Source organism: Xiphias gladius, chromosome 2, assembly GCF_016859285.1.
Source record: "Xiphias gladius isolate SHS-SW01 ecotype Sanya breed wild chromosome 2, ASM1685928v1, whole genome shotgun sequence".
Lineage (NCBI taxonomy): Eukaryota > Metazoa > Chordata > Actinopteri > Istiophoriformes > Xiphiidae > Xiphias > Xiphias gladius.
Window position 1 is genome coordinate 14,023,663 of NC_053401.1, and position 144,179 is coordinate 14,167,841.

General features: G+C 38.6%; 1 protein-coding gene across 1 annotated transcript; it reads right to left on the bottom strand.

The window, feature by feature from the left end:
- Nucleotides 1-8,055: 8,055 nt before the first annotated feature.
- LOC120802168 (chemokine-like protein TAFA-5) lies at nucleotides 8,056-97,153 on the bottom strand. Its single transcript, XM_040149698.1, has 4 exons — nucleotides 96,764-97,153; nucleotides 60,611-60,760; nucleotides 19,209-19,336; nucleotides 8,056-8,219 (listed from the first exon to the last, which is right to left on the bottom strand). Exons 1-4 carry the CDS (start codon nucleotides 96,852-96,854, stop codon nucleotides 8,211-8,213), a joined length of 378 nt encoding a protein of 125 aa, XP_040005632.1. The 5' UTR covers nucleotides 96,855-97,153; the 3' UTR covers nucleotides 8,056-8,210.
- Between the last annotated feature and the right edge of the window lie 47,026 nt (nucleotides 97,154-144,179).

Consider the following 144,179-nt stretch of genomic DNA (forward strand, 5'->3'; position numbering starts at 1 on the left):
TTGTAGGGGGCACTGCCGTTTTCAGAACCAGACCTTATAATGTGACTTCCTTCCAGGAAGTTAGAATTATAAAATTCTAACAAAATTAGAATTCACATTTTGCCTGTTTATGTTTTTGGTGTAGTTTAGTGTTCAGAAGGTATACAGAACAGAGTTATGTAAATGAAAGCCTTTCAAAAAGTCTGCCGACTTTATGATCATTTTATGAAAACATACTTTACCAATTGATTGAGATGTCCATTAATACAAATATGGTATTACTAACAATTTGTAGCAGGGAATATTACCATGGAACATAACATTTTCTGTTCACAAACTGTTGTCAATACACTATAAATACAATCTTATTCCAATGTTCATTTGTTGACATAATTACTATATGTAATATAAAAATTAGGTGTGAAAAAGTGTGGGGGTCTTCTACAGAGAGTGCTGACTTATGGGTTGTTTGTAGTCTTAATGTTGCTAGGCTGGCGAGTGTTCAAGTCTGTTTATAGTGAGTCTTTCAGAGTTAGTCAGCACTAAAAGTGTTTGGGTAGCCCAGTTTAACCTGTAGGAGATTTTGAAGGCTGATGTAACATGTTTTGCTGCCAAAGACGAAATAAAGTCATGGCGATTGAAAACTAGCGATTGAAAGCGTCTCCCAACATTTTTACTACATAAATAATCCAGGTAGAAAATTTGTAATATAACCGAGAATTACAGCTGATGATTAGCTCAAAATGACTGAAAAAATGCTACCTGTCAGACAAAGTGATTTTGACCACTTCCAAAAGCCTGAGAGGAGAGAGTGCGAGTCTGTGAGTGTTAGACAAGACACACAAATGGGTTTTACGTATTATCGTATTTTAAGTTTCACTTATACAAGAGAGAAGACTTCATTGATGAGGACTGTCCTATCCTTGGATTAAAGGGAAACTTTCCCGACAGGACGAGTGTCAAAGTGTTTCCCATCTTCAACAAGTCTTTTTCTCTAAAACAGATGTTGGAAAAGGGGTGTAATCTTAAACACATGGTCACCATATTTTCGATTCAATAAGGTATATCAGTATGATTTTTCAGACATATTTTAAGATGTTGTAAGTGACAATACAAAGTGATACTGTTGATCCTGGTAATAGTTATTCAATTGATTTTAAGCAAGATTAAAAAATTTAAGGACTTTGACAGTTGCCCACCTCACTGGGGCTGGTTCAACTTCAGCCCAAAGAACGTGTCGAGACTGAAGTAAACAGGGAATACTTTTGAATGTGTTTGAATACAAGTCAGCAATGCTTTGTTGAATGCCACAGTAAGAGGACAGATTGCTCAAAAAACTGTTTTGCCTTTTTTATTTTTATACAACCATTTATTATTTTGGATTTTATGTATTTATCTTTGAAAAAATAAACATGAAATGTTAGGTTATTGGGTTTGGGTTTTAGACATTGCTCGTGTTCATATGAAAGACATGGGTGACTAAAAGGTGTATTTCATTTCATTTTAATGTATGCAGGTGGTTGAAAGTTCACTTTTGGTTTAAATGGATATCTCAACCATTTGGTTCAGGTTCTTAATTAAAAAACTGCATGAAAATCAATGTTTCTTGCTGTTAATGCCCAGTGGATCTCAATACTGGCTGATTAAAGGGCCTTGTTGCCCTCCCCCACATATATTTTCCCACTGAGATTTTTAGGACATAAAGCCAGAAATGATCTGGTCATAGACCGAGCTAATCACCTGGGAAAGAAACGGAAACTTTCATTCAATCCCTTTTTTTTGTGACAGAACACATACAGAACACATTACTTTCATTAAAAGTAAGACTAGAATAAGATCAATTGAATTTCCCTTTGATGCCCGTGAATACCAAGACCATCTAAAGTTGCAGGGGACATTTCTTTTCATGTATTTAATTTATTCTTAAAATATTTCATGATAAAAAATGTATGTAAATGACTCTAATATTTCTGCAATGCTTCCTCTGCATTATCTTTCTCTCTCTCTCTCCTTGTTGTATTCCTTGCCCCAAGAGAGAGGCCAGATTTGTGCGAACAAACACAAGCACAAAAATAAATTAAGAGATCAAAACCCCTGGAGAGGAAATGAGTCAGTATTCCACACCATGTACAATACAATATCATAGCAAATTATCAGATTTCAATGGCTTCCACTGACTACCATAGATTTACAATGTTCAGTTGGCTGCAGATCAGTCCTCAATAAATTGTGTCACTTTCCTTTTTTTCCATGTATGGTTCTGAGAGACAGTGACTAGTTGATGACCATGAAAATAAAGCGGCTACTGAGGTGTGAACAGAAAACCTGGGACTACGAGCCAGCAGTAATGAGAACAACAGCATTTGTTCACATCCTACTAAACTGCCATTGTGACCACATTTTAAGTCCAATAAGCTTCTCTACAAAGGTACAACATATAAAACTGTTAAATATATAACTTTTTAGGGCCTTTCAAAATACATTTAATTACATTTCTTTACTCCTTCTTTTCAGACTCAACAGCATTATCTCTCTGTAGATATTCATCCTTTCTTTGATATGATTTGCACTCCTTATCCATTACCAACCTGCCAATTCTTCCTGCAAGCTGTCCCAACCATAGCTACTGAAAAATGCAAATCAGATTTTTTTTTTTTGATACACAGTTATACATATGTAGTACCTATATCTCCAGTTCCAAAATACAGTGGTGGGCTTAGTCTGAGAAAAAAATGTCTGGAAGGTGTTAAAAGTACTCCTCTGATTGTTCATGGTACATGTGCCCCTGGACGCAGGGCTTGTCCGCTTGTACACCATGTCTCTGTGTGGGCAGTCATTAGTTGGTGGCAATACAAGCAGCATGTTCACAAAGTCTCTGTGTGTCTTTACAGAATGGTCCACTCTGTCATAATGATCATATCTGTTGTTTTGCTCTTTGGTCTATAAAAATATGGAGGAGGTTTACTCCAGCAGAAGGCCTATTCACAGCAGAGAGCGCTCAGTTCAGTTTTTATGGCCTCGTGTGGTGGTCCGAGAAGCAACAGGGTCCGGTCTGTAATGATCCTGTCTATGCTCTTCAGCTCCTGCTCTGGAGGCTAGGAGAGAGATGTGGGATATCCCTTTATTCAAAGCAGTTAGTAGATCCAAACAGAGGACTTGAGGCAAAAACCATTCATGGGATTTTGAGGTGTCTGATCCTCTGTGGCACAAGCAGACACTGCTAATTTCACAGAGCAGGTAGATAGAGTGGAGAGGAGGTGGATGCAACATGTTGACCCAATGACAGATAGCAGGAGGGAACAGTCACAAACCCGGAGGAGCCGGTCACAAGAAATAGGAAGTGTTTTACAGTGAGTAGTTTGTCCAGTGTCCAGGGAAGAGCTTGCTCCCTCAAACAGTCCCTCCCTGGTTTTCCCGCCTCTGGCTGTGTTATGAGACCTGTGAATCAACAAGAACAGAGCAAACATATGAGATGATTGTTTTAGCACACACTCATTGTCACTAACTTCTCCGCTCCTGAGAGAAGCTCTTTATGCAAAACAGCATTTTAGTTTTGTGTAATACCTTTATACTGCCTGTATTTTGAGAACTTTATGTTTTGAAATGAAAATATGATTATGTACTGTAATCTTACATTCAGCAGCACACTATCTAGTCTTTAACCTTCAGGAATAAAATATTTACTTAAGTCTTTGAAATTAAAGTTTGTCTTTGCAGTATACATTTGCCTGCTATCTAAGTACTCTGCCCTCTCCTTTAAAGTATAAAGCGATAGTAATAGTAACTTTTTTATGAAATTTGTGTATTTAATTTCTTGCTGAGTGTTCGATGAGAAAACGGATACTACCCTCATGTCTGTACTTTGAACATGAATCTGCAGCCAGTATACAGTTAGCTTAGCTTAGCAAGACTGTAAACAGGAAGAAACAGTTAGCATGGCTCTGTCCTAATATAACCAAATGTGCCTACTAGCACTGCTAAAGCTCACTAATTAACACATTATAACTGTTTTTTTTTTTTCAAATCCTAACAAAACGTTTTGCCATTTCATTAGGGGTTATGAGCAGCAAGATATAATGTGTTAATTAGTGAGCTTAAAGGTGCTTGTAGGTGGTGTTTGTTAAGTCTTAGTTTAGCTCAGTATAAAAAGTGGAAATGGGAAAAAGGTTTAGTTCTAGCTCTGTCTGATGGTAATAAAATCCACCTACCAACAACTCTATGAAGCTCACTGTATCTCGTATGTTTAGTCCATACAAAAACCAAAGTATAGCCTCTAACTGTTTCCCCGTATTCCTAGTCTTTATGTTGAGTAAAGCTAACTGACTGTTAGAACAGCTATGAAAGTGCTATCAAATTTCTCAGCTAACTTTTGGCAAAAAAGCAAAGAAATGTCTTTTCAAAAATATCAAAAAAAATTTTTTAAAGAAAAAAAGTACAACTTTTTTGGGAGAATCATTGCGAACATTGGGTATTGCAGAAAGAACAATGTATACCCATTGCTCTGTAGGAAACTGATTTGTTAATTGCAGCACTCTGGTAGCATTGTAAGAAATACAATTTTATTTCGTCAGTTTACTCTCTGTCAAATCATGTGTTTTGCAAGTCTAATATTTAGAATTCTTCAGTGGGTGCAACCTTATAACAAAGTGAATCTCACAGTGCAGAGAGCGAGAAACAATTAATCTACCACAGAAGGACAAATCTGGAAGGCTCTTCACCATCTGGCCCCTGCCAGAAACACAGCCAGCTTGATAGAGACTGATGCCTTCCAAGACTGCCACATTGCCACTGAAGCTTAATTCATGGTAATGAACTCTTGATGATTTCACAGGATGCAAATGGCCGTGAAAGGGGCAGGTGTTGGATGGAGTACTAGCATGTTTCACAGATGACAATGTCTAATGCTGTGGGAATAATAAACATCTCTGTGAGCTCAGGGTTTACTAGAGATAATGTCATGGTTTTCGTTGGAGTTGGGCATGAAATGACCCAGAGGTATAACAGTTTAGAGCAGGGGCATGACTGTGCAAACTGCATGACTGTGACCACTGCCCAAACAGGTGTTTAATCCCACTGTGAGCACAGTTTCCCTCTCTCAATGCCTCCTAGTGGGTACACTGAGAATACAATGCCAATGAAACTTTGTTGTAGAAATCTCAAGAGCAATGGAGTTAAAAAGATGCCAAGCAGAGACCATCTTGTTTTATGTAAGGTATCACATAGTCTGGATCTACTATGATCATTTTCTCTGTCTATGTTACTCTCAGTTTTCCTCACACCCACATTGTGGCAAATGGTTCCCCATAAATCTCACACGCAAATCTCATCTCAGGGAAATGCAAGCTTTCTATTAAAAAGAGGTACGAATGTCAGATGAATATGAGATGAATTTGCCCTATGAATAAAATTCACAGGCCCTAGGTGATTATTACCTCGGGTTCATCAGGAAACGACCATATTACTCTATTTTATATCTTATAACGCTGAGAGAATACTTTACATTCTTGTGTTGGAGGAATTCAGAGTTGAGGGAAATGTGATGCAGTGGCGGTCTGGCTATTGAACATGAGTTTAGTGGGTCTGGCCATTCAAAGAAGACCAGAAAGAGAATTAGACTTTCGAGTGAGACTGATAACTGCTCGAGGTGTCATAGTAACAGAAGGGAAAGTAATGGACAGAACCCATCTGTGTTAATGTGTAATTTGTGCAGGCTTCTCTTGTTATGGAGCAAGCAGGCAATCCACTCAATACATATCATTATGTGCCCAGCAGCATTTAGTCGAGGACAAGGGAAAACATTTGATTTCAGGGATGTTACATAGAGCTTCCTTTCTCTGAGCAAAGCTGAAACACTTTCATGTATAAATAAGAATGCGTATGCATTTGTGCAGGCTTTGATATGCATTTTGCGCATGCATTCAAGTGAAGGTGCATGCAGCTACATCTGTTGGAGCTAAACAAAACTATAATCACAATACATATGGAGTAACTCTCCAGCTGGGAGTTGGAGGAAACCAAATGCATTTGAACATATGGCCCCGACTTGACATTTCCTCTCTATGTGAACTCTTGCTTCAAAATGTCACAGTGTGGTAACCCACGGTGAGTGTGTGAATGGGCATGCATGAAAGAAAATTGATCTACGTACTGATGTACTTTGTTTCTCCAAACTCTTTATCAAGACACTCGTAGATGTGACTTATGCAAAATCTTGGTAGGGGTATGCGGTTGTTTAATAAATGTAAGATTGAATCATTTCTCATATGTAGTTGGTCTGGAAGCTTTTCTACACTTAGGCTCTGAAGAAGGCCAGGTGCTGCCGAAACATCAGCTAATGGTGTAAAGCCTTTTCTGCTAATCTGTCATTCTATAGTGCTTCTTCTTTTTGCATCAAGTTACTAAACATATTTCTTATACTTGTTCCTGCCTTTGCTTTTTAATTTTTATTCTTGTTCCGTCAGGCACGCTTCCCTTTGGATAGGAGCACACAAGCTACACAATAGCCTGCGAGATGAATATTCATGAGCGAACTTGTGGGTTAGGAATGATCCACAGGTTAATAAGGGAAGGGAAATCATTCGTTACATGCTGTGATGTTGGATAATGCCTGAAGCAGATGCAGAGATCAAAATACATGAACATGTATGCACGGACCTCCAGACACTAGGCCCCATTACACATTAAGAGAAAGTTCAAAGCTATCTGGAGTGTTATGTCACTATCAACCTTTTCATACTACATTTCTTCAGAACATCAAAGCAAACACTGTTCACTATCTGCATTCTACAGTATCATCAGAACTTTAGTGCTCAGGAGGGAACATGAAAACAGATTTAACCACAGTGGGATCAGGGAGAAATAACAAAATGTCATTTATTTGTTTTTTATACAAACAACTTGTCTGAAAAGTAGCCCTTAATACACTGCAATGTATAGATTATATTATAAAATGTAAGTTACTGTGCTGCATGGCACTGTTTGAGATCAGATTATTGCAGGTGATATGGTACTGTCATTCTTTATAAAGTATATGAAGGGATCCAATGTTTAAGTCTAATCTTAGATAGCTTTCTCTGTTAGTAAATAGACAATAATCTTCTATATGATGCACTGTGAGAGGATCTGAGTTCACCGCATGCTTCCACCCTGTGTCTATTTATAGTTTCATATCTACTGAAGACTAGCTGTCTGGACTGAAAAGCTGAAGGATCATATTTTTTTTCTGGAAGTCGAATCATAACATGGACCATGAATGCTAACAATACTGGCCGACAGAAGAGCCTGGTTTTCAGAAACTCAATGAGACTGGGCATTTTTATGACTGTGGCCTCATCCCTTTTATTGCACTATACGCTAAATTTACTACATGGCTACTCTCTATTTCCCAATCACATGCATTAATATCAGAGTCTGTCTGGCTCCTTGTTTTATTCAAGTGCACAGACTCCATCTGACATGATACTTTACACAATACGTAATAAGACAATATACAAAGCATGCCATACAGCAGAGCAAAAACAAGCTGAAAATAAATCTGATGGGTTTTACTGGTATTGCTGCACACATGGATTTTCTGTGGTTAAACACACACTAGGGAATTTGTGAGCTCATGAAAAAATGAGTAAGCCAAATAAAGATATCAAACAAGCAGACGGTTGTTTAAATTGTATCTGGATTTTTGTACGTGTGCTTGCATTTGTGTCCATGCTTCCAGTTGTTTGCAAGTTTTGCTGCAACGTTTTTATGGTGTAATAAAACCATACTATTGGTTGTAATGATTTTAATTAGATTCTGAAAAAAATATATAAATAAAAAATAAACACAAAATGTATTATTTATTATTGTGGATGAATTGAATATGTGCAGTACATATGGGCTTTATCCAATACCTTTATTCTAAGATAGACATTTAGCTATCTAACAGAAGACTGAGTTTATCTCCCTTTTGCCATCTGCAAAAAAACAGCTTCACCATAAGAACTTCAGTTACATATCAAAGAATTTATTGAGGGAAAGAGATCGAAATTCAGGGGCTTTCTGCTGTACCTTGCTGCCTCCAAGAGGCCCCTGGTGCTCTTGTGTTGCTTCCTGCCTTTGCGGGACCAGGGTTTTGCTGGAGTTGTTGTGATGTTGGTGGTGGTAGTGTTGGTGGTAGATGGTGTTTGGCTGTCTGTCAAGGGGTCATCAATGCTCTCCATAGTGCAAGAGTGTCGAGGGGGACTCTTGTCGCGTCATAGAGCCTGAGGGGAGAGAGGCAGTGGAAACGGGGAGGAGGAGAGGGAGAGGGGGGAGGCGGTATGGTTATCAAGCTCAAAATGAGGATGCAGTTTTATTTAGAATTTTTTAATACATAATTTTTAAGTCACTTATTTACTTTTATTATATTACTAATAGATTACCATTGTATCCATAAATAAGTATGCTTTTTGGAAGTGTCATGCTCCCTTACCACCTTTAATGGTTTGTTGCCATGCTAGTGGCCTGACATTAACAATGGCAATTTTTGTGAGTCCACCACTTTGGTCCAGACTGAAATATCTCAACAACTATTGGATGGATTGCCATGACATTCATGGTCCCCAGAGGGTGAAGTCTAATCACTGGTCACTCGTTATTTTTTTTCTAGTGCCATCATCAGGTCAAATTAATTTGTGTAATACTGTACTTTAACTTTAAATACTTTAAACATTATACCTGTTAAACATCAGTATGTTAGCATATACACAGTACAGCCTCATAGAGCCGCTAACATGGCTGTAGAATCTTAGCTCTGTTAAGTTATTAAGACTGCTAATTTTGTTAATGAAAACTATGACGAAAAATATTTGACAACCTATTTTTCATGATGAAAACAAGACTAAAACTAAATAAAAAGTAACCTTTGAAAACGAGAGCCATGACAAAATGTACATTTGTATGTACATTTTTAGTCAATGAATAAAAACTAAACAATAATATGAAAGACGGACAAATGGGAATGTTTTAATCCAAAATCTTATTCAACAATGTGCATATGTGGAATCACACACTGTAGTTCCTGATTAGTGAAATAGTTGCCTTTGCTGATATAGCCGCTTGACCTGTTGCAAAGTTGCAAATTTTTGTTGGTTTCGGGAATATTATCTGACATTACCTGTTCTTTGAAGAAATACCTGAGGTTTAAGGACTAAATTTATCCACAATCCACGGAGAATTAGACAAGAGCTGGCAACAAAACAGCTGAGACAAACTATGAAAACATGCAGGCTGTACACCAACATGTGGATGTGGAGGTAATGTTGATGTTACTTTCAGTCGGCTATCTTTAGTGTTGCTATCGGGAGGAGTGAGTAAGTTTCAGGATTAATGATCGCTAAACAAAGATCACAGTATTGATGTTATGCAACGATAGATCTAAAAACCCAAAAAATGAACAGTATTTTAGTGAAGCGGTGAGTGAATCCAACTTCTGAATGACTCACTGCTCTGCAGTAAAGAGCACAGTTGCTGCAGTAATTCTATGTTAGCAGGAACAACTGTACTAGATTAGTTTCTGTTCAAACAGACAGAGTTTGAAAATGCTAAATGGATATACTGAGTTGAGTCAGTTTGTACCCCTGCAGAGCAGAGGTTTGTTTAGTTTTTGACTAAAACTAAACTAAAACAAACAAAAAATGAAATGACTAAAATTTAACTAAAACTAATGCACATTTTTCGTCAAACGACTAAGACTAAAACTAAATCAAAACCACTTGCCAAAATTAACTCTGGTTATTAATGTGTCTGGACTGTTGTCCAGTACAAATGTCCAGATCAAGCTTTATTGAATGCAATAGCATTCCAAGTCCTTTGGGTATCGGCCAATAGCGAGTCCAATTTGATAGCCTACTTCTATTTACCTAAATGTTGACTAAATTTGTATCTGGCACACTGAAACAACAATTTTAACTGGGGAGTTTCTTCCCTCACAAATTATCCTGATCTCTGAGTACAGACACAGGGCTTATAGTGACAGCTAATGTTGACCTACTGCAGGCAATGTTTATCATTTTAACTGGTGAAAGCATCAGTCAGTGCTAAAAATGAAAACCTGCTGTCTGAATCTACACTGCTCCCGGCTAATCATAATTAGCATCAAAACTTAGTGAATCTGTGTATTTTGACCATATCGGAGTCAGAGCTCAGAGGCACTCGCACCGGTGCATTTAAATAATTTTTCACATTTGCATCCTGATTTTCACTTGCATATGGAGCAAAATGCTCAGAAATCTTTGGTCAGTGGAGTCGACTGTTGAACAATACGTTTACTTAGGTAACCAGGTCACTCAGAGAACCCAGGTTACGCAGGTAAGTCAACATACATGTGCAGCAGGTCAGGAATCAGATTTCTCCCCTTCCTCCGACATTACCTTTGGATTTTATTACCTATCTTGTTTTTTACTGCAACACTAACAAGCTGAGGTGGAAAAAACACATTAGTTCAGTAAATAAAGAATCAGAAACTGATGGCCTTATTTTAGCTAATACGATCCATTAAGAATCTCTTGTGTTGTATTTTCAAATTTGGTAATCCCAAATTTTTTTGGATATACTGAAGGATCAATTTCTTCTATATAGATATAGGAAATTCTAATCACTACGCTTGATAAACCACTAAAAAACCCATTGGACTAAATGAATAATCCATTGTCATAAAGCTGAAAACAGTTTCCTGTTTTTCTTAGCTCCTCAACAGGTGACGTTTTGGAGATACGTTTTTCATAGGACGGTATCAATACACTGTATTTACACTTTTGTGTGAGTGAGCACATGCTTCGTCCTTCAGTGTGTGCACATGTTGCTTGCTTGTTGGAATAAACCTGCAGCTTTTCTACCTAGCTACTTACAAAGCGTGCGCAGGCCAGCCAGCAATCACTCCCTGCTTTATGAAATCAATTACCTTTTTTGGCATATGGAAATGGCTAAAACTCTGGAACAGGGCAGTGTTGACTATCAGAGGCTTGGCTATCAGAGGCTTTGGGTTTAAGCAACACTGCTCACTTAGCAGATCAATCCTACAACCTCCTATAGTGTGTTGATAAGAACCTAAAAGGACAAGCTTTCTCCTTCTCGTCCTCCCTCTTGTCCCAATATCGTTCCCTGCTTCCCAAAATGGAGGAATTGGTATCTTCCAAGCCGAGGTCATGTGCTGACTTGGCTCCCTCTAGAAGGAAGTTGGCAGACAGAGCTAATGGTTAGCAGCAACAGGGTCTCTTTATCTTTCTCCCTTTCTCTCCGCCAGTCTGGGGTGGCCAAGCAGCTGTCCTCTTAGTGGTGATTTTGTTCAACCCACTGTTGGATGTGCCTAGAGGGCCCAGAGGGATCAATTACCAAGGCCGGTACCGACCCAGAAGCACAGGGGGTGTTGGGGGATCCCATCAGGCCCAGGCTGTGCTGGATCCACAGAGAGATGGAAAGGAAGAAACAGAGAGGAAGTGATTGAGGGGAAATGGAGGTACAGTGGGGGTGGCCCTCAGCACTTGCTTACAAACCCCAATCGAAAGAGCCTTTTCATACTTGGCCGAAGACATGCTGTCACTGGCAGATGTATAAATGCGTAAATACTCCAGAAGCCTACAGGGAGACACAGACTGGTCTGGTGATTGTCTTATGTAGACTGCATCCTTTGTAGAAAATGACTATTTCTGTGAGGATGAACACCGTCTTTATCTACACGCATACATATGAATGGACATACAGTATGTACAATTGTACCCTCTTCACACATGCAGGGTACCTACAAAGGGTATAAACATATGCCTACACAGGTGCTCATATTATCAAACAATATACTCGTGCTCAAACATCATTTTGAACATCAACATCAACTCATTCTTCTCTTGCATTGGTTCAAGTATGGACTGTTCCTCCTCCACAGTCAACTTCAACTCTCTTCTTTCCAACCAAATCTCCTTCCTAACTTGACTCTTTTTCTTTCTTTCCTCCCTCCTCTTTATCTACTAATCTCCCCTCTTCCCCTCTCCTCTCCTCTCCTCTCCTCTCCTCAATGAAAAAGTTGATTACAATAATCACAGTCTTTCTCTCAGTAGGTGCCCATTCTGCTCATAGCACTCTCTTCACAGCTTAAACACCCCAATCAGGACGGACCCACTGGAACATGTGATTAAGAGCTGGTTAGAATTTTTAGTCATTTCAGTTGTTTTGTGAGTGTACTGCAATGTCCAAAATTGACAATGTGTTTTGTTATTATATTTAAAAACTACAGTACTTAACAAGACAAGCAGATGCATTTGGCTGGATTTCAGGACAACAAATGCAATTTTATAGTGACTTGCTGTGTAATAATCACATGAAAACATTGGCTGCTATATAAACAGCATGGCAGCCGTCAAAAAAAGTCTCTTGAAAGTTCTTTCCTGTTGTTGGATTTTGTGCAATTATAACTTTGTGAAAGGAAAACTATTCTTGAAAGGAATGTCCTTTTCTATGAACCTAATAGGCGCTGAAAGGCTTAATAACAAGAGCCACTGCCTGATGGGCACCAACTGAAAATGACTTAAATAATGTTGTACGATACTATAATTCTGACTGGCTCAAATCTCTTCCTCTGTCTTTCACTCACATTGCTCTTTTCTTCTCTCACAATGCTTTTCTGTCTCTGTTTTGAATTGTTCATCTTATCAGGCTGTCATAAAGCCGTCAGATAACCTGAGATGATTTCACTTTTCTCTCCTAATGATGCACTCACTCTGCCTCTTTCTTGCCGAGCTCCCTGTGTCAGCACATGCAGCAAGAGATAGCTCCTTCGGTCGTTTCATCTGCCAGTCTAAAATGGTGGAGGGCACATCGCAGAGCATCCTCTTCTCTGGAGAGAGACAGCAGTAAGCACTGCTAAATATGCACTTGATAGCTACATACAGTACATTATATTATGCTTGAAGTCTGAGGCTATTGTTGCAAGAAAAAAAGATGGAATTCTCACAAGCTGATGGCCCATGTGGGAAACAAGAAAATAAAGGGGCAACATTGTTTGTGTATTCCAGGGTAGAGCAATATTACAAATACAAATGTAATGGAAAATAGTTTTAACATAACATGAATTGTTTGAAAGCTTAATATAGAAAAACATACTTGGACAAGCAACACATTGGTTAGATTTATGCTTTAATGTTTGTATTTTCAGTATGCTTTGAGGATGAGGAATAACTGATGAGTATCGCAATTATTTACTATAAACTATTTTTCTTACTAAAAGATCTCTTTAAAATAACTTGTAATTAAACTAAATTAGCTAAAAACAACCCCTTGCCTGTCAGAATTGTTTCAAGTTTATTGTCATTTGCTTGATAACAATGCAAACATCATTAACAGTAATGAAATTCTTGGCCTCAAAGCCAACTCAACTTTACATGGTAAGTAAATTAAGGGCATAGTAAGTGAAAAAAATAAAAAGCATTTAAATAGTAATTATAAAAGTCTGAGTTACAAAGCAGTGGTGTAGTATAGATAATATAAAATGTGTTTGCCCAAAGAAAAATAAAATATAATAAAGATAATAATAATAGTGGTAGAAATTAAAGTGACCTTCTTAAGACCCTTCAGATACATACAACAACGATTGACCCAATGTGTGTGCTATTATGTTACTGTAGTATGTTTGTATAGTGTGTGTGCCCTAAGCAACTATAAGTGTAAATATCAGCAGTTCAGTAGCCTGATGGCTTGTAAGTAAAAACTGTCTATGAAACTGCTGATTCGGGTCTGGATGCTCCTGTAACGCCCGCCAGATGGCAGGAGCGTGAAAAGTCTGCGGCTGGGATGGCTGGGGTCAGAGAGGATCTCCTGTGCCTTTCTCCTGCAGCGCTAGCTTTAGAGGTTCCTGGTTGGCTAGCAGCTCAGTCCTGGTGATGTGTTGTGCTGATAACAGAATGAAATACCGCTAGGCTACTAGGAGGCTAGTAAGCTTGACATGCTAACATTTTCTACTTATGTTAAAACAGATGAACACACAGCTTAATCTATTTCTTACACTTTTGCTTTTGTATTTTTGATTTTATAAAAGCTTAAAAAAGGCACCACCCTCCAATATACAAAGTATCGCTCCTACTACAGCTCCATATATATGCTTCATCATGTGGAGAAATCCAAAACTTTCTCCAGAACATTTAAACATTTGGTTTCATCAGTAATATTTAGGCAGATCTTTCTGCCCAATATTTCTGTAAGTGATTATTTATCATTTTTATGTCCATATGGATTGCAGCAAGTCACATATTTTGGCAGAAACTTGGTTTTATGTATTCATGTATATACTCAGAAAATCTAGAATTACTGCCTTGCAGTTGTATGCCTCTGCTAACCTGTCAAGTTTTAGTTTACACCCATGTCTGTCCAGACTCATATAAGATATAAAATGAAGACTTTGAAGGAATTTAATTAAGGGTATTAAGTTTATTCTGTCATAATTAGTGTATGATTTCTTGAGTTATGGCCAAAAACATGTTTTGTGAGGTCACAGTGACCTTGACCTTTGACCCACAAATTCTAATCAGTTCATCCTTGAGTCCAAGTGAATGTTTTGTTTCAAATTTGAAGAAATTCCCTCAAGGTACTCCTGAAATATCGTGTTTATGAGAATAGGATGGATGGACGGAAATACCGAAAACATAATTACCTTCTTATAAAGTAGTGACTGATGGACATGCAGTTGAGTGTCCAAGTGCATTTTATTGTTTCATTGATACCGTTACGTGAACTCAAGGAGCTCATATACAGTCTTAAAGCTTAATATGGTTCATATGAGCGATTCCATTTTCTGTTAGCCTAGGTCAGTCCTTTGGAGGAGAAACTTGTCACTGTAACAGCAAGCTCTTGATACTAAAAAATAAATATGTGTGAGAGCTTCAAAAGTGTTCCTGTGTTTGATTTGTGTCCTTTTCAGCTGCGTTTGTTGTGCACTGCTAATAAAAGTAACCTCGCTCAAAGTGTCACTGTCAACAATAAGCAATGCACATATCAATCTTCATATGTTTCTTCTGGAGCCAGCCTTAGAAAATCCATAGTGTGTTTTTATTGACAGGAACAACATGTACTGTTCAAAGCAGGGTCAGACTAAGATAAATGCAGGAAGAGGGGGACCGAGAGGAGGAGAACAAGTGAAAGACAGGGAGGGATAAAATGGGTAAAAGGATAGGGAGTGAAAGTGAAAAGAGAAAAAGAGAGTCTGAGATGGAGTCAAGCAGGGAGAAAACAAGTATGTGAGGAAGTTATTTTGTTAAAAAAAAAGCACATCAAATAAATTGTGGCCATAGAGCTGAGTGACATTCTGTAGGTTGAGGGAAGATACACAGCATACATCAAATCTGCCTTGCAACTCATATTGTTGTTGCCAACTAAAGGTAGAGAAGAGGTCAGCAGTGTCATCCTGAACAACAATCTCCCTCTGTTTGACAGAGAAAACACAAACTCTCAAACATTTGACAAATACATGCAAACCACCTTTGACATTTGTCCAAAATAGCCCTTTATGGAGCTATGGGGCTGAGTCAGATTGACTTGGCTTAGTCAAATGCCCTGAGGGACATGTCTGTTTGTCTGGATTAATGTTTTCGCACAAACACCTGACAGACAGGTCAGACATGCTCACTGGACTGTGCACAGCCAACAGTCATCCCTAGGCAATATTGGGGTGCCTGCTGTTTGGGTTTAACCTTGAAAAGCCTTAGGGAAGGGGCCATTTGTTCAAAGTTAACCAGAGGGGGGCTGAGGAGTAAATTGTTTGTTTTGTTTTTGCCTGTGATTCTCCCTTGGGTCAGCAGATAACAAGAAGTTTATGTAATTTCTGTTTTGGAGAATCCTTAACCTTTAATGAATTTTAGATAATTTTAGATTCCATGCTAGGTTGTCAAGTAATGTCCTAAATCTTCCCAACTTTCCTAAACTTGAGATTAAATGTAGCTGTTGCATTATGCCAGTCCATCCATCACATAAATTAATATTTTTAGAAGAATTTTAAACAATGACCCAAGTCTGCTTTTTGCCCGTTATTGGAATCCTTGACAGCGAAAGCTGCTTAAGCATGCACACACACACACACACACACACACACACACACACACACACACACACACACACACACACACACACACACACACACACACACACAGGCTGGCACAGATGAGTGCACATACAGCAGCTGACCAGCCATTCGAATGGCTGTCACCAAGCTTAAAGTAGCCAATGAAGCAACCAAGAAATACCTGTCACATCACATATATTGTAAGCGTAAGCCGATGAGGGGTACAGTGACATCCTAAGAAGGATATGAAGTGTACATGTCGGCCAAGCCAGGACACATATTCATAATTATAAATATCCAAACAGTTGAAAACATACACCAACAGACATTAATGAGAGCATGTTAACATGCTGGTAAGAATGCACCCCCATTGGATATATTAGCCTTTAAACACACAGCGGCCACCATATTTGCATATTCAACCTCCTCGAACAGACGCACACTAGCGCTTATATCTGTCAAACATAATGAATGGATCCAGCTATATGTTAGCTATGACTGTTTGTGAGTCTGCCTGCCCGGATAACAAATTACAGTACATTGTAGGTGGAACATGTAACAGCTGTCATCTCAGTCTCAACAACCGGGTATGTTCAGGGTGGTGTCAGGGCACTGAGAGACACACATGACTTACACTACAGAAAAGGACACAGGGGCAACAGCTTACTGAAAACAAACCATATAATCTGGGTTGAGCATTCAGTGTGTGTATTTACTACGTTTATGCATTTGTCGTTCAGCAAAAGGCATAAACAAGTTAGCCAGCTGATGAGTGAATCATGACAGATGCATTAATGATGCCCCACCGGTCCTCAGTGTTCACCCATTGACATTCAAAGATAGGGCAGTTGTGATGTGTGTGTGTTGTGTAACATGTTTTTCAACTGAGACCTCTTACATGCTTCAATATAGACTCAGCATACAGGCAGGAGTGCAACAGTGTTCATGTCTCTTGTAAAGCAGGTGGCAGGGTGAAAATAGTGGGAGGGTGTAAGGAGGTAGACAAGTGTGTGTGTGTGTGTGTGTGTGTGTGTGTGTGTGTGTGTGTGTGTGTGTGTGTGTGTGTGTGTGTGTGTGTGTGTGTGTGTGTGTGTGTTTGTTTTGGAGTTGGGGTGAAGTGGAGAGGAGGAGGCTTGGAGAGCTGGAGATAGGATATGAAGGACGAGAGGATGAGTGAATGGGCGGCATCTCAGCAAATGTACAAGAGGCGGCTCCCCATCTGCTGCCATCATTAACATTAAGAGCGTCCCTAATTCAGGCTAATTGCTGGCAATGAGGAAGTAAACAAACAGCATACAGTTTGTAGAGATGAGCTGAAGACAGAGAGGGGGTGAGGAACATTTTCAGGGGACTGTGAAGTGAATACTTAACTGGGTTTTCCACTGTTATCAATGTGCTTTTGGCTGACAGTGTGCAAGCTGGCCCCAAGTACGGTAATATGGAGGGAATTGATTAACTTAAATGGCTGCGTAAATTTATGTATTTCACCATAGTGTACTTTATTAAGGCAAGACTATGCAAAATTTGCTAAACAGCAGCTACTTTGCAAGTAGCAATTATGGTGCATAAAAGTTTCTTGCAATACTCAAGATTCTCCAGATTAGGGTGTTTAAAGCTTCTCTAATTTTTTGTTTTTCTCTTGACATTGGGTCAAATGACTAAGTGGGATGTCAAAGGTGTTGCTTGTAGTGACAAACCCACGTTGAATTATCAACCAATTCTGCAGTTCCCCTCAGCTCTATGTAGCGTTTTAGTCCCTCTGAGCTCTGAGTGTAATCAGCATTGTTTTCAGTCGCAGCAGTGATAAAACTGATTATGAACTATTGTATGCTACATGTACAGCACCAAACAGGAGAAGGACAAAGTTAATACTAGCTGGTGAACATAATGGAACATTAAACAGCTAAAGAACCAAATTTTTCCTGAGGATTTGCTGGAGACCAAAAATAGAGCTATTGAATATTGGACTAGATTCATTCATATGGCCAGAAACAAGACTCAAAATTAATGCTAATGTTGCTTTCTGTTCGGTCTGCTGTGTGTAAAAAGGTAACTGTTTGCTAACTGTTTGCTAACATATGTAGTCGCTATGTAAGCTTTATAGTCTAACAGTTTGTACACATTGTGTTTACAGCTTGTTCCTCTGCCCCAAAGTGGCCAAAAATCAAGTAATACTGCTTTAAGACATCATTATTATACAGGTGATTTAGCTGCAAGTGAGTGGAATGGGACCACAAGCAGGATATGACAAACATGATTCATGTTGAAATAAGATGTGTTTACTTCAGATTTTGCTTTTGTGATAAAACAACTGAATTACTTATTTGTGACATGCTAACATGTAGTGTAACAGCTACCACAAGTAGAGAAGATAAAAGTCTTAAAGTCAGCAGTTTGGCTCCGTGATGTCAGTATAGCTATATCTGTTTAAAGTTTATTAGCTAAACATTAGCTACTGGTCATGCCAGGCCCAGTAAGGCTGTAGTGGGAAAACCTCTAAGTGTTTGGAATTTAACAAAGGTGCGTTTTATTGCTTATCTATTTGTGAGAGGGAGACTGGGTTTGTTTAATCCCACTAAAGGTACACAATTTAGCTTTAAGTAGTTTGGGCAATATATTGGACTAACAGTTTATATAGGATTTATATTTTTTTGCATGCATATATTGAAAAATAACAATTCAATTCAAATTTCAGTTTTTTCACTTTACAAGCTTGACTTCTTGCAGCCTCCAAGAACACACTGTCAAATATCAGAGAGTTTAATAGTATATATGTTCTGAACGAAATAATCAGAAGCTGAAAACAGTGCTGTAAATCTGGCTTTCATGCTGTACATATGCCTTTAGATCAGAGCTTTTAATGGGAGTCAATAAACAAAAATGTTTTATTATACTGTATAATGACTCAGGTTATTAAAATGGCTACTTAACAGTCCTGTTTGGCAAGAAAAACTGTTAAATCATTAGTTTAATGTACGAAAATATCATAAAATGTGTCATTAATCTGGATTTACACCACAGACGATTCTCTGGGCAAATGCTTCATATCCATCTCTTAAAGTCATGTTGTTCTCAGTGTCAATGGTGCAGTAAATACACACATTTCACACATACCTACTGTTTTGTGATTGGTTTGTTTTACCTAGGGAGCAAAAAGAGAGCCTGAACTCACCGTGGTGGTTTTGACCCGGCCTCCAGGCTGTGTACAAGTCCAGCCAGATTTATTGACTAACAGGTCACAGCCTTCGTCTTCCAAACATGGCACCATCTCACACCACTGCTTTTTCCGAACAATACCAGCTGCAGAGGACACAGAAAGAGAGACAAAGACAGAAGAATTAGAAAGGTGAGAAAAAAATTGAAAAATAAACAGATAAAGAGAGGTGGATGCAGAGATATAATTGTTAAAATAGGGAGAGTGGGTTGGGGGATGACAGATGGAGAAAGACCAATATGGGCAAAGATATAACATGAAGAAAAAATTATGGAAAAGGGGAGATGTGAAAAATAGGAATGTAGGAATGTGTAGGAATACATATAAATGGATTGAAAAAGATAGAAGAAAAGAAGGAGAAATGCGAAGGGTTGGATTGGAAGAGAGATGAGATATGCAGCTAGATTAAGAGCAATGAAGGAAGGAGACAAGTGAGAGTGAGATAAGAGAGTAGGAGATGACAGTGAGAGATGAGGAAAAGATGGAGAGAATCAGACAGATGGATAGAGATGGAGAGAGCTGTGATCAGTCAGGTAAATAAAATGAAACATCACAAATAATATTTATATATTAAGTCTTGCATTCTACAACATTTCAAACAAGATGAATTATTTTGTAAGCCCTGTGCCTGACCTACCACGAGCAACAACAAAAAAAGCCATATACAGTTTTAACAATCTGTGACATTTAATGCATTCCAAATACCAGATTTATAATTTGCACTTTTTTGAGGGCTAACATTGTCTGGACCTGTTTATTTAAGGCCTTGCCCACACTAATACAGATGTTTTTGTAACTGATATTTTCCCCCTGCCTTTCAAAAAATACGCTCATACACTCAAATAAGCATGGTAGGTGACGATAAAGTCTACATCAATGATACATCAAATACCAGAGAAGAACATTCTGAGCAAGCCTAGTGAGCTTATTTTTCTAGCAGTAAAACAAAAACAATAGTAGCTAATTATTTATTCATTTATACTTATTTGACATCTGTTTCTACATTTGTATTTATTTGATATCTGTATTTCTGGCACACGGCTGACGCAGAGGCCTTTGCGTGCTGGTGAAGTGTTGTAGCAATGCCAAGTTAAGTTGTAAACTTGTAATCGCTAGTGCTAACCAAACCTAAAGAGACCCATATATACATCCACCATTGCTACTGTTGTTGTGTCAGGCACAATAACTTTACAGAAAGCAACACTGGCCATGCGTGAATTGAGGTATGATGTCATCGCTTTTACATGTCGACACTGACACACATAGACCTATTTTTTTTAAAATCTGCACTTTAAAAAGCATTTGAAAAAAATCTCCGTTTGAGTAACCTAAAATGCTATATGCGTATGGATGAGAGGCCAAAACGTAGAGTGAAATGTTCGTTCTGCAGAATATTCATATTAGTGTGGATAAGGCCAAAGTTCCAGACTTCACTTAGGGAGTTTCTACATTTCCCAGAAAAGTCTCAGGCTTCAGCCTATTACATTCATTGTACTGTAGGCTTCACTTAAAAACTAAGCCATAATGATAACGATGATATATATATAGTGACAATTAAATCTGAGTTTGGAGAAAGTGTTTTTGCGGCTGCAATGCAATGTTTCTTCACCTCTTTTTGTTTTTGTGTATTTCTGCCCCCCACATTTTGCCCCAATAAGTGTCATTATTATTGCCCAACATCGTTGTTCTCGTTGCCACCCTTTGTTGTTGGTGTGGGGAGGATGTTCACTACCATGTGATTCTTAAGAAAGAGTTTGTGCACTGAGCTCTACTGTGAACTCATAGATCCTTGCCCCGCTGAAGAAGCACTCAAGCCAATCTCTAGGAGTTGTTAGTGCAAGGACTGACAGTACCTCTTGCTGCTTGTATTTGTTAGAGCACATGACCAAGCTAAATAGCTGGCTTTTAATAATTTGTTCTTTATGACACTAGAAGGAAGCCCCTATTTTTGGATATATACATGACAGGAAAAGCTGACATTTTGTTAGCTTAAGTATCTTATCTGAAATCTGCTGAGATGAAAACATCATGTCATCTTCCTAATTGCAGTGTCAAAGTTTGGCTAGTAATTCACAAAAAGCAGAAAAAGAGCACTATCAAACAAATTGGTGAAGGCATGTAGGAAAAATCTATTTATTTTCCATCCTTTTTTAAAACCTCTGATTAAATGATTTAATGTATTTTCCTCATGAAAGAAATAAGAACCTGATTTTCATTCATTTTACCTGCCCCCATTTTAACATCTTGTCTCAGAACAGATCCAGTGACAATCACTGGCTTCTACACCAGTGACTCCAGACCAGGGGTACTCATACCCTGGAGTTACATCAGCAGCTGCCAGGGATTTTGTGGAAAGATTGTAGAATAGCTAAGCTATGTGTTGTAAAAATTGCGATTGTGATTTAGTAAAAATGTTGTACATACATATTCACATATTATTGATAAAGACTACAAAAACATAAATAGGATTAAAAATCGGTGTGTCTGATCTTGAGTATAGTGTTTGCTATATTAGGGCATGACTCCCATCAGTCTACATCAGCTGTAACACCTTAACACCAGGTGGTTAAGTGTGCATGAAAAAGTGTTAGCACATAAGCAGAGAAATTAAAATAGAAAACTGATACGAGGATGGATGGATACATGATTGAAACCCTCAGCTTCTAATACTCAAAGTTGTATTAATATTAATTCAAATTTGTCTAAAACAAAAAAAAGGAACAGGCTAAATATAGGAAATTACAGGAGTCTTGTCTGTAAAAATACAACATCCCGTTTTTATATAATTATAAATATCATTGTGTTTAAAATCAATTTAAATGAGCACATTTGGGATATGAAATGTGGCACTGATGGAGGGGTAATTGAACTCATCTTTAAGGGTTGTGGGGTAAGTCAGACAAAAAAAAATTGGGAACCACTGCTCTAGACAACTTTCACCATTTTATAGTCCTACTAAGGTATCAGCAATAGTTTCAGTATCCTCCAATGCAACAGCAGTCAGTCAGTAATACAAAATCAGACATGATATATGCAGTTAGCTGTTTGTCTGAAAGGCAATGAGGCAGAATGAATCATCAGTCAGCATTTGAAAAAGACATCAAAGGACCACAATTTTACATTTAAACTGTTGCATTTGAAATAGTGCAGCTATAATAACATATCCCCAACAGAATATAATATTACAGCCAGAATGAAGGTGCAAGTCAAAAACTTGTTACATGTTTGTTGTTGCCCCTTCTAAGACATTAAAGATACCCTAAGGGGATTTCACTGTAAACAAACATTATTTTTGTAAACAAATTTTGTTTTGTTCTAGAAAAGAATGAAAAGAATGGAAATAATGGCTGTTGGCTGAAAAAATACAGAAAGAAAAACAATCTTCATAAATCAAACTCTGCATGAAAAAAGGACTCAAGAATAAAAACTTAGCAACCACATAAATATGAAAATCGTTGACCAAAAGGATTAAAAAATGAACTGGAATAGAAGGAGACAGGATGAAAACAAACTAGAGGATAAGCATATCTTGATAACCTGCTAGACCAGCACATGATATGGGCAAGATAAAGGAAGAGGGATACATAAATTTATTCTCATATTCAAATGCATTTATGGATTGGAAAATATCATTCTTTAATGGATACCAGCGAAACCTAGAATGAATTATAGGGCATACATACATCATATTCTTTCACCACAGCATTCATGGCATACTGGCTCTCCTATAAAACATGTGGGAATTGTGCTCCCTTCTATATCTATAAATTTGCTCTAAGGGCACCTTCAGTGGCTGTCATAACCTTGCATGTTGATCATCAGCACTTTACCCAATGCTAGTATCTTTTCAACATAAACAATATATCAATAAGTTCATGAAATATGTATACCTTCTGAAGCACTGCATGGCCAAATAATGAAAATACTATGAACACTGTGTCAGCACAGTAAACAGTGAGCAGGAAATAGACAACAATGTAAATAATTATTATTGTTGAGTGCATTTTGCTGACATGATACTTGTGGTTGAATTACTTGGCACTACTGTAGTTTGCTTCAGGAGTAGCTGCACCGAACAATCAAAAATATATGTGTGCCTTAAGTATTTTCACTTCAGGGACAAAGGGTACATTGGGTACAATGCAATTTGAATATCTCAGTTTGTAACACTCCCATACCAACAATCTCTTTCAAGCTCTCTTTTTTCTTTTGTCACAAAATGACCTCTGTCCCTTTTTCTGTGTACTGCCTGTCGCAACACCATGAATGCCTTTGATGAAAGATTGTCTGAAAGTGTGTGCACCTTCCTTTATGATTTTCAGCTATCACTCTGCCTTTTGAGTGACACCTTTTGAAACAGCTATAAAAACTTTTGACTAGGGATGACACTACTTACAAACTAGTTTATTTGAAGCATACACTGCCCCTTAACACCTTCTCCCCTGCTGTTCTGCATATATGGGAATGATGTGCATTGTAGCAGCAGTTATCTCTCCCTCATTATGTATGTTGACAATATTATCCTGGTTTCTTCCAGTCGAGCGCAAAAACCCTACTGTTAGATGCTGCTTCCTAGACCCCAAGGTTAGACCTCAACGAGTGTTGGATGAGACAATTGATACCACTCTCTCTCTCTTCTTAGCATTCTTAGCATAAAAACTGAAAAAAATGGAAACAGCTAACTAGCTCTATCCAACAACATTTTGCTCTCAGCTAGGTACCTGGCAATTGCTTTCAGCCAAAAAAAATAGTAACATAACAACCTGAATCAACAACTTGCGAGCTTTAGAAGTACTGGTAGATGGATTCATAAAGAGCCAGGCTAGCTGATTCCCCATTTTTTCAGTCTTTGTGCTAAGCTAAGCTAAATGTGTTTTCTTAGAAGCTTCATAATATCCATACTGTTTCTTTAATGCCAGCAAGCACTCCCATGGATCATTTACAAAGCATGCTGTTATCTCATCATTTCATGTGACATCACAATCAAACAAAAGAGCAGGTGAACTGACAAAGGTTGTTAACTATGCTAGCAACAGCTCAAACTCCAGTATCAAACCACAATAAAAGAAGCAATCCAGTTTTTCAGTGATCCCACCCATCCTCTGAATTAGCATAACAGATGTTGCCTTCAAGCCACACACTTCAAGTGTGCTAAGTTCAAGAATTCCTTTCTTTCATTCATTGTGACTATATTCACCAAGTGCCTTTTAAGAACTCCCCCACCACACAATGAGTCCTCTAGCCCTCGCCTTTTCCTTTTTAAAGGAACTGTATTATCTTTTTTACATTTTGTCACATATATATCTTTTATTTTTATTATGAAGTATGCCAGTACCAAAGAGAAAGTCCTATTTTATGTGAACCTAAAGGACAAGAGAGTAAGCTGAATCTCCAACTGTAACTAGCACTACCTCAGCAGCGTAAGTGTAGCATAGGGGAGAGTATGTACTGTAAATCAGCCTTTGTAAATGGAAAAGGGGAGCAAAAGAGCAGAAGAGAAAATTAGAGGACATATTGAAAACACTCTATTCACTGAGGTGAAAGTAAAAAACTTGTCAGATGTAATAGCCCAAGGCCTGACAGTGTTCTCAGGAGTTTGCTCTTTCTTTTGTTATTTAATCCATTACTGTGAATGTATCTAATTAAAACTGTCAGCAAGGTCACTTATATAATTTACTAATGGGCTTTGTTTCGCTTCTGAATTACCATCCAGTGGGGTGACCCTCAGCTGATTAAGATGTATAGCACCATCTGGTAAATAATAGTAATGAGGGAATGAATGCTGTATGCATGTGCACAAGTTGTCTTCTCTGCATGCGTTACAGATGTCACTTTTGATAGGGAGAACTATAAAACAGGTCAGTCAGTCATGACAGTTGAGACTTAAGTTATCAGTTGTGTCAGGTGAATGATGCACGATTTAATAAAGGAACCAAACAGATGTCTCGGGTTGACAGAGCAGACTTCCAGTTCATTCAAGGGGTAGATTTGCCCTTCAGACATCTAGTTATTACCATTGCCACCACAACTTAAAACTGCTCTAATCAGTATTTTCATATTGACAATGTATCAAATGACTGTGTGTAATGTGAAAAGTGTCACTTGAAGTGACAAATCCACAAATAATTATCACCCAATTCTGCAGTTTCCCTCAGTTTTATGGTACATTTCGGCTTCTTTCAGCTCACTGCTTTGACATTACGGCTCACAACTGTTTTGGTTCAGTCTCACTCCTCGCATTAGTGTCATTTCCAGCCACAGCAGGCAGTTTTTTTCAGTGACAAAGCTCTGATAAAGCCACTGTACACAGTCAGCACCAAGCAGAAGACAGAGAAAGTTAGCAATTAGTTGAGCATTTAGAAGCTAAAGATTTTTTCGTCAAAGAAAACAGAGCTAAAAGGAAAGTGAATACTGGACTTACTGTAAAAATTAAAAAAAAAAAAAAAAGAGCCACCAGGTTATTAGCTTAGCTTAGCACAAAGAATGAAAGTGTGGGAAACAAATAGTTTCACTCTCTCCAAAGTTCCAAAAAACACCTACAACAATGTGGAAATTTTTGTTTTATACTGAGCCAAGCTAACTGTCCCCCCCTGCTCCTAGTCTTTATGCTAAGCTAGACTAATCAACTCCTGGCTCCAGCTCCACTCTAAATGCACTGAAATAAGAGTAGTCTTGATCTTCTCATGTAACTCTCAGCAAAAAAGCAGATCAGGTTATTTCCCAACATGTCCAACTATTTCTTTAGCCATATTTTGTGGCCTTACCATTCAGCCATGACAGATCTTGAGTCAACATACCTGAAACATATTTGAATTGGAACACTATCAGCAGCAGTGTGAAAATTGCTAGACCTAATTCCCCAGATAATTAAGTCACAGACTGTTGCATTTTTACAGTATTTCTACCAACTAAATAATTTAAAGTGCTTGATTTGCGTTTTTTATTTTATTTCTATGTTTGTTTATATTGCATTGCTGTTATAGCCAGAAATTTTGATTGAAAATGCAGCAGCCTAAGTGCTAAATTTCCAGTTTTAAAAAATCATACGGGCTGAAATGAAGAGTAGCCTTTTTTTGCTAACACATGACTAGTCCAATCACAGTGATTTATCTTATGACCAATCACAAACCATAAAGACATGTTAAAACACAGCCCTTATCTGTCACATATGGATTATGCATCACTAACTAAACTCATCTTCCAGCAAGATATTGGCTGATAGTGACAGTATGTGTTACCATTCAACCATATCATGGCTGTGCTGGTTTGAGGGCAGTGGCTTATGTTGAAACTTGTAAGACTCAAGGGTGATACAAAATAAAAACATCCCTTAAACATGTTCATATACCCACACATGCAGACAACCACGCACAAACACACCAGTGGGGGCAGGCCGGCATGGACAGAAATAAACAAACACACACATACCAACAAACAGGTTTCGATGCTATGTGTGAGGGAAGGTATCAGCCTTGGTTTCATCGGCAGGAGATAAGGTACAGAGAGGGAGAGAACATTATTACACCCTCCATGAGACACTTATCTTCCCACCAAATGGTAGATCACACTCATGTCAACAGCCAGCATCTTCGCCTAATAAATTCTGTGTAATGCCACGCCAAGCCTGAAATGGCAGGAGAAAGATGGGCTTGTGAGTGTGTGTGTGTGTGTGTGTGTGTGTGTGTGTGTGTGTGTGTGTGTGTGTGTGTGTGTGTGTGTGTGTGTGTTTGAGAGAGAGAATGCATGAGGGGGAGAGAAAGCAAGAAAGATAGTAAGAAAACAGACAAGAAAGAAAGAAAGTAGACCTAAATACAGATCAGATCTGGTGCAATAGCTCTCCCCAAGAGATGCAGGTAGCAGAATCAGCAGTGTCGCAAGGGCTGCTGATGTTCAACACTATATATGGATGGACTCCACATTTACTTAAAAAGTGCAACATTTTCAAAAGATTTCAACACAGTCATTGGACCCAGTGGCATAGCACAAAAATCTGGGCCCTATGCTGCCACAGTCGTCCACCTGTAGCTTGCAAATTACTGACTCAACAAGTAAACACATGCATCTGGGTTTATTAAAATAATTATTATAAACTGTAGTGTTTTTCTAAGAAAGTCTGTCACAGTTTTTCAGATTTTCATTACACCTTGAGAATAAGACACTACACTGAGAAAGGAAAATGTTATTGCTGTATTTCATAGTAAGAGGTAACTGAATAAGATGTCATATTTCATTTGAATGAATTTGGTGAATTAGTTCCCTATAAGTGCAAGCCCATTCTGTTGCAACACAGAAGCAGCATTATAAGACTTTAGAAACTTAAGAGTATTAGGTATTATTTGAGACATGTTGTACATTACAAGCATCTTAAATACCTTATATTGGTTAAATATATTGATGATATATAATATATAATCTTAAATAGTATGATACATAGTATACTATCATAATATAATACTTTCAATACAATAAAACAGATTATTTAATATTACGAAACTCTTTAAATGACTGCTTTAAACGACCTTTAGTGGCCACTTTATGAGCTCACCATGTTTGACATCCTTAGTAACATGAGAAGATGGTAATGAAGGACCTGCAGCTGATCCACTCTCAGTGGCTGCTTCTGAAACTGAGGGCAATGCTGCTTCTTTTATCAGCAAGCTAACTACTTTAATAGTAGCCCAGATTACATAGCAGTATTAAACTATTGTAAAACACTGTTAACAAGTTGTGTTCACAAAAAATTAGTCCACAGCTGCTTTCCCCCTGATTGTTTTATTTCTCGGTCCTGTCTTTCTTTTGGTCTCTTTCAGTCACCTGATTTTACTTTTTCTGAAATGCAATGACTGCTAACTTAACCTAAAGTTAACCCCCAGTAATATAGTATGGTATTATGTTTGAAAACTGCAGGTTAAAGCAAATTTTTAATTCCAAGCTTTTTTTATGGGCCCTGGGTACTACATTCCAGTATTTGCCTCACTACAAAGCCCCTGAACATACCAAAAGTACTGAGCATACACACAGCTAATTTGAGGCTTAGTGAAAAGAAGAAATCCTGTTCTTCTCATATTTGTTTATTTCAGTCATACACATGATCCTTACAGAGCTGTGTTTTTTGTCACACTTTCACGTTAGTTAGCGTAGTGGTGCACGAAACTCTGTATGCCTGTGTGACTGTGCAGAAAGACTGAGATGCTGTCTGATGAACGCGGATCAACATCACACCTGATTCACTACATTGAGTTTTCTGCAAAATAAAGCTCACACATGGACACATAAAAACCTCATACAGATAAGCTTTCGTATACATTTTCCCTTTGGTCTTTGTCAATCTGCTGCCACTCCCTCCCCATCCTCAGTAATGGCGAGTCAAATAGCCATTTAAACAAATTCACTGTCTCCATTTCACAAAGGAGTGCTATGAATCTGTCAGAATTTTATTCACTGTCATCGTACTGTGTACACATAGTAAGAACGACAGTGTGCACATTTTCCTCTAGCACATGTAAGCATGTGCACATTTACACACACAAAAAACATGCTCTGTATAATGTGCTGCTTTTATTGTAAGTGATCTGGCAATTTAAGATCAATCTGCACTGCACTTCATTTAAGTTGGTAGGAATTAAAATGTCAGCTAAGTAATGTAAAAGGTACAACACACATCATTTGCACTGTACATACACCTTAGAGGGAGAAACACACACACACACACACACACACACACACACACACACACACACACACACACACACACACACACACACACACACACACACACAGTAATCTTTTTTGCTGACATGTTAGGCAACAAAGTCAAACAGAATACAGTTTGAAAAAGCTCAAATGAGTGCCATTAAGACTACAAGATTTGCTTTCATCATGGAAATCCCCTCCTATGTCTCCTTTTACAGTGGATCTACTATCTGGGTAAGTAACTGTACCATCTGACCTGCCGTGGTAGGCAGACATTCCCTAAACCTGGTTTGAGCCCATGAGGAATTAAGAGAGAGCTCAGCGGAATGTGAGAGAAAAACCCAATGCAAAGTAATAAATCCCTGCACTTTGTAATTAGCCATCAGCTCTCTATCCCCTCTCCTCTGCTCAGAGGTCCTCTCATATCAGCTAATTTTCTCTTGTCTTGTTTTTCCTCATCTTTCCCTTCCTCACATTACACTATTTTCTCTTTCTGCTTGCTTTTTTATCTGCCCTCTATTTATGCTCTCTCTTCATCTCATCTCCCCCTTCTGTATTTTTCTCTCTCTTCAACCCTTTTTCCTTCCCATGCTTGTTCCTTTCCAATCTATTGCCTTGCCTTATTTTCATAAGATTATTCCACCCGTTTGGCAGTGTTGATGAGTATCTGTGCACTAAAAGCTGTCAAGCCCCTTGTTAAAAAGCCTGAGGTTTTTTTGGTGAAGTGAATTTGTGTCCCAAATAGCTCCTCTGCACTCATGAAACTTCAAGAGACAGAAATAATGAGATAGCATCCTGACTGACATTTCCAGACCTCAACCATGTGTCTGTCTGCATACGTATATGCTTTTGCGGGTGTCTTGAGTTTTGTGTGCATGAGTGCATGTAAGAGAGAGTCACCTATGGACCTAACACCTACTGTATGCTCTTGAACATGAGCAGACTTAAAACAGGCTTTTTTCAATTTGAAAGAATAAGAAAAAGGAAATGAATAAACACCTGGGAAAAGACAGTAAAGCTTTGCAACTGGGTCCACTTTAATAGAAAAGACTGTTCTGAAATCAAGATCTCAGTTTATAAATTAAAGTTATCTTTTCTGCAACAGATTATTGGTTTCTATTAGTCTCTCTTTGTTTTTATTTCTCCTTTTTCCTTACTTTCTTCTTTCCTTTATCCTGTTTAAAAACTGCTTAATTCCAACAAGATAAGCATTAAACTATAGGGCCAGCACTGATGATGGTGGCACTGGATCAAAAATGTGAAAATTCATTAAAGAAGTAGTTTGACATTTTTGGAAATATACTTATTGCCTTTCTTGCCAAGACTTAGATGAGACAAGTGATGCCACCATCATTTCTGTCTATTAAGTATGGAGCTAGAGAAAGGAGGCCATTAGCCTAGCTTAGCACAACTAGGCTACTGAAAACAGGAGGAAACAGCTAGTCTGGCTATGTCCAAAGATGACAAAATCTGCTAACCAGCAGGTCTAAAGCTCACTAATTAACACATTTTATCTTGTTTTTTTTAATCCAAAAGTGATTGCCAGGTAACCAGTGGAGACTCAAGGAAGTCACAGCACCAGGCCAAAAAATAGTTCCGCACCTCCATATAAACCAAAACTTGTCGTTTTACATAAAAAACCAAAACAATACATAATGTGTTAGTTAGTGAGTTTTAGAGGAGCTGGTAGGTGGATTTTGTTACTTTCAGACAAAACCAGGTTAATTGTTTCCACAATTTCCAGTTTTTATGCTAAAATAAGCTAACTGGCTGCTGGTTGTATGTTAACATTTAGCGTACAATCAATCTTCTCATGTAATTCTCGGCAATATACATATATATATATATATATATATATATATATATATATATATATATATATATATATATATATGTATATTTAACAAATTTGTTTATGAAAAAACACAGCATAGTTAACCTTCCTTTGTTCCCTCATGTCCAGATGTCTCCACTGAAGTCCAGTTGCCACATTGCTGCTTCCAGCTACATCCTTTTTTCCCTGCATACAATTTATGCTCTTTGCCATTGTGGAACATAACAGGCAGGTTGTATGGCATGCCATTGCTCTGGGCTTTTTTTGGTATGTATGTATGTGTGAGTATGTGTGTGTGTGTGTGTGTGTGTGTGTGTGTGTGTGTGTGTGTGTGTGTGTGTGTGTGTGTGTGTGTGTGCGTGTGTATGTTTTTGTGTACTGGCCACCAGGTACTGCTGATATCGTTCATTCGCAGATGTGGTCTGACATTTCCTCACAGCTCAACGCCAACAGCAACCCCACATTTGTGGATGTACACACATACACATGCATGTGCATCCACCAGACACACGTGCACAAAGAAGGAAAGCCCAAAGGCACTGTGAGCCAGAGGAAGAAATGTCAGTGTGAGCAGGAGTCTCTGGAAAGTGGATCTTTTAACACCAGTGTCTATAGAGACACCAGTACATCAGCTGTGAATGGTAAACCCTGACATATACACCTGGAAGCAGCTGCTGAACACAGATGTACCCATTCAAAATCCCTGTACAGAAACATATTAGCATTATTTTGATATTTAACCATGTGATTCTAGTTTATTGATTAACAGATTAAATTAAAAAATAAAGCAGCAAATTTAATGTCACAATTCATTCTGAATATGTTAAAAAAGTATCAGGAACTCACAGAATACCCACCAGGCTACATCATATGTCAAATGAATTCATATGGGTGTCAAAAATGACCATAGGTGTTTTTTTTCTTGACAACTTCTGCAAGAATTGATAATGGCAAAATAATTGCTACATATGAGGAGAAGGCCCATTTAGTAATGAGAAAGCAGTGTAGAAACTGGTCTTACTTAAAGAGCGGAGAAATGCACATTTAATCTGGTGGATAGTCTGTCACAAGTACATGCATACACGTCTGCACAACAGATATGCGAAAAGCATAGACATTCACATTTACAAGGTGACTTACTTTTACAACTCTTTCACACATCACTCACAGTCATGCGGAAACAAAATTAAGGGTTTGACTCATGCATTTTACAGTTTAGAGAAACTTAACCCTATAGTTATTACATTACATTCACACTATCACTATCAACTGATCGTACTCCCATTCTATGGTGTTATTTTCCTTTTCTGTTGAAAATTCAGTAATTCTATTCTCTAGATCCTGACAAAATATGAACTAAATTTAAGACATTCCCCGCAACACCATGCCCCCAAACTGCTGAATCCTCACTAAGCTAAGCTAGAAGTTAGACGAAGGTGGAGACTGATGTCACTGTTACTGCTTTCAATGTTGGCTGAAAAAAAGTCTCTTCAGGTTGGATGGATGAAACGTGAGCCGTTTCCAGCTGGTATGCGGTAGATGTTAAATCGGGAGTTACATACATAACTACAGTTCTATGAATTTTGCATGACTGTCAGATGTAAGCTTAAAAATAGCTGAATTGGGTCTGAGTTTAATACATTTTTTTGAGATTTGTTTTGAGGGTCTGTTCAACCTAAAATGGGGTATTAAATTGCTCTTTAAAACTTGAGACAATAGAGCTGTTTTATCTTAACATGGAGCATAAAACACAAAATGAATTGCAAAATTTAAGTGAACACTTCAGCCCATCAACATATCATTACTATCATTAGTATTCTTTTTTTTTCAGCCTCTTGATGTTTGATTCAGAGACTCACTGCCTTGCATGATGTGCAAAGACTGAACTGCTGCCTGACAGAGGCAACTAATAATAAGTGAAAAAAAGGCTGTTTGTTTATACAACCATTTTCAGCAGCTGAGTGAACAAGTCATAAACAATGCAAAGAGCAAGGAAATGTGACAAATGGACACACACAGCACCAGGGTAGTATAGTACTGTATCGATGAGTTATGCTGACAGTTGTGATCATGATGTGGCCGACAGTAATGAAGGTGACTAAGTTGAAGTTGATGATAAATAACATAGTGACATACTTAAACTAAAGTAGAACAATGCCTTGAGGGTGCAAACAGAAATAAACACACTGATATAATTAGTTTGCACACGTACAGTACTGTATTCCTTCTGTTAGCTGCTCATGTGTTTACTGATGTATGAGCAAGGTGTGTGCATGACTGTGTTAATGTGAACCGATGCATGCTCCTGGATGCATGTGAGCACACCTTTGCATCTGTTAATAAAGAGCTTGTAGAGCTGGTACAGGCCCAGACCCTCAAGACACCCCGTCTCCTTCCTGGATGTTGATGATTCTTGTCTATTTAGCCTTATTGACCTCTACATTCAAACTAATCCACCTTAAATTATGCATAACCTTTTACTTGGCAGAGCTCCCCATAAATCTGTTTATTCCCTGTTTGCTCCCTTACAAAGCCCGCTAAACAAATTCCAATTAAGCAAAACAGCAATACAGCATGAATGATAATTCAACTCAGTACAGTCCCCGAAGCAGATAAGAGCATAATCATTGCTATTATGTGTAAGGCAGCTTATAAAAGACTGTTTGGGTTCCCTTGAATATGGTTAGTGTTTATTATTTTTAGGTCATTTGGTCTGTATGAATACTTAGGGGTGAGTGTGTGTGTTCCCTCTTTATGCATCCATCAACATGTATGAATGTTTTGTGTGCACATGGACATACTGCATGTGTATGCACAGATGTCTATAGTTCTGTTAAAATAGATTAAGATTTTACATACAAAACAGACGAGCTGTTTATGAAATATTATATTATATGATTTATTTACTTATATTTTATTTACTATATATTTTATTATATTTGATCTAACCAGTGTCTTATGGTGTAAAACAATTTAAACAAACTTATGGTGCAAAAAACTTTAATACCATAATTGAATACAAAGGATGAACAAACTGAAAAATCTTTGTTTTGTCGATTGAAGGCAATGGAAATGTTTGGTTTGCATTATTATTGAGTTAACACAGCTCTGATATAGTGTTAGGAAAGTAACCGTTAACAGTGAGGCTGTTATCACTGAGATAAAATTATGAGTAATAACTCTGGATTACATGCATGCATTCCTCATGGGAAGGCAGGCGGACTCCGCCACTCACAATGAAAACTACTGCAAAGAGAGGTAACTAAAAGAATTTAAATACATTGAAAGGCTACTGACATAAATAGTATTAAAGCACATGGTTTGATTTCATGAAAATTTTAGGGACTGTATGAATATTATTGGGGTGGGAAACATAATAAAATGATACGTAATCCAACACATCTCATCTTGATCTTTAACTTTTGTTATGATGCATTCCAAAGTGAAGGAGGGAACAACTTTTGGTGTAGAGCTAATAAACATAGAGATTCAAATGTATTCACAAAACTGAAATGTTGGTCCTATTAGGTAGCTGACTTGATTGGAAAAATACATTTCCAAGTCAGAATTCTTGTCTTCTGCATGTGGCAAAGCATATCTTTATGAGAAACTGTGCACACTTAAGCCATGATTTGGAACTGTTTGATCCTTTTATTACTTAATTCAAACCAAGGGGAGGCTGAAACATTAATTTGGAATAAAAAGACCCTTCTTTGTACTCCAGAAAAAGCTGGACTACCCTCCCTTCAGCAAAAAGAAAAAAAACATAACCATCAACTTTTTCTGACCCCCTTCCTTCTATAATTTTGGCATGGTCCCTTACGGGTTATACTTTATGAATACTTCTTCCACCACTGAGTGTGATTGTTTCTCAGTCTGCAGAAAATCTGTCTTTGACCAAAACTGTTCACTCACAGCAAACTGTTCTCAATAAAAGTGTCAGCTAAATGCCTAAAATGGCATGTAAAATATTCATAGAACATGGTATTTATTATAGATAATCCCATACAAAAATCTTAAATCTTAACAGTGTCATTTTCATTCTGGTTGCAGGCTGGGTGGAGCAGGGATGAGCTGCAGAGCTGTAGAGCGGTTCTGTAAAGTTCTCTGTCTTGAGTTTTTTTTTTTTTTGCCACCAGCTATGAACTCATTGACTATTCACATGCTACAGTGTATGGTAATTTAATAATTACGGCAAGAAAACAAAATGAAACAGTAATGGAATATGTAATGTTTTGAACTAAAACGGTCGCTTCAGATAATTACCTTAGCAAAAAGAAGCTTATAATGTTTCGGGCACATAATAATCTGTAGCTTTGATTTAGGGAAGTAACGGGAACGGCAATGAATGAAGGTGTTATGAGGAAAATGTGCGGATGGCCACACAGAAGCCCATTGCGCAACAGGTACTAGAATGAGTAATACAAAAGTTTTGGTTGCTGTACCAATATCACTTTGTTCATCTTTTGAACTTTTTTAATCAGTTGAAGTCATTTTTTAGATCACAAGCCATTTTTGGATATTTCCATTTCTTTTGCTGAAGTATTGTTGAGGAATGTATGCTCTTTGGATGCATGTAGTGGTATTTAAAGATTGCATCTATACTCCCTTTTGTATTTTCAAAAGGACAACAAATTACCTTTCATTTTCCTTAAGTCACTGTGTTTAAGAAAATCACTTTTTCCCTCTCTTTTTAGAGGAAGTTTTCACTTGCAATATAGCAATTGGTGTTATTAATTTCCTTTGACAGATGTTAGTATTGAAAAGGCCAGGAAAAAAGAGTCTTTGTATTTGAATGACACACAAACCAGCAGCAGTTAAGGACTAGTTACGTGCATCATTTCATTGCCACACAATTAAACTGCCTCTTCATGTGTTGATTTGAATATAAAATGAACCAATGTAGCAATTTTAGAAGTTCATATCATGCAGTATAGTAACTCAAATGGAGGGTATTGACTCTAGCACATCCAGTATTCATCAGGTGTCCTTCACTCGGCCACATGTGTGCATTTCAAAGGATAAACGGTCCAAATATATCTGTCTTGGTACTCCTGAATTTCTCTCCATTAGGTGTGAGTGATAACAAGGCCCCAGCTGTGCTTTCTGCCACCACCACTGCTTCAAAGACAGAGTGAGGGAGAGGGAGAGATAGAGAGGTTGAACAGATTCTTCCCCCTCTCCACCCCCACCCTAGCGGTCTTGACCTAGTTAAGATGCTTCTATGACTGATAACCGATGCAGAAGCAGTCAGACAAGCTTTATTGAGACAATAAATGAGCCGGGACTCTAGTTGCACCGCAAGGAACATTAGTTATGTATTTAGAGTACTGCTTGGCTGAGTTCTGTATCCATCCTCCACCTTTCTCCGCTCTTGTCCCTTTTGCTCCTCTACTCTTTCTCTTCTTTCCCTCTCTGCTGATGTCTTATGTCCTTTCCTCCCGACCCGGTATGGCAGCTGCATCAGGAAACAATGTAGTTCTCACTCCTACACAATTCCTCTACCCCCACACCCACACCCTCACTCCTTGCCAGAAATAAGCTGAGTTACAGATCAAAATCTGGCCAATCTGTCACTACTCTTGATTCTATCTTTTTTCTTTTCTTTTTTTTCTATACCAAACTGCCAACGTTAGATTAATGCCAGAACCTTCCCAGTCCAATTTTTGATGCATTTTTACCTCACGTAGCCCCTGTCATTGTCTTTGTGCTGCAGGTAGGTTGAAGTAGGGAGGTGAGGTGATAATTGAATGGTGTCATTTGTATTTTACATTATCCGCTACTTTATACTTCTACTGCACTACATTTCAGAAGGAAATTTTGTACTTTCTTTTCTCAAGTAAATTTATCTGACAGTTACAGCTTCTGTTTGCGTTTAAGTAAGATAAGTTGAGATTTTAAGTCAGAAGACCATGTGATATGTTGTAAAATACAATGCCCTGTTAAAGATTAAACCAGTGGTTCCAAATATTTTTAGGTTATGACCCTTTACAAAAAAGGCACCTTCCCCTGTTTTTATTTGCATGTTCAATTTGCACATGCAAACAACGGGAATTAAAAAATCAGTCAAAACAATGCACAAAAGTTTTTATGCTTGGCCGAGGTAGAAAAGGTGGTTTATGGATAAGAGCAAAATGCTGCAAAGTGCAGTACCAACAGCCAAAACATCGTGACTTACATGAAGCATGTAACTTAAATGTCCTCTGAAGCTTCTGCACCACTAAAGAGACTAACAATGTCAGCAGATGAAAACATCAACATGCACTGATGAGGAGACTCAAACCTGCCTGAAATTAATGCATGAATCAAATGCAACATCCTATTTCCATTAAATTTTCCACATCTTTTTCGTTTGTGTAAGATTTAACTGGCGCTCTTTTTATCTTGTTGCACCCTCTCCTGCTGCAAAGTTTAACAACACCTGACTGGAGAATTAGTGCCATTCACTGTTTACCTCAACGAACCAACTCCTAATATTCACATAATGGTAGTGAATGAAAACAAACATTTTCTCTTACAGATTTTCTGGAAATTCATTTAATATTTAAACTAAATTTGAATGTAAACCTGACTATTTGCCCCAATGATGACACAGTACCTTTGAGCAAGGCACTCAACCCTAAAATGCATGGAACACCACTCCATGTAATGCCCTAATGAGAGATCCATATGTAAATGAGACAATGTTGTATATGTGTGTATGCTGGTGGAATAAAACGAGAGTATTTTACTATTCTTGTGTGAAATGGCCAATAAGGTCTCCTTTGCAAAAGCCCATTGACTGTAATGGACAGTGTTATGAAGACACGGAACAGTAATGTTGTCTTATAAGTACATTTCACAATGAAATTAGGTCAAAAAAAATCTCCCCCTTGTCATAGCTGAATGTTTGTGTGTGTGTGTGTGTGTGTGTGTGTGTGTGTGTGTGTGTGTGTGTGTGTGTGTGTGTGTGTGTGTGCGTGTGTATGTTGCATGTTTGTGTGTGAGTACTGTATTTAGTAAGTGTGGCTGAGGCTTGCAGAGTTTTTAACTTGACATTTCCAAGGATCAGCGAGGATCAATATCAAAGGTCAGAGAAACAATAACCTCCAGCTTGTTGTGATGCTCGGTATAGAAAGTCTGTCCATGGCGGTGCTGTCGATTGCCTGATGCGTTCAGAGTATATTCTCCATCTGTGTCGATCAAGGACTAATGCTACTGTATATTTGGTGGCAAAAGACAGACAGACATTGAGGATGTTTTGATCCTGACATCTTCCTTGTACTCAACAACATTTGCAGAGTTGAAGCTAGGTCTATTTGGTTTCTGAAAATGGAGAAAGAAGAAGAGGGACTATTACGTTCAGTTCATTCAAGCCACAAGTGGATAGAGACATTTGTTATCAGATTGGCTTTTGCCTGTCATTTTACGTGGAGCAGAGCAGAGTATCTGAGGTCTTGACATAACAACAGCGGTGTACATACAGTACTGTGGTAGGCGTTTTGCAGCCTGGAGAGCGGTCAGTTAGCGGCGAGTGGCGATGGTAAACCTGGCCATTATGAGGTCCATCATGTGCGCTGAGGGGGCATTGTGCACCCCGGACTGTAAACAACAAATCGATAGCTCATTTGTCATTTGGTTTGGAAGGAAACAAGTTTTTTGGGGGGAGAGATCCACTTTCCAATCCAAATGAATTGATCAATCTCTGCCCTCTCCTGGGTTCTCTTCGCCAGTGAGCTGGGTGGGGAAGCACTCAGTCTACTTTTTCTCACTCATTTCTTTCCCTGTGTCTTATTTCCTTTCTTTGCTAATCTGTTTTCCAGTCTTGCTAATACCCGCTCTGCTTCAAAAGCATCCTTCTGCTTTCCCTCTCTGAGTTTGTCTCTTTCTCCCGTGTTTCTACAACACCACCCATATCACTTTCCTGTGCATTTGTAATCCAGAGAAGAGGAGGAGGAGGAGGAGGAGGAGAAAGAATGGAGAGGAGAATAGGTTCTACTGTTCCGCTCTGATGGTATTTTGTGTTTAAGTGGGGGGCAGAATGTTCCTGCCAGGGTGCTGCTGATGCTGAACGGGACTGGCAGGTGGATTATACCTTGTGCCGCTTTGTCCCTGGACAAATTTAAAGGCGGCCCAACAACTAGGCACCATGGGAGAATACAGGTACAAGGGAGGCTTGGTCTGTCTTTCTCTTCACTCTTTCTTTTCTTTTTCCTCTTTACCTAATGCCCAGGAAGTTTTATCAAAGGCTCTGTGGTGGATATCTTTAATCTGTCATTCTCTGTTTTTCACTTGCACCCACCCTTACATAGACACAGTTTAACAACCTTTTTAGTTTCACTTCATCTAATTCTAGGGACAGAACATTAACCTCTGCTAAGTTTGTAAAACTAAACAAAACTTATCTCTGCTGTTTGCTGAGCATCTGCTTTGCTATCTATATAAGAGCTTGTGGGGGCTGAGATCAAGTAGCAATGCACGAACATGATAGTGATGAGCAAAGATAAGTTAAGACACTTGTAGTGCTCTTCAGAAACAACAAGTACTGTGCATTGAGTATTTAACATTACCAGCAATGAAAGATAATCAGAAACTCAGACCATTTACCGTGTAATGAAATGAAACAATTCTTTTAATTTAAGCGATTTCTGGGATTCTTTCATTTGGGAATATTTTATGGTATTTGAATGAACAGCTGTTCTATTAAAGTTATAATCATTTATATTTTCATTAAACCATCAAACCTAATTTTTTACACTATTTATGCATTTTTACTGCAATAGCCATTCAATGTATTAACATTCTGTAATTACCTCTCTATATGGTACTCTTAAAAATGAAAACAATACTGTGTTTTAGCTTTTTAGTAATATATTTTTATAATATGATGATTCTATTGAGGGTTACATTTAAAGCTATAGTATGTAACTTCTTTCAGATGTTTTTAGTTGAAATATGCTCCAAAACATATCTTAATTTGGAGAGGTGCTATCAAAGGCTTCTGTGAGCCAGATTCATTGAAAAGCCTGGCAGCAGTGTAGAGATATTCCTTTCTGAAGTTTCTGAGCAAGCCTTGCCCTTCTAACAAATCAGAGAAGGCCAAAGTCAGGGGTTGGGGCCCACAGCTGTCAATCAATATGTGAATGCGCTTCTACTGCGCTTTACTACTCGCATGACTGCTAAAAGCTAGTATTAGCTGCTGGAAGACATCGCTATGGCTGACTCGCAGGCTAAAAAGGTCCCGATTCCTGCATTGGCTGAGACAGTGAACATGACCAGGATGTAGGTGAAGGGCTGAGTGTGGGTGTAATGGAGCAAAGACAGAGAGGGGTGGGAGGTGTAGAGTGGTATGCTTTTGAGTCTCATGCTACTAGCTTTATTTCCAGAACTTGCATATTGTAGCTTAAGGGTCACAAATATTTTTTTCAACCCATTATCATGTCATCAGCTGAAGTGAAAACAGGAATTCACAACAAAAATACACATCACAACTACAAATGCCCAATGTAAATAATAAGCAATCCCACTTAAGAAATACTACTGCTATATTTGTTGGGTAATGTGATCTTTGTTTCTGAAATATTTAAAGTCCCATTAAAAATATGTACCTATGCCAGGGAGAGGAAAGGGAAATAGACTTTATAGCATTGTAGATGAATCATAGATAATGGACCACTCTGAGTTAATCACCTAAACAAGAGGCTTTTAAGTGGCAAAGCACGGAGTGGTTATAGCAAAGAAAATAAGAATACAACTGCAAAAACCACAACACACACATAGTCAGCTGGGCAAGAGGGTTGAATGACTGACAGTTTAGGCCATACAACTTAACCTTATATGTTGGCACACACATCAGAAGATATATGTTTAAAATGGAATATACCTATTATTATTTTGTCCCTTGACATGTATGCACAATTCTATACAATTATATGTGCAATCAAAAGATGTATTTAATGTTGTCAAACTACAAAATTTTAACATAATGAGTGATTGCTTTACTCTTGTTAACTGAATATTTAATCACATCTTAAAACTGTAATATGTTACTTTAACTCTAGTAAAATGTATTTACAATTACAAGGAATATGAAACTCCAAAATGATTATACAAGATGAATACACACAATTAAAAGATAAAGGCTCTATTAATGAGAATGACTTTAAAATGGGTTACACTACCACTCTTCTTTTTGCCCTTTATCAATTGCAGAGGCTGCTGTAAGTGCATGTAAATCATGAGATTAACGACTAAAGAAACATCTACCAGATTTAGATTTTTTTTTTTTTAAAAAAAGCCCAACTTTTAAATAGCTCTTTCAATCATGCTCTAGTAATGTGAAACTGCTAATGTACCTTTTTAAGTGCTATTTATGAATCTATAGGTCTGCAGTATATTAAACTTCTAGGACATTTATTACAAATGACATTTTCTCTTGTTGGTATTCCAGTATGCCCATTAAAAAAAAAAAAAAAGTTATTAGGCATACAGACACAATTTGGAACAGAACTCTTAACTCACATACATTCTCAAACTTTGTTCTATAGCTGCATTTTCCCTGCTACTAGTCTTCTTCATCAGTGTACACATACACAGATAAATTACTACACACACAAACTGTAATGTGACATTCCAAGTTCCCAATGGGTAGCAGAGGTTTTTGAAAAAAGACGACTTCAATTGTTTGATTAAATATATGATGACTCAACACCAAAGGAGAATTTATCACTTCTGTACCTGTGTATGTGCTGGGTCTTATGCAAACTAACAGCTGTGTGCTGTAGTTAATAAGATGTAGAAAATAATTTTTGACCTGCTCTCCACTCCACTTCTCTCACTTTTTCTTGCCTTTACTTTTGCTCTCTAACTCTCACACAAAGACACACACACACTCACACACACACACACACACACACACACACACACACACACACACACACACACACACACACACACACACACACACACACACACACACACACACACAGTAAAATCTCTTCTCTTTTCCTCTCCATCTTTATCTGTCAGTATAATTCTGGCCTCTGGTGGCCTGCTCCCTGTCGGCTCTGCGTAACTCTTCATATTGACTTTGTCCTTTTTCAAGAGATGATCTGTTCTCCTAAAGGAATCACAATTTTTATGCACATGCACACATGCACCCGTGCACATATCGGAAAAACAGACACACACACACACACACACACTATCATACGCACAATCTGTAAATTCCTGGTAGATCCAAGACACCTTACAGTCTTACAGTATTTGCATGTTCTGTCAGAATTGTCCTTTTCAAAGCCACAGTTTTCAGTTTCAGTTAATAACATAATATAGCATGATAACCTCATATGTTTTTAAGATTTGACAAAAAATGGAGGGAAAAAGTCAACAGAGGCATATATTCGTGTACTGGATGCTGGGAAGCCTAGCTTAATGTCTGTGTCACAATTCTCCAAAATGATGATCACCCCATATTGACCAATATAGTACAACCAATTAACCAAATTTAAGGGATTCTTCAAGTTATGATGAATATCAAAATATATATTACTGTTTTCTAACTCTCAAATATTAATGTCAGCATTAGCCTAACAAATCCAGCAAAGGTTAGGCTGGACAGTTAGTGACTACCAAGTAAAGCAGGGAATACAAATATTTTTTTTCTTCACTTGAAGTAGCCAATTTTTAGTCCCAGTGTCCCTCAGAAAAACACTCAAATCAAATTTTAATATGCCGTAAAATGGGATATTATGGACAAATATAGTACAGATATCTAAAAGTACTGCCAACCAACATGAAATAAGGCTATGTTCGGATCAAATTAGGCATGTAGTGGTGATGAAAGGATTATGGCAAGGAGATATAAAATGAATGCTGTCAGTATGGGGACCTCCAAAGGATAGATTTAGCATTCTCTATGTGTATTGTTACTTATAGCTTTGGAATGGGAGGCCATTTTGGATAGTTGAATTGCAAGAGTTATTGATCCACTTTGTAATTGCACTGGGCTCAGCAGGGTTCCTACAAATTTTCCCTTTTGAAATTTCACATTTTTCCAGACTCAAATCTCCAAACTTCTCTGTAAATTTTTCAGACCATATTTGACATCTGAGTACAACTAGCTAGATGATGATTATGTAAATAAATTGTTTTAAAACCCAACTGTTAACATGTATGTTACATTATAACAATGTATGCTATTACATTCCCAAATAATTGTTTGAAGATTGTAGCTAGGTACTGTAGCTCATACAAATCAATTAACACAAAACCCAGAATAAAACGCTATGCACTGAACTTAGTGCATAGCGTTTTATTCAAGCTGCAATGCTAAAACAGTGCAATATTATTCATTTTTTGTCTTTAAATTTAAATAACACCACACCTTCAATAGCTACAGTAACAGAAGGGATGCTCATGTACAATTCACCAGGGAACTACAAAAGGGAACTATAGTCACTAACTTTGCATCATTGGCTGTTAGATGGAGAAAAACATAAAACATGCTTGTGAACACTGTTTAAAAAGTATTATCAATAAAGTCAAATAATAATTAGTAATCATATATTAAAATAATGCCTTTTCAGACCTTTACATAATATGACATACATAAGAACAAAATGTGAAATCTTTAGACACAAAAAGACTCTCCCATTGGCTTGTTTTTACAATCATTGCTACAAAGTGCTGTGTTGACCACTGTGGTGCTGTGAAGAGTAAAGATCACACACACACACACACACACACACACACACACACACACACACACACACACACACACACACACACAAACACCTACCGGTCTGACCTGTGCTGCCATGGCTAGGCTATACCCTCAAAGTTTCTCCATTCCACTGATTTTCTTTTCAGTGTCATATTTCATTAGATCTTGTTCTTTATCTTTGCAGTTTTCCTGAGGGCACTTGATTTTGCAAGAGAAGAGGTCTTGTTGCTTGCTGCTGCTTCAAATACAAGTTCATCTTTCATTTTTAAAATTTAATTTTAGAAATTCTGAATTTTATATTTCAGAAAACACAATATGGGCCATAGTCTGGTAACAGATAATTTTCCATACTTTTCAATACTGCATAGGAACCCTGGATAAGTGAATACTTTGTCTGTGCGGTCTTTGAGCTGTTGAAATTGAAAGCTGATTTTCAGAATGTGATTCACTTCCTCACCATTTACAAACGGAAGACCTATTGAGATGGTACTCCTTTTTAAGAGCCTGCTAGAATGCTGGCGCTGCTATTTCTTCACGTGTAGAAAAATAACAAAAAGCAAAGGACCCTTTTCAAAAACTACAAAGTTAATTGTCACCCTGGTATATTTTCTCAGGTCATAGCAGGAACAAAATGCTTTTGGCCTTGTTCAGAATGTGACTAGGAACTTATTTTCTGCAATGATTTGTTCTGTTAACCTTTATTTTCACTGGCTGACATCAATAAATCATTACCACATAAATTTTTAGCAACTGGTATAATTACATTGACCGTTGCCAAGAAAATTGGCAGCCTCTCTGCACATTGTTTTTTATATTTAGTGGCACCAGCTATTATTCAAGGGAAATCTGTACACTATATTGCAATTATGGCATTCAGTCCTGGCCTTGAGGAATCAGAGCACTTCTGATTTTCTAGCCTATAATGGTTAATTACATTCACCTGTCATGGCAGATGTAAAACAGTCTCCAATAGGATGGCTAGAATTGAAACCAGCAGGACTCTGTGTCCTGAGGCCTGTAATTTGGGACTGCTCTTCTGCATATTGTTTTGCATATTGTACTAAAAAATAAAAGGAGTGTGGGTTTCTTTGAGCACCCACAAAGGCTTTTCAGTATATGAAAGATAATTTTATACATGTTGGTTCTTTTGGGTAAAGTAAATTTAAAAATGTACGCAGTGTATTGCCATGGTAAGACTAAGGACACAGAATCAATGCATGTATGACCAGAAAATGTAAACCATGTTCTCATATATTTACATTAATTACACTAGAGTATCTATCACTATACAACGAAATATGGTTTTTAATAATGCAATAAAAGCACATTAATGCACTTCAAAAGTATGTAATTCTGCTCTTCAAAGGAACACTTAAGTGTAGAACTTAACATGATAATTAGTTTCTAAACAGGGATCCATCGAATGAAAGTATTTGGCAAAAACCCATTTTGGTACACAACACATTTCAACAGTCCTGGCCTTTAAAGTGCTATATCCACAGTAAGTGCTCATACAAAGTGTTGTTTCCCTTGGGACCAAACCTCTGGCCTTGGTTTAGACTCAGAGAGATTTACAGGGAGCAAGGTTTGCTTGCCTGTGGTTGTGCACACAACACACAATCAACTGATGAGAGGCTTTACCTCTTCCTCTTCCATTTATCAATCGGGACGTGCCCTCTGCACCCTCAAATCAGTCTAGCCTGGTCCCATTACACCACAGTTTATCCATTTTTCAGGGAGGAGAAATGTAGCAGTTCTAGTGTTTTTATGTGTTCAGGGAAGAAATGTTTCAAAACTTTGGTTAACAATCTGTAACTATGGATGTGATAAACATTTTCAAGTCATCACAGTTTAATCTTATATACCAACCAATGGGATGGCAGTGTTTATATCCATCATAGACACCTCTTTTTCCAGGGAGGATTGTATACTGTTACTTCTTAGTGGATGTTGGTGTGTCTACCCAGCTGACATGTGCATTTTAAGTGAACTTTGGGTTGAATGTGGGAAACAACATAAGGCTGGGACTGAAATAGTAAATTTTGTGCATCCTGAAAGGGTTTAATGTGCATTAAATATCCAGACTTTTGCTTAGACTGCTAGTTGGCAACTAAGTATTTTCCTATGTTGGAAGCTATATGAAGCAACCTGGATGTGATGATATTTCACAGTAAAAAAAAAAAATATATATATATATATATTGCTCACTAATCTATAGGTACAACCAGTATCTTAATCTAGGTCAAATAATCAATCTATTTGTAAGTGGACAGAAAACTAGAGGCCCAAATAGGTGTTATTGCTCACAGTCTTTACAGGTATCTTGTGGAAATCCAGGCAATTTCCATGACGCACATACATGCCCTCACATGTACCCATTCTGCTTTGTTATGAATCATTTATTTACAAAAGGTCACACCAGACTGTTCCAGTACCCTCTTCTTCATAGTAATAGTGGCCTCTCCTCTACCTGTCAGTAGGAAAACTGTCCATTCTCTCCTTGGGTGGCGTCACACCTATTCGCTCTCTTGCATGTGTTGGATTAGCTACATGTTCGCATGTTCAAAGAGGTGTCAGGAGATTTTTAATCCACACTAATATCAAGATGGAAAAGTGAATGGATTTTACGGAATTAATCAGACACATGCAGATGGACATGGGGAATCATGTGGATTACTGCGTGGATTAGTAGTGTCAAAAGGGGACCATCAAGCCAGCCTGCATATGCCAGTTTGCCAACCTGTGGAGCAAAGTTGCGTTGCAAATACTATTCTACAAAGGCAAAGAACAAGAATTACAGAAGCACTCCGAATCACATTATCTCTATAACCCCAAAGATACACACTGTGAGAGTCAAAAGATAGCATACAGTAGGTGGTCAGGTCAAGACGGCTTCTCTCTTGTTGTTTTCATTATTTTAAAAAGCACTGCAGAACCTAGTACTGACTATATTGCTACTACAAATACTACTACAGCTTGAGAGCAATTTAGCAGACATTGGTGATTTCAGAGGTTTATCGGTATGGTGTGTTAGTTACCAGTGGTTAAGCAAAAATAAAGGCCTGTACACACCTAAAATGGAGAACACACATTTCATATCACAGACGTCTGCTTCATTTCTCCACTCTGACATTCTGACAACTAGATACAGAAAATGCCTCTACTTTCCAACTAACATCTCTGAGCCAATTATGATTACAGAAGGACATCTTATAGCTAACTTAATCAGATGAAGTGAGTCCGGGGATGAAAAGCAACGAAAAAGAGAGCGAGAGAGAGAGAACAGGCGACTGTCTGTGTGATGGCAAAAAGGAACAGACAGCGAGGGAGTGAGAACACACCACATTAGTCCACATATGATGTATTTCCCCTTCTAGGTGAAGGAGACACCATTTGTATTCATTTGCCTTTATTTTTATCCTACATTCATCTGCCTTAACATGCCTGTCACCACCATACTAATATTATTTTGGCCATGTGATGTCCCATAACTGGCTCTTATAAAAATTGCCACCGTGCGACAGCAGAGGATGATGCACAGGGAGAAGGGGGACGGGTTGTATTTTACTTCATTCATCTGATTTTATTCTATTTTTTAACAGTGAGATTAAAAGGCTCCCCAGGACAGGATGGTGTCTTCCTACTGATGGACACACTGACATCTGAGCATGTGCACACACACAAATACCTTTTATATGCGTGCACACTAAACAGAAGGCCAGGCTTCTTTTCTTTTTTTTTTTTTTATTACTGGCAAGGTGAGCCAATGGTACTCCAACCCAAGGACAAAGACAACTGTGATCACAATCCTCCTCGCGGGGCTATGCAGAACAATTAGAAGAGAGCGCAGGGTGACTGCAGTTGTGTTTCAGGACAGGACACACACACTCGCATACAAACACAGCAAAAATAAGGCCATAGGGCATGCACTGAAGAAAGAAAAATTTTGGCATTTTGGGAAATCTGCTTGTTCGCCTAATGCTAGCTTCACTTAGCTTAAAGACTGGAAAAAGGGGCAAACAGCTAGCCTGGCTTTGTTCGAAAGGTAAAAAAATCTGTGTGCCAGCGAAAAAAAAAAAAAAAATGTAAAACAGTAGAGTATTTCTTTTTCGGGACAAAGCCAGGCAACCAGTGGAGACTCCTGGAAGTTACTGGTCCCGACCAAAAATATCTGGGCACATATAAAATGGCCTTCCTAAAGTGGCCATTTTTACACTTTGGTTTTGTTGTATGGATTAAACAAACAAGATATAATGAGGTTTAAAGGTGCCAGTAGGGATATTCTATTACCTTTTGAAAGAGTCAGGCTAACTGTTTCCCTTTATTTCTAGTCTTTGTGCTAAGCTTAGATAACATTGTTCATTCAGCTCCCGTGGCAAGTGATAGCACCTCACCGATAAACAGAAATGAGAGCACAGAACAGTGTGCAGTCTTTTTTAAGTCGGTCCTTCTAGTAAATGGGACTGCTAAATTCACTATGAGATAGCCAAAGCTAGCTAGCTAGCCACCTGAAATAGCGAGAGAAGTGGAGTCACAACAGTCTTGAAAAAGATAATCAGATATACATATTCATGTCACAGCTTATGGGACTGTCATAAATCAAGACAAGTAATATAGCTAGCAAACATCTGCTTTACTTTGACTGAAGGTAAAGACATTTTACACATTGCCATAGTTCCCAGCTCAACTTTAAACATCTTCAGATCAACTGCCTAGGATGATTTTTTTCTAGAACAATGTGTACAGAACCATTCCCTCAAGTTTAATTTTCTTTCTCTGTGTCGTTCTCCTGTCCTCTACACTGACTCCACATATTCAGCTGGTGCATCTATCCAGCCGGGTGCACCCAGCTGCACAGCAATTACAGGTGGGGTTTGGAACATTACACAACAACAAGATGCATACATTATTAAATGAACCCATGTTCAGATGATATTACTAAGCCAGCCAATAAAGGTAACTTACCACAGACAAAACGCAGCAGCAAGGAAGAGAGAGGGGCCTGCCTGAAACTGAATTTCATTAATGAACAACATAATTTCTGAAAATGGAGAGGAAACACAGAGTTGCACCAATCATCACAAGACAGAGCGAAGGAGCGAGAGAGAGAAAGATGAGAGATGGAACACAACGTTGACTACCTAATTATGCATTTTATCATTTCAGTCACAATAGAGTGGCTCCCTTCTTTAGTTGCCCAGTTCACTCGTGCAGCTGTTCCTCTACTGCTGTAATGAGGAAGATAAAGAATAATCAAAATCCACGTTATATTTACATGTGCCGACCACCAAATTACTTCCTACTGCAGCACCACACACACAAACAGATGCCACTTCCCAAACATGCGAAGACCACGTAGTCACAGTCTCCTAATTTTTAAGCAACTACATGTGTGAAATGTAAAAGCAGTGCAGTTGAGTTTGCTTTTTTCCATCATTAAGGCGCAAATCCAAACGTGAAAAAAAACGTGAAAAACATCCAACATGAGCTTAATAGCATGTTACAAGGCAACGGGTTATTGCTTTCACTGTGTTGCTGCTTGTGTTTTGACACTGTAGAAATGAATACTAGTGCATATAACCTCCCTTTTTCCCTCTTCTATTTAACTTTCCCTTAATGTCCGTTGCAGTCAAAATACAGCACAGATCCTTGACTCCAAACAAAGCTGTAATATCATGTTGATAGTCCATCACGTTATGGCCCCTTCGTCCATCCATCCATCTGTACATTCATACATCTTACTAAGTAACAAAAATTTGGGGTCCTAACAATCTGATTCCTTTGGGCTCCTACAAAAAAAAAGAAAAAAAGAAACTGTAATCACAAGGATGAGATGGAAGGAACTTAAGTGGGTGTCAGAGAGTGGAGGAGATGTACACTGCTGGGCTCCAACACCCATTATATAGAATCAGCACCTCGTGAGTAATGGGAGTTAAAAAGGGAAAGCGCTTCCTCTTTCAGTGCCAGATGAGCTTGTGTGTGTTGGATTGGAGCTGTGAGTGAGTTAGTGAGTGAGAGAGTGAGCAAGTGACTGAACACTGAGTGAACACTTTTACCCATTTTTGGCTGCCACCTCCATCGACAGCAGAAATCAAATGGCACGGGGACTCCAGAGATGATTGTCCAACCTCATCTGTGCTTCCATCAACTGGCAATAAAAACAGCTTTACAAACCAACAAGCCAACATGTTTCACCGAGGCTGTCGTAGACTGACATTTAGACAAATACAGGGAATTACTGCAGAACAAGCTGTCATTTTACATATCACATCCCAATGTTTGCCTGAAGGGGAAAAATTTACATCTGTGTATGGTGCTAAGAGATTGTAGCATTTTCAGGAGTTCTTCATGATGTCTCAAATGCCTCATTTAATTTTTTCCTGAGGTGAGTTCAAGGAAATGACTGGAAAACTGCTGCCTATAGCCTGAGCACTGAATTTTGGATACTTAAAAGTATGAAAACATATTCCATACATCACATGGATAAACAGCGCATGCTTCGTGGAAAGATGGCCTTTGTATAACCTTAGTAAGTTTGTCCTGTAAATTAGCCTTTGATGTAGAGATGTTATTCTTATTCTTATTCTTATTCTTATTCTTATTCTTATTCTTATTCTTATTCTTATTATTATATGATTGTTACCAGGACTGACATGCATGGCACAGGCTACCATGAACAACTGCATATATATCATTAAATATTCTCAGGTTTTTACTCAGTATTCTCTCTTTTTTTCCAAATTCTCAAACTTTCATTTAATATCCTGATGTTTTTACTGTATTTAACAGTTTTATCACTCAATACACAGCGGTTTTTAGTCAAAACTGGTTGTGACAGTGAATGTAACGTTAAGACTTAAATTGAATTGAATGTAATTAATGAATAAACAGTAGTTAAGATAACATAAGGTCACAGATTTGATTGGATAATTACAATCAATTAAAAATCATGTAAAAAGACATGTGAGTCAACATGTACTGCTTGCTATGTTGTATTAATTGATTTTTACATGTTAAATTTTATAACTGTTAAATTGCACTCTAACCACTGTGAATGAATTGATTTCTTACACTGCAGTAATCTGCTACCTCCTTAATATAAAGTGATGTTTACTTTGGTGGTCTTTGTTGTCAACTGACATGACATAGTCATTCATACAGTAATTGATAAATATACACTATGTAAAGACATGGGTCTCCATATATAACAGAGGTAGCATTCATTTAAATGTAAAGTTTTGACATATAAATGTAAATGTAAATGTAACTATGTATATACTTATATACATAATTTCAAAGTCAATGCTTTGTTAATTGATATGTTTTATATATTTTATTTTTCTAATTTCTTTTTTGTTGGCAGGGCCGCGACAGCGGGGCCAGCCCTAAAACACGAACGTCAGTGACTGATTGACTAACTGAGTGATGAAGCTACACCATTGGTCGGCTGACAGAGTGTTGGAGTTTCCCCATCGGTTGTTGCTCTTTCAAAATGATTTGGTCCTTACAGTTTCTAATACATTTATGTTCACATTCAGTGTTGCCAACTTAGCGCCTCTGTCACTAGTTTACTGACTTTTCACCCCCCCTTAGCAACTTTTCTTCACAAAAGCACCAAGCAACAAATCTAGCGACTTTTTGGACAAACCTTAACTACGTTCGGTAGAAGAAAGTTGCCAGTGTTGCCCCGGGCGCACAAAGTCAGGCTTTCCCTCATTTAATTGAACACACAGCAGCTGACATAGATCTCAATGAGCTTCTCACTTTCTCTCTGAGTGATTATTTTATATGTAAATAAAGCCAAATCACAGCACAGTCATCTTTAACTTATGTTTTTCTTTTTCTCTTAACAGAAACAGAAAAACATGTAAATGAAAACAGCTTTATCGGGAATTTGGCTGTATTAAAATACAGTATATATGAGCACAGAGAGACAGGAGAGGAATGGTGGTTCAGCCATATACTTGGTTTTGACCTACAGTGTTCCCTTAACATTGCCTGCCCTCGCGTAAGTGTGAAAGTCTCTACTGCATTTTGCTGTCATTTACGGAGGGGTTTGTCTCCTTTCCTCTGCTTTCTATTTCACCATGTGTCTTAGCCCCTCCCCACACACAGAGAGTACAGTGGAGCAGAGGATAAACAGGTTAACAATTCGTTATGTTAAGTGCAGTAAAGCTTTCCAACAAGTGTTCTAAATCCCTCTAAAACCAAAGATGGACAGAATTCGACCCCAAACTTCTGAAAGTCAGGCCAACATATTAAATGCACGCAATGTTGCAACAGTGGCGAACAAAAAAAGGTACTAGGTCATTAGCAACAACAGTCACCATTCAGACTCCATCAATATTAAAGTCAAGGAAACACACATCGTAGTACTAGGCACACTATTGAATTAACAAGCAGGGCAAAAGAACCTGTACAACTGGTCACCAAGATTAAAAAAAAAAGACTCTTACAGATTTTAATATTTAACCATAACGCAATCACAACGTTTCAGCTGTAGTTGTGACTAAAGAATTACATGACATCCTCCTCCTGCTGTGAATTGTGGCCTGAGCCCTGAGGGGGTTCCGTAGAAGCAGTAATTGTTAATTAAATGGTCATAGCCCGTAGCCTCTCAAACAGACATAGCCCCTTGGACATGCGTTCACAGCAGGAGGAACTTTTCTCTTCCAATTAGACCAGTGAGGTGGTGAGGGTGAGAGCAAGGACCATCAACCACGGCAGTACTGGTGAGCAGACTTGTGGGAAACATGGAGGACAGGGGGACAGGTGACGTGCGGAGCTAAGGTGACGTGCGGAGCTAAAAGACTGCGCCGATGGCGACAGTGTCCTTGTCGCTATCGGCTGCTGACGGGATTTCACCACCAACCAGGGTGGTCTCAGAGATGAAGATATAAAGACACTAAGAGAAAATGAGAGGAAAAGCGGGAGAAGCTGCCTTATTTATTTATTTATTCAAATCTGCTGATTTATTTCATCTGTGTGCATTTATGTGTAAGTGCATACTTCATATGTAATGTCTCAATCTATACGAGCACTTATATTTTTTCCCACGTTACTATTTTTGCGTATGTGCTCTCAGAGGATGTAAAAGACAAAGTGGGAGTGACTGACAGCTGAGCTGAGACATATTAGCTCTTTAAGATTTATAAGACTGAAATTTTAGGCTCTGGTGGGGTCACAAAGTAACTGGTGTGCTGGCCTAGCTAACGATCCCACTCTATGAAGAGCTCTGCAATACCTGAACACCAGGGTCTGGTGGTTCATTTGAAAGCCAGACACAGCACATGAAGTCAGACTACCAAGCTAACATTCCTCTTCATGAAAATTTACAGTACAGAGCTAATCTTCAGCTGAACGATTTGTCATTCAACCTGCACAGAATTTAGCAAGATTTATATAAAAATTATTTTTTTCCCTCCAGGACAAAATTAACGGAGACTCAAAACTGCTTAGGTCACACCAACATTCTGCGTCAGAATAAGAAGACCCAAAGCAACTGAAAGCCTCAGGTAAATTCAAGTAGGATTTTAAATGTGACTGCTTTTCATTGTATCCATATACATGCTTATCAAGCACTTCTCAAGAGAACTTTATTGTCCCTTTCTAATTTAACCCGGATTAATTATAATAAAACACAAAGAGCAAGATGCACAACAATAGGGCATCAATAACCTCTGACGTTATCAGAAACTCAGAACCTTGGAACACCTGGGTCCACTTCATCACCTTGTGCCTGTAGATTTATGAACGCAGAGTGCAATGGGGTCTGGGCAGAAGGGATATGTGGATAATGCAGCTTCATTAAGAGAGAGCATAACGGCTTGCCTGAATACTTTATGGCATCTGTATGAGGTATATTATCTGGGATATTAAATATTTACAGTCAAAGTATGCATATGGAATTACACAATGTACAAACACATGCAGTGGACTACTTATTCATCTTTAGCTGCATTAACATCCATCATTTGTAGAAAAAAAGAAATGGAAGCAATCTCTTTTTGCAAAAATTATCTCGGGCATCAAAGTGCAACATGATGAAATGCTTTAGCTTAGTTATCAGCCATTTAAAGTATGCACTGTCAAGTGGCAACAGTTTCAAAACTTACATACCCTTAATTTGATGTGAAATGGGAATTTCAAAATAAATTTAGCCTCAGTGTCCGTGAAAATGGATTTTCCCTATTGAGGAATCCAGCGGGGATGAGGCGAAAAAGCAACATGATACAAGGTTAATGGATGGAAAACTTACTGTAACTCTTCCACAGAATGAAAGCCAAAAAATGACTCTTTGCATTATTTTTTATGGTAATGCGAACGAATCATCAGCTTTTTCACACTGCGGAGAAAATACAAGCATTCTTTGTATTATATTTCTACTTGTCACACTGCAAAACACAAACCAGCTCCGTATTTCTGTGTGTGTAAACCCACAAAGAAGCTGTTTTGATACCAATCACTCTGGAGGCAGAGCTCTGCATTAATATTTCCAAAAATTCAGAGTGCCCTGAAAAGAAAAACAAGAGAGAGAAAAGAATTTTAAAAAACATACAAACACACAAACACATACACTCCTTGTTTGGGACTTAGGCTGTCATTCTCTGTCATACCCTGTGAAAACAATGGCTTGACAGTTGGAGCAAGCTGCCTCAATAATGTTTAGGAAGTGTATGGGGAAGGAAAGAAGAGTTCTGACAAACAACAACGGAAAAAGTCGCTTTTTGTAACTCACACTCACTTTTTCTAGCTCTCACTCAACACGTTTGGTTCTGAATTCTGAAGGTTTACAAATTAAAGTAAAAAATTTTCATGTTGCTCTCCACCAAAAACTATGTACAATAAATGAAGTTACATGAATATTTTTTTTAACAAATATTACTGAAGATTCCTCTAACGTATTATGCTACCTTTTTAATTTGTTAAAATAAAATGGCCAAAACCCTACTCTTACAAAGTAGCTGATTTTCATAAAAGTTAAACAAATATAGGGTTTTAAATGATCTAACATAACTTAACGTCTTTGAGTTCCTAAAGCCAAACCTAGCAGTAAAAATTCATTCTTTAAATATCACTGCCTGGAAGCTCGGCCAGACCTTTCTTCATCTTAATGTTACATTGTATCGTATTACCATAACTAATTCACAAAGGGAACATAAAAAACATTTCTTCCTTCCAGAAGTTCTTTTATTTTTAACCTTTACCATCAGGTTTAATGGCACAATGGCCCATCCTCAGTACACAGCAGATATAAGTAACATTTTTACTTTTGCCTACAGTGCAACCCTGACATCAGTCTGTTGCAACCATCTGAAATTCTGCTGTTATGTTATTTTGCCTGCTATATCATATATTGCAAATGAAAAATCCATGATCTGGACACAGTTGTACTATTCAGAAAATGATTTCTGATATGGGGAAAAACAAAACGAAACAAAGATTTTAGCTAGCAAAACTGTCATACACATGATGCTGAGATTACAAGGAAAGGGATTATGTATTTTAACACAAGAACTGCAACTGAAAAATCCATTTTTATTCCAGTTTGGATAGCTAAGCAACACTGAATTATAAATTGGAGATTTCTGGAATGGAAAAATGTTATTTTGTCATTAACACCAGTGCGATTAAGAAAAGACAGGATGCAAAAAAGACTGGGAGATTTGCACATTCTGGGTGTAATTGGTATATAAAAAGTGCCATGTGATTTGTGTCCCACTCCAGTTTAGAGGCTGCAGCCTCAAACTAGCACACCAAAGGCAAAGCAACCTTCCTCCGGCTGCAGTCCTCATCTGCCTGCCCTTTCCCCATGCTCTCCATTTGACAAGGCCACAACCCGTGCTCATCAGTCCTCAGTCTGCATGTGAGTGTATGAAATAGCAAGACAGAAAAAAGGCCAAGAGAAATAGAAAATAGAGAGAAGGAGTGACATTATAGATTCACCACAGCACCATCTTTCCCAGTCCCGGTCCCTCTGAACAGCGCTGTAGTAGCAGCTAGCTTGCTAACTGGCTGCTGGAGCTGACATGACATGTTTCCCCAACAGTACGTGGCCCCTCCTTTCCTCCCTGGATCAAATCAAACCAGTGGGCTGATGCAATATGATTTGAGCTCTGGTACTGTTTAATAGCCCAGGGACTGAATCTGACGCACACTGTTGTCTCTATCACTGCCTGATTCACTGAAACAATTCCTCATAAGCAATTTAGCCAGGGATGGACTTCCAGTGGGATGAGAGTAATTTTTTTAGCTTGGAAAGCAGCTTAATAAATATGGCAGGGCAAGTTATGTATTATGTGGTGGAAGAAGTAATCAGATCAAAAATAATACTCCGTTACTTGTAATGGAGTATTATTTTTGACTTATTTTTGACTTTTGACAAGTAAAGTTTTCAAAAGTAAATAAAGTTTCAAAAGTAACGGCACTCTTGCTTTTACTTACAAATGTACTTTCCACCACTTTGTATTATTGTGTCATTCTTTCTCCTTTTCAAACAGAAAAGAGAATGCACACACCGATTTTTTCACCATCAGTCAAAGTATTATCTGCAGGCTTAAGCCTTTCCAAACTGATCACAAATTAGGCTTTCATCAATGTCAGAATCCCAGCAAAAGAAGACCAAACACAAACACATTCAACTCAGGCAGGGACTCCCCGCTGGGGTGTCTCTGCCACTGCCACCACCACAGTCACCCTCAACAAGTTCCTCCAAGTCTCTAAGGTTCCCCCCTTCTACAGCTCTGCCACTCTTTCCTGCTGCCAGCAGGAGTAGGTAGCTCTCTAATAGTCTCTCTTGGTCTCTTACCCTCCTAATAAGAATCAATATCAGCTCTCTTAAAAGTCATCAAGTACAGAAGTAAAAAGGCTCAAGAGCATACAATTACAGATGGGAGAGGGCACACTTATGCAATACCAGGCTGTAATATGGGCCTCAAATGGGTTGAGCCATCAAAGACATACAGTAGAGAGACAAAGAGAGAAAGACTATAAGAGTGAGAGTGTGTAAGTGAGAAAGGAAAAAAAAGTAAAGAGCAGAGGTAAAGAGGAAAAAATAAGAAAGGGGGAAAGAGAAAGAGTCAGAGAGAGTGTTTCATGATGCAGAGATGTGATTCTTTAAGGTTTTGTTTTCTTTTTTTCAAGCTAGTCTCCTTATAGACTCGTGCATCAAACAGTACGGCTACGGAAAGCTTATCATGTCAGTGGCTTATCTCCCATTTTCACCTCCTCAAACCAATAAACACACAGGGTCACTGGAGGATGGAAAATGGACAACAACAAAGAGTGGCTCTTTGGGATCAACGGCACTACAGCACTCACTCTGTTTTCATTACTGCATACTGCCCTGGAAGCCGGTTGAGACCGTTGATGAAGCTATGGATTATCCTGCATGCATGGGATGACCGATGTGAACAGAGAATGAAGCATGAAGGACACAGATCGTGTCAGCCAAGGCAAAGGCATTTTACGACAGAGAGCAGACCTCAAGGACTCAAGTAGATTAAAACTGAGTGAAAACCCATTTGTGGAATTTGGGGTCTTTTATGTCAGTTCTCTCTCTCTCTTTCTTTCAGTGACCCCAAAGTGAGCAGAGCTGGAGTCTGAATAAACAAATAAAATGGCATTTGTGGAGACAAGCATCTCATATTTGCATGGCAATAATATCAAGATCTGGGATTTTGTAACATGAACAGCAATAAAGGTGTGTGTGCATGTGTTTTTGAGTTTGTGCGTTTTTTGATGAGAAGCAATGTATGGGAGGAAATAGTAATCTACAATCTGACATATAAAATATGCGCACACAGATGCACTTCAGTGTACATGCATGTATAATATGTGCATATATTAAACTCTCTAAACCAAAACAATAAACCGCACCCCTCCACCTTAATTACCTTAAAGGCTAAGAGTTACTGTATACTATTATACAGTTCTATTATTGAGAGCTGTATTACTATATATTATCGATTTCTAATGTCTGATGCATGATCATTAATGCTGCATTTTAATGCAGTGGCTGGTCAGGGTGGAACTCACTATTGCTGGGGAGTTTAATCTGTAACAGTGTATTATATTATATAAGATGTTCATATTTTTGAATATAAAACTATTACCTGCAAAATAACTAGTATCTTATCAAATAAACTTACTGAAGTAAAAAGTACAGTTTTATAAGAATAAAGTAGCAGAAAATGGAAATACTCCAGTACAAGTACCCTAAAATTGTACAATTCTTGAGTAAATCTACTCAGTTATTTTCCATAACTGGTGTTTTCACAGACAAAAAGTTGTGTAGTAGTTGTTAGTTGTGCTTGTGCAAAGTTAGCTAGTTACTAATATTTTGCCTAAACTCATCCATTTCATACCCATCCATGAAGTGTGTGGGTTATGGAATGAAAGCAAGGGAAGAGACTCTTTTTGACTTGAAGGAGGCACTGCCTTAAAGACTAAAGTCGGGCACCAAAACTTTTCTTTGTGCATGAAATATTATAACATGACTGGCTGCAGCCTTGCTCTGCAAGATGGGCAGTGATATGTATCTTTGGCTATACATTGAGTGTAAAATTAAAATACTGTATATGAATTTATTTGCCCTAATACATTTTTTTAAATATATACTTATACAAAATATATATTCCTTTCCATATCCATTACTATCCAAACCTGGACTGGAGGCCAGTTCTTTGCAGGGATAACACAGAATGTAGTCCCACCTTTGATATATCTGCTGCACCGCCTCAAAATGACCTGTATGTCTTTTGATTGTTGGAGTAAACAGGAGCAAGCACGGAAAACTCAGAAAAATAAACACAGGTAGAAATGGGGTTACTAAAGGCAGCAACATAAATAACAACTAAGCCACTTCTGCCAGGCGCTCATATTTCAAAATACATGGTAAATGGACTGAACTTATGTTGCCATTTCCTAGTCTTATCGAATACTCAAAGCGCTTCACACTACATGCCACATTCACCCATTGATACACATAGTCATACATCACATTCACACACACTCGCACATACTGATGGCACAGCCATACCGCACTTGTTGTATGTAAAACAAAACCGTATATGAGAGTTACCTATTTCTCTGAAACAATTTTAAATCAAAATGTCTATATATTACTCAATACCCTGTAGGACCAAATTACACGACTTTGACTACCTTTAAATGCATCATTATCCATCTTACACTAACAATTATATGTACTGTGAACCTCTACAACTGCCATCCAACTGAGTAGGTCTCTAAAAAACCATTTGATAAGCCTAAGCTCTCTCTCGAAAAAGAGGAGTACCTAGCCAACACAAAATGCCACTGTGCTCCGCGGAGCCCACGTTGTGTCAAATCCCTCATGATAATTATGGATACTGTGGATTTATGCAACATCTATACGACTTATCACCGGCAAAAGAGTCGTGAGGAGGGACAGCAAGGTGACTGGTGCACTTGCGGTTGTGTCTAAGAGATTGGATTTTTCTTTACAGAACTTAGATGAAGCACACAAATCTCGACGTGAAGCAGTTTGGTTGAAGGAAGAAAATGTATCTGGAGAATCCCGGAGCTCCATGTGTCCACTCACACATGGTGCAAAGCCTTCTTCTCATGATCAGCAGGAAAAACCAGTCAAACAGAGCAAAAAGGACAGGCAGCGCCTCCAATCAGAGATACAACTGTGAAGGCACAGTTGTATCACAGGTAAAACAAGACATCCACATCTTCAGGTACAGTTCACTGCAGGTATTTCCTGCTGTTTACTCTGCTTTCACTTGTGCACATACCCACTCCTCCCTCCCCAGGCTAGAGGCCACATCATGTGGGAGGAACTCAGTTACAGGCACCCTAAGAGGCAGTGAGATCGCATGAAGATGTCAGAAAAAGATGTGGGAAATCCCAGTCACACCGTCACTTAGCCCAAACTGGAGACTTACATTTCTTGAATTTCTTAGAGCTGTTATGAGGGTAGAATGGTGACTAGAGAAATGTCTCAAAGGCTTAAGAAATTAGAATTATCGCCTCGCAGTTGTATGCCTGGTTGGTTGTATTGTTGTGTTGTTAAATTTGTATTATAGTTTTATTAGATTTATTATAATTAATTATTAACAGTAGGCAGGGCCTGATTTTTGCTATTTACATTTTACAAAGACTCAAAGAAATAGATAAAATATTTTATTTTCCTCAAGATTAATTATATGAATGATAGAATCTCTACTGAATGTAAATGTACATGGAAAATACCATTTTATTATGAATCTGGCTTTTTTCTGTAATTTTTTATAATGTTTTCTCTTTGTTCAGAAAATGTGGGTCAGAAATAATAATAATAATAATAATAATAATAATAATAATGTTATTACTATTATTATTATAAGGACTTTAAATTACATTTTTTTCATGACATTTTTGATGACTCTCTATAGATTGATTAATTGTTTGGTCTATAAAATGTCAGAAAATTGTAAAAAATATGCATCACTAATTATTTTCTTTTCTATAATTTGCAGAAAACCCAAAAATATGGACACACAGGGATCAAAAATCAAATATTCACATTTGGGAAGCTGGAAGCAGTGGGATTTTTTGGCTTTTTTGCTTAAAAAAGACTTTAATTGATTGTCATTCGAGTTGCAGGTAATTTTCTGTCAACTATCTGATTAACCTACTAATTGTTTCAGCTCTAAAAATGATAATAATACAGAAGCACTTTAGCGCCACTGAAACAGACAATATTCCACAAATTGTGTCACTTTTCCATGAAACATAAGCCCATCTGTTGGTGGGGGACTCAGATCCCCCCGCCCTGCAGCCACTTTTTAAAATGATTCAACTGTAAATTGGTTTGGTGCAGGCTTTATGACCATCACAAAGACAGCCTGTTATCCACATTGCTCCACATTGCAGGTTTATCCACCTTAAGCCCCTACTTAAAAACAGCGAAACCCAAAGCCTGAGACTGATGACATGATTCAGCATTTGCATATGGCGGAATTTTACACTTTTTTCCTTTATGTGCTTCAGCAGCAACGTGATTCAATATAAAAGGCAAATATGCCTTAGGAAAAACATCCTCATGTTTGAGCAAAAGCGAGCTATAAGCCGGAATCTCCCTGCCTCTCCTCTTCCTCTTACCGTCCACACAAGCAGGCCTGGCTCTTGTAGTTCCAGCGATCTGGCCCTTCTTACAGGCGCAGCGGGCCGTCTGCCTGGCGATGGTCCGCCGTGGTTGGCTGCTGTCCCTGTCCAGTGTCACAATCTCACATGTCCCCGCTGCCAGCTGGCCTGGAAATGACATTGCACCACAGGATGCGAGGTCAGAGAGATGAAATCATAAACAGGGCAAAATAAACTGGTCTGTCTCCTCTGTTAAATTTTTATTCTGTAACATGTTCAGTGGTGAAGCTCTGTTATTTTTTTCAAAATCCTCAATTGGCAGGGCACAGCACAAACAATACAGAGTTCACACAAGTGCATGTACTTGTATTCGTGCATGTATTTATCTACAGCAAGACTTCGTACATATAAACACACATGACAAAAAAATGTATTCTCATTTTTATAGCCAGACAGATACTTTATTTTTTAGAGCCAGCTGATATTATGTGTATATTATTTATGGATCCAAATATGTGTTATATCTTCTTTCAATAGTTACATAGTGTGACATTAATGAATAGACTGAAGTCATGAAAGGCACAGACAGACCATTGCAATTCTGCTTTTTAAAAGGTACGTTTCTTTAACAGACTTTAACCACATTGGATATGCAGTGAGAAAGCCATTTTGAAATGTTTCACATTTTTGTCAGGAGAGATGTGGATTCCTTAAGGTTTCACAAACCCAAGATCTTTAACACCAAACAGCTCCAGTGGAACTGCTGAGGAGCCAACACAGGAACATTGCAGTGGTACTGAGTGGCTCTCAGATGTGACTGCATGTGTGAAGGGACTTTGAAAGACAATGGTGAAGAAATTACTTTTAAATTTCAGCTACCTAGACTACCCACAAGCTATTTCCCATTAAGGGCCACATCCTATCAGCCCACCTCTTTGAAGGTAATGTACCTATTAGCCACGAATAAAACGCATGAATACTGATGAACTTTGTAATTGCTGTCAAGCCCCCCCCCATCTTCCACACACACATCCTCCATGTATTCAATCAGGTGATCTTTGGCCTTGTAGCCGGGCCCTTGCTGCTTGCAAATTAACCTTTGTCTGTGTGTGGAGGCCCTCGGGTGCCATCCTGGAGAGGCTTATCAGGATCTAATTGTGATTGGCAAGAGGATGGAAGTTGTGATTAAATCTGGACTTGAGTCCCGAACACTTGGGTGGGTGGCTTAATGAACTGAGGTGCGGGGGGTCACACTGGGGGTAATGGGGATCTATCAGGATTCATCCACACATTGTCATGGCCATGGCCATAGATGGAGAAAATACCCGGGTGCATACAGTATGTAGCTGTTTAAATGCCATGTCTATATATTCATTAACACAAACCCTTTTTTACAGTAATGAATCATTTAGGCCATAACAACTATGAACACAAACATCAGTAATAGGAGCTATAGTATACCCTGCTCCAACTCCTCAAATTTATTTATAAGTTAAATTTTCCCCAGCTCTCTTTTCTCTTCCTTTCTTCTTTCTCTCTGATAAATTATATTTAATTTAATTTTTTATTTTGATTTTTGTTTCATACAGGATTATATATTCTGGAAAACATAATTGCTGCATCACAGTGTTGGTTATTTCTCATTTAAGTGCATATTTGTAATATGGAAAGGCAGTTATTTTTTTCATACCAAGAAGATTTAAAAATTCCAGTAACTAGCTATTGAAAAACAACTTGACTTATTAATCTTCCCATTTAACAAAGTGACCTTTTTATTTATGTGACTCAAGACTATGATCAAATGGTATGGCGCACAAACAGAACATACAATAATAACAAAATGATGGCACACGGCATGGCTAAAGTATGACAAAATGTTACTTAAGCAAAGGAATGACATTCCTTAGTTTACAAATAACTTTTGACTTATCTGATTGTAATAACAAAATTAATTTAAATATGGATGGAAGGTTTAAATAATACTTTAGCAAATACCTTTCTCTATATTTCATTATGCTTACATTCTTACATTCAAAAAAAATATGATATTTATTTCCGAAGCGATGTCATTCCAAAGGTTGCAGAACCTCTGGTTTCTGTCCAACCCTTTATATCTTTTTGGTATAAATTGTTGGATAGAATTCTGGTGTTGTTCACTTTGAAATTACAAATTGTACTGCCTGTACCTTTGGTTTTCGTACAACAGACTCTTTCCTAGTTTAAGCTTGTTTAAAATCTACATAAATATCACATGATGTCACACATCTGAGCTTACACTTTTGTGTGAGCCAGAGATAAGAAACGACAATCATCCAGTATCTGCTTGACCTGCAAGATCCATGGCGACTCATATACACACGTATTAGGCTGAACAAGTATAGTTTTACATTATTCGACTGAGTTTAGTTTCCTTACTATCTATCAGCCTCTCCAGTAGCCAATAATAATTTTAAATTGTGATATAGAGTGGGTATCTTCCCAGCTCCCCATAGGCCATATTACCGCAGGTTGTCATTTTAACTTTTAGGTTGTACTTAAGGAATCTGAGGTGTAGTTTTTCCAATATATCTAATTTTTCAAACCTTTCACATGCATACAACAAAACTGGTGTAACTAATGTGAGTAGTGTGATATCTACAGGTATTCAAATTTTCTACATTTACCGAAAATCTCAAACATTGCATGGGAGGCTTGTTTATGCAGCTCTTCAAGATCAATCTAAAAATGAACTATTATAATTCATACTGACACCAAGATAATTAAATGAAATGGACAAGCTCTACGTTTTCTCCATTGCACACAAACTTTAGTTTGCTAATATTAGATTTTCTACAACCAAAAACCGTGACTTTAGTTTTATCACTATTAATCTTTCCTTTCCATTTCCATTTCTTGCAGAAATCACACATATGGTTAATTTCTTTCTGTAACCATTCTCTTGTTGTAGACATGATAATTGTATCATCCACGTACATCATTACCATAAGCGGGATATAGCTATGCATTACTGTGTCATCAAAATTAATAGGCTGACAGCCAATCTGTAGTATATAGTCATCTAGGTCATTGATTAATAATGCAAACAATGGCAATAGATTTTGACCCTGTGTAACTCCTGCTAGGCTTGCAAAAAAGGAAGCATCTCCTTCTAAATCCTGCCTGAGTTTCCCTCAGGATAGAATTATCCCCACAAAACTGGCATAACCTTGCATTCAATACATTTGTGGACGGTTCACCCAGACAACAAAAAAGTGTGATGCATCTGTAATTGTTTTAATCCCCGGTGTCACCTTTCCTTTTAAAAATTGGCACAATTAAACAAAGCATCCAGTCTTCAGGGATAACACCAGAGTACAGGATCTTCTAGACAAATCTAGGGGCATAAAAATGCATGCAGTATAATATATTCGTTCAAGACTCGGTCTATTACTGCTAAGCCAGCCTTATTAAAAACACCCATGTTTTAAATGATGCATCCATGCATTTTGAATATTTTCATCTTTATGTGATGCTCTATGTTTTGTCCGTCTTATATGCCGGTACTGCGAGAAATGACATCTCATTCTGCTGTAAATGGATATAGTTGGAATAACAAGTAAACTTGAGCTCGAACTTGTACTCTCAACAACAATAACTTTACTCTCCTTTTTATGCTTCTAATCCACCCCATTATTCTAGTCTCCAACACACTGACTTATTGGCAGACACACACACAGCCACAAATATAAAAATGCATGGAGATCATTACAACTTAATCCTTAATCCATGATAAGAAACATTTTTCTTATCATGCTTGCCACTTTTTTCTTTTTGTTTGTTTTTTCTTCTTTTTATTTTGCCACATATTCTAATAGTCTGCTTTTTGTGAAGTCATTTTTTTGTGTGTCAAGGAGAATGAGAGCAAAATAGGTTGTGAATTTACAAGTAAACTTAATGACTTAAAGTAGCCGATTAATTCAACCAAGATGTGTTCACAATGTTGAAGAGCACTCATTATAACCCCTCTCTGCCTCTACTCTACTCTGTATCCAGTAGCCATACATTTGTATACAGTTTGTGTGAATCTATAAATACATATGCCTTATGCCTTTGCTTAAAAAATGCATGACAACAAAATCCGATCTGTTATGTCGTTTGCACTTGAGAAATCAAGACCAAACCCCCAAATCCACCTCCTCCTTTTCCTGTGTCCTCCTTTCCTTTCCTTTATATTGCTTGCACTTTTCTCCTTCATGTCTTCTGACTTAACTCCCTCCTCCCTCATGCAAATCTTCTGTCTTCTCTGGTTGATGCCGGATAATGACTTGTCATGTAAGCCCCTGTGTTTGTATCTGAATCTGTTCATGTGTGTGTGCGTTTACTTCCTGCAGCCTACCCCACCCGCCATCTCTGCAGATCTTCTACTCCGTGCCTGCTTCCTGCTTCCTCTCTTTGTCAGTTCCTTCTCCTTTGGAACTCTTCCATTGCTGAAGAGACTGTTTGGATGTCTCAAGTAATTTCGCAGATAGCTGTAACGCTGAGGTACCATTTGAGAAGTCAACAAGTTCAAAGATTGTGGCTGATTTGACGTTGCGATTCTTGAGTCGATGGAGCTCATTAATTGCTTACGTTTCATCAAACAGTGGCCTTGTTTTTACTGTCACAGCTGTAGCTGCTGAGAAGCAGAATCCTTTTCATGTTGGTTTCTTGCAATGTATATTGTCTTCCATACAGCTGCACTGACTTTATGGGGGTGATAAATAATCTTCTAATTTTAAAACCAGTATAAAAAGAAAACAGTTGTACTCTGGCTCATAAAATATTTCAGTAGCACTGTATTGTGTATATAGATCAACAATAATGATAGGATTATTAAATTTTAATTAAATTTCTTCTAAATGTTTCAACAAGTGGTATCCATGATGATGAGGATCATATAGTTTATTCTTTATTCTACCTCTGCTGTTAATTACTGCATCTTCAAAATGGCTTAGATGTTGGAGGTAAAGCATGTAGACACATGGCTAACCATATTTAATTAATATAAAGTTACTTACAATATAAGGCTGAAATCATTCCAATTTCAGTTTTAAGCCTCCACATTAAAGCACAAAGGAAGAGGTGTTTGTTTTTGACCAAGTATACTTCATACAGTTTGGTTCAAGTCATGATTATTCAACAAGACTAAATGTCTACAGCCATGTTACCAGCTCTGTGAGGCTTAGGCATCACAAATGCTAACTTAAGCAGACTAACATGCTCACAATGACATTACTACAATGCTGATGTTTAGCAGGTACAATGTTTACCGTGTACACCGTCTTAATTTGTGTGTTAGCATAATAATATTAGAACAAACAACTAAGGCTGAAGGAAATGACTTTATTTTTGTGGGTATTTGGTCATAAACCAAAGTACTGGACAAGGTAATTTTGACATAAAGATAGGAGTGGATGAAAGTTTAAGAGATTGTGAGAGCTAGTAAAATTTATCCTCAAGATAACATGAATGTCAATACCAAATTTTATGGCAATCCCTCCAATTGTTACACTCCAAACTGTCAATATCAACATCATGGTGGCACCAGAGGAAAAGCCATAGGATCACCATAGTCTTCAGGATACACCCTCAGTATATCAGGAATATTGTGACAAATGTTTGATGCCAAATCATCCAATAGATGTTGAGATATTTAATTGAATAAGTGAAAACTTTGACCTGCTGGTGGCACTAGATGAAAAGTCAAAGGCTCATAGACTTCCTCCTCTGGAGACCATGAATGTCTGTACCAACATTCATTGGAACTGATCCAACAGTTCTCTGGATTCTGAGAGCCACGCCACCCTGGGCTAAAGAGCTAGCACTAAACACAAACACAACACAAACACAATATGTAACAGTGTTATGACCCAGAGGAATTAATCTGTCTAGTCTTAACTTTGTATTTAAGTTCTCGAAACACGGTTTTTGTTTATAGGCATAGGAAGATCACAGCATATTGTGCCCCATCCTTGCCTAATATTTGGGATGTAAATATCAAGTATTTGAGATGATACAGAAATCACTCCACAGAGAATTGCAAAAGAGAATTACAGTTTTAAAAAAGCTGATTTCAGCTGCAAGCGTTCTAGGTGTGTGCAGTCTATCTAACTATTGTGAGAGAGAAATTGAGGACAAGCTGGTCTCAGTCCTGTAACTCCTGTGGGAGTTGACTACATTCCCTCTTTTCTAAAACAAACTGCTCCAAGCGTCCCCGTGGCTCAGCCGCCAGAGCACAGTGCCAGGGATACCACGTACTATACCATTCTTCTTACACACAGTAAAACAATGAAAAAAAAAACATCACCTCCCCAACACAAGAGAGTATTCCTCTTTCTACTGGCCTGGCGGGATCCACAGTAAAGGTTAGAAAATATTACAAGATTCACAACTCCAACAGCTGGAAACTGCCTTATTTCCAGAAAGCATGACTACATTTGGTCCAGATAACAACTTCTGTATTTTTGCATAGTATTTTGAATAATAATTTTTATACATACAAATACGCAAGATGCAGTATAGTGTCATCACAGTCATCCCGTGAAGAAATTGGACTGTAAAGAGAAGAAACATTAATCCTGTTTCCTGGAATAGCCTTACAAATAGTGGCAAAAATCTAAAACTGGCAGGTGTTCTTAGAAACTAACCCAAAGCTTGTAACAGTAGTGCTATGATTTATCAGCACCCTTATCAGCTTCTGTTGTTGAGCAGTTGTCAGCTTGGCCAGCCAAATGGCTGATTAAAATGTATGAGTGGCCACCGTAGAGTGAAATGAAAGTTCTGACTGTGGCAGAAGATGGATTCATGTGGCAGAGTGTATGACTTAATGGAATGTAATGTTATTGACATGCTCCTTTGTTTAATTATTTCTCCTCCCGCTCCTCAGCACATTACAACTGCTCTGCCATATAAAGCCACTTGACAAATGTCCAGCACAGCTACAATGCAAGGAAACATGACATTTTTCCCCTTCTTCTCCTTATCGTTTGCCCAGATGTCACAGAGCATGATTTTTTTTAAGAGGCTCTCGTACATTCGTATTTTATAATTATTCTTGATTTTGCTGCTCATCTAAATACAACTAAAATCTGCTTCTTAGAGTCTCAATCTGCTGGAATGTTTAGATATCTATAAAATGTGTGGTTTAGGCTTGGTAGGAGGGATAGGTATAGTTTTATTTTTTGTCCTTTGAAAATTTGCAGTATACTGGAGTCACGCTGGGATTGCATACTGTGCTGCACAAGAAACAGCTTTTTCCAAAGTATTTCTAACTGTCCTTCTAAAACTGACACAAAAATGCAGTCTGCCATGAAATTTACTGAAGATACTGAAGTGCAGTCCAACAGAATGAGTTTTTAATTACCAATACTTGTGGCAGCATGCATTTGAAAGATGAAGGCTCCCATCCAAAAAAATAGCAAAGAAGTGTTTGTTTGATTGTAAATCAACACCACATCTCATTGGTCCTTAGCAACAGATTAAATGTATTTTGCCCTGAGTGAGTGCACTTGCTTTTAGTTGATACCGACTAAGTAATTACCATGCCATTACATTATATAATAAATAGGAGTGTAAAAAACTACTATCTGTATCTGAATCTGTTTATTACACAAAAATAAAATAAAAATAATAATAATATATATATTATAAAGTATCAAAATTTATGTCAGAACTGGACTTGGCTTGGAAATTTATCTTTACTGCTTCATTTTCAGTGTTAAATTGTTTTCTACTGATATGTCTTCACACGTAATAAGATTTATAACACATATATAACTAAATGAATCAAATAAATAGCACATAATGTGCATCTGAACCCCATCTTAAAAATAAAACAGTAAGCCTAAACTACGTCTAAATAAAAGCTGTGTATTTGCTAATGGCATGGGTGGAAATGAGAAGTGGAAACAGAATGGGATGTTTTAAAAGTCAAAAAACAAGTCAGAATTGCATTGGGTCTTATTGCAAGATTCCGTGTTGAAAACTGGAGATTGCAAATAGTATAGTTGCAAAAGGCCCAGATAATTGTAGCCTAGAGTTGGTCTGATATGTCTATGATAAAAACATGAAAATGCTATTGACAAAAATCAGACCATAATTGCTCATTTGGTCATACTGCTTAATTTGTTTTTATAAAAAGGGAGGTTGTGCATGCATAATAGGGAGAAGTCCAGATAAGTAACTATGAAAAAAAAAAAAATAGGGAGCTATTGACTCAAATATGAAAAGCCCTCCTGGCCATTTTGGATGCACTTTTAAGATGGTCTCTAACTTCAGCTTATCATCTCCTGTCATCTGTCAAGTCGTACAGAGTGTCAGGCTTCAATATCTATCTGTTTATGAAGTAAAATAACACCTGTGGTACATTAGTCAAGCTTTATCATGCACTGCACAACACATATGGTGAAAACTGATGAAAAGTTGTAGAGGATGAACCTGGAAGAATCTCTGAGTATAGACCTTAAAACTATCAGCACCCACTGTGTTTTTTGCCAATTTGTTTACACTGTGCATCATGGAAAGTCATGCTGCTTTGAGTATTTCAGAAACATTTCTTGTTGGCACCATATAGACAACAATCACTGGGATTACTTTGATACTGAAGAAAAAAAACAAAAAAACACTCTGAATCTGAGATCTTAAGTTATTAGGAGCACCTTTTTTATATGATTTCTAAATGGATTTTTGGCTGTTTGACCTTGACGGACATCTGAGATCCTGACACAACTGAAAAGAGAGTGTTGGTAGTGTGTGTAAGATGTCTATGTTTGATTTGACTGAATAATGACATTGAGCAGTGTTGCCAGATTTGACTGATAAAAATTAGTCAGAGCCTAGAACTTACCCAGTTGTCTTAAATGTTTCTAATTTTCATTCAGGAGTAGGGTATTTTTGTCCATCCTATATGTATATTTCTATATATACAAATACAAAGTCTTTTGGATAATGTTAAATTAACTGTTAAAAGTCTTCATTTATATAAACAGATAATAATTTTAACAAGGAACAGGAAGTACCATGTTGCCATGGTTCAGTCAGTTACGCTATGGGCTACAAGTTGAGCCCCATTTTTTTTGCCTGTATTCGTTGGAAAATTAAGTAAGCCAAATTTGCTTTTAGCAAGGAGTGCACTTTTCTATGCCTTCTAAGCAGGTTTATGGACATTTGGTCACGGAAACAATGATATCCTTGGGAAGTGTGAGTCACACTCAATCTAAAATATGTTTATCATGTCTGCATGTTCTGATCTGACTGATTTATGACTCCAAATTGTGATACAGATTGTGGCAATGGGGTTTTAAAGTAGGATTTGAAAACCTCTGGAATATAACCTAACTTTTCTTATGGACACCACTGTAATGGTACAAAAATTAAAAATCATGTCAACCTGCCAAAATTAAATCTTTACCAGCCCAATTAAAGAAAAAATTAGCCCAGTTGGGTAGAAAACCACCCAGTCTGGTAAAACTGACACTGAGAAGTGTGGGTGATAGGTCATTTGGGTGAGGGTCGAAAATAGGGCAAAAATGTGGATGCTGTTCGTATCAGGTACATTATCTGTTTGTAGCTGTATTGCTAATAATAAAGTACTGATGAAAGTGTACTGATGGAGTTGAGCTTTTTATTGGAAATGCTTTATCACATGTTCATTTCTAAAGGATTTCTCAATGGGATGACCGTGGACAATTTAGTGCTAAAAAAACAGTTTAAATACTATACAAGCAGCCATTTTGCTCCTTGCACTCAGCCAGACCACTGTGATTTGAGCCATTCAAGCAGCTGATTTCAGCTTCCTAAAAAATGCTATGTAAGGGGAAAAACCTTAAATGCTGAAATATGTAATTTAATTTTTTATCAAGCAAACATTGTTTGTGAGCTGAGTGATGTGTGTGTTTGGCTGCGAGGCAATATGAATTATAAGGATGCAAAAACGTGGACATGCTCTTTTCTAAACATCAGAACAATGTGTTTAATGGCTAAGCCTTGCTAACAAAAAATTTATTTTTCCAAATATTCTCCACTTAACCCAGAAACACATGGCAGCTTGATGTAGCTGGAAACTAGCATCACACCTGTTCTGCTAGAGAGGACAGAGTGTGTATGTGTGTACATGTTAGACATGGCTAGACTAAAATGCTATATCACTCCAGCATGCTACAGCTGTTCAAAATGAGAGAGGAGAGTCTGGCGCCAAGACTGCAAGTCTGAAATTCCATTTGGGATCCAAACGCTGCATTAGTAGAACCTTGATGTCATCCCTCTACCCTGAGGCCTGGTGGGCTAGTTTTTAAATGAATCCTTTTAACAAGCCTAATCAGAGGCTGCAAGAGCCAACTGAACAGCATGTGGTGTAACGGGAAGGAGAGCGGCGCAGACAAAATTACAGCTTTAGGGAAAAGAGCAGTCAGATGATGTAGGGCCTAAATGAAATCTCCACAATGACCTGCACTTGAACAGGAGAGTGAGGTACAGAAACAATAAAGCTGGCCATTTACTTGGACATCAATTTATTTGGAGTCCGGACCTTGATGATCACTGAAAGCAGTTTGTACTTAGTTATTAAAGGTGTGAAAAATGATTTTTTGCAGAGCAATGTAGTTGGATTAATAGAAATTATCTAAAGAAACTGACCAGGTTAAAGTTGATGAATGATTATCAGTCAGCTCAGTGGTTTAAGGATTCATACAGTAGCAAGTAGGGCCACATGTTTCCCACAACATCCATTACTATCTTTGAGGAGGTAGTTTGCTGTTTTGGGAAATACAGTTTTTCTCTTCCTTTGGTTTTTTTTTTTTTTTTGCTGTCTTCGATGAGAAGATTGATACCACTCTCACATCTGTGTGAACCTTGCAAGGCCAATGCTGACATAGAGTCCACCATTTGAGACGTCGTTACATCATGAAATTTATATCAAAAAAGAATGTTAACACTCTCTAATCAGAGGTGGACTGCCCACCTCCCCCACCCCATACATAGTCCATACATACATATCTTTACAACTTATTTGAACACTTGCTAGCCTGCTAACTAACATTAGCCTTCTAACCAACATTACATTACTACTCAGAGATTCCCATATTGCCTGTGACTCTGGCTTCGGGCATAACTAGGGCTGGAGCCAACTGCTCGAATTGATATGGCTCCGGACCACCATGCACCACACTAATGTCTGCTTTAGAGGACTCTGGAAGGGAAAAGACCAGCACCTCAAAAGAGCCCTGTAGCATAGGTGCCTTGCGAATCTGTGTCACTCTCCATATTTCCTTGGCCTGGGGATGTAACTGAGCAACTCCTGCCTCACACAATCACACCCCCATCCCCCTCTCACCCCCTTGCCCACTTTTTCAAAATTATGCAGTGGCTGGAGTTAGGCTCAGAGCTGGGGGTGACATTACACTTTAAACAACTTCCTGCTTTTGGGAGGCTGCAAAAATGCCGTTACTCTTTGACTAGCACTGGTGCCTAAATTTCAGCAAAGCCAATACCTACACGGGAAAAATTCTGAATAAAAGAAAAAAAGAAGTTCCACCATCTTGTAACAGACAGTAGATTGCTGTTAGAAAGAACTGAACTCCCTTCAATCTGCCTCGAAATTACATTAGACATTCATTTTCTGCCCTAACATTGACAGAGTGACCAAAAACTCATCATAAAGCTAGCCTTGAAATTATTAATATCTAGCCTTTGCTTCCATGACTCAGAGAAAGTTCTGGAGACAATTCTCATTGGGAGCACTCTCTCATCATGATGAGGGAGAGAGACAGAGCTGTGGTATGACCAATCTATTTTGGGTGAAGCAAGCTTCTCTGAGCGCTTTGCGTGATTTGATTTTCCTTTTCTGCCCTTTTTTCCCTAAAATGCTTGGTCAAGCAGCAGGTACACAGAAGCACACACACACACATAAAAACATAAACACATGCACTGAAAGAATATATGTAGCATAAAATTGCCAAATATTACCACAAGACAGGGCTCAGCCACTTTCACTCTGTCTAATACATATGCATACACACACAGAAAATTGCTCAACATGTTTCATTAAAACATTCTCTGCTCCTAGCAGTGAAAAAGTTCAATTTTAAAGCACAAGAAAGCATGTTTCTGGACTGTTATTTAGGCAAAACAAGCAATTTGTGGGCATTGCCATGGGCATTTTACACCAAGTGACTATTCAATTAATAACAAAAATAATCAAGACATTAATTGATAACAGCAGCCTTAGATGGGAGACCTAACTATCTTACTGAGGCTCTGCTAACACTTCTGTGCAGCTGCATGCAGATTACAGAGGCTCTGAAACAAATTCTTAGCAACCTAATTTATGTTGTTTTTTTTTCTGTTGCATTGACTTTTGATTAAATAAATTCAACTGAGTCCCTTTGTAGCTAAATAGGGTTTTCATAATGAAGCTCGGGTCTCCTTTTTCCTATGGTGACCTTGTGTAAAGCATGTAAAGAATGGTGTTTTCCCATGAGACGCCCTCTTTTCCCTAGCGTTAGTGTTTTAGAATAATGAAGTCTGCTTAATAACAGGGTGCTGGTATGAAACAATGAATGATCATCAATTAAAAAGGCAGAAAAAAAGGGAAAAAAATGACCCCGGTAACCCTTGGGTAACGCAGGAAAGCTTATGTGCATACACACTCACACACATACCAGTGCCACTTCACTAGTGCAATTAAGTTAATATTCCCCCTTCAGAGGATACATCACTGCAGGGAAATGATGTTAAGGTGAAGTCCCTTAAATGTTGCTATGATTTTGCAGACTAAAGACCCCTGGGTGAATGTGTGAAAGTCCAATCATTCCTCTCTTCCTGCACCCTTGGGAGACAGAAGCAAGGTATGTCAGACAGTGTAAGGCTCCGGATCAGGGCCGGATGGGTCTAGTGTGTGAAAATCTACAGGAAAACAACTACAAGTGTTTGTATGTGTGGTTTTGTGTGAACTTACTTTTGTGTACTGTGTACATGGATTCTTTCATGCATGTGTAGGAGTTGCATTTTACTTTTAAAACTTGCTTTCTTTGTGTTTGTGCTTTATTTTTTTCTTTCTCTCCATCTCCCATTTATTCTCTTGCTGACACGCAGGCACTAAGCAGGGGGTTAGACATTCACAATTTACAACCTCTTCAGCTCTTTGCCAACAAAATATCATTTTTTTTTTTTTTTAGGAAAGTCTTTATCCCCACCTCAAAAAGGTATTTTGGATTCTGTAAAAATGACTGACATGTTTTTGAATGTGACGTGAATAAAAATGTGGAGCTGCATTGATGGCCAGGAGGAAACACAACTAATCTCCCAAGACACAGTCGCAGTCACCAACATAGAAAGAGTAATGGATTTCTGTTTCTGCATCAGGGTGTCACAGAGGCTCTGTAGCTCCGCTGGAGGCATTAGCACAGCTGAAGTGCAACTCTTTAAAAATGTAACTGCCGCTTGGGGCTACAGGGGCTACAAAGGTACGACATGGAGACCACAAGATGTGTGACTGGTCAACTTGAGCTAGTTGTATTCGCTCTTATATGTTTCTCATTCCAGAAGAGACTGTCTGTAGTGAAGATAAAATGGAACAACCTGAAGAAAGGCAATATTTATATTTTGTGATCTTTGAAAGCTGCTTCCTCTCAGTGATTGTCATCAACAAGTGAAAGGAATGCAAACACGATTAACCTTAAGTATGTAATTAATTCATGACATAGCTTGATACTATGACGCTAAGGTTTGATACCGAAAATTTATATTCAATATTTCCCACGAATTTTCACCGTAATCTGTTCCTGCTTCCAAGGAAAAATACATGCGGGATCCCAGGATATTTAACGTGTTTGCTTGTGTCTGTGAGGACCTATGTGTACATATACCAAAGAATATTGTATGTACTAAAACAAAGATGCCTTCTCTACATCTTATTAATGCTTCCTCACAACTGCTTTACCCAAATTGCCATAGATTCAATAATATAACTGGACAAACTGTCACTGAAGCAGTAATGACCTCAACTCAGCACCACAAAGACAATCAGACTCTCCCAATCATAAATGTGTGCGGAGAAATCTCATTAAAAAAAAAAAAAAATCCCAGGAAGTAATCAGTAGAAAATCAAGGGGAAACCTTTATTCCATGAACATGAATCATGAATCATCCATCTAATGTTGCAGTAGTGCTGCAGCAATCAACAGGTAAAATTTTACACTGAATTACCAAACTACTACTACCCAAGCATTAACCAAGCAGGTCACATACACACTCATGCACCAGTGCAGATGTCCCTCCTCCCTTTCTCCCACCTCTGGTTACCAATCCACCTACTGTATAGGAATCAATAATCTTTATAATTTGCGGCTGTCAAAAGGTTGATGAAGTACTAAGGAGATTAAAACCTTACATTTTTCTCAAAGATATTTCAAAATGACACCACTTTGAATAAAACTATATATAATATATATAATATATAATGTATGTTAATTAATCCTGCTCTTTGATTTTGTTGCATTTGCAACAAAGAGGATTGGCTTCTCCTTGTTGTCATTGATGGTCAAGATGAAAAATGTTAATAGTGTTTTAATGCTAGCTGCTGTGATATTAGCATAATTTTGCAATGTTAACATTACTCTGATATTTTTTAAATAATCATGTAGTAAAAATCTGATAAGTGTATAGTCTTTGCACTTGTGTATGGGAGTGGCAGGGTGCATGGCTCCTTTCACTGCAGCTTGATCAGCATGCAGGCTGAGGTGTGGGGGAGAGTGGTGATTGAATACAGGGGCTGCAGGCCCCGGCACTGCCTTTAATCTCCCCTTTCCATTTAACTTGGCCTCTGTGCTGCTGCTCTGCTGAGGCTCAGCTGGGGCATAAAGACACACACACATACACATTGCTCTGTCTGCCATCCTCTCCCAGTCCTATCTGTCTTCTGATCTGTCTTTCTGATTGTGTGTGTCCCCATCGCTCTGTCTGTCTCTGACTGGCTGTTTCTCCTTTTCACCCTCTTTTTGGTGTGCTAAGTCTCTGTTTGTCCTCTGTCTTCTGTCTGTGTTAAAAGCTCTATAAATAAACCTGAATATATACAAGAAAACAAACACTATGCCTAACTAACTACACTTAAACAGGAATTACACAGGCAGGTGTCCTGAGTGCAATGATGGAGTTTTCCTTCAAGATATTGTGTAGCTTTAGTACATGTCAATGCTAATTTCAGCGTATGATCCATTTTATTTTATTGGCCAAAGGGGAGCATTGCAGGCTGCATATAATAAGATCAGTGGTGGGTTTTAGGGTTGGGTTGTAGTCACAGTTATCTTTAGCAATAAAGCACTCTTTTATAGGATTTTGTGATCATCTTATTGCTGTATCTGTACTCCTGAAATCTCATCATATTTTACGCCTTTAAAATGAACAATCCTGGACCACAAGTGTCTGTGTTGCAGGAGTCTGTAATGTAGGAGCTGCCCTGTTGGCAGGTGTTGTTTTAAACTTTTAGGGTGATATGAGTAAGGTAAGAGTGAACCAGTTTTCTTCCTAAATACTGGAAATACTGCTGTTGTAAGAGTTTCGTAATCTTTCAAAATGAAGATCCTAAAAAGGAATTAAAATCGGCAGAAAACAGCTGCTGAAAAAAGCCTTTTTAATAAAATAAAAAAGGCATCTTTTCTGTATCTGCAGCTTCCCCTTCCACGATTTGATTTCTGCTGATCTGTTGGTAATCTCTGTTTTGGCTATTTTGTATGTGGAAGTTGGCAAATCCCATTATCTTCTGAACCTGATTAGTTGTGGTGAGTTCATAACATCAAAAGGCTGCTGGAGCCTTATTCAGTTCTGTTTGCATATTTCTGCTTGAGATGATACAGCTAACATTATAGATACATTTTTCATATTTCCTGAATAGACTTACAGAAGGCTCTTTTAGTACATGGTGGACACAGTCCTCAGATTTTGCAGGTAAGGATTAGGGCATTGTCAAGGTAGAGAAAAACTGGCTCAACAGGTCTTGGCATGAGGTAGTTTGTGAAAATCCAGTTTGCTGAAGATGTTGACCCAAGCAAGCAGAAGGAGAGGATAATGGTTCTTAAGCATTGAATTATTTAAAAGCAGAGATTCAATATATGAGGAGGCACCCTGCGGGCCCACTTCTTGCTCACAAAAAAGAAAACAGCTCCAGCAGGCAATGTGGATGAAAGGACCTCTTTAATTTAGTACTGCAGTCTCAGAGATAGATGTAGTAGAGGTCTACAGTACTGTGCAATCACACAGTGAATGGAGGAGTGGCCCCTGGTTTTTACAAGGAAACAAAAAAACAAATCTGTGTTATCAGAAAAGAAACACTGGACAATTCTACAGGTTGTGTGTTACACATTTAAATTACATTATTATGTGACTGACCTCCAAAAAATGCAGATGGAGCGACTCTTTGTTTTGTCTAAAGCTGCCAGAACCCACGAGATGCCAGTATAAAGCAGTCCAGGTGATGGACAGAATGTGCCATTAGGCGCAGGAAGTTGGCAGCCACACCGTGCTGAAAGTTAATATTTTTGTGTCCCGGAGGGGAAAAGAGCATGTAAGCACAATTTAGGATACAGGAGCTGAAAACAGAGAGACGCAAACCCATCAGAACCTCCTGTCTTGCTGATGGATCTCAGCTTTTGGCTGCTTTTCAGGTGTACTGTTCCAGGATATAAGCCATGAAAACTGAGGGTGAAGCTGAGGGTGAAGCTGATTGATGCATAAAACTTTTAAAAGGGTCCTCTATTTCTAAATGCTTTGAAAATACTGTGTATCCAGTCTGTGTCCTATGTATGAAACACATTATGTCAAATAAGGCATGTTTGTTTGACATATTCAGTTTGAAAAAAATAAGCAGTATATTTTATGTTAAAACAAAATAATAGTCTGGTCTTACATTTTCTTTATCATACTTATAATACTAGGACTAACTAGCTCTACTCTGTGGTACAACAACAATACCGATAATTAGCTGGTGAAGATGTTGACTTTTGACCTGTAGCTTCAGCCTTAGCACAGTCTAATGTAACTAGCCATCAAGTTTGAGAGCCCTTTTACAATATTATCCTTTTAAAACAATTCAGTTGGAAACATTAAAAAAGAAGCCAGAGACAGTGCATTCAACCTACTCATGTTAGCTTAATCAACTAGCTAGCTACAGCAAAATCTGTAAACAAAAGCAGTCATTTCAGCTGTCAAAATTGATGGTTGCTGGCCAGAAAGAGAAGTCTGCTTTTGTCCAAATTTGTCTGAATTCAAGGAACCATTTTTTCAGAATTTCCAAAGAATTTCAGGCTATACATTTTCCATTGTTATCACTGTAAACTGCATATGTGCTGCACAAGTATATAGAGCTGAACGGAAGTAGAAACAGAAACTAAGAGGGTTAGGGTTTATCACATGATCATTTACCATATGCCTTCAGTTGTTTCATGCTGGAGAACAATCATAGTGCTATTAAAAAAACCCTCTATACTGTGTCTGATTAGCAGCTCACCCAATTACTATCGTGCAACGTTAGCGCACCATTAAAAGCCCGGCAGACAGTGAAGAAGCATACAGCTGTCATTTCATTGAGACTTCAAAGTTTGCAATTTATGTGTCTGTGTGTGGATGTCACTGTCTGGGAGCAAGAAGAGGAGAGAAAGAGAGATGATGGACAGAAAGGCGACTGAGATAGAGGGAAAAATGCAGCAGAAGAACATGAGGGATAAATTGAGCAAAAAGACAGAAAAATTGTAAAAATAACTGAGTGGTGTGTGCCATGACCCAAGTTATTCAGTAGGATTTCTCAGTCCTTACTTACTCCACTTTTTTCTCCTCTCTTCCAAAAAAGCTGAAAAGGGATGATTCTCTGGTCTGAACAAAAGGCCTTTCCCTAATCTTTGCAATAATGTTGCTGACAGCTGACTGACTGACAATGAGGCAACTACACAGAGCATTAACGCACTCACAAACTTTATGCTCCCTCAGAGCTGCATTTCACCGACTTCGAGTTTTTGGCTTGTTGGAAACTGAAATACCCTTACTCAGGAATGCCAACTGATTGAAAGATGCAAAGAGAGGAGGAAAGAAATTTGTCCTTCTGCTTTTTGTCTTCATTTCAAATGTTCCACAGATGAATATTTTGGTGTACATGTGATGCCTACTGGGGGGAATTCGAAGCGAGAGATGTTAGGTTGTCAGGCACAGGGACATGCTGTCAGGCACTGTCATTTTGTCATACTCACACAACAGCTCCATATCTCAATTTCCGAAGAGAAGCTGCATTTCTGCTGCTGCAATAACAAAATTAGATCATGCGGACTTGTGGTGAGAGTGGCTGTCAAGCAATCTTTTTTTTACAGAGTTCAAGGTTCATCCTGGCAAAAGCTACTGCATATTTGCTGATCTCGTACCTGCCCACTGATTGAACTCTGGAGAATTCTCTTTATTTGAGCTAAAGCTAAAAAAAAAAAAACCTAACAGGGATACAATCAAGGCCGATTCAGTCAAAATTGGTACAGCATAATAATCCATATCCAAAAGCATTGTTGCTTAACATGTGCTTATAAGTGGGTTTTATTAGGCATAAAAAATAATGGAATATAATGGAATGGAAAGCTCAAAATTCAAAGGTACGTGCATGTTTTTTTAATTAAAGATGCTAAATGGAGCTGAACAAGTTTTTGCTTAAAAATTAAAAACTGCATTTATAACTTCTCAAGAACAAAGAAATTGTTAAATCACGTTCATACTCTTACATTGTACCCTCAGGAGAGGCAGGAGCACATGTTTTAAAGATCCCCTCCAAACATGTCTTAAGACATTTAAAATACTCTGCTTTGAATGACAAAAAAGTTCAATTACCAGGTTAAAAATTCTTAAAATTACATATGCTCCTTCTCTATAAAATATATATGCATATGCAAATATTGTTCATTTCAAAGGTTTAACTGCTGGGCACAAGACATCTCCTACTCCATTCTCAGTGTATGTGCACTGGAGGTTTCAAATTTCCACATCACATTTCTCTTAGCTGCATACTGGAGCATGACTGGCAGCCAGACTTTGTGATGTCATAAAATCCTACACATCCATACACGTGTTGAACTCAGATTTAAGGTCGGCACAGAGAAACTCTGTTGAAATGGACAGGATCGTTGGCTGCATTAAATCAAATGAGATGATGAGCACTAATGACAGGGTCTTGGGGCTCTAGGTTATTGAAATGCTCAAACATAAACTAGGAAGACTGATTGATCAAGGTAAAGCTTTAATGTGTACCATGTTACTGGCCAACACTGCAGCACAGTACTAACTATGGAATCGATAGCCTGCAATCTGACACAAAGACTGCAGTGAGGAAGTAAGGATGAAGCTGCTACCTGTGACGCAGTTTCTCAAGCAGAACTTATTGTGGACTTTCATCCCCTTGTGTATAAGCTTAATGAGTAACTTATAGTAGTTGCAATGTGTCTCTTAAAATGCGCTAAAGTAATGTAATTATACTTGATGAATCATAAACATGGAAAATGACTGTGTAGTATATAATATTCTCTGTTAGAGGCTGACTTAAAATGAAAGTGCAAGAAATAAGCTCACAGCATATTAAACGTCAGTAGGGAAGAGGCCATTAATAGAGGAATTCCCCCAGGGCCTTTTTTTGCATAGCATATATAATTGGGTTATTTAGCAGTTACTCCAGTCTTATAAATCTAGCCATTTTGTTCAGCTAAGCTTGAATCATCAGGTTTGCTAAAAGGCACTCATTTATCAATATCCAGGATGTAACTGTCTCTAGTGTTGTAACCAAGAGGAAGAGCTGAGGTAGAAGGTTATTATTGCAGTTCTGATGTTTGCACTCTGAGGCCAGACTGAGCTGGTCTGAGTTGGCTCCCTCGGCAACACAGGGTGTGCTGACAAACTTTACACCTTGTACTGATCATTACTCCTAATTTTAAAGACACAGGGATGAAAGTGAAGAAGTGGAGTATTGCTTAAAGTAAGGTTTTAAATGTCATGGTGGGCATCATATTTAAATGTCATAAAAATATCTGTGCTTTGACTGACTGTGGTATACTTTTGCAAATATACTGTAGCAAACACTTGTAACTAATGAAAAAATGACTGAATTCTGACAACCTAGCATTGCTCACGTCCCCTTCTCTACGTCTGCCATCCATCTGATATCAAGTTATTCATGCAGAGAGAAGCCTAACTGAAATGAATAAATGAAAGACCAAAATACCCTTACCCTGTATGAGATTTTTTAATCTTATGATCTCTTTTGTCTTGTTTTCACTGTCTACATAAGAATCAGAGGGAAAGGGTCTCAACCAGGGTCAATACAACAACATTACTTTTTATTACACTATATTTGATTGTGCAAAAATAGACGTGGTAGAGAGCTGTTTTCAATTGGAATGCATATACACAAGACTGGTAACAGAGAGCATCAAAAATAGGTTAGATCTCCAGTGGAGAAAGTAGATTTGACTTACAGCAACACAACACTGTTCAATAAAAACTCTTTCACCTGATAAAATACATTAAGTTTAATATTTGTTTTGGTTGTCAAAAAGTGGTAGTGATGCATCTCTAATTTGCATGGTAATATGTCATTTATTGTTGTAACTGTGATGTATGTGCACCATCTCTGCAATATAAACCTTTCAAAAGTTGTTACTCTGCTCATTTTTCACCTTCAACTACCAGCCCTTGGACCATTTTGGAAAGAAAAAAAAAAAAAAAAAACTCAAGTGGGAACTACCTCAGTGAAGACATCTGCATAGTTGGAGGGAAACTTCTGTACCCATAATTCTCCTTGAGACATGCAAATACATCATCTCCTTCAAAACGCCCCACCCAATGCTACAAACAGCAGTGGAAACAAGCACACAAAAAAGGCAAACTGTATCTTATATTTCACAGTTCTGGTGGGGGAAGCTGTTTGCCCAGACATTTGCTCATGAATATTTAGTTGGTGGCATTATGAATATGCATTAGGATGCTGGAGCAGGGCTATCAGCACATAGATTTATGAGCTAGTGTAGGAGATAATGATAAAGGAGATGATAACCTGGCTAATGGTATGATGAACAGAATGTGCATGGCAAAATCGAGGGGAACACATGCATGTAAAAGGGCATAAACACAACTAACGATGTTTTTTGTTAATGTTTAATCCACCGTCTGGTCTAAAACATAGTGAAACTAAAAAATATTTCTCAAAGAAGAGTGTAGAACACTTTAAATTTGAATGAAACAAAACTAACCAGAACTGAACTGTCAGTGGGAAGTAATATGAAATGGCATTTCTGTTAATGTCAGGTTGTGACTGTGTGGTTTGTTTCTCCTCTGCTCCTGGGGAAAACTGAGAAGGAGAGAGTCACAATCTTTTTTATCTGTGGAATGCAGTACCTGTAAATGTATGTCATTTTTGCATATGTGGTCCATCTTAAAGTGTGCCAACAGTGATAACAAACATTAATGTCCAACCAATGGTCACAGAGATATCACAACATCATGTCTCAGGTGCAGGAAAACCAGGAAGATGAAGACGAAGAGACAAATACAGAAATATACTGAAATGGTTTGGAATATTCCCTGCAGGAAGGAGGTGCAGATTGCCATGGAGGTTTGGTGTTTACTGTTATAATGTTCTGAGTAGCCTTGCAAATACAGTATATTCAGTGAATTATAACTGAGCAGGGTAGGTCACTCTAAAATATATAAATGCTTATTTTTCAGCCTTTGTATGATGATTCTTTTGCAGTATTACAAGCACTATGACAGATATGCTGTCACATTAAGAATAACCTTAGCATTAAGTTCCATCATGCTAAATATATGATATGCATTTGGATATACTCCACAAGGCCACAGTAAAGATCACTGCAAAACATGTGACAGAGCTAATTAAAGTCCTACCATTGCTGGCTAGAAAAAGAACAGCTCAACTTAATTTTCCATGCATGTGAGTCACTGTGAAATTATTTTACTTTGCTTATGCAACCTTCTAAGAGTCAACTGATGTGACCCTTCTCAAAAATCTCAGAGGAATTAAAATTTGACTTTCAAAAGATCAAATGCAAAATAACCTCTGCTAGTAGAAGTACAACTAGGAATTAGGGCTGTTGTACTCGAGTCCAGTCTCTGTTTTGAGATGTCTTTTCATAGTAATAGCCTGTCTCATCTCGGGGGTATTTTGACTTGGACTTGTCTCAGTCTTGGCTCCAGGTCTCAACTATTAGGTCTCTGAGTTTGACCGAATCCTGTTGTATATATCTCTCTCTCTATCTCCTGTTCCCCTTCTATGTGTGTTTGCAAACTCACCCTTCCTAGCCTGCTAGCTTCCCTGGTCGATGAACTGGTGGATTCTACCATGTCTGATGTTGCCTGAGTTACACCACATATGCAATAATTAAAATGCCCAATGATATTGTAAAATACCACAAATTCACAGCTCTTTAATCAGGAACACGAGTGCAGCAACGTTCTACCTGATGCAATAACATTAATATTAACAGCTAACACTACTTCCTGGGCCTATACTCCGAAACCATACACTGCTTTGTTGACAAGGAAATGCCTCATACAGTAGAGCACTGTTGTTTCAAGTTGATTTTCTAAATGAAGTAGTAGTACACAATCATTAGAGGTACTCCCCTATTCGTGTGCTTTAGACCGTGTTTACGCATGTATAGCACAAGTAAAATGTGAGCTGTTATGCAGCCTGTGCAGAAAGCTGGACTGGCTAAAATAAGAGTGTATCTGCTCTGTCAGATGAACGCAATGTAATACAGACAACTAAAAACTGCGACTGAATTGTTTTCTGTGTAGAAATGCCGTAAACATTGTCTTCTTAATGGCCAGCCACCATAGCCCATATAAGAGAAGAAAAATGGTTGATATGCCCATCTGGGTTGCCTTCAGTTATTACTGTGTGGTCAAATGAGTAGGCTTAACAGGCTACAGCAAGTGGTGCAGTCGGTGTTTCTGGACTTATTTTTCTTCCTATGTTATTGGTAAAGGTTGCTGGGAGTATCTAGCCTGAGAGGAATACCTGTAGAAACTATTCAGGGCTGAAAAAGGAAATAATATTTATATTTACAGTTAGTATTGTCCTAAAAAGATTTTAGAATTAAACATCACTTAATGACAAGGCAGTACAGCATCTTTGTAAAAACTAAGTTAGTGAGTGAGCAGTACAAAGCTTTGGAGGTTTACATAGCATTTCTTTTTTGCTATACTACCAGTTAATAGGGACTTAACTTACGGTAAGTGGTCTTGACTTAAATCCCTACCAGAAATAAACAATGTAATAATTTTTAATAATGATTATGTCTGAAAAGTGGGAATATGTTACTTAATATCAATTAAAAAGTATTAACATTGACTTAACTTTGTGCTATAAATATTATTTCAATATTATTACAACCAAGTAATGATCACACTAGTTTCTACAGCCACTGATAAGTAGATTCTAAAACTCCATAGGGACCTTTAAGAAGTATGAGTACAGAGTGTTGGTAAAATCCTTTAGCTCAACAGAACAAACCGCTCAACTTAATCCCACATGTCGACATGAAGTCACTGTGTAAACCTGCTTACTGTGGAAAAATACATCATTTCATTCAACAAAACACCGGTGCTAGGTGTGTGGCGAAGTACATGGGAGGAGGAGAATAACTTCCAATGCAGCAGAAAACTATGTGCCCTGCGCACACAATAACTTCATGAGCAGGAGCTGCTGGCTCAACACAGTTGCTGCTTTTCAAAGCAAGGAAAGTCTTTACACCAGTCACAAAGGTAGCGCCTGCCAATTGACTCCTGCAAACAAACAAATAAACAAATAAATAAATAAATAAAACCAACAGTTGCTAACATTGAGAGATTTGGAATGAGAAACAGATACAGGACAGGAAAAAAAATGCATTGTTTATCACAGTAAGTCTTGACACAATGTTAGTGCTTTGGGAGTTAAAGAGTGCACTGCCTCCTTCATTGAGCATGTTCATGTCCAATTTTTTTTTCTTTTCTTTTCTTTTTTAAGAGTTCATCACAACCTGAATTCTAATCCCACACCCTGCTTTTGCAACACAATCTGCTCCTACAGAGGAAACAGCATTGCCTACTGTAGCAACAGCATTTTGCATAACAAAAGAGAGGGAAATAGGGAAGCAGGAAAAAGGAGAGACGGGAGCATGTCAAGTAGAGGAAGTTCTCCATTTATGAAAATGTGAAAGCATGCATTCAAATATGTCTATGTGTATATGCATGTACATCCACATGTGTGTGTGCATTACTAATAGAGCCAGGGGCTAAAGCTGGAGCACAGACAGTCAATGTGCTTTAATGGAGACTATGTGCTCACTGCAGCTCGGCATAAATGATAAATTATTCATACGCTTCAACACCAGAGCTATCATCAGGCCTCCATTATTATTACCAGCCGATGGGCAGCCGTCACTTCACGGGGAAAAAAGCTTTAACTTCATAGGAAATGGTAGCTGATGGGAAAGGAAAAGAGGACACCTTGTAATGCTCCTTAGATCCCCTTAGTTGTGGACAAAGGGAGTGTTGATAGAGTTAAGTGCCAGTTGTTTACAGCTCCCCAAACTCTCACATACTCCCTGTTTTCCTCCTTTTATCCCTTCTCTTCTCACTCATTCCCAGACACATGCTGTTTTCTCTTTCCTTCTCCTCTCTATCAAATGCCATTTTTCATCATTTTATATGGTCAGCAGTATCCACTCCGTGTCCCTCTGTCCTTGCATTCATCTCTCCCTCCGTCCCTCTCTGTACATCACTCTCTCTTGCTCCCACAACCCCTATTTCTGTTTCTAACTCCAGCGGAGGAGGTGCCAGGGCAGTGTAATTGGTATTCAGGCTCTGTCAGAGCCAATGCAGAGCCCTGTTAGCAGAATAAGAGAGGAAACATCCTTATCTGGATTTCCTCGGTAACCAGAGGGTGGGTGGATCGGGGACTCAGCTGCGTTTGCTGCTCTTATTATTTTTTATTTTTCTTTCATTTTTAAAAATTGTTTTCCCTCTTGTTTTTTCTCATCGTCATCCCCCTGCTGTCTGTGCTAATTATTGACTGACTGTGTTGAAGGCTTCTAAGCACGTATACACACGCACACACACACAATAGGACTGCACACATTAACATGAGTCCAAACTGACACACAGCTGCATATAGGCAAGCGCATATGTATACACAGTAAAGCATGGAAGAACACCTGGCTGCTTGCACACATGCATACACACCTGCACAGGCATTACACAACCTTATACAGTCCCCTGCGGAGACTTTCATTGGCGTAGCTTCCCCACATCTGCATCTACCACACATATTATAAACACACTCTCTACTCTTTCACTGTGTCCTACACTACAAGACACATGTACGTTATACGTAACTGGCATTTATTACTCAGAAAAGATAATTGCAAGATACCATTTAAGATTCATGATAATAAATTAATGTATTTTAGGATTAGATATTTTATTTTGAATTTCTGACTGAAATTATTTCATAATAATATAATATGTTGGTTTTTTTGTATGGGTTTCTAAATTATGCTGATTTCTAAGGGGTTGTAATTTAAGAAATGAAGCATAAGCACCAACAGAAATGTGGAAAATTAACAAAGAGAGTCACTTTTCTAACAACACACAACTTTCAGTACAGGAGTTCTACTTAGTATCTTGATACTTCTGCCACTACAATTTAATGGTGAAAACACTTGGAATATTTTCTATTTATAGTCAAAGGCTCCAGCTCAAGACCTCTTGGTCGACACAGTGCACATTAACATCATAAATAGACACAACCCATGACCTCTGCCATGTCACTCTCAAAATTATGACAGTGATAAGTATTTTAAGAAGTGATTAGCTGTTGGCCTAACCAGTATATTAGGTTCTTTTTCAGAGAGAAGATGACAGAAATCTGACAAATAATCTTAGTCTTCTTCTTCCAATGAAGTACAGCACAGGATAATCCTAAATAGTGTAATTGAACCAAATCTTAAAGGATAGAGACTGTGCTCAGAATTTGGACAATATCTTCTCTCTCTCAGTAATGGTGCAAGTTAGTAGTACAGCCAATCCCTGTCTGCCGTTACCTGAGTTGCCATGGTAACCCTCCCCCAAAAAGAATTTATTTCAGGAAGCAGCCCATCGGCAACAACCTGTGACTCTCTCTCTCTCTCTGTCTGTCTGTCTCATTCTCTCTCTCCCCTCTTCCTCCTCCATCTCTGTCATCTTTCCACTCTTTTCTTTCATGCACTTTTTACTTCTGCATGTGTGTGACATATATATCACACGCACATGCAGAAGTAAAGAAATAAAAATATGTACATTTATATATTGTCACTTTTCCTTATTTATGAAAAGTCTGTATCTGTGCATGTGTGTGTATTTATGTGCATTAGAAAGTGCGTGTGTGTGTGTGTGTATGTGTGTGTGAGTATGGGCACCCGCATGTGTAACCGTTTGTGCCAATTATTTCATTATCAGCTGACAGTTTTTGCTTTCCACTATTACTGCTCCCCTAGCTACAGGCACCAGCAGTCACACACACACACACACACACACACACACACACACACACACACACACACACACACACACACACACACACACACACACACACACACACACACACAGACACACACAAGCACTCACACACACAAGCTCACACACAGCAACCAGTTCAAGTCCATCAATTAAGGAGGCAATTTGCTCAAGTGGTTCCACCTGGGCCAAAAGGCAGGTGGGTGGCTACGCTCTGTTTACCTATCAGACACTATTAGGGCTGAGATGTCACTGGTTTTATTTTTGCTCTTCCTTCATAGTTCATCAGTTCTTTCTTTTTTTCTGCCTGCATGTCAGACGGGTTGGGAATTATGTGTGAGAGTGTGTGTGAGAGAGAGCAAGAGATTATGTCAAGTCTTCAGATCATAACTGGAGTGTACTGTATCTGTCAATGTGTGGCAACCAAATGACAGATGATGCTAACATTTTCTTGATGTGGTGAGTATGTGTGTGTATGCATGTTATGTGTCAGGTTATCAAGCTGCTGATATGCAGAAGATGTAGCAGATGCTTCTTCTGTTCACACACATCTCCATCTCTGACAAAATTACTTCAGTTATCCTTTGATTTGTTGTTGTTGTGTGTGTGTGGCCTCCACAGCATTATTTCATCCTCTCAAGGGTCCTATAAGAACCTGTCACACACTGTTTTGTGTGTGTGTGTGTGTGTGTGTGTGTGTGTGTGTGTGTGTGTGTGTGTGTGTGTGTGTGTGTGCGTGCAAAAGTGACCCTTTGTGGCTCTGTATGCATATGTATACATGGCTGCCTGTGTGTGCACATCTACACTTGCTCACAGCTTTGTTCACTATCTTGAAGAAGAGTGTGTGTTCAGAACGAATGATGAAACTTCACACACACACCATGCCACACATTCACAAAGTCTGTTTGATAAATTAGACTTGGAGGTACAGGAATCTGCTTTGCAGTACAAAAGCAAACACAAGATAGTGCATACAGTCTGTCAAGCTCCGTTGTGTGAGTGTGAGTGTGAGTGTGTGTGTGTGTGTGTGTGTGTGTGTGTGTGTGTATGCATAGAGTATGTCTGCATTTGTATTTGTCACTGAACCTCTGCATGTTAACTTGACGTGCTCAGACGCTTTGTGGCCACGTTGTTATCTGCAGAAAGAGTGAGGCTGTGTGCGTTTACATGCCAACCTCATCGTACAGATATGCTCCGAGGCGCGGTGGAAAACACACGCAGGAGGCAAATCGCAACAAAAGGACCTACAATGTTTCCTCTCCACACTGTGATATAAGCAAGGGTGTTCCTACATCCCATAAGCCCTATTTCCCTTCAACTCATTGGATGTGGTATTATCCCTGGGCTTATGTGCCAGTGTGCAAGGTATAATTTATTGTCTGTTCAGCAAAACAAATGTGCAAGCCTGGCACATTTCATTTGCTGAATACGTATCATTATGAAAATATGATTTTTTTTTTTTTTGCCGCCTTTTTTTGTGTTTCACACTGTGTGGTGAACTGCTATCTAGGGTATGTCTGATTCATGCCTTTACTGTGAATTTCTTGGTGATAATAATCTCTGAAATATGGAATATCGGGTGCACACTGTGTGAGGAGCAGAGGCTAGCTAAGTCAGTGTTATGAATGGGGGAAAAGATGTGTGGCAGACACATCGGTGCACATCAATGCATACCAAATACAGAATTGGGAAATATTTCTCAGATGATGAACCACTAGGTTGGAAAAAGCAGTGACCCACCTGCCCCCTTTTATATACTTCTGTTTGAGCTCAGACAAACAGCTAGCAAAGCTGGGTTGCTTTAGGACCCATAGCAGTGAATACACAGCACAACTTGTAAATTATTGTGTACATAGTGAATATCCTGTATGTGTTACTTTTAAGTGAAAAATGTGGCTTTAAAAAATTCCCAAACAGCAGCACCATAAAGAAACACACCATGGAAGAAAGCTCTCTGTATTCATGAGTTTGGTTTTAACAGTCCCTGCAGGTACAATAATGAAGTTCTTCTCCCCTATGTCGAATGGACCGTGATGCTTATGATGAAGCAGAATTGCCGGCTGTTTTTCTTTTTTCTTTTTCTCCCCTCCCTCCTGTTTTATTGACAGAGCTGTAAACATAAGCATAAAACTATATGTAGCAATGATGTAACTGTAAGAAAGGCTACTAACAGTGGCAGACAGAGAGAAGGTAAGTCAAGTGCTGCAAAACAGGAGATTCTGCTCAAACTCAAGCTATTCCACAACTGGAGCAGATGCACAAACAATGTTATTGTATTTCACAGAAAAAATTAAGGCTTAAAAATCTGCACTTTCAGTTTTTCTCAACAGAGCATCATTCAAATGTTTTGCCCGTTTTATGTAACTAAAAACCTTAATAATTTGCATTGACTTAGTGTTAGAATGTGAACTACAAGACCCATCAATCAATTTGGGATATAGCAGGTTCCAGTTTTGTCAACTTCATAAGACAGGGGGTTTCCACTGAGTAAACAATATATTCAAGCAACCTGGTGAATCACAAATTGACACCATAATGCTTGCCAGCTACATCAATTATGTCAATGATGATCATAAGTGCAGCAAATGTGTTGAGTTATCTCGCTTTGTTGCATGACTAACATCCATGTCAGCACCTTTCCCTCCGCACGCTATAATGGTATTATGTGGTAAATGAGTGGCACCGATGTTATGACCCATAATGTTATGGCTTGTCCTTTACAGTGAGCTAAACCCATTTTCTCTTACTTGGCTCAAGAATAGGAATTGGAACCCCACAAGCAATCTATTCAAGGGTGCAACAAGCTAAGGGGATGTGACGTGCCAATGTTTCTTAGAGATTTTCATTATGTGTCATTCTATTCTAATTCATTTTCAATTGGACCATAAGAGCTGCCGCTGTAACCAGTACAAAAGGCAGGAATGAACGAAGGAGGATCTTGTTTGGCTGCAAGACATCCTGAGAAAGAAAATAATGATCTTTATGAAATTGCTTTAGACACAATCTGACAGCCGAGACAAAGCAAGTGGCTGGCCCTGTTCGAATCGATAAAGCCTCCATTAGTTTTCTAAAGAGTAACATGCAATTTGTTTCGGTGGAACAGCATAGCATCGGTAATACTCTGCCCCTTTGACACAAAAAGCTAATGCACTATAGCCAGCCTTACGTCAGATTAAACCTACATTTCTGTCAGGTGGAAATGGAAAGACGCTTCAAACGCACTGGATCCATAAAGCATGACCAAGCCTGTTATCACAGACACCTCATTTGTGTCACAATGGCCTCCAGGGCCAAGCTTTTGTGAAGACAGAAAACCTTGTTTCTAAATCCATTCAAATGACTATGATCTCATGCATGAAGAAGATCAAACTTCTTAAGTAGCTATTGATCAGCTAGATGAACAGAGACACGGTGATTGATTGAACGGAGGAATGACCTCATCTCTACCTTTGACACAGCAGGAAAGCACAAATTGAAACTGCAGAAGGGTAAGCACACCTCTCACCCACCATTTCCTCAAGAATGCGTAGATGTATCATACTCAAGCATCCTAGTTGTCGTGGAATCTATAGTCTGGAGAGTTAGTTCATGAATAAGATGGAGAGGGAGTCCAGCTCAGTTCCCTTAAATCAGCACTCTTTGAGCTTGTATATCTAGATGAATACACTTTAAGCTTGGGTTGGATTATCCGAGGGGAGGGAGTACCTTCTCTTTGAGAGATGGTCATGATGGAAAGTTGCCAGTGGTGCAAGAATGGGCCCAGAGGAATCCGCTCTTCCTTGGAGGAAAACGCTGATCTGAGAGGATCTTTCTCGCAGTAGCTGACAAGCCGATAGACAAATGGCCCTGCTACTCTCTAACCTCACAAACTACTGGCCATCCTTATACTTGTCCTACTCCTCAGTGTGTGTGTGTCTTGTCCTCCCTCATTCAATCTCATCAGTGTACATGCATGCTCATGACTAATTTATACAGCACATTGCAGTGACCAGAACACATCAGCTACAGCATGAAGTTTTGATTAAAGATACAGCTGCGGTTATTAAAATCATTAAATTCTTTATGCGGTTTCCCACATCTTACATCCAGGAAGAGCACAATCTAGCAATCTACACTAGTTTGCTGATCTGTGGCACAATTTACTGCATGTGTTACACATTTTATCACCAGCATCTGTATTACGTTATTGCGCCTGAGGATGTAAGACATAGCACTGCATGTCCTTGCTGATTTGGGTTTTACAGAGTACCTCAATTCTATGTCTTCAAGCTTGGATTGGTAGGGCCTCAGGGAGTTTTAGACGGCACTTCATGGGTGGAAGGGCAGGAATGAAGTGTGTTAGGTCGATGTCTTTCTGACATCACTATTTCCAAAGGCCAGTGCGTCTCTCCAGTAAAAACTGGAACCAAGAGAGGATCCTCACAGCCAGCTTTTCATTAGAGTCTAGCTCAAACCACTGCCTTTTTATTGTCCCACAGCACTGCCAAAATGCAATCAATAGGACTTTAGCAAAACTGGATGCAATAGTGCACACTTTCTACTGTCCCACAATCAATATGAACTGTGAAAAACAGTGCCATGAGTAAATACTGAAGATTTCACACACACACACACACACACACACACACACACACACACACACACACACACACACACACAGATGAAAAGTGCCCCTGGACACAGGACACAAGGGGGTCATTTGGAGTTGGCTTAGATTACGTTGAAAAACCACCACAGGTTCCTCCTGCAATTGTGATTGATTCATCGAAGTGAATTAATTAACAAACCCTTTATCTAATGAATCAATTAAGCAATTGATTAACATGCATTACGCCTCTGGGTTATAGCTGATACTGACCATTAAAGGTAAACTGTGCTCAATTTAAATCGGTTCACAGCAGATTACATGCAGAGGAATGCTTGGTTTACCTATGTGTATCATTGCTCTGAGGATTTGCCGAGTAAAACATGTTGATTGTGACATTGCTTCTCTATGCTAAAGGAGTATTACTGCGGCATTAAATACACGCATATTATCATTATGTCACTTGAGCCTAAAGCTGTGGGCTGAGTTCCCTAAAATCCTTCCTTTCTGCAGATTAATAATAGATGCTTAAGAAGGAAGAAATATTTAATGAATACACCTCTGCTGTTGTACCTCTAACTCAAATTCAATCAGGTCTCCTACTTAGTTAACCCTTGCCTTTATTGTAATTAAACAACCTCCATCTTTTTGATGCAGGTGAAGGTTGGCAAACAACTATGACTTTTAACGACTGTGCCTGAGGTGCATTCAGCATTGTGCTTCTTGAATTGTATGTATATCTTGGTGGAAAAATTAACCACAACATTCACAGATGGCTAAATGAAATTAAATGGTTTGACGGAAATCTCCGCAATAAGAAAAAACAGGTAAAAAAATATAGCATAAAGAGGAAAACACTTAGAACTGTCAATAGAGAGTAAATAACAGTTCTGTAAAAGTACTTCAACATCTTACATAACGATTCACTGTTTGAAAACTCTAGTGCCTAAAGCCAACCATCCTACAAATCTGCAGCTGTAGAACTGGTCCCGTTCCTGTAAAAGGGCTTGATGCAGGTACTTGCCAATGGCAAGCAGTGCAGTGGCATTTTTCTTTCAGTGGCCCAAAGTTAGAGTTGAGGGCTTTGTATAGGTGACATGATTAGGCATTGTTCCACAAGGACCTCTTAAAGTAAAAGTGAACCTGGTGACCTCTCCTGCGAATATCAAATAGCAATGTCTCCCTACACAAGCTGCATTGCTGATCATAAAGAAGCTGTTCTGTGAAAGTGTTTTTCTTTATAAACACAAGAAACACTGAGAAACAGAAGCTACTGGGGAGTGAAGACATGAGGTGCTTCTTTTTCTACACTCATGTCTTAGGAAGTGAGCTTCCCTTTCTCCACAGGCAACGTATGTGCTTGACACCAAGAGTTTGCCACTGCTTGACCCAAATCTGCCTGAGGCTGCTCTGAGCAGAGCAGCAACACTGAAAACTGCCATTCTAAACCGAATCTTTTTTAAAAGAGGATCCCTAGGACTGGGTGTCTGTCTTTGAAAAATGAAAACTGATTTTGTTCGCCTGATGTCAGGTGCAGTGTATGAATACACACATCTCTGTCACTTTGGCCCATTATGACTCACCCTGTGGTTTTACCTGCGGATCAATAACTGCAGTCGTCAGACAGACTGGTGGTAGAGGCCACTGGGGTGTGCAGACACTAAGTTTTATGAATGAATAAAAAGAAAATATGCGACAGCACTCCAATTCAACTTGTCATTGTCAAAGAGACATTCTAGGCAATACACCTCACTTTGAAATATGAAAGAGGAATGGTGTCTAGTAGCAAAATGGGTACAGGTAAAAATGACATGAGTAGAGAGATTTACCAGGGATTGTCTTTATAACACCACATGTCTAAAAGTGCTTGCTTTTTTGAAATCAACTTTTGATCAAATTGTATCTTTTGTCTTTTCAGGCAGGTTTTCTCATAAACTTATTAATGTGTTTATTCCAAAATACCTATGCCAAAGCACTGAAATTGATTTTGTCAAACAAAATGTTCATTGGTAATAGCCCAAATCATTCTATCTTAGATAAAGATTGCTACTTTCGACATGGCACTATAGCCACAGCTCCATGTAAATCAAGAAGTAGATACAGATAATCATTCAAGATGATGCAATTTATCTCCGCTATAGCTGTGGGCCTTAAATTTTCCTCGTGATTTACAACACTTAAGATTATAATTTTCTACAAATAATTTTCTTCATTGAGAAGGAAATGTTCTAATATTTCAACATTTTAACAATAAATTTCTAGAATTTTCCCTGATGCTAATTTTCACATAACTCCACAACTCTATTGCTGTATTAAGAAAGAACTATAGGCCACTGAAGTTTTAAAGAAGCTGCTCTTCATAACTTTAATTGTAACCCACAGGGTGCCTCAATTTCATGCTACAAATGATCTTATAACAGTAAGTAACATATGGTTATCTCTTCATTATTTTACCTAGATTGCCCTGGGTTCACCAGTGGATTGCACCAAAAACTATTCCATGAACCTGTCAGGCTCTCTATTGCCATGTGACAAATATCTCAGCCAATGAGGAGCAAAATGGGATTTGCTCCATTGCCTGAATTATTGAAGTGGACAGCGTGAGAAATTTATGGTGCAAAATTCATCCACATTCCCTATGCATAATGTTCTAACATGTTTCCATTCCCAATCCCCCCTCTCCGCATCCTCATTTCTCAGTGCACAAGATCCTGTGTCACATTATGCAAGGCAGCTGACGCAATGAGGTGTACAACTCCCAAAAATACACTCGCTGGCACGTTCAGCTATCTAGCTGGCAGAGGGGTGACATTTTGTTTCTTCGTGAGCATGGACAAAAATCCCAATCCTGGATCTCGAGCTAGCTAGCTCTTCCACCGTTACCGGTATGATAATAACTCAGGATATGTGCTGTCGACAGGCTACCTTCAAATAACATACCACCTGCGTACACATCTGCACTGACAGCAATAACACACACCCACACGAATTTAAAGACAAAAAAGGTGATCAAACTGTGACATAATAGAGATCAGAATAAAAATAATTTTTCTTGTCTTTCCTCTTCCTTTTGCTCTAATTCATGTTGGAGTGGGTTTTGTTATGTCTTATGAAGAAATATGTGAAAGGAGATTAAAATGGGTCTGTTCTTTTTAGGCCCCTTGTGCATGCCTTTCATTATTCTTGCCCCCAGAAGACAGTCACTAATGCAGTCCTTTGAATTCATTTTATCAGTTCGTATTATTATTAGGCCTTACAGTAGGCTTTGACCTTGGCCGTTCCCGTAGCCTAAAGTGAGCATATTCTTAGCCCTCCTTTGTGTGCCTCTCTCCTTCCAGCGCTCTAGTAAATTTCAGTAGGGATCTTATAAACCATAATAAACTTCAACTGCATCTTCTTGCCACCGAGCGACCAGCAGGTTTCCCCGAAAGTTAAAAGCTATTCAATTTTGAAAGCAAAGAAAATGCAGGCTTAGGGGAAAAATACCTTGCTGTAAAAGCACAACATGATACAACAAGCAGCACGGCGGTGAAGGTCAAAAATATTGCTTTGCCAGTCAACAAGCTCAACATTGCTGACTGTCTGAATCTAATGAGAGTCCCTCGCATTAACACAGCCATGAGCAGTTTTTGCGTACTGTTAGGTGGCCACAAAATCCTCTTTATGACCTCTGTGGAAAAGCCAGAGTAAATTAAAAATCCAAAGGAAGGCTTCAGGACATGTGCCAGTACAAAATCCTGAACTCCCCCTTGTCTCCCACTTTGGATGACAGACAAGTTTTTTCTCTCTCTCCCCCTTTTCAGTATGGCTGGACATTCTCCTACCCCATGGACTCACCACAGTGAGGAGAGAGTGTTTGCCACTGCTTGACCTGAATATTTGCCGAGGGCCGGAGGCAGGGAGGGGATGGCAGGCCATTCCAAGCCACGCTTCTCGAGAACTGGCAAAAAGGAAACCCAGGACCATTCCTAAGTGCCAAACAGACTCTGCTCACCCCGGGGCATACATGTATTAAGGGAATATAAAATGCTGGTTTTTGTGCCAGGCTCATAAAGTACAGTAATTCTCTGGGCAACACCATTTGACTTTCATAAGGAGTTTGAGCAGTAAGTGTACTCATGCTCTGCATGAAGATATCCCTGTAGACAGGTATGATTTGTATTTATTATGTTACATTGTAGGTGGAATTAATTACAAGGAATAATCTGCCTCGCTGAAACATCAGTTGAGTTCTGATGGATCTGGTTTCTGAAGATTGCCAGGCTCATTAAACCACACTTCATTCATTCAGCTGAATGTCGGCAAATGAAACTCACTTAATTACCATCTCAAAATCTGAACCACTTGCCAAAGTGCCACCATCCATCTACAGGCAATGTCGTCCATACAGCATGGCAATGATGACAGATACATTGTGGACAATGCATTGAAGCAGTGAGCCTCACTGGGAGGTGTGTGAATGATGATCGGGACTGAAATTTAATCCGGGCTTGAGGGATAAAAAAAGGGCAGAAAACACTATAGAAGGCAAATGGAAAGACGTTAGAACCGCTTGACCTCAATGTTACCCTAAAGCTAGACTCTAGTGCCATCTATTGAAAACGTTTACAACAAATCAGTATTCTATACAAACAGTGAACTGATTATTGTAAGGTTACTTTTTCCCTGTACAGCTTGAACTTGTATCTTCGATTATAGGCTACAAAATTGATCTATCGATTATCATCGGCCGGATGACTTGTTGGTAAGGAGAAACGCAGGTTAGGATATTCAAAGCAGGGCAAGGTAATGTGTGCTTCATGCAAATTAATCTGCTTTAGCGTGGTTTAGAATGGATTTTGATTTAAATGCTACCACAAGATAAAGTCGATATTTGCGATTGCGCCGAAACCACGCATTCGGATTATTGTAGCGGAAAACTTCGTCAAAACTAAAGGAAAGGTTGTGACGCATCAAAACAACATAAAACAGAGAGGAAAATCGGTGGAGTTCTGAGTAATTACCTTCTTTGAGCAGGCGGGAGTGAATGAGGAGAATGAGAAAGCAGCAGATCGCCGCTCCGGTGAGTGCCCACGCAACTCTGACCAGCTGCATCCTGGCGTAGGAGGGTTTGTGGCGGACCTAGGCAGCCACGCAGCGGGAGGGAGACGCTCCACCTCAGCCTCCAGTCACGCACTGGCTCATATTCTGTTGGCCATGTAATTCGGCACTCATCCCCTTCATGCAAAATCCTCGCTTGATAGTCCGTTGTAGATGTGATAAAGAAGGCTGGGATCCGTAAAACAACAACAACAACAAAAAAAAACAAAAAAAAAAATGCGCGCTTGCTTAGCCGCCGGTGAGTCAGAGTGGCTCTAAACACAGGGGTGATTAACCCCCAGTCACCGACTGAGGGACTGACATCTCTCTTCACACCACTTCTCCTTCTTCTCTTCCTTCTTTTTCTTCAAGAGTCTCTCGTCGGCTTCACCAGTGTGTCGCTCACGACAGGTTCGGCAGGACGGGCTGCGCCCCTCGGTGTGGCTCAGTTTTCGAGTACGCACAGCGGTACACGGCGATGCGGCGAGCAGATGATGATCACCGCTCCCCGCTGAATGTTACGCACATCTCTCCCATTGCTGGAGAGGCAGAGGCAAACACTGCCAACCAAGTCGCCTTGCAGCTCTCGTTTTCCCTCCCTCTGTCTGTCGCACTCTCTCTCTCTCCCCCTCTCTCCCAGTTCTTCACTTTCCCTCTCTCTCTGTCGCTATTTTCCCTCTCTCCTCTTCTCCCTCATTTCTCTCTCTCTTTCCCTCTAGATTCACTCCATTGTAACTCTTTCCATTTACGCACGAGAACAGCCAGTTTCATAAACTATACATCTCCTGGATAATCCCTATTCTTCATCTGCGCGTCGCACCTTTTGGAAACGTTTTTTCCCAAATCGGAGGCTCCGTGGCTCACAAATTCTCCTGACTTTTCTTTGAAGGAAAATAAAACATTACACTGAGCAAAGACCTGGCTGCGCAGGCTCTTTCTATCTAGTTTTTTGTCCCATCAAATAATCTATAAAGATCAAAACAGCTTCAGGCACGAATGTAGGCACATCTTTCTCTCTCTATCCCTGTGTGTGTTCCTCATAGGAAATCGACCCCCCCTCTGCTTAGCTCCAGGTTACGTCACAACTTCCCCAAATAATCTCCTCTAGCTAAAAAGCATGACACAGTGCTGCTATAATAGGATGTTTCCAATGATAAATAAAAGTGACCAAACCATGGGCTGCAAGTGATCACCATATGGCAAACTAAGTTAAGCCAAACTTAGAAAGAGTATGTTCCATTGTACCATCCAGTTTATTAAAATGAAGTTATACAGACTTTTTCTGGTTTAAGGAAATAAAAAAGTGCAGATTTTTGGTGGATTTCCTGCACCTCATCCCTGGCAATTGCAAAAAGCATGATGAGGAAGTTAGTCAAGCCTCCCAGTTATTTAGACAAGCAATAGGTTTGGTTAGCCCAGCCTGGGGCTCATTTTCCAAGAATATTCATCAACCGCCTGAAAACTATTACACATTTATCCTAAAATTTCATCATATTATATATATAAGGATCTGATGCCATTGCAAATTCTAAAATAATTCTTTATTATGCATATTTGCATGCTGTTTAAGTCCCGTGGGATACACCAAGACATCAAAATTTAAATATTCATTCATTCACTTCAGTCAGTACGTCCGTCAGTCATTTGGAAGCGACTGGTCAGCTTGCACACAGCACAGCATTTCCTCCTTGGGGTACTTGTAAGCTTTATCTCTGCATCTGTGTATTTATAATTGAATCAGAATGACATGGTTGGACGACTGACAGTGCCACTTGAACCAGAAAACTGTCATTGCAGTGTCAATAAGGTTGGCCCCTGCAGCTACGAGCACTAATTAGCTGATAACAGTCTCTGTAGGCTGGCATGCATGCCAGACTGTGTGTGTGTTTTTATGCATGCTTTGAATGTCTATATCTTTGCTTGCATTCAGCTATGTGTGTGTGTGTGTGTTTATAACATTTTGCATGGATGTGTGGTTTTTTTTTTCTGTCCTGACAACTCCCTGCCTCCTTTCTAACGCTGTGATCCATCCATCTACTGCACAGAAAGCAATTAAGAGAGACTTGACCTCTACAAGGATTTGGGGTGGAAAGACTGTATGTGTACTTGTGACTGTGTGGGTGTGTGTGCTTGTCTAACATTATCATCTGCTGTGCCTATACCACTGTATACTCACATTCAGAGCAGCAAACTAAATATAACTTTGTGCATTTGCATACAGCCTAATTAGGAAACAGTTGGAAACACTGAGACAGAATGATACATTTTGGTATGCTAGAGGAACCAATTATAACTATTCACAAGGTTGCCATCTTTATGCACCCATTCCTGTCATCTCGCTGGACGCTCTTGAACCTGTAAAATAGTCCCAAAGCAACCAAACCATATGTACAGAGTTTGGAGTGTCATTTTAAAACACCAATTTATGGGGGCATCAGCAATTTGTGTAACTGTGAGTAAATATTAAGAACATGAAAAGAATTCAGCTTTGGTGCTTCTACACCTACCAGTAGTTAGGTTTTGCTGTTATTTATAGTTATTCATAAAGTAGGAATGTGTTGATCAAAATTGGCTGCACTCTTAAGTCAGCTATAGTGAATAGCTGAGCCTCGAGCTTCACTTGGCGCAGAACAACCTCAGTGAGCAGTACACCCATTAGTACACTGATATAGAGTCAAGTGTAGACAGAAAACAGGGTGAATGTGGCTAGAATTCTGCCCTATTTCACATTTCTATGAAATCTATGCTTTTTCAGGTCAAGTGATACCATGCGCAAAAATAAAGCTACAAAACAGGCGAGCGTTGATTTTTATAGTGGTGTATAAAGCAGCATGAAGCAAACCATAAACTGTTCCATTATTTAATTTAATTGGGCTATTTTAAGTGGCTATATTCACTGTATTTGTAATATTTTTATAATATCAAGGGATAAAATGTCCCTGTAATGTGAAAGAAGTTGAATCTACAGAGAATTAGTTCCCCTCAGCTTCATAGAGTGTTTTAGCATTTCTCAGCACACTGATTTGGTTTTATGGCCCGCAGCTTCACTATTTTGGTTCACAGCAGACAGATGTTTTCAGCTGCAAAGCTATAAAAAAACTCTGACAACAGACAGTGAGAACAGACAAAGTTGGCCAATATATGCATATATATATATATATATATATATATATATATATATATATATATATATATATATATATATATATATATACAGACAGGAACGACTCCCTGTTAGCCTTCTTATGAATAAACTGTAAAAATCTCCAATAACAGAAACCGAAATAGGCTTATTAATGATTTGAGGGAGATAAATTTGGGAAGTATTAATGTGATCTCCAGGACATACAACTATTTAGTTTTCTGCTACCTGTATACTTACATAACAAGCTGAAATATAAATATCTGTATCTTAGTATTTCATATCCCACCTTCATCTCTGAACTTTAGTTTTATCACAGAGTACACAGGGGCTCATTTTTGTTGCCTCGGGGATGAACTGTTCTGTCTAGACACCATTATAAATCCCTGTTAGATGTTTGCTTGCATTTTTCTAACCCCTCTTTTATATTTCAAGAGGATAGCAAAAATATTTTGAAAATAAGTTTTGAAGCACTATGGAATTCTTTTTTTCTTTTTCTTTTTCCTTTTTTTGCATAAATTATTAAACCATTTCCTTCCCCTCTATACTCACACCACCCACCTACACTGCTGCTGCCATGTTTCCTCTCTCACTTTCTCCTCCTCTTTACTGCCACCCACTCACCGATATGCTTTTCCTTGCCAGGAGCCAGGAGAGGCGTTACTTGCTTTGTCCTCTGTGCAGGTCACTGGCTGTGTGCCAGACAGAGCCAATGCCAATAAAAGCCATGAGTAATGGGCTAAAACTTCTACATTCGCTGTGTTTCCCATTATTTCCCATGGTCAATAAATCTGAAGGAGGGCTTAATCAAAGGGAAAAGCTGGAACATACGGCTCATGTCCAGTAGGGTGTCCAACACAAAGATTCTTACAGTTTAATCACAGATAAAAGTTGAGGTGGCAGCTACCATTACGGCTTTCCTTGTGACCCACTTTGTCTTCTGACAGGTGGAGCCACTATTGTTTGGACAGATGAACATACTTCTACTGTCTGTCATGAAACAATGGGTGCGTCTGGGCCTCTGAGACGAGGTTTACTCTAAATAAAGTCTTTTAATAACCAAATAGACAGATAATTGAATAAACAGTTCAAAATCCATTAATTACCCAGTGAAGAATCCAAGTTTCACAGAGTAACTAGATATTCCAATATGTCTGTTAAAGTTTTATACAACAATCCAACGGGATCTGGAAGCATCACCAACATTCTTATCCACCTCTTTATCCCGTATGGGAATGTGTTGCATTGTGCAGTTGGCTTCGGCTGCTTGACACTTTGCACCTTCATTTTAGAAGATATTTCAACAATTTAACAATTTAACATATATGTTTAAGAACGTACCTGGTAAAAAATGAGGGTTTTTTTGCTATGGAAGTGTTACAAACATGTAGCGATTCTGATTTGATCAGTTCTTGGTGGAATAACTCTTAGTTAATAGTCATGGTGGTGACTCATTTGGTTTTTAATGTAGTTAAAGTATTAAAATACGCAGGATTTTCATGTTGACTTCTTTAACTTTTTTAAACGTACCATAACAGTTTTTTGGTCACTAAACAAGCTATGAATACATTACTGAGATAGTATCATCTTTTAAGTTGGTATAGCAAACTTGCTAGCATTTTGTAGGGCAGAATAACTGGTGACAGGGACCAGAAGTTAAGAGACAAAAACGGAAAAGGAAAAACTAACAGAAAAAGGGAAAAATTGCACAAGTTTGATACAACTGTCCAATAAAACTGCTCATGCCTGTAGTTGAGATGGATTGTACTGACAGATATCAACATTTCTTTTCTCTTTTACATCATCACTGGCACTGTTTGCACAAAGCAACCATACTTGGAGACACCATGGATCAGACTTAGTCAAGAGTGGCCTATGGCTGCCACTGTCACTGTTCATTATCAAACACAACTTCACCATAGATATAAAGATCCTCTGAGTAAAATGATCCATCACAGTGCACACAAAGCACTAATTTGGCTTTGTATAACTTTCTGTTCAATCATGACATCCTTGTGCTCAAGTTGAGTGTTTTCATATCGGTGTGGGCATTGTGTTCATCTTTACTTACTGTCAATCACCTGTCACCCACAGGCAAGAAACAAAGTATCTGCCAGCAAATAATCCATCAAAAAAATGTCAAACTTTTGTAAATTGGGACATCAGTTCATTTTCCACAGCATCAAGTTTTGTGTGTTTTAAGTGAATATGTCTGATTTCACATGTTATGCAACATAAAGTGACTGGAGGACATCTAAACATAGGAATATATGAGCTATAAAGAACATACCAGTGTCATTTATAGCCCATTTATTTCTATGAAGGGCTTATTATTAGCCTAAAAGAAAAGACAAATTACTTTTATTACTTTTAATTTTGTTCTGTTCTATTCTTAGGGAACATGAGGTCTTATTTTACCTAATCTAAAAATGTTTCAAAAGTTCATAGAGCATGTACATTGTTGGAGGTTTCTGTCAAGGTTTTCAGCTTAGTTTTCATTCCTGTCAGCAAATGAGTGACGGGTCAGAGATGCACGGTATTCAGCTGCATATTTGTGGTCTTTACCCATGTTGCATCTCCAAGAATTTCATCTCATTGGCAGAATCTATGTGAAAAATTTTGGGGAAAATATTACGCAGTAGTTTGATACGGCTTCACTCTTTCTGTTGACCAGAACACAGAAAAGTTTTTTTTTTTTTTTTCTGTAATGTGATGTATGGCCCACAAAGAAATTGCCATTTTTAATTTAATCATCTAAAATGTTTATACATCCTGCTCTTTTTAATTGGAAGTAATGTCAATCACACTGACTTAAGCTACACAGTTATTGTACTACTCATTATTAACTGTACACACACAACACACATTTAATCAAGTTTTATTATAGGAAATGCAATATACTGAGCTGACAAACACTACTGATATACTCATCCTCTTGAGGGCTTCCACTAAGCTTCTTACCTTTCCTGTGGTCAGAGCAAAGCAGACAAGCACGAACATACACACAGCCGGGACCTTCCTCTCCATTTAGTCTCCATATTCCCGATCTTCATTCATCCATCATCGCTCAGCATTGAAGCCTCGCCTGGCCTTATTCCATAAGTTACCACTACAGTACCACAAACAGTAGTGGTGTCATGCGCTTTATTGGGTTTACTTGATTAATTATTAATCTCCTTTTCACTTGCTTTCACCAAGCAAGTATCACATAAAATATGGAAACAACTACTCTGTTGAAAATGTGATTTCCTGAAGTTGGACACAACAAGTCTAATAATAACTAAGCTGACTGACATGCAGTGTAAAAATATCAACTGACATTCTTAGGCAAATATGAGTGTTAAAAGCACTTAGAAATAAAATTTATCAGCAGCATTTAAAGAAAAATAAGTCGTGCCAACAAACCAATCTAGTCTCCTGCTTTAACACAAGTGAGTTAGTTCTTCCAACTTATAATTTTTAGCTATCATTCAATACAAAGTGACAAAGTCCTGCTAAATTGTTTTGTAGTTTGGGAATACAGCAAGAAAAGCTTTCAGAGTTCATTTCATGTCAGACTTCTCTACACCAGGGGTTTTCAAAGTCTGACACTGTTCCTCTTCTCCAACATCTTGTAACTCCTATCATTATTTTTTGTCTTACATCTCTTTGGGGGATAATCATGCTCTAAGTTTTGGAACCACCCCTCACTTTAGTGTGAGAATATTTCATATACTTACCAGCAAATTCTCCAGAGAGACTTCTGCTTTCTAATTTGACAGTTACACAATGGTGTCTTGTTATGTCTTTTTTTATTCACATGCTTTTCTCTCCAATCAAAATTGAAAAAATGCAAACCATAATGAAGATCAGTGTCCACATCAACTACCCCCAAAACTCTTTCAACACAAGGTTCTTGAGACATTGGTGTTATACTTTCCAGAACCAGGCCCAATCCAGATGTGAGTGTTGCTTATACAACATAAGCTGTAAAGATCTGATGCTACAGCACATTTGGGAGCAGACTTGACACTGTTTACGAATAGTAAAATTAATATACTTCGAGATCAAGCCCTGTGAATAACTGGAACTGGAACCAAGTGAGTATACTGTACAGATATGAGTATCAGCAACCTCTTACTGTATATTTATCCTCAATCTCAATGGAGAAAAGATAAACAAAAGCAACAGAGCTGACAATTAAATATTGAACAAGAAAGTGTCAAAAACAGCAAACAAAAGTTTATCTCCAAAGTGTTTCCTTTGTCTCCTGGGAGAATTGTTGGTAATGATACCCAGAGGACAGAATATGTTTAAATGTGCTACAATAACTAAAAACAGATCACAAGAAAAATGAAAAAAAAAACAAAAAAAAACTTAAAACTTAAATATGTCAAAGAACATGTGCAAATCAGAGAGAAACTGAATTATCAAACCTTTTGGTCTTGCCTCCAGTCTTTGCATTTACCATGGGTTTTTTAAAGATTTATTTTACCATGGTGAATAAAGATTATAAACAACTGCCTTCAAGATTGCAATCTTTGCAAAACAAGTTTGTTAATTTGGAGGCAGTATGAAAAGTTGCTCCTGCTCCTTCCCATTAATTCATTCATATATTACAGCCCAAACTGGTTTGGAAATATATTACTTCACTACTACTATTACTTATACTACTTCCTTACTGACAACATGGCATACATGCACTTATACAAAATAAACAATATTAAGATAGTTTGTGACTAAAAATACATTTATTATACATAACTGAAAACGAAATTAACGTATTGCCAAGAAATACAATACAAACAGTGTTCTGAACTATTTTGCGCTTTTACCTTGCTGTTTGATCTTCTGTTTCCCTTTCAAAGGCTAGTTTTCTGCCTAAAAACTGTCATCACTGATAAACTGCCTTGATTATAGAGTCCAGAAAAAGAATCTTACATCAGTATCATCATAGAACTCTCTCTTGGGCTGGCTTCAGTTCACTTTCAATACAAGCAATTCAGGAAGAAGCTGACTTAATCATTTAAATACAACTTTTGTAATGAGGATGTCATATTCAATCTGTTAAGAAATAATTAAAAATCAATATCCTATCAAAATTAAATGGACCACAGTTTCTATTTTACCCTGGATTGACTGAAAGAGCGTTAATTGACTTGGGGCTCTATTTTTCATTGCAATCTCCTATGTATGAAGCATCCTCACTGCTGTTAAATGTGGTCAGAATCTCATACAAGCACATTTAGGAACAGATCACTGAGTCTGACACTGGAGTGGGTGGATTGTAGGGAAGAGATACAAAGAAAAAAGCTTTGAAGAAGAATGTTTGGTCTTCTGTACTGTTAGAGCTCTCGGCATACAGAAGAGTCCATCTGAGAGCAAACAGGTGAACATAACAGGAGTTTGTGCCTACACGGCAGTCAGGAATATAGCTGTATGGAAATAAAAAATGAAAGGAGGCAGAGAGAAAAGAGTAAAAGCTACGAGACACTGATCCAGGTGATAACATGTCTCTTTGCCCCAGCGAAAGCAATAAAAATAGGTCAGGACGGGACACACTCATGAAACATTCAACTCATTGCTTGCCCTGTGCAAACACATGACAGTCTTGTGTCTGTTGCTCCAGAGAAGCTTTAAGTGCACGTGAAGGGACTTCCTGGGGTTTTTACTGCTTGCCTGACAATTGCTTTTGCTGGGTTTATATGGTAATTAGCTTTAGAAGTGAGAGCGGGCAGGTTTTGTTACCTTCTGAAAAAGCAAGGCTAGCTGTCCCCTTGCGTTTGTAGTCTTTGTGCCAAGCTAAATTAACTGGCATCTGGTTCTAGCTTATTTAGCATATTTAGAATACAGGCATGAGAGTGGTATGAATCATCTTGTCTGACTCTCGACAAAAAATATTTTAAGAGTATTTCTATTTACCAAAATATGGAACTGTTCCTGTAAAAAGCCAATTCATAATGTCTATAGGTACCTTGCATTCAGTGCCTCAACTCGTGAATTTTATTGCATACTTATGTATTGATTAAAATGTTACTTTTTTAATGGCAATATGTAACAATTGCATATGTGCTTTACACTACATGCAAATTAATCACATTAAAGTAGAAGTAATTACACTTATAAACATGTGTTTGTGCCAATTTGTATGCCTTGTGGGTCACTTACTTCTCGCTTTGTATATATTTCAATGTACCCTTCACACCCATTCTAAATAAATGATTCACACCAGGTTCTGTCTAGTGTCCCTGCTACAGGATGAAAAGCAATACAGTGGAAATTGAAAAGCAGCAGTTCCTCTAGAGCAGTGGAGGCTGTGGCTTCCATGGCCAAAACAAAATTCAATTGTGAAAATCGAGTGGATAATGATAATATTTGGTAGCAGCATTGTCTGGCACAAGGTAAATAAAAAAAGAAGAAAAGAGAAGTCTCCTCCTCTCTAGATTTCTGTAACCTTGAGTCATCCTGGCATGCCTGCATTTATCTGGAAGAGAAAAAAAAAAGTCAATTGAAAAGAAATGTGATTATTAAAAGAAAAGGAGGCAGAAGGGAGCATGAGAGTCATAGAGGAGGAGAAAAGAAGAAGGGGGGCCGGGGATCAGTCGTGGAAAAACTAACTTTCAGGGCATAAGGAAGACAGTGAGTAAATCATACTGAGTTACATGGAGGGTGAAATGATTCACAATTTTGCAGCAACGTTTCAGCAGAGATTCAGACACTAACAAAGTCTGTCTGTCACCACAGGCTGATGATGGACACACATTATTGGATCCATATCCCGCCTCTGCTCAGTTGCACTTCTTCACTGTAGATACATATGGCCTTCAGTTAAGCAGTAAGAGGGATGTTCAGGGATAAAGATACAGAGGAGTGAGCTCAATATAAAATTGTGACAAGAAAAATAATAAGCTTATTTATGTTTTACACATTTTTTGAATGATTTATTATCTGAAATACAAAACTTAAAAATGAGCCTTGGCAGTGCAGGAATAAATGTATAGTTTGTGCATTTTTGTTGTACACTCGCCGGTCAAAAGTTTTAGAAAACCCCCATTTTTCAGTTGTTACTGAAAATTACCTAGTGTAATGTCTGAGTGTTTCTGAAATTAAAGCAAAAATAAACAGTTAGAGATTTTAAAAACAATGAATCATGGAATCTTCTTGTTGAACTAAATTTAATCTAAATTTTTGACACATTCAGCAGCCAAAAAAACTCTTGACATTCTTTCTATAATGGAAATCAAATATTGTTCAGAGCGTTCATCCAAACACTGTTGCAGAAGTTCCCACAAATGTGTTGCACTTTTAGGTTGCTTTGCTTTCACCATCTGTCCAGTTCAGCCCAAACCAGCTCCATGGGGTTTAAATCTGGAGACTGTGATGGTCTTCTGTTATTTGAAGCAACCATCTAGTTCTTCTCTTCCGATATTTTGGGTCGTTATCTTGCTGTAGGATGAACCCCTGACCAACCAGTCTGTCTTCCTACTTCCTGCAGTACAGTATTGTCCAAACAATGCATCAGAGGGTGCAGTAACACAGTTTGTTCCAACAGAGACAGACAGAGTAATCAACAAATGTTGGGGCACCTGTAGGAAATGTTTGCATTAACTTTTAGGGATTCATTCACTTCCATTGCTGTAAATTAACTGATTTCTAGCCTGTTTCTATGAAAGGTACATGATTTTTTTGGTTTTTGGTGACCTGAACTTTTCTTTTTACTGTAGGCAAGTTACCACTTACCTTTGTACCATTAAAGGTTATTCACTGGACTTGAACTGCTTAAATTTAAATAAAAACTGAAAAATGGGGGTGTTCTAAAACTTTTAAGTGGCAATGTATAGCTAAAAAAAAAAAAATCATTTTTAAGCCTAATTGAGCAGTCATTGGTTTTTCTTGTTTTAACCCCTTCACTACAAACATTCATCACAAAAAAAACATGTCGCAAACCATGCTGTTGTGTTTTAAAAATTGGAATGCATTTGGTTTCTACCATCTTACTTTTGACCAATATTTGTAAACATTAGCAGACTCTTGAGTTGACTTGCTTGAGTTGTGTAAACACTCAAAATAAACATCACACTGCATTACTTTTGTTTAAAAATAAAAATAAATACAAAAATTTGAATCTGTATGGTTCTTATATTTTGAAAATGTTCAGCAAAAATGTAAATTATAAATGATTTGTAGTTAAACCTACAGTAATTAAAATTGTAAGCACAACACTGACATATTATCACATTACAAAGTTGATATGCCTATCATAACTTACTTGCTTACTTAAACATCTAGCAAGTAGAGCAGAATCAATTTGGAGTCGTGTTTGTGTGTTTGTGTCTACCTGCTGTTGTTTGTCCAATATTCACTCTCCTTTTAGTTCTGGTTTGGTTTTCACCAGCTCTTGAGGGGAAATATCTGGCTCTGTAGCTGCTAAATGCTTCACTATGTTCACCAGCTAGCCAGTAATGGAGCTTTGTAGCTGTAAAACAGCTGGCTGTTGCATCTACAAGCAAGGCTTATGAGAGCTGTGAGACTGGACCAAAACATGTAAGTTGTGGACCATAAAACCAAAACAATGAGCTGAGTTGAAAGAAACTGCAGAGTCAGGTTATATTTCTCGAGGGGTTTTGCACTGCAAGTGAGACCTTTCACATTACACATAGTTATTTGATCCATTGGTCATATAAAATTATCCATTAGTGCAGCTTTAAGGCAAATATACACTACAGTAACTTTGGTTTTGCACATTTGAGCCCATTTAGTATAAATTACATATACTTTGTCCTTGTCTATTTTGTAAGCAATGCTGCTGTGTTTTACAAATTTCAATTGATTTTTTTTAACATTCTAAGCATCCATTGATTTCCATTCACATCTATATGTTTTATTTCAACTTGAATCAACTTTATTTGTCCCGGCAACAGCAATTCTTTGTTGAAGCTTGTCCATCTGGTCAACAAATACACAAAACAAAACAATTTCATTTCATTCAAGGTTTAAAAATACATCCTAAAATCTTGAATTCTACGCATAGCAAAATGGCCAGCAAACATGTCAGTTATACATTATTTAAGGAGAAAAAAACACACTGGTATGGTCCTTTACTGTGAACAGACTAATATTTTGGATAATTCATTGACAAGTCCACCTTAAAGGATTGTCTAACAAGGAAAAAAAGACTGTGACAGCATGTGGCTAAAAGAGAAATAGAAAGACAACAAGAAAGAAAGCAATGACACAGAGGAGGTAGAGACAAATAGAAGTGGAAGAAAGAGAGCAAATGAAAGCAATAACAGAGAAAGTGAGAGTATATGAGAATGAAGACAAACACTGTAAAGATAGAGCACCATCCTCTGGCCTCTCCAGGGCTTAAACTCTTTCTGACAGCACTAGAAAGGCAGGGGATCAACCCTGATTCCAACCGGGCTTTGTCTCTTTACACCGTGAAAATATGGCCTGGAATCCCATTATCGCCGGCTATAGAGATGTGAGGGCTCCATCGTCATCTCTTTATTCCACAGCACATAGTGTATGGTACCACCTGCACTGTATATTGGAGCTACAGCCTTAAAAAAAAAATGCTCTCACCCGTTCTCATAGGATCATGAAGCTCTTTAGTTGAAGGGCAAATAGAACAAGAGTGGATGTCATTCATTTCGAGCAGCAGCCGAATTCACAATATTCTGTAACTTTGGCATACTAATGAAAACCTTTTCTCAGGAGGAATTTGCAAGTGTTAGAATAGGATTGCACACATGCATGTTCATTCCCACATGCACTTTATGTCACTTACACACACATACACAAGCAGATCACTTGGAGAATTGAGTTGGTGACAAGAGCTAGATTTGATTTTATCCCTTTGCCTTCTCGGCTCTCCTTAGGGCCATAGCACAAACAATTACCCAGCAGTAAAAGTAGATATGAGATTAGTTTTGTGGGGTGTTGGCAAATGCCACGTTTTCTCGCCCGGCCTGCCTCCCCTGCAACCTGTATCTCTCTCTCTATGTTTGTGCGTGTGTGTGAGAAAAAAATGAGGGAATTAAAACGCATGAGAATTTATAGATCTGTGCTTTTTAAAAATCCGTGACACACAAGGTTGCATCCTGCATGAGTTAAAGGCAGCCTCTAACATATTCATCATCACAGCTCTCCTACACACATACATACAGTATTTATGGACACACATGCACACAAACACATCACCTCAATCCCCGATAATCATCTCCCATTGTAGCCGCCAAGTTTACAAAGTTCTGTTTTTGCTTTCACCACATGGGCTGATCCATCGAAGGAGTCAAGGTGGAGTCAAAATCAAGTCAAATGGTTCCTTTGATATAGCACACATAGACAAACAAACATACACACACACACACACACACACACACACACACACACACACACACACACAGACACACACACACACACACACACACACACTTTCTCTCTCTGTGCAGGAAGGATTTTACATGAACCACAGGAGTGATGACAGCAACATACTGTTAGTGTGACTAGAATCTGCAGGCCGTAAAACAAAAATAAGTTTGTTAATTGAATGTATGAAAGAGGTAAACAGATTGAAAGACAGAGAGAGAGAGGCTGATTAACTGAAAGTGAGATGGGCGAACTGATTAAGAAGAGAGAGAGGGAGAAGGAAGAGAGTACATGGCATAAAAGCTTCCTCGTGAGGAGTGCTATCAAGCAAGGCTCTGACTCTGATCACTCATGTGTTTGCATCTAAAGTAGGCCCAAAATGCTTGGAGGGCAATGGTGATGTTTCACAGCAGCACTGAGCATTTACATATTTATCTACCGACAATTTTCTGCCCCACAAATGCACGTTTTTCTTTTTTTCCCCCCACCTTTGCTTTATTTATTGATTGATTCGAGCACAATAAGCGTAAAAAAAAAAATGCAAAAAAATGAGCCGAGGCCTGATTTTCTCTTTCAAAAGGGCATTTGCATTCAAACACATCCCCTTCTCAAACACACATACACCCTCTCAGTCCCACTGTACTGTGGAAATAATTCCTCCCTATATCTCAGCAAATCCTGCACACGCAGAAACACTGTGAGATGCCCAGAGCTAAAAATCCAATATTCACATAAAAACTTATAAACACACATACACTTTAAAATTCCCAACAAATACCTCTTTCACACATATTTCTGGACAGTGTTGGGAGAAGGAGGTGGAAAAGGAGGAGGAGGCTCCATCTGTGCAGGGAAGTTGGGTACCTGGCAGCCTCCTAGAGCCACTCAGCCATCCATCCGCCCCATCCATCCCTCCCTGCTGCAAGCCGACCAACCCCCCACCTCTGCTCCCCCTCTCTCCCCAAAACAAAACCATTTCCATCCTGCCTTCTTTCATGTGAGGAGCAGAAGTATGGCTGGCATCCACTGATGTTGTTTGATGCAGTGGCCGTATGCTGCCTGACTGCCTGCCTGGGTAGCACACACACATGCAGATAGACACACTGACACATACACACACACATGGGCAGCTTATAGTGGCTTCATGTGCTACCAACTATTGAGCACAAAGCTCTTTTGTGAGGAGGACAACACTGGCTGCTTTAAAGGTCTCATGTCAAACAAAGAAAGCTTGTCTAAGAAAAACGGTTTGAAAAAATATAGGATCACTTTAAAAACACTGGTGTCCAGATGTTGTTGATTGTTTTTAATTGTTACATTTTTTAAACAGTGAGAAGAAAACTAATAAGCATGTATTTCTATGCTTACTCTTGCGCATGCTGTTTAAAGTTTTCTGTACTGACGGCCTCATTACCCAGTCGTCCTTACATTTTGTGATAAAAATAAAGGTACAGCAAAAAGAAAGAAAGGTTCAGTATCTGAAACACTAAACTTGCTAATCTTAAATTTGAGCCTCTGCTGTGAGACATATGCAAAAATGAAATTTGGGCCTGTAACTTAACAGACCATCCCTGTGGTTGTGTTTTAGCCTATTTACTTCAAAACATGTATATTTTACATAGATAATCACTTTGCACAAACACGTTGTCATCCAGGTTACATTTTCTTTTACTTTTTCTTTTTTTAAATCAACTTACTATAATATGGTCAACACAAAGTGTTCACATTGGAAGTATATTTCGTTTTAAGCAACTTCAAGCAATTGATTAGAGTTGGGAAATATTGTGGTTTTGATTAAAAATTGTAAAAGTTGTGGCCTCCTTGTGGACAAATGGTTAATCTGCATACCATATAACTAAAAGCCCTGCTTACATTCCAGGCGGGGAAACTTTGTTGCATGTCATACCACTCTTTCTTTCCCCATGTTTCCTGTCTGTCTCAACAGTGTTGACTGACAAATAAAGGGAAAAATGCCAATTTATAAAAATAATTAAATAGCCAATGCTTATGAAAAGCAAAAGACCGGATGTATTGACTTTTTTTGGTATTTACCCAAATACAATCTTTCTTTAACATAAGATTTTTTAGTAGCATAAATCTGATAACAATAATGTGTGACGACGGACCAAAACCAGGATCTCCAGTGTCAAACTCTCCTACTTTTTACCTCCACTCATCCATCCCAACTATGGAGGCCCAAATAAGTAAATTAATAATAATAAAAAAAAATATATATATATATATATATATATATATATATATATATGTCACAACTTCAATGTAACAAACCCTTCACAGTTTTCTTGAACAACCATTGAAGAGCAGTAACTGACTGACTATGCTATTTATAATTCATGCCACAAACTTGCCTTAAAGCCTGTCAAGCTATTTCTTGCAGAGATCGACAAGGGTCCATGATCAACCTGTGATTTACTGAGCCCTGGGGTAAACATCTGCTGCCTGTCATCTGGACTGCTTACAAGACACGACTATTTACATGTGTTTAACGGTGGAAGGGCTTTAAAAAAGAGGGAAAAAGTGCAAGGATTTGTGAGTCCTCAGCAGTTCTTGCTATTACCCTGCCAACCCTATCTCCACACCCTTCTGTGCCTGGAAGTAAGAAGAAAAGAGAGAGAAGAAAGCTGAGTTTCACTGCCTGGCCCTTGATTCATCTTTGGGTTTATTACCCCCCACCCTCCCCCCTTCCTGTGCCCTCCTTCGCATCATGCCTCTCAATCACCTGACAAGGCAGGGGGATGGTAGAAAATAGACACTGTCGAGTGCCAGAAGAGGAGAGAAGAGAGAGTAGAAAAACTGAAGAAAAGTGGAGTATGGAAGGGAAAGAAAGCGTGAGGTTGAGGAGCCAGAAAAGTCAAGAAAAAAAGGAGGGAAAAATTGAACAAAACAACTTCTTTAATATGTGGGGGGAAATGGCATTATTCAAACATAACAATTGCTGAGGGGCTATATGAAAATTGTTAGGGATAGAGTCAGAAAAGTGAGAGGGTACCGTAAATTTCATTTTTGCTAAAGGGTAGGTGTTTCTCTCACCACATATTCGTATTTTATTAACTTCCCTTCTGAGATTTATTGTATAAAAGAGAAAGCCATCTTTTTGATATAAGAGGCCTATTCAGTATAGGCCTCTTACATAAAAAAGATGGCTTTCATGTGCACCAGGGATTATACAGGTGCATTTACCCATATGATCAGCTAATAGTTAATAGGACCAATATGTCACTTTTTTTTTCATGTTTCCTAGTACTCTAGCCCCTAGGTACCCAGTATATACAAAAATACGTAGAGTATAATTTATCCCTCCCGTCCTCGAAAATGGAATATTGTCACTCCCTTGTTCTGTATAGTTGTGTTTTATTCCACTGTACCTACATTTAAGTACCAGTCGGAAGGAGTATTTAGTCAAGGGGTTGGCTCAGCCCGAGAATTTTTGTACAGTCCCTAATAAAGGACACTACTTACATACAGTATTTGCCTTTATAACCCTCCTAATTTTTTTGTATTCCATGTCTTTATTGATTATGAACATTATATATCAGTTTTCCAAAATGGTTTGGTTACATCTTTCAAGTCTCTGTGGTAACAACTTCCCTCCCTTCCAACCGCCCATCCATGAACTCAGTGCCATAGGTGTATATATAAACAATAGTGATAGTTTACAAATTGAAGAAAAAAAAAAAATATTTACACACATATACCCACATGCATAAATCCATACATACATATGCCTGCATATCTAAAAAAAAAAAAAGAAGGGGCACAGTCTCACTTGGTAAATGTCAGATTTAAGAAGTGACATTATCATGTCTTGATTCCAAAAATGTAAGAAATTAATACCATAATTTGTAAAAATATGATTTGTTTTTGATCATTTGTTTGTTTGATCGCATATGTAAGCCTTTCAATTACTATGCAAGAAGAAAACTCATTAATGCAAAGGGTCAAAGATAGACCGAAAAAACACAATATCTAGTTTGCAAATGTTTTCTTCATGCTGGAGAAAAAGGCTGGCGGGGGTGCAAGAGGAATTGATTGAAATAAATATAAACATTTGGGGACAATACTCATTGTAATTATGTAAACTTATTCTTCCAATTAATGTGCAGGGGAGAGTCATCTATCCAAGCTGTCATTTACCTGAGCAACAATGGGGTCACAATTACATGGGATCATGTTTTGGATATGAGGTTTAATTGTAAACCCTAAATACTGAACCCATCAATAGCAATTGTGAAACTTTATAATCCTCCTTGCATACTTATTTTCTTCCCATCTTGTTTCTCTTCAAATGCCTCAACCCTCTCCTATCCAAACCCTGTATTCCCTTCATGCTCTCCCTGTGTCCTCTCCTTCACAGCGCTAATAGTGACAGAGAGCATGAAGGAGGGCTGCCATTAGTTAATCGATAACAGGCAACTCCTGCAATATTATCATCACTACTGCCAAGCCCCTGGCTGATGGAGCGCACCACAGCCAACAGGAGGAGGGGCAGCAGCTGTAGGACTTGAGGGGGTGTGTCTGAGAGATGGTGGGGGGGTTGGGTGTTGATGAAACCAATTTTGATGAAGTCTTTTCATTGCTTGGCACTAAGTTGAAAGCTTTTGATAGCCTCAATCTCTCCATTTATTTTTTGATTCTTTTCTTGATTTCTGCCCTCTCACCTCCTCCCTCTCAAATTCAAATTTATGGAAAAATTGTTTAGAGACGATAATCTTCTAATCTACTTTTGGCTTGGTTACTTCTTTCCAGTGTTTCAAATAGGTTTCTTCTTCATTGTGTTGTAATTTGGTTTGTTTTGTTTGGAAAGCAGTGTTGTTGTGAAACTGGTCAGAGTGTATTTCAGATGGGGCCATTAGTCTCAGCACTAACGGACACAGGTGACTCTTTTCTGGGCTCAGTTCTAGGGTTTGGAGGGCTTTGGAATGGAGAGTGTCTGGGGGGGCCGGATTTAAAGTGGTTAAAAAATGTGAATGGTCTCTTTTGAATGTTAATTATCAGTGGGTATCTGCCTAATTCTGCTCAACAGGTATTTGTTGGTGTTTTTGTTTGTACATGTAAAATGTATCTGCAGAAATCTGCAATTACAGATTCTGTTGGGTGTTTATCCCAATGGGTACAGCTATGATGAGTGAGTGGACCTCACAATTCACTACCATATAGCACAATAGACAGGATAACACTATTAAATATTTTAAACCAGATTTTAATTGGAATTTGGAACATTTTTCTTAGTTGCATTTAGAGCTCTTAGAGGTTTTCTTCATTGCATTCACTGCCATGTTTAAACTTCCTAATGCTGTTACAGTTATACCGAGGTAGTTATAGCTCATACTATGTTCAATGATTTGATTATTTATGGTGAACTCTCTCTCTCTTTCCCTTTATCCTTCTGTTTAACTCGCTTGCACTTCTCCCCACCAAGCTCTGTCTTTATTTATGTCTCTTTCTTTCCCTCTCTCTTAATCTTTTCGACCATTCGCGGTATCATCAATCTCAGTGTCTACCATTGATGTGTACAACAAACACCTATCAGTTTGTGGTCAGATGAGTATTGCAACACATTTAAATTAAGTGTGTAGCCTAATAACATAACCAAAGCCCCAGCAGCATGACATAATCTACACTGCCATTGGCAAAGTGAGTCCCACATTTAGATAGATTAAAGCTAATCAATTAGTACACACAATCTTCAAAATATAAATTAAATTAATCCCGATAAAATAAGCTCAAATCATTAGCTTTCTCCCCTCTAGGCAAAATCCAATAATTATAATTGTCAATTTGCAAATTCAGAGGCCAAGAAGTATTTAAATCATGTAGGAAAACACTTGACAGAGAGAGCCACCAATTAATTAAACAATTTCAGCAACTTGTTTGCAATAGTTTAGTTAAAAGCATGGTTTGCACTGTATGTGGTGCTGGAATACGAGCATATACCAGCCTGTGGATATGTGTGGGTGAGCCTCCATAGGCAACCCTTTCTCCTAAAAATTCCATTCATAAACTGAAAAATGGTTTTACCAAATGCATTTTAAATGGAATGTAATTGCTGTCTGTTTTCTTTTTTTTTCAATCCAGGAAGTGTAATCTGAAAAGAGGTCAGAGGGAGGAGGTCAGGGTGGATTGTTGGTTGTACAAAGTGCTGACTTAGACACCAGAGACAGGGGTTCTCCTGAGCCCTGCGGCTAAATGATGAGGTTAGATAAAGATGGTGGCTTTGGTTAAATATTGTAAAGTCAATGAATCCCATCTTATGCTTTAAATGAGTGCTAACTTTTCCAATATTTAACCAACACCATAGTCTTTGCTTGACCTAAACCCTGCAATAACTTCTTATTTTGGCACTTGTAGGCAGCTGTGAACACAACACTAACATATTTCAAACTTTTAAATGGATATGGCAATTTCTTAGCATAAAGTTGCCTATTTACACGTCCAGTGGATACGGAGCAACATTACCATTCATTTGGAGTTGTGTTTCTGACCACCTGATAAATCTAAGCCCAATATTCATTCTACTTTTACCTGTTTTTGGTCTTTACCAACTCCTGATGGAAATATCTATCTATCAAATGCTCCACCAGCTAGTTCCCAGCTCTGTGTGCCCTTTGGTGCTGATCAGGTAGCTGACAGTCAGTTTTACAGGCTTAAATCAGCTGCCTGCTGCAGCTGGAAACAAAGCTGATGAGAGCGATGAGAGTGAACCAAAACAGTAAAATTGTAAGTTGGAAAACCAAAACTATGAGATGCTAAAATGCTAAATGTAGAATTTTCATTGTATCTTTAACTCATCTTAATAGAGCATTATAGCAGAATGATCAAATCACTTTCCATTCAATAATTCTCATGTTCCTCTAGAAGAGTGACCCCTTTCACATTCCATTTGTGATCCATTGTTAAAACAAAAATATTTATTAACCCACTGTAACCAATGTTCTGAACTGAAAACAGTGAAATGAGTGCTGGTGAACTTTTTCAGATATGTTTGGTATGAACATTTTTGCAACTTTATAAATTTGTTTATTAAAATGTTTCTTTATTATGTTGATGTAAAAAGGTGATGCAGACTTCATTTTACATTTTTTGAACACTTATTTGCTGGAAATTATTACACATAAGACTGCCATAGGACATGCAACATTACGTAGCAAAGTCATAAAATCTGTGTTTTCCCTCAGTAGATTACATTGACAGGGTTAATTCAAAAACAAATTTCCATAGACTTTTAGTGTGTTGTGTTATGGTGGAAGCACAAACTTCAGAGACTGATATTTCAAAACTTTGGCACTTAAAACCAATACTAACTGGTTAGATACCACTTGAAGTGAGAAAATAGTATGTTTGAGACCTTAACTAAAAATGCAACAGGAAGAAGATGCATATATTCCTATTGGGTCATGATTATTTTATGTAGTAGAGACTGAATGATACTGATAAAAGTGATAGTGATAAAGTGATAAAATAGTAACAGAAACAAATAATTAATAAGTCAAAGCTGTTTTTATTATGTTTTCTTGCTCTTGCTCTTGCTCTCATCCTGCTCCTCCTCAGTCAGTGAACCTCATCCTTCTTTTCTTGGCCCATCCCTGCATGCATGCTGTGACCCGCGACCTGCTCCTTTATCAACACAGAGCCGGGTGCACTCTGGGATCTTCCTGCTTTCCCTTTATCAGCACCGGCTTCAGGGATGTCAGTGTGGTTTGTGTGTTGCTGCTTGTGTGTATTTGCTGGACATGGGGGTAGATTGTATTTTTTGGGTGCTTGATTGAGCGAGAGCAGATCATATTTTTATGCATGCGGATGAGCCTGCATAAACGTGAATATATGAATATACGTATATTTGTGTCCTGGCAAGTGTGGATGTGAACAGGTGGATCAGATCCCAAGCCTCTCCCAGGGGACTCAGGGGGCCTGTCACTTCAAAGGGCCGTTGGGGCCCGCTATGCCAGTTTGCCCGCCAAGGGGGGAATCCTGTTTATGTGGTGGGGCCCAGCTTGGCAGCACCAGTGGCTAACACCACAGCCTGGCGCTTGCACAGACTGCCACCACCCATGCAGGTTTAAATCCTGAACCACACTCTGATGCCACAATCCAGCCTCTTCCCTCTTCACAGGCAAATACACTATATCTGAAAAAGGATAATATTTCAGGAGGGACCCAGTGCTTTGATTTGAGACCTGAACCTTGTAAACAAAAGGAACGAATGGTAGAGAGGGTTTCTTTTTGCATGTTTAACAATGGAAATATCAGATATAGCATCAATTCTTATGTCTGATACAATGATACAATTACTTTTAGTTATGATATTTTGTATGGTGGCTTCTTGCTGTTTCATGCTGCACTCTGAAAATGAGTAGCCCACTTTAACACCCTCAGTGTAATAAACAAAAGACAAGAAAGAGGGGAAAAAAGCCCTAAGCCTTCAAAGGGGCTGACTGGGGGGACAGAAAGGGAAACAGCTTTGCCTTTAAAATGCTTTGAAAGACTTTTATCTCATGAAGCTCGGCTGATCACAAAGAAAATTGATCTGTAGTAGGGGAGAAGTTCTTCAATGCACTTTGTACTCCTCAGTGATTTGCCTGACAGGTTCCTATGGAGGAACTTAGTTTGAAGAGGATTTTGATGAAACCAGGAAATTATGTGATGTTAATGTGTCAGACTGTTTTGAGTTTTTTTGAATTATGATTGAAATCTTTTGACATTTTAGCTTCAGGATCCTGTCTCTACCACTCTGTTACAATAAAACAAATGTTATGACTACAGCAACCTTTATTGGATTTTAGCTAATATATTTATATATATATGATTTATTTATTATTTATTTATTTTGGTCACTGACAAACACAGCTTTTGGCACCTCATATAAAAAAAATAATTCAGGAAATTATAGTATTTTTTAAAAAGTAGCATACAAACATGCAATGCAGCCCCCCATGGTGTATATTAATAGCATGACCCAGTAATGTCATCTAAGAGCTTTGAGCTGGAGGTGTGGTGGGGAGAGCAGCAGTGTATTATTGGGAGGCAAAATCAACTGTAAGCTTAAAGTATAATTAAATAAAAATTTCTATTCCCCCACTTCGGGCAAGAGTTATGCGCCAGTGCAGTCAAACAAGTTCAGTCATGCAGTCAGATAACTAGTCACTGAGAGGAGATACAGTGAACCCACTAAGTTAATATACCTTCTAATGTCAGATGGCTCCTGGATTATTTCAATATTGCTGCTAGGGGGGTCAATCGGAATATATTCTAAATCCTCTCTCTGATTTGCTACCTGTTCCATCACCATCATAAATATGTAAAGTGCACAAGGACACTCTCAAGGAAAAAAACCTAAAGTGTTTTCTATTTCCTTTCCTCTCTTGCCCCATTCTCCTCTGTTTTCTGTTTTTGGCAGGCTTTTGTTAAACTGGGCCACTTGAAAGCCACCATGATTTTGGACGTAGTATTGATTTGCATCACCCAAAACTTTTGTGTCTCTGCCAGGACACCTCAGACTATTTAGGTAGATTACTACTCGTTCTTACTGGTGGGATAATGAATTTAAGTCCCCCCATTATGATGGAATTATTAAAGGAATGCCCCAATTATTTTATTGTCAGTGTTTTGCCAGTTTTGAATGTTACTTATTTTATTGTTATCATTATTATTATTATTGTTATTATTTTAAGTTTTGTTGTTGGCTGGGGTACCGGCTGCCGATCCATCATTACTAGAAAGCTAAACTTAAAACAATAAAAATATCTTTAACTCTACCTTAGGGATATTAAAAAACTTTTGTTTTCTTTAGAGTTATAACTTGGTCAATTTGAAACACACAGACATCAATGCAGTGCTACAATCAGCTGGATTCCTATTCCCTATCAATATCCTGTATCTCCAGATCTTAGCTCATAAGTGTTGGTAGTACAGTGCAAACAGGAACTGCCTGTAGCCAAAGATCCATGACTTTTCATGATTCAGATTTACCAAAATGTAATCAAAATATGTCATAGGTTAAAAACACAGAGGTATAGATAGTCTAACATTCGATTTTCAAACCTTTAGCGGAGTTAATTCTCAATCATTTTTTATTCTGTTTTTTACCAGATTTGTTGGGCAGTTCAGGATGAAACTTTATTAATTTTGCAAGGTTGTTATTTTTACGTCATGATCCAATAATGGAGCATTGCACTTTGCGCAACTAAATATTAGATGTAAAACTAATGACATGAAGCAACACCTCTGCACTACTAGCTAACCATTATCAACAAATCCATACAAAGCCACTTGTCAGTCATGATGGGGAGAGAATGTCTTCTTGTTTATAACAAATCTCAAGTGCATCAGTCAACTGGAGAGTGTAGAATATGGTGCATTCTTGAAAACCCAAAAACCCAAAAAGAACCAGAATTGATGGTGTCTTGCAGAACATATGGATTTGCTCAGTACAAAGGCATACAAAGGCCTCACATGGTTGAATGGGCTCAACCTGATCATTCTAAGAATGTATATTTATAGTATAAAGTTTTTTTGAAATACAGCTTACAAGTAGAATAGACAATAAGGTGCTTTTAAAACCAAAAAGTCACCCTTTATTGTAATATCCTGAGTTGAACTCTACTCTTTTCTTTAATACATTGTCTTTTGTTCCCTTCCTTTGCTTTCCTTTCCAAATTCCACATATGCTTATATCATCCCAGATCCTCTATCTTCCTCTTATCTCACCCTCACTTTCCCTCTCTCCTCTCCCTTCTCCACTTCACTCCTCTTCTCTTCACTGATTTGGATGGAGGGATAAATAGACAAGGAGTAAACAGGGAGAGTGGGCCTGAGTTTCTTATGTAAGAAACAAGACAAGGTCAAATCTTAGTATATGGCTGGACTGCATAAGGCCATTGTGGACGTAGTTGAAAACTGTTCTGGAAGTGCTGTAAACACCTACTTTCGATGGAAAGGAGCTAAAGCCTGCTCAAAAAGTTGCTAAATGTTGCTAGATGACACAACACGCTTATTCATTATGCCACAACATTTTATTTGCATTCTGCCTAGTTTTAGCTGGTTTTAGCACTTCTCTCCTGCTCTCTGTGCTCACATATACAGGATTTTAATGCAACCACATTCCCAGTATAGCTGTTCTCATTTACATGTTTTTCTGTTTCTTTTGTCAGACAACGGAACAAGGATGAAATAGTGACTGTAACACAGCCCATTAGGACTACATGTTCACCAGCAGTCACTTCCAAGCCATTTCCAGGCTACTGCTCTTCCATCTCAGAAAGGGAAAGAAGAGCTTGGCCCAGGCAGTTTTCAGTGGGGGAGGAGAACTGCTGACTTGCACTGGGAATATTGTCAGGGGGTGGAAAGAACACTTTGAGGAACTCCTGAACCCGACCAACATGTCCTCTGTGGAAGAAACAAAAGTTTGAAGACTCAGGGGAAGCCTCACTTATATCTCTGGCAGAGGTCTCTGAGGTAGTTAAGAAGCTCCTTGGTGGCAAGGTGCCAGGAGTGGATGGGATTTGCCCTGAGAGTCTGAAGGCTCTGGACATTGTTGGGCTGTCTTGGCTGACACGCCTTTTCAATGTTGCATGGAGGTTGGAGAGAGGGCCTGTGGATTGTCAAACCAGAGGGTGTGCTTGAATTATCAGGGTATCACACTGCTCACCATCCCAGGCAAAGCTTCTGCCTGGGTCCTGGAAAGGACACTTCGACCTATCGTCGAACCTCGGATTCAGGAGGAGCAATGCAGATTCAGTCCTATGGAACTATGGAACGTTGGACCAACTCTTTACCTTACAAGGCTACTTGATGGGTCATGGGAGTTCGGCCATCCAGTACATATGTGCTTTTTGGATTTGGAGAAGGCCTACAACTGGGTCCCTCAGGAGATCTTGTGGGGGGAATATTGGGTTCCAGGGCCGTTGCTACGAGCCACTTGGTCCCTATATAATCTGAGTGAGAGTTGTGTCTGTATTCTTGGCAGGAAGTCAAACACGTTTTTGGTGGTTGTTGGGCTCCACCAGGGTTCTCCCTTGTCACCAATCCTGTTTGTGATTTTCATGGACAGGATTTGAAGGCGCAGCTGAGGGGAGGTTATTGTTTGGTTTTGGGGCCTCAGCTTTCAGTTTAACAGTCGATCTACATTCCGACCCTCACCTATGGTCATAAGCTTTGGGTAATGAGATCAAATGAGAAAGAATGAGATCGCAGACACAAGCATCTGACATGAGTTTCTTCTGTTGGTTGGCTGGGCTCAGCCTTAGAGATAGGGTAAGGAGCGCTGAAATCTGCAGGGAGCTCAGCGTAGAGCCACTGCTCCATCGTGTCAAAAGGAGCCAGTTGAGGTGGTTCAAGCATCTGATTAGGATGCCTTCTGGGTGCCTTCCACTTGAGGCACGTCCAACTGATAGGAGACCCCAGGGTAGACCCAGAACACGCCTCGGGATCCCCCAGGAGGCACTGGAAAATGTTGCTTGGGGAGAGAGACGTCTGGGCTGCCTTGCTTAACCTCCTGCCACCACATTCCAACTTCAGATAAGCGGCAGAAAATGGATAGATGGATAAATCATCTGCTAAAACCCTGATTTTGTATCTGCAACATCATCTAAAAAAATAACCATACACATAATTTAAAGACAACGGCTGTGCTATGTTTTTGACTATATTTACTTAAAATAATCACTCAGAGAGAAAGTTAGAAGCTCATTCACCACTGTCGTGCGGTCAGCTGAATGATACACATATAGCGGTATCACTGTGGAGGGAAGGCTCAACCTCACGCTGGTGGGTCAATACTGGAGACTCTCTTCTACGGAAAGTAGCTAAGGTTTGTCCAAAAAGGAGCTAGATGTGTCACTAGGTGCTTTTGTGGAGAAAAGTCACTAAAGGGATGTGAAAAGTCTGTAAATCTATCAACAAAGATGCTAAGGTGGCAACACTGCCTGTAAACACCCCTCTGATGATGCAATAGAAATTGTTTGTGCCAATTCATTTGGAAAGAGCAACAGCCAGTAGGGAAACCTCAACACTCAGCCGGCCAACCACTGGTTTAACTTTATCAGTCACATTTGTATTTATAGGGCTGGCCTTGTTGTTGTGGTCCAGCCAAAAACACAGCAGTAACTGGCTTTTGTACACTTTTCATCTCCCCTTAAATCACATCAAAAGTATTACCTGTGATAGCAATTGATCTTTTGGAAAGTAATTGTGTCACAGATTTTAACTGCATAATGGGGCAAAATTGTCCCAGAGTTGCTTGGGGCCAGAATCCTTACCCTAAAATACAGGACACGAAAGCTCTGCTGCTGCTGTTGATGCCTGTCAGGCAGTAGGAGAGAAAATGACACAAACAAAAAGAAAAGTAAGTGGAAAGAAAGAAGGGACTTGGAAGTGGAAAAACGACAGAAGCTTGCCTTAGAGAAGATAGCAAAAGGGAACCTACAAGATATATGAGGGATAAGATGGGGGGGATAAGGAAGGAAAAAAATTGTGACAGAAAAAGTCAGACTAATGAAATTAATGCAAAGTAACTGACAAATATAAGAAAACAAGGTTTAGTTACCCGCAGCTATCAATATCAAAGACATTACCACTGTTATTTACTTTCATGTATACCAAGCACATAAAACTACAGCATTTACTTCACAAAGTCTGGGTGTTTATTCCCATGCCAAACCATCTTGGGTGCTATAAGAGAATTTGTTTTTCATAATAACCCTTTTTTCAAACCTCAAACCCACTGAGTTCAGGCAGGCCTATTAGTAGCCTGTTGTCTAAGAGAGCAGTGACTTAGTGCGCCTTGGGCTTTGAAAATAACCCTATATATTCCACCTACACTCTCCCAAGGGAACCACTTATGTGTTTTCATTTAGTACAACGAAGCATGTTGCATGTGACGGTATGTCTAAGTGTGTTCTTGTAAAGAGAAGAAAGAGTGTATGTATACTGCAGCCTGTAGGTATGTATGTTGACAGAAAGTGTCTATCTTTCTGCAAATGCTTCCATTTTTGTTGCAGCATGTATAAAGCTCATGAGTAGGTCGATCTGCCTACCTCACAGTATGGCTTTATGCTGGGTCGCTGTCAGTCAAGGTAACCTGATACACGTGTGTGTGTGTGTGTATGTGAGTGTGTGTGTGTGTGTGTGTGTGTGTGTGTGTGTGTGTGTGTGTGTGTGTGTGTGTGTGTGTGTGTGTGTGTGTGTGTGTGTGTAATTTGTGAGCATTAGGGACCAGCTAAGCACTCACAAGGGTCTGCCTGGCACGACACAGCCAGCAAACACAAGGTCTCCTGCTAGCTCAAGGGGTTGGGTTGTCTACTGTAGATCAGCCTCACTTTTCTGATGTTTTTTTTTTTTTTTTTTTTTTTTTAATGATGCAACCATTTTAAAGCTTTTGGCTCACATTTTAGTAGTATCACATAGACCACAGCTTTGTGAAGCACTTTGCAGTTACATTTAGGTGTATTCTCCTTAACCTCATTGTTAAACCCTAACTGCTTTAAAGTGAGTACTAACATCAAATTTCCTCTCTTTTGCAAGTAACAGCAATGAGAAAAATAATGACTAGACTTGCAAGTAGGTATACTGGTGTCCAAACTCACAACGCAACTCAAAACTGACGTGCAAGGTGCACGGAGTATGCCTGATCAAGTCTTGAAAACTAAAATAATTCAAATATATTCTCAAGTATGTGGAGCAGTTGAAAAATCAGTTTTTCCTCACACATAAAACATATAAAAGACACAACACAGATTTAATACCATTAAATGATTTGCTCCACGTGGGGTATCAAGTTGTTTACCCTCTGCTAGCACAATTTTTTTAATGGTTTCTTTTTTCAGTGTATACTACCAAGAATATATTTCAAAAGGGTGACTTCACAAAATATGCACTTTAAGCTAGCAAATTATACGTATTTTGTAACCGAAAAGGGGCAGGGAGAAGAAAACTCTTTTGTTGCATGCCCCCATTTGCTCACACACAATGCCTATGTACTGTGCATACAATATAAGGCATACAGATATAAGATATGCACTCTAGCACTTTAAAGTATGCATACACTATCATACACTGATTTTTTGACTTCACCCTAGAGCCACTGTTGCATATTTGGCAGCACTGGTGGTCCCTTCCCACTTTTCCTCTTTACAACATCTAGGACTATCCAATAAAGAAGCTTCGGGGAGCTCAGAGGAACAGTACAGAAAAATAGAGTGAGCATTCAATTCTGCCTGAATTATCTTAGGGTTTGTGTGCTTACCCTGATAAACAAACACTGAAGAAATTCATGTCTTATTTAAAAGCTGCTGCATCATGCTCAAATCTGTCTTTCATGAAATAGGACCTACATTTTGCATGGCCATGAGGGAACAGCTTCTGAGCTTTACAGGGGAGCATGGTACATTGTTAAGTGTGACACTGCGTGTCGAGATGTCTTGTTGAATTGTGAGGCCTACATGCTTGTACTAGAACAGAAACTATGGCCGTCTGAAGTAAAGTAGAGGCTGGTGGAGTGCATGTCCTCATGCAAAGGTCACAGCTTTCCAGTGAGAGCACTCATTACTCCCATTTAGTCAATAAAGTGTCAGTTTATCTGAGAACAAACTGTTAACGATGTCAAATAACAGACTTCTGGAGTTTTAATGGAATTAAGGAGTAATGTTCTCTTGTGGTGAGGAAAAGATTAGAGATGTAGCGGGAATGAACCACAGAGGAAGCCAACCGACCCCTTTTTTGTGAAAATCTGGCAAGAATGAGGAAATTTTAGCCATAATTTGAGAACAGCGGCTTCTACATATGACGCAGCAGAGAATTAGAGTAAGGAGGAGGAAAAAGAGGAGGAGAAGTGGGCGGAGGAGGGATAAAACACTTCAGATCAGCTCTTTACTATTAAAAGAGAAGCAAAAAGGAAAACAGCTCCCTTCTGCACAGTTTACATTAATTGGCCTGTGCATGAGAAAAAAAAAAACAAGGATATATACCACTGGATCTTGCATTTAATTAAGCAGGTCCCCTCAGCCCCTTTTTTTTTTATCTAGGAGCCAGCGCAATCATTTCATATATGCCATGATATCATCTGCTTAATGCGCTATTTTACCATATAGTTAAACCGATAAATCTGGGCTGTGCTCTCAATTATTAGATGCAGGGCCTTGCTGAAAAATGTGTGCATTAGATTAGCAGCACTAAAGAAGCGAACCACCGTGGAGAGAGAAATACTAAACGTTAATCTCTCTTTGTGGTTCCCAAAGGACAAGAACTCAGTGGCACTTCCCATGGCTGTAGGTGGAGGTTGGAGGAGGCATGTGTGTGCAAATGGGACAGAGAAAAAGATTAAAAGATGGAGGGGAAAGTGTAAGTGTATTCTAAGGTGCATCCACGCGTAAGCTTCTGACAATTCATATCAGTCACACAATGCATCCACATAGGTTCAAATACGGCTTTTCAAAGGCGTCAACGCAGTCGCCACTAGATCTACACACTTACGATTGGCCCTCTAGAACGTTTCATTTCTGACATTACAGTCTCTCCTCATTTCTCTCTTAACATACTCCTTTTCCCTGATTTCCACTGGAATTGGAGCGATTTGAGGTGACCTCATTACGGAGGACAACAATACAACAAAAGAATAGGGTTATGAAATCCTGAAATTTTATTTCCACCCTCCTGGCCATTCATCTCACTGAAATAGTAGGAAGAGGATTCATTATTTGGTACCCTCTCTCCATTCTCTTATGAATTTTCATACTCTGCATATGTGGAAAGTGTGCGTGTGGGTATGTGTGTGTATCTTTGTGGTTTAGCTGTACAAAGATTAAGACTGAAGCTGGGGTTAAAGGTGAGGTTAGGTTCAGGTCGAGGCAAATTTTCGGGAAATATATGTAATTTAATACAGTGTCCTTACACGAATAGGCAAGCTGAGGTGTTTCTGTGTGCTTTTGAGCTAGTGTATAAGAATGTGAGCGTGTGAAAATGACAAAAAGACAGCGATAGAAAGAGAAAGAACAAATGAGTGTCGGCAATGCGTCTGATTGTGTAATTGATAAAGTGTATGAGTGTATGTTTGTGTGTGTGTGTGTGTGTATACCATGTGGGTGTTCAACAGAAAGACCCTTGAGCTGTCGCCGTACGCAATAACCAAACCATTAATGATTTACCTTCCCGTGAGCCACCACCATGACAAGGGCGGCCCCAGTTTGTGTTGAGGGTGGGCGGACATTCAGCCCTCTGATCAGGTGCTCAAAGCTGAGTCACCTAAAGAGTGGGCTTAAAGGCCAATGCTAACCCAGAGGCCCAGACAGCACTGCGAGTGAAGTCATGAGCACAGAGAGGGAGGGAGAGAGAGTGAGAGAGAAAGAGAGAGAGAGAGAGAGAGAGAGAGAGAACATTTTTAACATTTTAAGAGAAACATTTTCAACAAGTTTATTTTAAATAATAAACTTGCTGAAATTTTTTCTCCTGTTGTTTTCTCTTTTTGTTTTAAGTTAACTATTCATTAACATACAGTATGACACAGCACATTAAAGTCTGTTGTACAACTGGATGATGAATGAATACAGTGCTGCATGTACTGTATAATACACATGGATTGGTATTAACTACACAGAAAAATAAATAGCTACGATTTCTAGATTAAACTGCATAAAGCTTATATCAAATCTATTTTTCCTCTCTCTCATTATGAAACTCATTGTCAGCTTTTGGCCAATACTATTAAAATGGATTTCTAAATGTTTTTTGAGGTTGCAATAAACTATAAAAGTAATATTAAAGAACCACTAAAAAACCAGAAGCAATGAGACAAATGGGAACACCAGCAGTTTAGTACTGCATTTCCACAACATAAGGAGACTTGCAATAGATACATTCAAAAAAGAACAGTCAAAATCAATGTGTCAAAGGCTGAGATATGCTGAATTTTAGTCCTTAGTATGGGTCAAAATTTAAAAAAAACTGGATCCTACATTTCCCATAATGCAATTCAATTGCATTTTCATAGACATCCTAAGAATAAAAACACGTCTTTCAAATTCCATGCCTCAGTTTGTACAATGACACAAGCTTTCTATTAAAAATGTGTACTCTCCAGGCCCAAGCCAAGATGATCCTGATGACATCATCAGGGTCATTCTCTCTGACTTTAGAAAGCTCCCTTCAGAGCCAAAGTAGACATCATACATCTGTTTCCACAGCTGGAGTAGGACCCTCCATTAGAGATGTACTGGTAAATCAGTCTTACTACATACTGTGTTGAAAAAGTCTGATGGAAACAACTCCCACAATCAATACAAATTACCTCTCTTTATTAGCAGTTTGACTTTGATTAGCCACAAAGGAATGCCTTTTTATAAATTTCTCGCACCCCAGAAAGTAAACAGGTGGGTCAGATCATAAACTCTGACTGTGAATGAGCCAAAATATCCTTTTCACTAAAATTATATTCATGAATTTTATAATGTAAATACAGTAAAAATGATTGCCAGTGTGTGTGATTCTTTGGTTCTTTCACAACTATTAACACCAAAAAGAAATCAGAACATGTACAAAAATATGAATGGTCCTCTAGAACCTAAGAGACACAGACAGTGTACTGCATTTCAAGTAATTTCCGGTCGACTGTCTTAAACAACCAACCTGCTTTTATTTATATTGGTTTTAGTGTATCTGATGTCAGTTCATTTGCAGCGTCCAGACACAAATCTGCCAAAAGTACTATATTTTAGCACTAATAGTAGTATTTCAGGAAAGTTTGAGGATTATCATGGCTGTACTGTTTACCATGATATTTTTTTGGCCACAATAATCATAGCATGAAAATTTATTGCTGTCACAGCCCTGCTCCCCATGAAGAGTAAACTGAACTTAATGTGTAATATTGGTGGACTGCTCCTTTAATGAACAAATGAAAACATATAAATGACAAACAGATGTTAAAAAAAAGATCATTGCTGTTAACAAAATGCTTAATCTGTAATTATGTTCCAATTAAAATGTACTGATACAACTGCTGAGAAAACTTATTCATAATTATTACATACCCTTCTGTTGACAAAGTGTTGAAATATTCAGTATTTACTTTTATCTAATGTATCAAAGCAATATTTTGATGCCTCTGTCTCTTCGCACATAAAATAGCAACAGCTGATGGCTGGTGATGACACAGTGTGTCAACAGGAAATGGAAAACGAGTCACCCCACCTCCTCTCTGCTATGTGTCTCTCACTTGGGTTTCACTTGCACTCGGAATCATGTGTCACTCCAAAAGCAGTTGGATAAGGAGGAGTTGGTTTGTAGTGCAGGAGAGAGTGAATGTTACTGCATCGCGCACACACACATACACACACACACACACACACAATTTGTGTTGAGATGCGTATATGACTGTGTATGATCCAAAGAAATATCTCCCTCCCCTCCTGGAGCCGCTGAATGCAGAGATGTACTTCGACATCGCCCAGGGATTTGTTAGTTAGCATGCCAACATCTGTCCTCTCAATGCAAAATGGGATTAGATTACACAAAAATAACACCCATCGTCTGATCACCACCTTTCTCCAACAGCACCCGTAACAAAACGTGTCAACCAACTCCCACCCCCATCTAAATAGCTCAGAGGTAAAAAAAAAAAAAAAAAGAAAAGAAAAGAAAAGAAAAAAAGGGGAAAGTCATTTTTTAATGTGATATATTTAATTGGTGTTAGCATATTGTTGAATAATGAATGCCCTTCTTCAGGAGAGGACTGTACAACAATAAAATCTGGGTGGGTGTAAAAGTGGGTTGTGTCTACTTTGATATGAAACTCATATCCTGCTTGAAATGTCCTCCAAGGGACAAAGGGAAGTGATCAAATGATAACTTTCGGTCTTACGGAATGATAATAGCAGTGATTAAGTTGTGCGGGACAGACCTTACAGGAGATGAAGAGGAGGGAAAAATGGTGAAGAGTTCTCTCGATTCATTTCTCTGCTGGAAGCTTTGGGTACACAGAGCTGGATGTCGCCTCCACAGACGTTGACAAATGAAGTAATTACATTTATGTGAGTGTGTAGGATTGATTCATCAACCACCACTCGCTACCAAGAGCTTCTGATTTAATTGGGGAGCTGGTGACACATGCATCTTGCTGTGACAATAGATCATTTTTTATCAAATTGAAATCACGTCCCCAACATTTTGTACAAAATTCAATGCAGCCCTGAGTTGATGATGTACAATTCTAAACTCTATAACAATTATTCTTAATGTGAGAGTTACAAGAAACATGTTGTTGTTTGTTAATTAGTGTGTACGACATGGTACAAAGACCGTAGAAATACCTCATCATTGATATTTCACTTGTTAATGTAAAATGTGCATGCTGGTAAATTAAGTATTTATGAGATGTTCTGGAGTGCAAGTGTTTCAAAAGATTACCCAAATTATTGATAAAATAACTAATTTTCGCACTAATCCCTAATACAAACCTTTCTCCTAATATATCACTTATTTGCAACAGCAAATGTGATGCTAACCAAATTACATTTTTTAGCAACATAATAAAGAAAACGTTTTATTGAACATACCTGCAAAGTCAAAAAATTTTCATATTGAACATGTCTGCAAAACAGTCACTGGCAATACATGTCATTTGTTTTCTCTACAGTATCTGCGGGAAACTAAAGGATTATTAACACTTATGGTTATACTGAGACAACTCAAAGCAATTGGTTAAGGTCAAGTGTGCAGGAAACATCCAGATCCTTTTCACTGTAAAAGTACTCCATTTCAAATAAAACTCAAGCATGGTATTGAGATTTGTGCCTCAACCCCAGCAGAATGGAGGTAAATAAAATTTTGTTCAGTGTGCTCAAAACATCTTTTTTCAGAAACAGTGTCCCTGTTATGATAGATAATCAGCAGAACATGGTGTCAATAGGGACTATTTCTTCAGTAGAATAGTTCCAGTGAAAACCATTGAAAGAGAAATCTCAACTTGGACAAACGAAAAACTATCATCTAGTGTGATACTAAGGGGTAAGTTAAAAAATATACGTTTGTTTGTAATTTAGGTGACACGACCTTAAAACTTTATGTGTCTGTTCAGAACAAGTGATATTGAACAAGATACATGAATGGATGAGCACCAGTGAGTTATTGCAAAAATTTTCAATGACAAATTCACACGGTCCATTTTGCAAGAGATGGTACTGAAATTATGTATATTGTATCTTTATCAGAAAATAATGCTGTATGATATTGTTTTTAAGCCTGAGTTGCGATACTGTTTTCTTCAAACTTATACAGTTTGATGTGTCATTTGTGGAAAAATGTGTCATTTTCACAAATGACACAAAGATCCTATTACTACCCATTTATACAATTTGAATACATTCCAAGATTATATCATGCATGGAAGGAAAAGCATAAAATCAAAAGAATCCCTGTTTTTTCATCTGAAAACAGCTTTCCCAATGTTCTGTAAATGCAGGTCTCCATATGAAATATAGGGTTTGCCAGCAATAATGTGAGCGATATATAGCACATTGATATCCAACAGTTTAATTCATAACAGAGTGCATTTGTATGAATTTAACTGATTGTGTCACATGTACATCACATATATTCTTTCCTATAGGGTCCCTGCTGAGAAGTCATAATGAGTTCTTTAACCCTGAAGACGCAGGCATTAACTCACATGTTCTACTGTCTCAGTGACAATGGAGAGGTTTATCACTAACAAAGCCTTAAGGGGGGAGAGAATGTGAGCAGAGGATGCTTGGGAGATTGGGGTGAGAGAAAATACTGTATACAAAGACAGACTGAGATAGCAAGAGAGGATGAGAGAAACAACGAAACGTCCTCCAGCCTGCCATGCATGCATAACTGAGGCATGTTTCGGTGTGTAGAGGAGTATCAGCTAGAATTAAACTGCTGCAGATCGATGAGCACTTTCAGGCAACATTTCCTACTGTGTCACTTGCAGCATTGCTAACCTTCTGTCCCACCCATGTGCTTCTCACAGTCTTCTTCTGGCTTTCTCTCTTTCGTCTCCACCTCTATTCCTGCATGTTTCTCTCTACCCCCTCCAGACTGTGTCAGAAGGGATAAGAGAAAAAGAGTAGACAGGGATCATCAACATTCCCTTTTAAATGGCAGAGCCTGAAAGGTGACGACTGACAAAAGGCTCAAACATGCACAAAACAACACAGAAACCTCACAAAGGCTCTACGGGGTCATGCATGTTGATTGAAGTCAAACCAAAGATACTGCTAAATACTGCTAAATATAGCAGTATTTTTGGCAAAAATATGACTGTTTGGAACCAGTTTGTGCTGTGAAGTTTGAGTGTTATGTTGTCTCGGTATAGAATGGACCATCCCTACAAAGTGTGCTAATATTGAGTGAAAGAAAATCAATTTATGCTTCAGTGTCCCTCCAAAAATATTAGGCTACATCTAGCTGATGAGCTAATGCTTTACATTATGTAGAGTGGTAATTTTATCGATTCCACTTGTTTCCAGCAAATTTCCAGCAAATAACTAACAAGACTAAATGTCCTTCAGCCAAGCTGGCAGCTTTGCAAGGCTGTACTGAGACACAGCAGGGCTTTGAGATAAATGTTAATGACTATGCTAATATGCTGATGTTTAGCAGTTATATGTTTACCTTATTCACCATCTTAGTTGACTGTGATAGCATGCTAACAATTGCTAAGTAGCACTACATACAAAATAAAGTTGAGGCTGATGGGAATTTAATTTTTTTGTAGGTATTTTTTCATAAATCAAAATAAATTGACAAATTAAACTTTTGACCTGATAGTAGAGCTAGATGAAAAGTCAGGGGATTGCCAAAGTTATTAGGATTAACTGTCTGGGCCGCACGAATGTTTGTACAAAATTGTGTGTCAAGACATCGACCTTGCTACCTTGCTGGCCTCATCGCTTGTGTGGCTAAAAATCTGCAGTGGTGAGTCTAGTCAAAATCCGCAGACTGCAAGGAACAGGAGAGAACTGAGCTACTGTCTGGTACTAGTACACGGACAATTCTAGCAAACCCCAAATCCCCCAAGGGTTGTCTTCTGTACTCTTTGTCTTTCTTTGGCATACAGGCGGTAGTTTGCACTGTATGGGGAGTGTCAAGGGCAGCAAATATGTACAGAAAGGAGTATTACAGCAGTTGAGTCAAGTTAGGCAAACTTGCAACCCGGACTGCTTAAAGGAAGCTACACACACATTGTCACACAATACTTGAGTGAGATTGTAACACAGTTTACAGTTGCAATGCTTCCATCTAGATCACTGGCAGTTAGTTTGGTCACATATAAAAGCAGAGGAGGGAGGAGAAGGCAATAAGTCAAAGTTGAGGCGGTGGCAGTTTCCTGGAAGCAGTACAAATCAGAGCAGACCAGGTACATACCAGCAGCACTAGAACCACTTGTGAGCACTGATGATACCTGCTTACAGAAACACTCTGTTGACTCTACTGGCCTGGTATGCAGTGGGTAGGCAATACACTCACACTGCCATGAACTGACAATTTTGACTTAAACTACACACACTATGTCTGTTGCATTTACTCAAATCCAACACAGTTTAAACTAAAAAATATATTCTCAGTTGAGAGCAGACCTTCGCCAAGGCCAGTGTCAAACAACATACACCAGACCTCAGAGGAAACAATTTTAATTCATAGTAAATGGTCTGGATATACCCCAAAATTGAATGGGTTCTTCCCTGGTCCATGCCCCATCCCTCCACAAAGTTCAGAGCAAATCTGTTCAGCATTTTTTGCGTAATCCTGCTGACAAAAAAAGTAACAAACAACCCAACAAACAGACATGTGTAATTACATAACCTCCTTGGCAGAGGTAATTAAGAAACGTAAACACACCACATCTATCAAATTCAGATAGAATCTTGGAGCAAGACTGTTAAAGCTCTGAGAGAAGCTGAAACAGTTCAGTTCAGCTATTTACTGCATCTGACTTCCTCGTATCTTTACAGTCATCAGCATCCTCCAGTGTTTTCTGTCATAGTGGTTTCTTTTCTTTTCTGCTGCCGTAGCTTAACTTCTCCTAAAACAACCTCATTGAAAAAGAGCACCGAGTTTTTAAGCTTTTATGCCATTCTAAACTTAATAAAAATTATAGTCTACCCTTCCATTTTGTCATAAACTTCTCCACTTATGTTGCATCACCATCTGTTGGAATAAATTGTATTCTGAATGTAAATAAATAACATCAACCAAAATAGTATAACATATTAATAGGGACTTAAAGGAGAATTAATGATTTGATATGACATTAAAAAAATACTTTCTGACTGGTAGCCTTCTACATGGGTGCGTATTTCATACTAACTACTGTATAATGACATATTTATACTATAATTCCCAACAAGGGTACTTGTTCCCAAGGGGGTACTTGTGCAATCACCAGTGGGGTATGTGGAAAGATTGTGGAGTAACTCAACTACCATAAAAAAAATAAAAATTGTAAGTGAAAAAAGGGACTGAACTGAATTAACTATATGTACTGTATAAATGGTGCAAAAAATAAAATAGTGGCTAAAAGGTTAAAAACATTTAGCCAAAAGTAATGGATAAATGGCTGAAATGTCCACCTTCAGCCACTCCAATGATATATGTCATACTGCATAATTTTAAATAGATTAAATGTGTGCAATGATCCACAAAACATTAAAAGTGATGTGATAAAATGTAAAATTTCATAGTCATGGGTGAATGGAAGGTAAATGGGGAGGTTTTATAGTCATACATACATACATTTAAATTATTCAGCTGCATTGTATTATTTATTTATGTATTCAGTGATAAGTTTTGACTCATCCAATTATTGACATTTGTTGCTTCTGGGACTCTGTATTGTATGTCCCTCTGGAAATATTGTGGTAACTTTCATTGGTACACTGGTTGTTTTTCCATTAAAACAGGAAACCGTCTTTATCCTCTGGGCTATGCAGGGTTTCAAATCAAATCTTTACAGTTTACCCCTTTTGCTCTAGGCAACAGCAGCTGCAAATCAGTTCATCGTTTCTGCATCCCAAAATGGTTTTTGGACCAGCAACAAGCAACAGTGCAAGATAAATGAGGGCAAGCGCATTGTAATTTCCATATCAATCACAGATAGTGTCAGCAGCTTAAGTTGGGGAGAAGGAAAAAAGAGAGGGAAAGGAAAGACAGAAAAAAGCAGAGAAAGACAGGGAGAAAATAAGAAAATAGATGCTTTTGTCATTATGAAGATACTTTGGCTATTATTTAATGAAGCCATTTCAAGTTGAGCGCCAGATAATGCACCTTGTAGCACAGAGCCAAAAGAAGACTGACTAACTGTCTGTCTGTCTTTAACAATCCTGGAAATGGTGTCAGAATCTCAACCGTCTCTAACATCTGGGTGCAGATAGAATGCAGCTGTCATTTAGGCCATAAATGTCCAGCAGATTTATCCTCCACAAAACATTAAAAGTGATGTGATAAAATGTAAAATTTCATAGTCATGGGTGAATGGAAGGTAAATGGGGAGGTTTTATAGTCATACATACATACATTTAAATTATTCAGCTGCATTGTATTATTTATTTATGTATTCAGTGATAAGTTTTGACTCATCCAATTATTGACATTTGTTGCTTCTGGGACTCTGTATTGTATGTCCCTCTGGAAATATTGTGGTAACTTTCATTGGTACACTGGTTGTTTTTCCATTAAAACAGGAAACCGTCTTTATCCTCTGGGCTATGCAGGGTTTCAAATCAAATCTTTACAGTTTACCCCTTTTGCTCTAGGCAACAGCAGCTGCAAATCAGTTCATCGTTTCTGCATCCCAAAATGGTTTTGGACCAGCAACAAGCAACAGTGCAAGATAAATGAGGGCAAGCGCATTGTAATTTCCATATCAATCACAGATAGTGTCAGCAGCTTAAGTTGGGGAGAAGGAAAAAAGAGAGGGAAAGGAAAGACAGAAAAAAGCAGAGAAAGACAGGGAGAAAATAAGAAAATAGATGCTTTTGTCATTATGAAGATACTTTGGCTATTATTTAATGAAGCCATTTCAAGTTGAGCGCCAGATAATGCACCTTGTAGCACAGAGCCAAAAGAAGACTGACTAACTGTCTGTCTGTCTTTAACAATCCTGGAAATGGTGTCAGAATCTCAACCGTCTCTAACATCTGGGTGCAGATAGAATGCAGCTGTCATTTAGGCCATAAATGTCCAGCAGATTTATCCTCCACAAAACATTAACATCAAATCGTGGCTGTCAGCATTTATGTCAACCTTTCAGCCTTGATGTGGAGGTGGTGTGGCTTACAAGCTGGTAGGAAGAAAGGGAAAGGAGGATGAAGGGGGGGGGGGGTGCCCTCAAGGCCCCATAACAAGTTCTTGAGAGTTGGGCTGGTGAAACTTTGTGCTGCCGTTATCTTGTTAAGTGCGGGAGTCATTGAAGGACACCAGACAATTGATTGAACGGAGTTGACTTCAGCACAATTTCCTCCTTGTGGCGACATGTATCAACCAGGCCATGGGTCCCTATATTCTGGAGCTTAACTACCTCTGAGGCCTCCCACTGTGACAAATGGCTTCTGTCTCTTCTAATGTAATATTTGTTTCTACTTCTGAGATCCTCTCAGCTACTCCACGGCGAGTCTGTTTTTCGAATGCTTCGTTGTGTTAGCTGACTTTATTCCCCATCTGTCTGTCAATTGCTGGACTGTCTGAGTGTTCTTGTCTGTCTGTCTTTTGTCTAATTTCCTGCACAGTCCTTTTTTCTCTCCCAAGTTCTTTCCACTGCTCCCTCGTCAACCCTTTACTCCGTCTGTCTCACACTCACCATTTTTCTGCCTCCCTTGTGCGCTCTGTCTGTGTCTTCCCTCTCCTACTCTCTCATTCTCATTGCTTCTCTGCCATCCTACTCCGTCGTTTCCTTTCTCCACCTCCCTCCGCCCCCTTTTTTTCTCTCCACTTTACCGCCATGTCTTTGCTCCAGATGCTAGCTGTCTCAGCTCTGTGGGCCGCGTCTCAGTGATGGGCCCCTCCAGGAATTCAAAGCACCATTCTGGCATTTTCTTCCAAGCAATTGCTTTTTGCAGTAATAAAGGGGGAGTAGCTTTAGCATCTCTGTCTCTGAATGGGCTTACTGGCCCTAGGCAAAACAAGTGCAAGTGCACATCCATGAATCCTCTTGAGGCAGGAGCACACCACAAGACTCTGTCCAGATTCTGACCCAATTAAGCTGCCTTACACAATTTACAGGATAGGTTTCAAAAACTTACCATAATCACTTTTTCTTTGTCAAAGTTTATGGATCTTAAAGTCTGTCTTTCTACTTTTATTTTAATAAGAAAAATCCAAACTATATTGCCACTGTAGATCTGGACAAGCAGTTAACACAAGATATTTGCATGCCACAATGGCAGCCAGGCAGTTATACACAAACAACCCCTTTCTTTGACTGTTACCTGTTGAGCCCTGCAGCCATACACCACTTACTCTATGATGTAAATATTATACATGCAGTTTTAATGGTAATTAAAGTCACATCGACACCAAATTAATTCACGATGGGACACGGAGCATTTAAGGTGCAATTAGCCATGGTGGCGGATACGAGGATACTTTGCCTAACTGCAAACTCCAAACACTTCACAATTTTTTTTTCACATTAAGTAAATGTCACAGCATATTTGCATGCTATTACGGCATCCATGTTTCTCACACAGCGTCTGGATACAAAAATGCAGGCAGAGACGACTAAGGAACAGAGAGAGAAACGAAAAACAGAGGAGAGGGTGTCGAGGATAAAATGATGCGTAAAGTAGAATAATTGAGACAGGGAAGCAGCTTTAATACTGCTTTTACTGCATCTCAGCATAAACAAGGGCACCAACTGTTGTGGCTGTTAACAGTTCTGAGGCCACGGAGCAGCTGTGGAGGTTTGGGCAGTGTGCTGTTACACCACAGATGAAACTGTGATACAAAAACGAACTAAAAAGCAAAAAATAAAATAAAACTGCAAAACACAGGCATGATGCTGACTGGTATTTTTTTTTTTTTTTTTTTACAATTTACTGTAGTTACAGCAAAAACCCACGATTCTTAAAAAACACTTGCCACTGCCTTTTTGCCAGGACAGGTTTGTGTTTGAATGGTAAGTACATGTGTGCACATACTGTTTGTGGACATGCTATTTACCACAATGAATGACATTACATCCCACTTTTATTAAGCAGTTTTTCCTCATGAGTTTCTCTACAATCAATAGTTTTAACAAGAAGCAGAGACACACACACACACACACACAATGGTAATACTGAGTTGTAATATTGAAAGGAAAGGTACTGAGGCTGTAATTAATTGCGTATCTGCATTTATAAGTGTTATGTGTATTAGGCTTGTCAACTAAAAAGCCAAAATTTATTGATTTAGTGTGAGGCTGCACAGAACAATGCACCTGCATGCAAAATCTGTTTGACTTCTGTGTTTCCATGTAAATCTTTTTTGTTTGTTTGTTTGCTTTATTTATTTATTTTATTTTTTGGAGAACACAGGTTAATTGCTGCTTATCTTTAAAGTGGCCGTGGTCCGTTATTGAACAAGATACTACATCAATGCCAGCAGCTCTTTGAGGCTGTATTTAGGCACAGGAATGCCTTGATCTAAATGGTGATGTCAGCATGCTAACATGCTAATGTTTAGCAGGTATATTGTTAATCATGTTCCTCTTTTTAGTTTAGTGTCTTTCAGTAGAGGTATGAGCAAATCTTTAACAACGAATCTTTAAACTTAAACTGACTATACTGAATCACCATTGTCATTGACTGAAATTTCCTATCAATCCATCAGAAAATTATTGAGATATGTTAGTTAAAAGCACAAAAGAGTCAGTCTGCTGGTGCTGCTAGAGGAAAAGGTCAGGGGATAGCCAATGTCAGTAGGATACATCCTTTAGTAACCATGAATGTCTGTGCAAAATTTCATGGAAACCCATCCATAACCTTTTTTAGAAATTTCAGTCTGGACCAAAGTGGAGGGCCAACTGACAGATAGATGCCACTAACATGTAACAAGTTTGTGAGAATTCAAGGTTAAACAGCAAACTCCTTATGTTGTATAACAGATGGGGGAATGTTGTTCAGAAAGGAAGCAATCTACTTGTCAACTTTAACATTATGTCACTGTAGCAAAAAGACTCCCTGGTTTGAAATAATTGCCTTTCCACAATCCAAAATCTGCAAACTTCAACACATTTTTAAAACTCATAGGATGATGGATGCCCGTTGCCTCAGAGAGAACCATATGCCCGAAGATCACAATCAACAAGCTTTCTCTTAATTCTGAAATGTTACATTTGCTCACTGCCAGACATTCACAATGCAGCAGTGAGTTGACACATGAGTGCAGGCTGCGCAGAAAAGCGCACCGCCCTTGGCCACGGTGCCATATCCCATTTAATGTCAAAGGGTGCCTGCACACACTGAAAAAAGATCCCATTGCTGCTTATTATTTCATACTGTAAGATGCAAAATTCTTAATATTCCTTCCTTGCTTTACCAAACTTGCCTGCTCATTATGCGATAACACACACACACACACACACACACACACACACACACACACACACACACACACACACACACACACACACACACACACACACACACACACACACACAATCACACCCCCAACTCCTTGCCTTCAAATGACACTCATCATGGTGTTTAAATTTTGCAAAGCCACCTTCTAAAAAGCTGTTCAAATATGCAGGCAGTCTCTGGCCCCATTTCCGGGGGTCCATAATGTGGCTCTTGGCTTTCTCAGTGGAAAACTCAACAAGTTGACTCCCTTTATGAATTTACGTCCCCAGGCCATCAGCAGCCCTTTCTGCTGCTTCCTGACAGTGGCTCCTCTCTCCGTCTCCCTCCCTGCAGAGGAAGAAGCTTCGGGCTATGTTGGAAATAGGATAAGATATTAAAATATGTGTATGTGTTCACCTACAAGTTCTTTCATTTTCCGAGGTCAGCCAAGTCCCGTTTCAGTGGTTGGTGAATCAACCTTGTAAGGTTTTCATACCTCCCTGACAGAAAACTCTATGTATGTGTGTGTGTGTGTGTGTGTGTGTGTGTGTGTGTGTGTGTGTGTGTGTGTGTGTGTGTGTGTGTGTGTGTGTGTGTGCGCACACGCATGAACAGATATGAGCCACCCCGAGTCACTACGTGTGAGGGACTATGCGTTTTGAACTCAAGGTGAAACGCCTGGGCGGGTCACACCATCTTTTCTCCACGGATGCCCCAAAGCTGCAGTTCTCACTAACGGTCAACAATCCATTGATTTGAGCCGCAGAACAACAGCGAGTTATAAACAAACAGGCAGAAGGAAACACAGGAGACCACACTGAGAGACAGATTGAACTGATGGGAAAGGTTTTAAGCTGCAGTAGAAAAGCGTTGGTCCCTTACAGCAGAGGAATGCGTGTTCATGCATGTGTGTGTGTCCAACCTTGCTACATTCTTGATATCTGTATCCTTGCAGGTAGATGTTCATGTATGTGCAAGTAAGTCATGGGTGTTTACATTTTTCTTTATGACCCTGAATAGCTGCTATGATGCAGCTGCGCTCATGTGTGTGCACCACTGTGGCCTATGTGCCTGCTTTGATGTTGTGTTCACTAATGTCTCTAGTGTATGTTTGCCCTTGAGTGCTTATGTCTGTCTGTGCATGTAGGTATGTGCGCACATTACACTGAAGGCTGGACTTAATCAGCTATTTCAAATTCAGCATTTTTGAGACTGCTACAAGAAAGGAGTTGTACATCATCTCTCTTCTTTTCTTTTTCTCAATCACTCTCTCCACCGCCTCCTCCCCCTTCTTCCTTATTGCGTGTTACTTTGTTTGTTTGCATTTCAAACCAGGACCACAGCCGTGCTTCATTTCTTAGCTATCCAAAGCTAAGATAAGCATACTGATTAGCTAGCCTTGTGGGGTCTATCTTTGCCCTCTTCCAAGCTCACATGCAGCGCTACAGCCTCATGCATACATAATAGCACCATCAGCAAACAAATGCATGGCTGAGAGCTTCCAGAGGAGGGAGCTAGTGCACAAAATACAAACTTATTTTTCTTTTGTAATGTTACCAGAGGGGACTGGAGCATTCAGGTGTGATAAGAATTTCCAACAGCAGCTTATAGTGGGAACAGTTAAATTGTTGAGCTGTTGTCATTTATCTTGCAAGCATCTCTCTTTCTCTCTCTGCCCTGTATTTATCTCTATCCATTTCACTTTCTTTTTCCACTTGTTTTGCCACTTTCCCCCTCTCCACCATGCCTTCTTTTTCACCCTCAGCAGGTTTGTCTTTCCTTTACTTATCTCCTTTCTTTACCTCTTCCTGTCTTTCTCCCTTGCCCCCTCCCCCTTCTACCCCCACACCCCATCCCCCTCTCCCTCCCTCTCCTTTTTGTCACTGCACCTCTCCCTTTTCTTAACAACACATTAATGAGGATATCAAACCAACTCTGGCCTTAACCTCTTTCAGTCCCTCTTCTTCTATCCCTCCCTCCTCACAATTTCTCTGGCTATTGCTTTCCTCTTCAGTCTTTCCCCCTCTCAGAAGGGTCTGAGTGTGGATGGCAGATCCTGTGAAGTTGGATGTTGATTCTAGGTGACAGACACCATATGAGTCAGAGCCATAATCAGAGAGCTCCCCTCGATCTGCTAAAACAGCAGCACTGTGAAGTTAAAATTGTCCTTGGTACAAACAAGTACACATCATGCATGTAAATTTCAAAAGTGTGTACAGTATTTTTTTCCCTCTTCAGGTAGTGGAATCATTCATACTAGTGAAAAGTTCATATTAATCCAGTCCACTAAAACTAAATAAAAGCCACAAAGTTCAGTAATATATAACTATAAACTCTTTATAACTATAAAGAGTATGGTCTAGACTGCTCTATATGAAAAGTGCCCTGAGATAACCTCTGTTATGATTTGGCGCTATATAAATAAAACTCAATTGTATTGAATTGAATTCAGTAGAAATATGTGAGTTGGTCAAATTTGCATAAAAGCACCTAAATGCATGGTACAGTATGAAACCCTATACATACCCTAGACCATTTTTCTAGCCATATGTACACATAAATACTGCATGTGCATATGTATATAGCCAGTTTAGCATACATGGATTTTGTCTATAAAATTATCATAGTAGAAATGGAAAAAAAAAAGCACTGACGTCAAAGGAAGACCATTGTATTTATGAAAACATGTGAAAACACTATAAACTGTTTAGATAATCATTTAATTCCAAATGTATTAAACTTATGTGAAGAAATACTTCTTCAATTAATTGATTAGTCGATCAACAGTAAATCAACTGGCAACTGTTTTCACATTTTTAAGCAAAAACAACAAACATTTGACAGCTCCAGCTTCTAAAATGGGAGAATTTTTTGCTTCTCCTTGTCTTACATTAAAGTAAATTCAATGTCTTTGGGCTTTGGACCATTGGTTGGACAAAGAAATTATTTGATGACATCACCTTGAGCTCTAGAAAAGTCTTTTCTGGCATTCACATGTATTCTTCTGATGTTTTTTTTAGACCAAGTGATTAATCAATGAATCTATAATCAATGGAAAATAATCATTAGTTTGCAACCCTGAAATCTAGAGATCTTGGAATATTAAGATTTTACTGTTTAGGTCAATTTCCAATAAAGGACAGAAAAACCTAATCTTCATTTTTTCAACATGTCCAAACATATTGAAATCATCATATTGTAAACATATACAAAAGAATGGGGATATTTTTGCCATATTTCTTGGAGTACTACTGCTTTACAACAAAAAATAATCTGAGCAAGTCTAAAAGAGAAGAGAAGAGGAGAGAAATGGAGACATGACAATGAGACATGGCAATGAGAGAGGGGCAGGAAAAAACTGCTGAGATCTCAGTCAAAATAGCATTAACAGTAACATGCAGTGGTCCACTCAGCTCAGACTTTCACCAGAAAAGAGACCCTAAAATGATGAGGCTGTGAAAGAAATGAAAAAGAGAGGAAGATAATTAAAGTGGAAATGCCACCAAGGGAGAGAGGTAAATAAAATATAAGGAAGATATATATAAAAAAAGGAAAAAACAGAAAAACAGTGCAGACAAGGAAGGTCAAACAAAATTGAAATGGATGAGAATAAAGCGAAAGCTAAAGGAGAAAGAGAAAGCAGTGAGCAGTCTTCTGAGCAGCAAGTTGAAATGATTGGAGTTGTATCAGCCAAAGAGACCACAAGCTAAGACTAAAGAAATAGCCAAACAGGAGGAAATGACATAAAAAAGGCCTTGGGGATGTAGTTTAATAGACAAATACCGGTAGTAACAATAAAGAAAAATATGCATAAATTATTTTATTTTACTTGACCGTTTTCTACAGTTAAAATACCCAACAAGCAATAGAGTGATTTCAGCTTCAGTGGTGGACAAACAGCCTTTCAGACTAAACACAGCAATAATTCTGAGCAATATGGGGTGAGGAGTTTATAAAAGACGGAATACAAGAGATCAAAGAATCACTATTGCTCAGATTGTTCTCGGTAGGAGGTCGAGCTTCTTGGTGTGTGTGTGTGTGTGTGTGGGGGGGGGGGGTCAAAGACTGCTGACTGAAACAAACATCCAAGCACCATTGATTGGACACAAGCAGGAGATCAATAGACATGGCCAAAGGCACCATAAAAGAAGAAAAAGCTTTCACTATTATAAACCCCCCTCCCCCCATTGATTAACCTGGGACCTGTGTGATTACAAAGCAAACTCAATCTTCTGTCCATTGTAAAAGGGAACGGAAGGAAAAGAAATAGCTGGGGCC

What these genes read in the sequence shown, in the direction of transcription:
- LOC120802168 (XM_040149698.1), bottom strand. Translation starts at nt 96,854, where the DNA reads ATGCAGCTGGTCAGAGTTGCGTGGGCACTCACCGGAGCGGCGATCTGC. An exon ending in CTCCCGCCTGCTCAAAGAAG is followed by an intron (nt 60,761 to 96,763) that starts GTAATTACTCAG and finishes TGTCATTTCCAG; the next exon opens with GCCAGCTGGCAGCGGGGACA. An exon ending in CAGGCCTGCTTGTGTGGACG is followed by an intron (nt 19,337 to 60,610) that starts GTAAGAGGAAGA and finishes TGTCCTCTGCAG; the next exon opens with CTGGTATTGTTCGGAAAAAG.